Source organism: Trachypithecus francoisi, unplaced genomic scaffold (genome assembly GCF_009764315.1).
Source record: "Trachypithecus francoisi isolate TF-2019V2 unplaced genomic scaffold, Tfra_2.0 Lachesis_group0, whole genome shotgun sequence".
Lineage (NCBI taxonomy): Eukaryota > Metazoa > Chordata > Mammalia > Primates > Cercopithecidae > Trachypithecus > Trachypithecus francoisi.
In genome coordinates this window covers 48,150,973-48,272,868 of record NW_022681453.1, presented here as the reverse complement: position 1 = coordinate 48,272,868, position 121,896 = coordinate 48,150,973, and the positions used below count along the sequence as shown (strand labels likewise).

Sequence of the window (121,896 nt, the reverse complement as noted above, 5' to 3'; positions counted from 1 at the left end):
GATTAAAGTCCTAATGCTACTTACTGTATTATATACATATTATGTTATAATAAATTGTTTATTACAGCAGAGTTTTATTCCACTGGGTTATTGTCCATTGATATGTCCAACTGTCACCAGGAAAGAGACACTTTTCCATGGGGGAAATCATAAGACTGTCCTAGTTTCCCAGTGACCTATCCTGTTCTGCTGCTGCTGTGACCAGGAGAATGAATTCCTCATAATGGAAGGAAAATGGGGTCCTTCCACGGGTAGCTTTTTCTTTTTTCACATAATGATACCAATTATCCCAGAACAAGGAGGAGAAAAAACCAAAGTTCTTACTTTCTTGTCAGATTTCCCAGAGGAAAGAGCATGGCATAGTTCCTTTTTCTTCTCTGAAATTATTTCCAAATTAGTTTGCTCCTGGCCCAGTTTACGTCTATTCATTTCTGCAGCCATTGCATCACACCCAAATGAGTTTCCTCTTTCTATTGTTGGACACATTTTCACAAAATATTTGAAAATTGTCTGCTTCCTCTTCATTCTGTTCTGTGGGTAAAGCATTATATTCAGACTCTTTCCTCTGGGAGTCCTTTGAGTTACAAAGTTAAATGACATTCCATGGGCGGGAGACTTGGAGAAAGCTCTCACTGTTGGGAGGTGAGCGGTTTGTGAGTGGACATTTATCATCCCCATTGGCTTATCCATGGGTGTGCCTCTGGTGCCTTGTATGCTACTTAGGAACTTGTCATTAATTATAATAATGGTAACACATTATAATAGAAACTATTAAGGTCTTACTATGTGCTAAATCCTTCACATAGATCATCATATTTAATCCTCATCACAATCCTAGGAGGCGGGTTTTATTTACTCTGTTTGGTAGATTAAGAAAATTAAGAATTCCAAAATGTAAGTAAGCCATCCAAGATCATTCAACCTGGAAGCAGCAAGGATGGCCTGAATCCTAAACTCTTATCCACTATTCCCATGGTGCTCAAATGGTGGTCCTCAGACCAGCAGCATCAGCACTACCTGGAAAACGGACAGAAATGCAAATTGTTGGACTGGGCAGTGGCTCATCCCTGTAATCCCAGCTCTTTGGGAGGTCAAGGCAGGAGGACTGCTGGAGGCCAGGAGTTCAAGACCAGCTTGGGCAACAGAGTGAGACTCTCCATCTCTGTAAAAAAAATTTTAAAAATTAGTTGTGCATAAGGCTGCACAGTGAGCTATGTTGTGCCACTCTACTTTAGCCTCTGTGACAAAGTGAGACTCTGTCTAAAAAAAAAAAAAAAAAAAAAAAAAAAGCAAATTCTAAACCTGCACCTCAAATCTACTAAATTAGAAATTCCCAGGGTGGGGACCAGCAATCTATGGTCCAACCAGCCCTCCACATGATTGATGGATGCTGAAGTTAGAGAATTAATTGCACCTTGCTATGCTTTCTTTACATGCACAAAGACATCACACATGTAACCAGAGAACTACAAAGATTGTCTGGGAAATGACTCCAAAAACTTTGGGTTGCTGGCCAGGAACTTGCTGGGACCCGAGGTTTCCTATCTCTCAGTGGGAGGGCTGAGACCCCCCATGGTGTTTCAGAGACTCCCCTGGCATCTCCAAGTCAGGGAAGTTAGTATTTTTCAAAATTCCCATTAACGCTGACATCTGAACTCAGACTGTCTGTGCCTGAGCCCCAAATGGTTATTACCACCTCTACCCCATGCAAGACCACTCTCCCACTTCCCTGGCAAAAAAGGGAGAGTGGTGAGAGGTTGAGGGGCAGAGTCCCTCCTCTGGTCACAGTCCCACTGTGGTCCAGCTGTGTCATAGCTAAAGCACATTGTCTACTCGCCAAAGGATGCCAGGAGGATGGAGGACACACATCTGTTGGCCCTTTTGCCTCTGAGTTCCAGCCTGCACCTAGTGATGATGGTGGAACTGAACTATTTGGATTAGTTTCCCCTTGCTGCCATTACAAATGATCACAAACTTAGTTGCTTAAACAATACAAATTTATTATCTTACAGTTTCATAGGTCAGAAGTCTGATCTGAGGCTCATTACGCTAAAATCAAAGTGTTACCAGGGTTATGTTCCTTTCTGGGGGCTCTAGAGGAAAATGTTTCTTTGCCTTGCCCAGCTTGTGACAGCCGCCCAATTCCTTGGCTCTTGGCTTCCTTCCTCCATGTGCAAAACCGACAATGTTGCATGTTTCTGAGCATTGTTCCATGCTTTCTGACCACATTGTTGCATCTTGCTGACCACAGCCAGGAGGGGTTCTCCTGCTTATAAGGACCCTTGTGATGACATTGAGACCTTCAGGATAATCCAGGTTATCTCCCCATCTCAAGGACCTTAACTGAATCATATCTGCAAAGTGCTTTTTATCATGTAAGGTGGCATATTTACAGGTGAGATAGGAAAGAAAAGAGAAAATGAATTCATATATTATTTATCAATTAGAGGAATATATAAAGCCATTTTTCCTTTATTCCAAGACCATTTGCTAAAACATATATCTCTGCTTTAAAAACTTTTTTTTTTTTTTTAGGGAAGAGGAAGTATTACCACATTATAGGCATCTGTAGCTCAAAAAAATACATCTAGAATTCAGAAACCATTAACTGGGACAGAAATTTGTCTTATAAGCAAAGTAATATGATAATAATCTCATCTAGTGTTTATTTTCCTTCTTATGCTTGCCTGCTTGATTTCAATGGAGCACTGTTATGAAGTAGGCAAGAAGAGGAAACTCAGGCTTACAGAAGCTTTGTGACTAAACCTAAAGTCCCCTAAATAAATTCCACGACCCAAAGTCCAATCTTTGACTCTAACTCCAGGACTCTTTGTATTATACTAGGCAAGACTGCTCCAAGTAGAGGTAAGTCTTCCTGGAAAGAAGTTACTTCCTCACTGATCCCCTAAGCTTTAGTCACAGACCCCTGGGAAACCACAGAGTAATTACAAGGATCGAGAGTTCACTCATATGTTAAGCACTAGCTGAAGTCTGAAAAGGTGATGTATATTTGTACCTTCAAATATATACAGGTGCTGCTGATGTGATTTAATATGCAGTTTCCTTTGCTAATGCACAGCCTCACAGCAGCATCTTGACATTCCATTTTCTAAAAAAAAGAACACTTAAAGTAAAACTGCTATTGAATGAACATCTGAAAAAAATACATATATACACACACAAACACATATATATCTCCTCTCTACAATTAAGCTCTCATTTGTGAAAAATTTGGGAATCATTTTTCTTCCTCATTTTATTTGACTTCAAACATTGTGATAGCTAGGCTCCAAAAGAGACTCATGACTGTGATTTCTTGTATTATTTCTTCCTCTCTCTTTCCAAAGGCACATAAAGCATCTTTCACTTGCTCTAAATTTCTTTTGGTACCATTCTGGCTACTTCTCATCCTTCTCTCCAAACACCACTGTCCAGAAACATCAGGAAGATAAACGGTAAGTTTTGAGGAGAATAATTATAGGCTGTACTAGAGTAGTCCATCACAATACCTCAGCATTGCTAAGAGAAAAGTGCCCCACCCAGCACAGGTAGTAAGGGGTAGAACTAGTGGCTTATTTTGTGAACACAGTAGTTTGCAAAATGTATGGATTAGCATCATTTGGAGCTTGTCAGAAACGTGAATTCTTGGGTCCCACCCAAGACCTGCTGAATATGGTGGCATCCCCAGCAATCATTGCTTTAAGAAGGCCCCTAAGTGAGTCTGATGCAAGCTACAGATTTGCCTGACCCAGTTGCAACTGATTGGACCAGAAATAGCTACCTGACTCAAATGCAGCTAAACCATAGGCTTCCTATTGGTCTATGGTGTCTTATGGCGAGAGAAAGAGGAGCCGGGCAAACCAGGCTTCCCCTTTGTAGCAGGTGAACAGGGAAACAGTGATGCTGAATGAGGCTGTGCAGTAGCATTGAGGCCATGAAGGGTCATGAGCATGCTGGGAACAGGAACTGTGACTAAGCAGAAGCTGTGAAGCCAAAAACAACAGTGACAAAAAGACAACAAGGAGAGGGTGAAGAAGGCAAGCCAACTGGAAGAGAAGAAATAAGTGTGCAGGAAAAAGCAGAACTTGGAGAGTTGGGGAGTGAACCAGGACAGCAGGAGAGTGAAGTTCAAGAAAGTCCACTGCTGAGGTCCCAGAGCTGCTGCAGCCTCTAAGGCTGGTTCTGTTTTTCATAGTGTGCCAGTGCCTTCTGAAACTAATCATTCTGTTGTCTGCAGCTTCTGTTCTGTGTATTCTTAAAATGTATCTTTTCTTTGCGTTTTCGGCTTTCCCCATGCCCTCCACCCTCTACCCCAGTGCTTTCAAGGAGTGGGGAAAGTAAGACCAGAAGCATTTGAAAAAGAAAAGAGGGCCGGGCGCTGTGGCTCACGCCTATAATCCCAGCACTTTGGGAGGCCGAGGCGGGTGGATCACGAGGTCAGGAGATCAAGACCATCCTGGCTAACACGGTGAAACTCCGTCTCTACTAAAAATACAAAAAATTAGCCGGGCGTGGTGGCGGGCGGGCGCCTGTAGTCCCAGCTACTCAGGAGGCTGAGCCAGGAGAATGGCGTGAACCGCCACTGCACTCCAGCCTGGGTGACAGAGCGAGACTCCGTCTCAAAAAAAAAAAAAAAAAAAAAAGGAAAAGAAAAGAGGAAATGAACAGACGAAAATGAAACATTCTCTGTACATAACTTTCTCTACAGCGTGAACTAGTAAAACTAAAAAGCCTAAATTAATAGGCTTTCCAATCATGATTTCACCAATAAAGGGCTCCGAAGAGAGTCTAAAGAAAGAACCATATGGAACAATTTTTTTCTACCTCTAATGATTTGGACTTCTCTCTTTTACTCTCTAAGTATAGAGGAAGGTGTCCTTCAAAAAAAAAAAAAAAAAAAAACCTACTTTGAAATGCTCAGTTTAGATATTAAATGGGTAGATAATAGGAATAATCATAACTAAAAACTCTTGAGCTATTCTTATGCACCAAGCAATGTGTAAGTATGTCACATGTTTAAGTTATTTAATGTCATTTTCACAAGGGCAAGAATTCTTTTGTTTTTTGTTTTTTTTTTCACTGATGTATTCTCAGTGCCTGGAATAGTGCTTGGCTACTAGTTGACACTCAATAAACACTTGTTAAATGAATTAATGAGAATCTTCATACAATCCTTGGGTACTATTATATCCATCTTGCAGGCCCTCCTGACCGTAAAAATGGAAAATCACATTTCAAATGTCTATGTGAGCATAACACTGTCAGGCAGCAAGTGTCTACTTGGACTAAGACCATGAAGGTTTTTATTCATTTGATGATATATTCATTCATTCAGTAAATATTTACTTAACACTTATACATACCAAGTGTTGTTCTAGCCATTGAGGTTATGGTATTGAATCCTGAAGATGCTATAGCTGCCCCAATGGGGAGACAGAGGAATAAACGAAGTCATTTCAGGTAGTGACAAGTGCTACAAAGACAATAAAAGAGGTGAAGTAAAAGCAGAATGGGAAAGGGTTATTTTGCACTTGACAATCAGGGAAGGTTCCTCTGAGGAGATAAGGTTTGTGCTGAGACCTACATGACAAGAAACAGCCAGCTCTGAAAAAAGTAGGATATTGCAGGTAGAAAGAACAGCAAGTGCAAAGACCCTGAGATAGGGCTGTGCTTGATGTGTTCCAGGAGCAATAAGAAGGATACCATGGCCAGAGCACGGTGAGTAAAGGACAGTTTGATGGAAGAGATCAGAAAGGAAGGCAGGGGCTAGATCATGGAGGACCTTCTTGGCCACGGTGTGGCAGCCTTATAGTATGGGCTGAGATTGCTCTCCAAGACAGACCCTGCCTCAAGCTGTACAGTCAACGGAGAGCCCACAGCAGAGCTCTTGTGGGATTGACCAGCGTTCCAACTGAGGCCACGCTCGCTTTTCCTGGGCAGCTCCGACAAATGATTGAACCTTGTGGGAAGAATAGGGCTCACCATTTTGGCTCAATGCATACCTCCTCTAATAAATAGCCTTTGCTCTGGACTTCTGGTTGACCTGGACTAGAGTTTCTCAGCACAGTACCAGACTCAGAGGCTTTTCCTCCTCCATGTTCCTTCCTGCCTCCCTCCTTCCACAGATATCAGACTTGTGTTCATTCAGTTTGGAGGCTTTCCCTTCTGACCGCTTCCTATTCCCTCTCTCCTTGGGGTTTCACAGGTGCGACTTCCACGCCTCCGCTGCCGACCCCAGTAAAATTTCTTGCATTTCTTTTTCTTTTACTTTTTTAATTCTCTTTTTTCTTTTTCTTTTCCTTTTTTCTCCTTTTTCCTTTTTTTTTTTCATTTTTTCCTCTTTAATTTTTTTTCTTTTCTTTTTCTTTTTAGAGGTGAGGTCTTGCTGTTACCCAGGTTGGCTTTGAACTCCTGGGTTCAAGTGCAACTACAGGTGCACCACCATGCCTGGCTTTCTCTTGCATTTTAATGACATCTTGGCATCTCTTTTTAAGAAGAACCACAATGACACAATTGGTAGTGGAATGGTCTGAGAAAGCAGGTGGTAAAGCGGAGTTTGGGGACTGGGTCACCCACTGCCTGCCTGGTGATAAGGATCCCATCTTGAGTAGGGTATGACTATTTTCGGGCACAAGGCCCAACTGCTAAAAATGTTACCGGCAGTGACCCGGGAAAATGTCCAGGTGAAAAGGAATGCCTGCGCCAGCATGCTGACTCAGGCGTTTGAAAAGTGTACAGGAACAACGAATGAAAGGATAATGGAATTGGCTGGTTATTACCAAGCTGCACTGACCCTCCTACAAGGGATAATGAGAAACTGAGAGCAGTTAATAAACAGCTGAGAACCAAGTGTGAGAGCCAGAGGGCCTCTTTGGTAGCTTGCAAAGAAGTCTTCTTCTCCTGCTGTGCAAGAGCAGGCCCAGCTGAGCGGCAGGCTGATGATCTAACTGTCAGAACCCAGAGCTCTACAGATGTTTGGATGCTCAGCCAAAGTAGTCTCCTATGCTAAAGTCAGGAATCTGGTTGGAAAAATATGGGGCCTGGACCCTGAAAAGTGGGGCAGCGACATCTAGATGGATGGCCCTGTGAAATGTGGCTCTGCAGACTCCTTCGGGACCCCAGACGGAGCTTGCAGAGGTAGCCTCCCTGTCGAGAACCAGTAGTTTCCACATGGGGAAAATACTGCATATAACAGAGCTTTTTTTTTTTTTTTTTCGCTGAAAAAACAACAGCCTCCCAACCCCAAGAAAGTGACTCCACATCCTCTTGTGGCTGCCGGGTTATAACCAGAGTCAAGTTTCAGTATAACCTGGCTGAGGGTAGGCTGGGCCTGATAAAGGAGAAGATATTTTACTCTAAAGGAGGTGGAAGAATTAACTACGTCATGGAGAAATTGGATGCCTCATACATTGTTAGTGGGAATGTAAAATGGTGCAGCCACTTTGGAAAAGTCTGGCAATTGCTCAGAAGGTTAAACAAGGCCAGGAGTGGTGGCTCACACCTATAATTCCAGCACTTTGGAAGGCCAAGTCAGGAGGACCACTTGATGCCAGGACTTCAGGACCAGCCTGGGCAACATAGTGAGACCTCATCTGTACAAAAAAATAATAAACTGACTTGGGCGTGGTAGCAGCCTATGATCCCAGTTACTCTGGAGGCTGAGGTAGGAGGATTTCTCAAGCCCAGGAGGTTGAGGCTGCAGTGAGCTGTGATCATGTCACTGTACTCCTGCCTGGTAGCAGGGCAAGATCCTGTTTATTTGTTGTTGTTGTTTGTTTTTTTTAAAAAACAACAACAGCAACAAAAAACCCCAAAAGGTTAGAGTTTCCATATGACCCAGCAATCCCACTTCTAGTATATGTGAAGACAAATGAAAATATTTGCAAACAAAAACTTGTAAATGAATGTTCATATCAACATTATTCATCACACCCAAAAAGTGGAGCCAACTGTCCTTCACATGCGAAGTAGATAACATTTTGACCTGTGTCTTTCCTACTCCAAGAGCCTCAGGCAGCATCACTGTCTGAGGGCTCTCAGAATGCCTTATGCACAGGCATATATTCCTACACCACATGGCATCTGACCAGGGGACCCACTTCACAGTGAAGGAGGTGCAGGGGTAGGCCACGATCATGGAATCCAATGGTATTATCTCATACAATATGAACCCAAAGCAGCTGGCCTCATAAAGGGTGAAAATGGCTTACTGAAGGCACGGCTGAAATGCCAGCTTGGATGCAATTTCCTGCAAAGATGGGGCCATCTATAAGGATGCAGTATATGCACTCAGTTAGAGATGTCAGATGTGTCCCCACATAGGAAGAACATACAGGTTCAGGAACCAAGGGGTGGAAGTAGAAGTAGACCCACTTACTATTACTCCTACTGACCCACTGGGATTTTTTTTTCTCCCATCCCTGCAACTCTGAGCTCTGCAGAGTTGGAGGTCCTGATCCCCAAAGGGATGCTCTCTTTCTGTGGATACAACAAGGATCCCATTGAACTACAAGCCATGGCTACCATCAGGGCACTTTGCATTCCCCGTGTTCAGGAACCAGAAAGCAAGAGAAGCCTCTAACCTGGAAGGAAAATTGATACTGCTCAGCAGGAAGAGTGTCAGGTGTCTTCTCAAAACTGCAATGGCACCAATTTTCACAATAAAAGCTTACCAGATCCTCTATAACCTGGCCCAATGTTACCTTTCTGATCTCCTTTCTTTTTTTCTCTCCCGCTTGTTCACTCCACTGTAGCCATGCTGACCTCTTTGATGTTCAGTGAGCAGACAAGGTGCTTTCAGGACTGGGGTCTTTCATCCAGCTTCATGAGATAGAAGAAACAAGAAAGGCTACAAAATGCAGAAGGAGCTCAAACGAGAGATGGAGGGTGGGAGATATTTTATATAATTACACTAATTTGTACAGAGCCAATGACAGAGTTGGACTTTTTAACTCTTAATTTTTAGAACAAGCATCCTCACTGAGAGGAGGAAAATATTAGTGTGGAAAATATCGATGAGAGAAACCTCTCAACAGTATTTTTCACATACTCATTGATTAGTGACTAAAAAGTTAGACTGAGACAAAAGAATGATCTTCCTGGAGAACGAACAAAGTTCCATCTTTGATAATGATTAGTAATAGCAAACTTATTTTTGAGATATGCTAAATGTCAGGCACCAAGGTAAGCCTTTTACATACTTTGTCTTATATAATCCCCATGAAATCTCTAAGAAAAAGGAATGATTATTCCCATTGTGAAATTCCCTTTCCCACACATGAAGAAATAGAGGCTCAGAAAGGTGAAATAATTTGCCTAGGTCATACTTCATGTAGTGGCCAGCTTTAACCGCAGCTCTTTCTGAGTCTAAGACCTGTATTATTTTCTCCACAATTTGCTTCCCCTTAAGAGAAAGAGCTAATCATTACTTCATTCATGCATTCACTTATCCATAATTTAATAAATGTTCACACTGAGTGTTCACGTGCCAGGCTTGGCCTAATTTTGCTGATACAGTGGCAAATGAATAGGCAGGAGTCTTACCTTCATGGAGGTTATTGCCTAATAGTGTAGCTGGACCGTGAATCAAAGACGTTCAGGTCTCTGAAGCGCAGCTGACACAGCATGTGCTGAGACTGACATTTGAAGGAGGCGAACAAAGATTACTGTTGACCTAGACCTTGACTATATATTATGCACAGTAAATACAAACATTAAGACATTGACCTTTTAGCTTCATCAATTTTGAAATCGGTATAGTAATAATGCATTTCTTGCCAAGTCGTTGTAATCTCAAACGAGAAAATGTATGAAAGGCCTTGGTAAACTGTAAAATAGTCAACAAGGAGAAAGGGTCTTTTCTTTCCTTTTCCTTTTTGAGACAAGGTCTCATTTTGTCACCCAGGTTGGAGTGCAGTGGCACAATTATGGCTTACTGCAGCCTCCACCTACCAGGCTCAAGTGATCCTCCTGCCTCAGCCTCCGAAGTAGCTGGGACCACAGGTGTGCGTCACCATGGCCAGCTAATTTTCTTAATTTTTTGTAGAGACAAGGTCTTGCTATGTTGCCCAGGTTGGTCTCAAGCTCCTGGTCTCTAGTGATTCTCCTGCCTCGGCCTCCTAAATTGCTGGGATTACAGGCATGAGCCACGGTGACTGGCTGGTCTTTTCTTTATGCTAAAACAATTCAAACATATACTACATTAGAATAGTGCAATAAACACCCAGATGCATATCAACCAGCTATGACCAGTTACCAACTCATGGCCAATCATGCTTCATCTTTAGCCAGACCCTGATTACCCATTTTTTTTGGGAAGCAAATCTTTGACTGCCTATATTTTTATCCATGTATATACCTCAATGAGGGGATTATCTTAAAAAACACAGCCACAAATACCATTAGTACTCCTAAAAGCATAAAAACAAAATTTACAGCAATTCCCTAATTTTATCAAATATCATAATTTGACTTAGTGGTCAAAAGTCCCTGATGATCTCAAAATTTTTGAAATCAGTAGGTGTGAATTAGTATTTAGATAAGGTTCATATATTGCAGTTGGCTGCTACTTTTGTTTGTTTGTTTTCTTGAGATACCGTGTTAGCCACAATGGTCTTGATCTCCTGATCTCGTGATCTGCCCGCCTTAGCCTCCCAAAGTGCTGGGATTACAGGCGTGAGCCACCACGCCTGGCCTGCTATGTTATTTTTTAATCTGTAAGTTTTTCCTTAATCTTCTTTTTGTTTTGTTTTTGCATTTTGTTCGCTTACAAAACTGTAGAACAGTGGTTCTTAAACTTAAGTGTGCATTAGAATCATTTGGAGAGCTTGTGAAACCCGGGATTGCTGTGTCCAGTCCCCAGGGATTCTGATTCCGTATTGCATTTCTCTTTCTTTTTTGAGATGGAGTCTTGCTCTGTTGCCCAGGCTGTAGTGCAGTGGCCTGATCTTGGCTCACTGCAACCTCCGCCTCCCGGGTTCAAGCCATTCTCCTGCCTCGGCCTCCTGAGTAGCTAGGACTACAGGGGTGCCCCACATGCCTGGCTAATTTTTTGTATTTTTAGTAGAGACGGGGATTTCACCATGTTAGCAAGGATAGTCTGATCTCCTGACCTCATGATCCACCCGCCTCGGCCTCCCAAAGTGCTGGGATTGCAGGAGTGAGCCACCATGCCCCACCTCCATATTGCATTTCTAACACTTTCCCAGGTGATGCCAATACTGTACTCAGGAAGGACACTTTGAGAACCATTGTTTTGCATATCTCACAGTCTGGATTTCCTTATCCCTTGGTAAAGTATCCTTACACATGTTCATCTTCCTCTCTATTTCTTGTTAGGGGGAACTTATTTAATTGTCTGCAGTACAAGATAATGGTTAAAACTCAGGGTTTAAAGTTAGATTCCCTGCATTTAAATCTTGCTTTTGATATTTATTTGTCATGATCTTGGGCAAGTCACTTCACTGTTCTGTGAACACAATATTACAGAGTCTTTGTGAGGATGAAATGAGATTTTAAAAAGTGAAGTGCTTAGCATAGTACTCTGTCACTTAGCAAATGCCCAACAAATTTGATTGTCATTTTCAACCAAGAAATCATAAAGGGGTGCACGGTCTGTAGAAGGCCTTAAGTTTTGTGTTTTGCTGCGTTTTGACGTCAGCACAGGCAAGCAGGAGCGCCAAAAAAGAACCTAATTAAAAGTGAAGAACAACTCTCCTGGCCACTTCGTGTCAGCTCAAAATTCTGCCCCTTTAAGGAGGGCTCAGCCACGTGACCCACCGGGTCACATGGCTCGCGGGACAACATGGCTGCGCCCGCACTAGGGCTGGTTTGTGGACGCTACACTGAGCCGGGTCGCGTCCTCTTGCTGCTGCTGCTCTCGCTGCTGTGTGGAGCGGCAGGGAACGAGGAGGCCGGGACCAATGCGGGCGCGGGGTCCCTTGCGGGTTCTTGCGGCTGCGGCACGCCCCAGCGGCCTGGCGTCTATGGCAGTTCGGGAGCCGCTCACCGATACTCGCGGGAGGCTAACGCTCCGGGCCCCGTACCCGGAGAGCGGCCGCTCGCGCACTCAAAGGTGCTCCATCGATTTCTCCAAGGCGGGTGGGGGCTGCTGGGTTACTGGACCGGGTTGGAGTAGGCAAAGCAAGGGACTAGTAGGAAAGGAAGTAAAGGTTATAACCACACCCCAAATCGAGCACCTGCTGATCCCATTTGAGGAGTTCCTTCTCTGTGCCTCACCGGCAGACTCCATTTAATTGACCATTAGGGAGTTTGGTTTGAGGGTTATTGTTACTTCTTTACCCCCTATTTCTTCCTCCCTCCAACCTATTCTCTTGATGAGGGGCTCAGAATTTTAAGTCAATCAAATTATGGTTTAAATCACCATTTCCTCTCTTATTAACGCAATAAATTGGGATCCTGGGTCTCAGTATCTTCAACAGGGTTGTATACTTATCTGTAGTCTCCTGGAGTACACTCTGCTTGAGGACAAGGGCTTGTGTTGTTTATCCTGCTATTCTTAGCACTTTAGCACATAGGAAGGACTAAGCAAACTGTAGTTGTTTTATTACTATTAATATCTGTGTCTTGCTTAGCGCCTCTATGTGTTAGGTGCCAGGATATATAAATAACTTACTGACTGGGCGCGGTGGCTCACATGCCTGTAATCCCAGCACTTTGGGAGGCCGAGGCGGGCGGATCACGAGGTCAGGGGTTCGAGACCAGCCTGGCCAACATGGTGAAACCCCCGTCTCTACTAAAAATACAAAAAATTAGCCGGACGTGGTGGCGGGCGCCTGTAATCCCAGCTACTCGGGAGGCTGAGGCAGGCAGGATAATTGCTTGAACCCGGGAGGCAGAGGTTGCAGTGAGCCGAGATCGTGCCACTGCACTCCAGCCTGGGAGACAGAGCAAGACCCCGTCTCGGAAAACAAACAAACAAACAACAAACTATTACTTCATTCTGTCTGCCCGGTATTTTGCCTGTTGGTGTGTTGTCGAAACAATTTATGGAACTAGAAGTCAGGTGTTCTGACTCTTAAACTAGTGCTCCTTCTTGTTTACTTAGCGGACCCTATCCTTTTCCCATTCCATTTTTCTTTTCTTTGGGTTAATCCTGACCAATATTTAGGACTCCGGTGAGAGGTAACATCCACAGCAGGTTTTACCTGACCTCCTCCCTTTCTCTCTCCTTCAGTATTTTCATATCCTGCCTCAGTAGTATGTGTTTACTCTGACATAACAATTATTAAAGATGTTTTTCTGCTGATGTCTCTCCCCACTTGGACTGTGAGGGTGATAGGGTCAGGACCATGATTTAGTCTCTCAGGTGTAGAGTGTAGGAGGTTGATACATGGGCTTCTCATTGTTTTTCCATCCTGTATAATTTTGGGTCTTCAATTTTTTTTCTGTTTCCCCTTGGAGCATGCCCTGCAGCATTGTTTATCTTCTGTGTGTTGAAGACTCCTGATTACTGTTTTAGTGTGTATTGGCCATACTTGATTTTAATTCCTCTCTAACTTGCCTGATAATTGATAATCAATCTCTCCCTCTTTCTTTCTTTTTTTTTTTTTTTTCAGGAGTCTCGCTCTGTCGCCAGGCTGGAGTGCAGTGACGCCATCTCCGCTCACTGCAGCCTCCACCTCCTGGGTTCAAACGATTCTCCTTCCTGTCTCAGCCTCCCAAGTAGCTGGGATTACAGGCACAAGCAACCACGCCTAGCTAATTTTTGTATTTTTAATAGAGATGGGGTTTCACCATGTTGGCCCGAATGGTCTCAATCTCCTGACCTCGTGATCTGCCTGCATCGGCCTCCCAAAGTGCTGGGATTACAGACGTGTCCCACCGCGCCCGGCCAATCTCTCTCTCTTTCTAAGGAGAAATCCTTACATCTGTTCATCTGTTTTTTAATAGGGAGCCATCTCATTTGCATATATGCATTGGTCTGTCTCATAATTTTGTCTAGATTCCTCTAGCAAGCCCTGAACATTTCTCATTTTTAAACATTCTATTTTCCTATGGGTTCCAGAATGGATGTGGATGCTAGAATCTTTTGGATTATGTTTACAAGATGTACGTTTTTCATCCCTATAGAGTGGTTTTGTGTCTTGATTGATGCTATATGGGTCATCTTTGGCCAGTTCTTATAGTCTGCTTTCTACACTGTTTAGGGACATCTCAATTTATTAACAAATTAGTGGTTGATGAGAATATACCTTCAAGCTTTCAAGGGCACAACCTAATGACTGAACCTGAAGTAGTCTTGTTGTCAAGACAATGATGTCATAGGAGACTGTTCTTAATCTCTCTGTTTTCCTTGGTTTCAAATGTCTTTGTTCGTGTGCAGATGACTTTTCTCTAATTCTGACACTTTGCCATTTATTCTAAATTCAGGAACTCCAATATTTCAGGAGAAGTAAATGATCATAGTGGTGGTTCTGCTTTTTTTTTTCTCTTTGTTTTCTGTTTATTTGGTTTAATTCAACAAATGTTTATTTGGTACATTACTGTATAACACTTGTTATATAAGATTCATCCTATGTGCTGGGCATACAGAAAAAGACCCATACACTACCCACATGGCATTTACACTCTGGTAGGTGTTTCTCTCTCTCTCTCTCTCACTCTCACACACACACACACAAGCATCATTTTTCTATAGTGAGAATACTATAGGAGAAATATGTCCAGAGTACCTGGAGAGGAATAAAGAATTCATTCTTCATGGACAAGTCAAGTAGTGCCTCAAAGAAAAGGTCACATTTGAGCTATGCCTTGGAGGAAATATTTTTAGGAGCTGGGAATGGAATTTCAGATTCAAGGACATGCCAAGAAGGAGAATAGTATCAACACATAGCACATTGTGGAAATGCACGGTGTGTGCTGGGAAACATAAGTGATTTAAGATCTGGGAGTGACATGTTCACACTTTTTTTTTTTTTTTCCTGAGACGGAGTCTCACTCTGTTGCCCCGGCTGGAGTGCAGTGGCCGGATCTCAGCTCACTGCAAGCTCTGCCTCCCGGGTTTACGCCATTCTCCTGCCTCAGCCTCCCGAGTAGCTGAGACTACAGGCGCCAGCCACCTCACCCGGCTAGCTTTTTGTATTTTTTAGTAGAGACGGGGTTTCACCGTGTTAGCCAGGATGGTCTCGAACTCCTGACCTCGTGATCCACCCGTCTTGGCCTCCCAAAGTGCTGGATTACAGGCTTGAGCCACCGCGCCCGGCCATGTTCACACTTTTTTTTTTTTTTTTTTTTTGAGGCGGAGTCTCGCTCTGTCGCCCAGGCTGGAGTGCAGTGGCCGGATCTCAGCTCACTGCAAGCTCCGCCTCCCAGGTTTACGCCATTCTCCTGCCTCAGCCTCCCGAGTAGCTGGGACTACAGGCGCCCGCCACCTCGCCCGGCTAGTTTTTGTATTTTTAGTAGAGACGGGGTTTCACTGTATTAGCCAGGAGGGTCTCGATCTCCTGACCTCGCGATCCGCCCGTCTCGGCCTCCCAAAGTGCTGGGATTACAGGCTTGAGCCACCGCGCCCGGCCCATGTTCACACTTTTTAATGTAACACTTTTTCGGTGAGTCTTTTTTTGTTTTTGTATATTCATACAATGAGTGTGTGGCAAGGTGAGGCACACAGAGAAATAACACTGGGCTTTGCCCTCAAGAAATTTTCAGTTTCACTGGAAAGTTATGGCAATTAGAATTGTCTGGGAAACAATATAGACATTTAAAAATTTGATGTGTATTCCCTCTGGTTATAAAAATACAATTCTCATTGAGAAAATTATCTTAACAGTTTTCTGCATGGCTTATGATTGTATAACAAGGAAGCAAAATGTTTTAGTCTGCTTTTATCTTTTAGAAGAGTTATTTGAAAGGTATTTAGGATCATCGGATGCTAAGATTGTAGGTGGCATGTCTGTATGTATGGATAAAGTCAGTCTTAATTTCCTGTCTGAGGAGGTTTCTGACTGGTAATGCTTCCCTGGGCATCCAGGCACAATCGAATGCCGTCTCTTCCATGAAACCTTTCCACCTCCTACAAAGAAGTAGTTTTTCTATCCTCTCAGTTCCCATAGCTTATTTTGTTGTTGTTTGATGACAGCTTGTATATTTTCTTTAATATAGTGCCAGTGTTTTTTTTATGTTTTGTTTTTGAGACGGAGTCTTGCTCTGTCGCCCAAGCTGGAGTGCAGTGGCACAATCTCGGCTCATTGCAACCTCTGCCTCCTGGGTTCAAGTGATTCTCCTGACTCAGCCTCCTGAGTAGCTGGGACTACAGGCATCTGCCACCACGCCCGGCAAATTTTTGTATTTTTAGTTGAGATGGGGTTTTACCATGTTGTCCAGGATGGTCTCGATCTCTTGACTTTGTGATCCACCTGCCTTGGCCTCCCGAAGTGCTGGGATTACAGGTTGAGCCACCGTGCCTGGCCCTAATGTAGTGCTAGTTTTGTAGTTGTCTGATATTCTACATTGGAAGCACTTTTAGATATTTTAATCTCTATATCCTCCACTTTGCCTTGTACATTTTAGGCATTCTGTAATAATTTCTTGAATGACCTCTTTCCTTTTGTGGTGGTTACAATATTGAGAAACTGCCTTGGGAATAAAGAAGGTCACATACTTTTTCAAGAAACATTTGTAAAGTATTCTTTTGCCCTATTCATCCTCCTAAGAATCCTGTGAGAGAGATCATCTCTCACTTTACAGTGAGGCAACTGCGGCTTAATGGAATCATATAGCTGAGAACTGCAAGAAACTTTGAATGTCATTTCATCTATGATTAGTGTCTGTCTGTAGAGGCAGGAGGGTGACAGAATGGTATAGATAGATAAGCCCTGTATAGATAGATAAGGCAGGGGTTTGTGGACAGATCCAGAGAGAATGCTTCTCTTATTCACCCAGCTTTCTCATGAGCCTTTAGCTTATTTATTTTATTTTATTTTATTTTATTTGAAGGGACTCAGAACAAGAGCCTTTAGCTTTTAATGTCAGGGCTGAGGAGAGGAAAGAAGGAAAAGGAGAAGTTACACAAAAAAGTTACGTATGATCCTATTTCATCTTTGTGTACAAGACAAAAATCACTTATTAGCAAGTGAAAAAAAGACAAGACTGGCTTAAGCAGGAAAAAACTGGAGGGAACATTTATAGCTCTCCTAGTTGGGAAGTTCAAGAGTAAATATGGCCCCAGACACACCTGGATACAGGGTCTCAGGCAGCATCTCCAAGGCCTTTCTCTTTGGCTATCTCTTGGCTCTTCTGCTCCATTGTCAGGTAATGTCCCTTCTACTACTGATAAGATAACGAGAAGAGAAAAAGTTCTTTCCTGGTAGCTCCAGCAAAAGTTCAAAGATGAACTTTGATTGGGTCTTGGGCCTATCCCTAACTACATCTCTGTGATCAAAAGAATGCTGTGGTTGGCCAGGCTTGGTGGGTGGTGGGAAGTAGGATAGAGTTATCCAGTACCCCTGGGCCACTTAGAAAGCTTAAGAAATGGTTTTGGAAAGGAACTTCAGTATTTTACAAGAAGTAGAGGGAGTGGGTGCTGGATGGACCAAAATAGCAGTGCCCACTGCACGTGGCCTAAGTGTGTAGCCCACATATGGTTCTGTTCTTCTAATGAATAATAGAGTCATTCTTGACTTCACTTACACTTCTGGCTTGAGTGGCAGTGGCAGAAGCTGTGGTGTGGCGGGGAGGGGTTTATCTCACCTTCAGATTGGAGGAGATATGGATTCTTTGAATTTGGACCTTCAATGAAGAGTTGACTAAAATGGTCCTTTTTATGTGGCTTAGGATCCTACAGAGTGAGACACTTGATACTCTGGTTTTCACTTGAATGACATTTGACATTTGTAGGACAGAAAACTTTATTTCATGAGTGTAAATGAAAAATTATGATCCACTCAGAGTGATCCAGGCTATTTTTATCTATAGTCTCCAGAATGGAAACTTGGCTTATTCAGCACTGGCTATCTCTGATGGTTAATGAAAGAAGGAAAAAAAGAAAAATTCAGCCAGAAGTCCACAGTGGAAGTCGTGATTGCATTAGCATTGTTGGTACTCACCTTGAGGGAGAAGAAGATGAGAAAAGTTAGATAATTGTAAAAGTTCATTAGGTACAATGGGCACAGCTTCCTGTGGGCCTTTGAGCTGAGGGATGAACAACTGTTCTCATAACAGGAAGTTTTTGCCACAGGAAAGCTTTTTATTTAAGTCTTTTATGAAATCTCTTATTAGAGCCTCTTCATCATTTTAAGACTGCTCTTGAAACTTTTGTCTGATGTCTTCAATGTTTCTACTTCTTTGTAGAGCTGCTTAAACTGCTGATTTCTCCTCTTAGGACTGCGCTATCTTGTGTCCCAGCACTTATAGTGAGAATAATGGACAAACAGTTCAGTCCTTGACCTGCATATGTTAAACAGGTTTCACTGCGATGTTGACATGTTATGCATGTCTAGACTATTAAAAATTAAATAGCATTTTTATAATTATGCATAATTCAAATGATAAATTCCTGATTACAGTCATGACCTCATTCAACTAGTAAAGATTTTTTGTGTCTACTGCGGACCCTGTACCATGCTAGGCACTGGGGATATAGAAATGAAACATTCATTTCTGGTCCCCAAAGAGCCTAGGTTCTAGGGAAGATGAAAACACAGAATAGATGACTTGGAAGCAAGTGGAGATGTGAAAGGGGACTGAAGACAGGAACACCCTGTCTTCAGAATTACAAGACTTCTGCAGTTATCTGGGGATAGAAAAGAGGGAGAGATTAGAGAGATACATATTTAGGAGATCGAGTGAGACTAGGTGGCCTGTGTAATGTTGGGAGTAGGGGAGGCGAGTAGTCAAGGTTGATTTCTAGGGATAGCAGTAATACATTGGACAAACAAAAACACATTTATTACTAATTTATCATAGATGAAAACAGCACCATTTTTATTGGGAAATGCATGCATAGAATCAAAGCAACCACTAACAAGGAAAGTCAGTAGAAATAGAAAGTAGAATCAATGATTGTGGATTCCTAATTTGTTTCTTCTGATGTTATTTTTCTAATGCTTCTGCCCTTATTGCTAAGCAACTCTTTTTTTCCAACTAGTCGTCTCTCCTTGACTTCTTTTTTTCCTTTTCTAATTTGAGCCCTTGTTTTTTAAAATTTTATTTTTAATTGACAAATAATTATATAATAATTTGTGGGGTACATTGTGATGTTTTGGTATATGTTTACATTGTGGAATGAGTCAAGCTAATTAACAAATCCATCAGCTCACATACTTATATTTTTTGTGTGTGGTGAAAACATTTAAAATCTATTTTTTGGCTGGGCGCGGTGGCTCAAGCCTGTAATCCCAGCACTTTGGGAGGCCGAGACGGGCGGATCACGAGGTCAGGAGATCCAGACCATCCTGGCTAACACGGTGAAACCCCGTCTCTACTAAAAATACAAACAAACAAACAAACAAAAAACAACAAAAAAAACTAGCCGGGCGAGATGGCGGGCGCCTGCAGTCCCAGCTACTCGGGAGGCTGAGGCAGGAGAATGGCGTGAACCCGAGAGGCGGAGCTTGCAGTGAGCTGAGATCCGGCCACTGCACTCCAGCCTGGGCGACAGAGTGAGACTCCGTCTCAAAAAAAAAAAAAAATCTATTTTTTAATAATTGTGAAATATATCATGCATTATTTATTATAGTCACCACTCTGTGCAATACATCACTAAAGCTTATTTCTTCTATCTAACTGAAATTTTGTACTGTTTGATCAACATCTTTCTTTTTCCCATCTTCCCCACTCCCCTAGCCTCTGATAACCACCACTCTACTTCAATTAGTTCAACTTTTTTAGATTCCACATTTGAGTGAGATCATCATAGGTATGTGTCATTTTGTGCTTGGCGCATTTCACATAGCATACCGTTCGCTAGGTTCATCCATGCTGTCATAAATGGCAGAGTTTTCTTCTTTTTTTTTTTTTGAGACCGAGTCTCGCTCTGTTACCCAGGCTGGAGTGCAGTGGCGCAATCTCTGCTCACTGCAAGCTCTGCCTCCTGGGTGGGGTGCACGCCATTCTCCTGCCTCAGCCTCCTGAGTAGCTGGGATTACAGCTGCCCGCCACCATGCCCGGCTAAGTTTTGTATTTTTAGCGGAGATGGGGTTTCACCATGTTAGCCAGGATGGTCTCGATCTTCTGACCTCGTGATCCAACTGCCTTGGCCTCCCAAAGTGCTGAGATTACAGGCGTGAGCCACCGCACCTGGCCGAGTTTTCTTCTTTTTAAGGCTAAAATGTATAAATAAAATATATGTATATGCATATATATATATCATTTTCTTTATCAATTTATCTGATAAGGGACACCTAGGTTGCTTCTGTATCTTAGCTATTGTGAATAATGCTGCCATGAATATGGGATTGTAGATATTTTTTGAGCATACTCGTTTTATTTCCTTTGGCCATATACCCAGAAGTGGGATACCTGAATCATATGGTAATTCTGTTTGCAAATTTCTGAGGAACCTCCATATTGTTTTCCATAATCACTGTATTTACATTCGCACCAACTGCACAAGGGTTCCTTTTTCTCTACACCTTCTCCAACACTTGTCATCTTTCATTTTTTTGATGATAGACATTCTAACAGGTGTGAGGAGATAGCCCATTGTAGTTTTAATTTGTGTTTTCCTGTTGATTAGTTGTGATGAACGTTTTTTCTTATATTTGTTAGCCATTTGTATGTCTTTTGAGCAATGTCTCTTCGGGTCCTTTGCTCATTTTTAAATTGAGTTCTTTGTTTTCTTGCTATTTAGTTGAATTCCTTATGTATTTTGAATATTAACTCCATATAAGATGCATGGTTTGCAAAGATTTTCACTCATTCTGGGATATCTCTTCACTCTGTTGTTTCCTTTCCCCTTTTGGTTTGATGCAATCCGATTTATTTATTTTTGCTTTTGTTGCCTATGCTTTCGGGGTCAGGTCCGATAAGTCTTTGCCAGGCCTGCCTCATGGAGCTTCTTTTCCCAATGTTTTCTTCTAGTAGTTTTACAGTTTCAGACCGTACATTTAAGTCTTTAATATAGTTTGAGTTGATTTTTGTATATGCTATGAGATAAGGGTCTAATTTCATTCTTCTACATGTGGATATTCAGTTTTCCTAATACTATTTATTGAAAGATTGTCCTTTCTCCATTGTGTGTTCTTGGTGCCTTTGTTGAAAATCAATTGATGGTAAATGCATGAGTTTATTTCTGGGCTCTCTATCCTGTTCCATTGGTTTTTGTGTTAGCTTTTATGCCAGTACCATGCCATTTGATTAGGTTTGTATTTATTTTGAAGTCAGCTAGTGTGGAACTCCACCTTTGTTCTTCTTGTTCAAAATTGCTTTGGCTCTTTGGGGTCTTTTGTGGGTCTGTGCAAATTTTAGGATTTTTTTTTCCTATTTCCTTGAAAAGTGACATTGGAATTTTGATAGGAATTACATTGAATCTGTGGATTGCTTTGGGTACTATGGACATTTTACTATTAATTCATTTAATCCATGAACATAGGATGCCTTTCCATTTGTTTGTCTTTTTATACTTTTTTTCATCAATGTTTTATAATTTACAGTATATAGGTCTTTTACTTCTTTGGTTAAATTTACTCGTAAGTGTCTTTTTTTTTTTTTGATGCTACTGTGAATGGGATTAATTTCTTTTTCTTTTTTCTTTTTTTTGAGACGGAGTTTCACTCTTGTTGCCCAGGCTGGAGTGCATTGGCAGGATCTTGGTTCACTGTAAACTTCGCCTCCCGGGTTCAAGCAATTCTCCTGCCTCAGCTTCCCAAGTAGCTGGGATTACAGGCATGCACCACCATGCCCAGCTAATTTTGTATTTTTAGTAGAGACGGGGTTTCTCCACTTTGGTCAGACTGGTCTCGAACTCCTGACCTCAGGTGGTCAGCCTGCCTCGGCCTCCCAAAGTGCTGGGATTACAGGCGTGAGCCACCTCGCCCAGCCTGGGATTAATTTCTTAATATCTTTTTCAGATAGTTCATCATTAGTTTAGAGAAATGCTGGCTGAGCACGGTGGCTCATGCCTGTAATCCCAGCACTTTGGGAGGCCGAGGCGGGTGGATCGCCTGAGGTCAGGAGTTCAAAACCAGCCTGGCCAACTTGGTGAAACCCGTCTCTACAAAAAATACAAAAATTAGCTGGGCGTGGTGGCAGGCACCTGTAATCCCAGCTACTCGGGAGGCTGAGGCAGGAGAATCACTTGAATCCGGGAGGTGGAGGTTACAATGAGCTGAGGTCAGGCCATTGCACTCAAGCCTGGCCAACGGAGAGAGACACAGTCTCAAAAAAAAAAAAAAAAAGAAAAAAAAAGAAATGCTGCAGATTTTTACATATTGATTTTTGTGTCCTGCAACTTTGCTGAATTCATATATCAGTTCTGACAGTTTTTTGGTGGAGCCATTAGGTTTCTGTATATAAGAGCATGCTGGCTAGGCACGGTGGCTCACGCCTGTAATCCCAGCACTTTGGGAGGCCCAGGCGGGCGGATCACGAGGTCAGGAGATGGAGACTATCCTGGCTAACACAGTGAAACCCCATCTCTACTAAAAATACAAAAAATAAAAAAATAAAAAGATTAGCTGGGCGTGGTGGCAGGTGCCTGTAGTCCTAGCTACTTGGGAGGCTGAGGCAGGAGAATGGCATGAGCCTAGGAGGCGGAGCTTGCGGTGAGCCGAGATCGCGCCACTGCACTCCAGCCTAGGAGACAGAGTGAGACTCCATCTCAAAAAAAATCAATCATGGCATCTACAGTCAGGGACAATATAACGTCTTTGTTTCCAGTTTGGATGCTGTTTCTTTCTTTATCTTGCCTGATTGCTCTGTCTAGGACTTCCAGTATTATATGTAATAGAAGTGGCAAGAGTATGCATCCTTGGCTATTTCTGAATCTAAGAGGAAAAGCTTTCAATTTTTCCCCATTGAGTATAGTGTTAGCTGTGGGCTTTTCATATATGGCTTATATTAAGGTACATTCCTTCAGTGCCTAACTTGTCAAGAATTTTTATCGTGAAAAGATGTTGAATTTTGCCAATGTCTTTCTGCATATATTGAGGTGAACCTTTGGTTTTGCCCTTCATTCTGCTAACATGGCATATCACATGTGTAGGTTTGCATAGGTTGAACCATCCTTTGATCCTAGGGATAAACCCCACTTAATTTTGGCGTATGATCCCTTTAAAGTGCTGTTGAATTCACTTTGCTAGTATTTTGTTAGAATGTTTGCATCTATGTTCATTAGGGATATTGGCCTGTATATATATATATTTTTTCTTCTATATATTCTTGTCTGGCTTTGGTATCAGTGTAATGCTGGTATCATAAAATGAGTTTGGAAGTGTTTCCTCTTCTTCAATTTTTTGGAAGAATTTGAGAAGGATTGGTATTAGTTCTTCTTTAAGTTAGAATTCTGCCATGAAGCCATCTGGTTCTGGGCTTTTCTTGATGGAAAATTACTATTATTATTATTATTATTATTACTTGAGATGGAGTCTCACTTTGTCACCAGGCTGGAGTACAGTGGTGCAATCTCGGCTCACTGCAACCTCCGCCTCCTGGGTTCCAGTGATTCTCCTGCCTCAGCCTCCCAAGTAGCTGGGATTCCAGGCGTGTGTCACCACACCTGGCTAATTTTTTGTATTTTTAGTTGAGACAGGCTTTCGCCATGTTGGCCAGGCTGGCCTCAAACTCTTGACCTCAGGTGATCCACCTGCTTCAGCCTCCCAAAGTCCTGGGATTACAGGCGTGAGCCACTGTGCCTGGCCAATTTTTAAAATTATTTATTCAGTTTCCTTATTTGTTATCAGTCTGTTCAGATTTTCTACTTCTTCTTGATTTGGTCTTGATAGGCTTTATGTTTCTAGGAATTTATCCATTTTTTTTTCAAGGTTATCAAATTTGTAGATATATAATTGTTTATAAGTAGTTTCTTATGATCCATTTTATTCTGTAATATTGAACCCTTGTTTATAGATGAGGGACTTGACAGTTCCTAAGCTGCTGTGGAGTCTATTAATTGACTCACTCAAATGATTTGAAAATAAGACATTATGTCTGTTAAGAGTGTATTTCTGACAGATAGTATGGTTGAAGGCCTGTGGTTTTTGAAAAAACTTGAAATAGAATTCATATAGCATACAATACACTCTTTTAACATGTACAATTTAGTGTTTTTTAGTATAGTTATGAGGTGTTACAACTATCACTGCCTAATTCCAGAAGACTTCATCATCTCAAGAAGAAACCCTATGCCCATTAGCAATCATTCCCCATTCCTGCCTCCCTCTAGCAACCACTAATCTACTTTGTGTCTCTTTGGATTTGTCTATTCTGGACATTTCATATGAATAGATTCATACAATATGTGGCCCTTTGTGATTGGATTCTTTCACTTAGTATAGTATTTTCAAGGTTCACTCATATTGTAGCATGAACTAGTACTTATTTCTTTTTATGTCTGAATTATTCCATTTTATAGATATACCATATTTTGTTTACTTATTCATCAGTTGATAGACATTTGGATTGTTTCTGCTTTTTGACTATTATGAATAATGCTGCTATGAATGTTTTTGTACAAGTTTTTGCATGGACATATGTTTTTATTTCTCTTGGGTATATACCTAGGAGAACTGCAGGGTCATATAACTCTTTGTTTAGCTTTTTGAGAAACTGCCAGACTGTTTTCCAAAGCAGCTGAACTATTTTACATTCCTACCAGCTATATATGAGGGTTCCAATTTCTTCACATCCTCATCAACACTTGTTATTGTGTCTTTTTTGTTATGGCCATGCTAGTGATCATGAAGTGGAACCTCATTATAGTTTTGATTTGCATTTCCCTAATGACTCATGATGTTGAGCATGGACCTGCATTTTTTAACTGAACATTTTCAGTGTGATCCTCAGACCCTGTGCTCAGTGTTGGGAATAGAGCTGTGAATAAGGCAGCCCCAGTTGCTGTCTTCTTGGAGTTTAGAGTTCATGTGGGAAGGTAGATAGGAACAAAGTAATTGCAATTAGGTTTTTTATAAGGAATTATACAACACATAGCCCCTTAGTAAACTTTAAAACTTTCTATTTTAGTGAGATAAGCCTTTTTCATGATTGTTGAAGGCCAAAATTCATGCAGTGGTTATTTAAAGATAGAGATTGTATTTTTACATGTGCTTTTAAAAATAATTCAAAAGAAACAAAAGCATATGCAAATAAAATATGTATAAAGAAAAAAGTGGGGCTGGGTATGATGGCTCATAATCCCAGCAGTTTGGAAGGCCGAGGTGGGAGGATCACTTGAGCCCAGGAGTTGGAGACCAACCTTGGCAACATAGTGAGACCCCATGGCTTAAAGAAAAATTAGCTAGATCGGGCGCAGTGGCTCACACCTGTAATCGTAGCACTTTGGGAGGCCGAGGCAGGTGGATCACCTGAGGTCAGGAGTTCAAGACCAGCCTGGCCAACTTGGTGAAACCTTGTCTCTACTAAAAATACAAAAATTAGCTGGGCATGATGGTGGGCGCCTGTAATCCCAGCTACTCAGGAGGCTGAGGCAGGAGAATCGCTTGGACCCAGGAGGTGGAGGTTGCAGTGAGCCATGATCATGCCACTGCACTCCAGCCTGGGCGACAGAGCAAGACTCCATCTCAAAAAAAAAAAAAAAAAAAAAAAAAATTAGCTGGTCATGGTGGCACATGTCTGTACTCCAGCTATTTGGGAGACTGAGGTGGGGAGATCTCTTGAGTCTGGGAAGTCAATAGTCAATGCTGTAGTTAGCCGTGATCATGCCACTGTACCCCAGCCTGGTCAAAAGAGTGAGAACCTGTCTCAAAAGAAAAGGAAAGTTGAATATTCTCCCTACGTCTGCATTCCAGCCATTAGCGGCTTGGTGACTGTTATTCCAGACCTGTTTCCAGACCTGTTTCCAGTACAGGTATAGATTTGTATCAGTAGAGGTTTGATTAAGGAGATTACTTTCCTAAAGAATTTTCACTTCTTTTTGAGAGACTTGTGATTCACCTTCTTTGGGGTATAGAGAGATTTTTCCTAATTTTACAGTTATTACTGTGGTGAAGATTTACTAACTATTGAGTGCTTACTGGGTGCTAGGAACTTTACCCCTACACAGGTACACCTTGGTTGTGATACATGACTTCCTGTGTTTCACCTTTCATTGTAGATGGTCCCCATCCCTGCCGGAGTATTTACCATGGGCACAGATGATCCTCAGATAAAGCAGGATGGGGAGGCACCTGCGAGGAGAGTTACTATTGATGCCTTTTACATGGATGCCTATGAAGTCAGTAATGCTGAATTTGAGAAGTTTGTGAACTCAACTGGCTATTTGACAGAGGTAATGGGATTGGGGAAAGGAGGGAGAACTTGTTCTTTTCTAAAACTTTTAAGAATGCTTTAATAGCAGCTAAGATTGACTGACCACTTTTACCACATTCTGTGGTAGAACTGTGTGAAGCATTTTATTGTATATATTTCATCTTAATTTCTCACAACAACCCTATGAGGCAGGTTAGTTTTCAGGTGACATACTGAGGATTAGAAAAGTGATTTGCCCCACATCACACAGCTAGTTGGTGGTAGAGGTGGGATTCCAGCCTGGCCAGTGTGACCTCAGAACCTGTGCTGTAACTATTATGCTATATTGTGTTAATGCTTAATGTGTCAGAGAATACCACTGACCACTAACGCTTTTTGAGATAACAGATGGCATGCAAAGTAAGACCACTTTTCTTCTCAGTAAATCGCAGTTTGATTTTTCCAGAAGCATCTCATATTTTTTAAGTGATAAATGCAGAAGTGCAGTTTTTCATTTTTGTGGCTTTATTCCAACACCTTGACAACTCACACACACTGTGCTGTGGCAGTTCCAAACATTATCTGGTGGTCACTGAATCACAAAGCAAGGTTCTGAAAGTGGATGTTGTCCTAAATGGGAATAGGAAGAGGAAGGCTTTCTAGCCTATAAATGTTTATGTCAGTTTCTGAAATACACTTATTTTATTTGCTTTCCAGTTTTCTCTCACAAAAAAACTTTACTCTTGTCTTCAGTTCGTGGAGTCCCTGTTCCTTTTTTTTTTCTTTAAGGCCCCAAATGTCTTTTTGTAAATTATTATTAAATGAATAATTTGAGAGTGAATGTTTAAAGTAAAACAACTTTCAAATTTGGTTTTGCATTGTCACATTTCTTTGGAATTTCTTCAAATATACAAAGTGGTTAGAAACCTTTTTTGTACACATTTATAGTAAGCAGAAGTCCTTTTCCTTTTGGTTTCACAGGATACTCTCAGCTCAGGTTCCTCATTAGTTTACTTAAGTTAGAAGACTTCTAAAGAACCAGGGTTCTCCATGAAGATTAGATAGAATAAGCAGAACTTAGGGCATCTAAAAACATAGATGGGGAAAAGTTATAAGTTGGTACAAAAGTAATTACGGTTTTTGTCATTACTTTTAATGGCAAAGACCGTGATTACTTTTGCACTAATCTAATACATCTGGTTATTTACTACCCTCGAGCCCAAATGTAGTATTTCCTTCAATTATGATGCAAACAACAAACCACAGCAGTAGTAACAGTACCTCTGCCTTTGTTACCAGTAGAAATCACAGACATTTTTAATCATATTTTTGTTGTTGCAGAGATCTTGAAATATTGTCTACATTCATCCCCACTTTGAAATATGGTAATTATGAGACCTGCCACTAGATCTTATTTAATATATTAATGAAGAGCATATTTAATACTATAGCACTAATTTGTTTATTAATATTTTGATATAATGACTTTTCTTCATAATACTATTGATTTTATTTTATGCATTTAAATGTTTTATTCTGAGAAGGGGGTTCTTAAGCTTCACCATACTGCCAAGGAGCTCAAAAAGGACCAAGAACTGCCTTGGACCAAATGCTCTATTTTTTTAATGGCACTCTATAGACTTCTTTTCCCATCTCTCCAGCTTCACTTTATATCATGCTCCTCTTGTGTACTGTGTTCTAGCCCTGCTGGTTTTGTTTCTATTCCTTGAAAACTCAACATTCTTTCCCACCTTGAGCTTGGTCCGTATTTTCTCTCTGCTTGGAATTCACAGTTCTCTTGCTTATGCCCCTTATGCATGACTGGCTCCTTCTCATTCTTGAGTCGTCTCAGCTTAAGTGTCACTTTCTCAAGAACGTTTTTCATGACACTCTTTACCTTACAAAGTGAAGTAAAGTTATAATTATTTTCTTCCATTCTTTGTTTGCTTGATTTTTTCTGTGCTCCCACACTTAAGCACAATAAGGATAGGGACCATGGCTATCTGATATTGACCTTATATTCCCTAATTTAGCCCCAAACTAGGCACATGGTAGGTGTTTAGTACACATTTGTTGAATAAATAAATGGCTTAGGTAGTTAGTCATGGCAGTGTCACAAACGAATGCAGGAAGAAGACTGGGGTGAAGAAGAGATGGTAGCCTCACCTCCGGAAAAGGAGTTGGAGGTGCTTGTAAGATCTGCAATATAAGATCCGGTATTCAGTTAATTTCATCTAGTAAGAACAGGACAGAACTAGAGGTAGAGATTTGAGAGTCATTTGGAGTACTGGCTATAGTTAATTTGATGAGATTGAAAGAAGTTGTCCGTCAACAAGCATCGATCAGTGTATCTCAAAGTGTATCTCTTGAGCTACCTGTGTTAGAATGACTAGCTATGTACTATTTACACATACAGACTCCTTGACCTCACCCTAGAGCCCCAGAATCAGAATCTCTGGGGTTGGGGAGCAGCAGTATATAGTTTTAACCACCTGATTACATAATCTCAATTGTACAAAGCCTGAGAGCCACTGGTATAGTAGAAGTGCAGAGAGCCAAGGGCAGAGCTCTGGGGAGCAACAGTGTTTCAGTGGCTGAAACAAGAGCCCACATATTTTAGGAGATGAATAAGAACACTCAGAAATGTAGGAGGAGAGTCATGGTTACCAAGGGACAAATGACCTAATTTTCAGAATAGGGTTACATACAACAAAAATAATCAGGTGGATGAAGACTTGAGACACTAATGTTAAATAAAATCGTTAAAATACACATTTCCATTTGGTGCTTGAATTGACCAGTTGAGATTTGTAAGCACATTTGACCCCTTAGTGGAGCTAGAATGTGTCAGAATATGAGCAAACAGTGCCATTTTATTCATTTAGCTCGATTCAGGACAAAGGACAAAGCTTGATTATGTAATCTCACATGTACAGAATACTATTTCCCAGAGTCATTTGTAATACTTGGGGAAATGTATTTCCTTCAGGAACAGTCATGTTCTCAAAAACTAATCTTGTTCAGTCTGCATTCTTATCAGCTAAGTGAGTCTTAAATGAAAATGGTCTCGGTAAGTGACATTAACTTGTTTTAAGAGGAAGCCAGAGACTTGTAGGTCATTTCTGAGTCCCCTGGGAAGTCATAAGAAAGACCCAAGTTCAACCAGACAAGAGGAATAACTTTAATAGTGTGGAGAGAAAATGGCACACATGAAACACATTACCACAACCTTTTCTGGATTTTTATTTCCTACCTTCCTTACAGGCTGAGAAGTTTGGCGACTCCTTTGTCTTTGAAGGCATGTTGAGTGAGCAAGTGAAGACCAATATTCAACAGGCAGTAAGTAATGTTTCAATAGGCTCCTGTATTTCTCTAAGGCTCATTGAAAAGGGTTTGGGTGAAAAATCCAAAACACATATGTCAACCCCCTCTCCCCCTGATACCTAACCATTCTCCTGCTGAGGCCTGACCCTAAATAATAGGCCCATGGACCAGGATGCCTTATCTTAAGGAAAATGGGACAAGATGTTATCTGAGGAAGTGCTGGGTCTGCCTTGAGCTTCTGTCTCATGTGCCAAGGAACACACTGTGTTGCTAGGTAGAACTCAGTAGGCTCCAGACACTTCTGAGTTTCATTTACTTATAGCCATTTCTAGAATGGAGGGCTCAATGAGAACATTTTAAAATTCTATTCTTAAAGTCTCCATCTCCTCAGGTGCTGGTGTGGAGACAGAGCTTCCTTAAACATTTTTGAATTCATGGGATCAGAGTAGCATTCAAGAAAGGAGCCTTTTGTTCTGAATATTCATTAAAAAATGGAGGTGGTGAACTGGTTCTTACACGCAGGGTATACCCTCTCATATGGAGGATCCAGGGGATGCAGATGAGGTGTGTTTTTCTCAGACATCGTGGAAACAAATAGTGGAGTAGACTTCCACAAGCACCTTTGTGATGAGTGGAACTTGGGATTCTTGTTCCAGACATTTTAGCAGGTTTTTGTATGTTTGAGTATTTGCTTGCTTACATGTCTCTTGAAAATATAAGAACAAGGGATGGAGTGAGGGTAAGCTGGGAAGTTGAGGGTTCACAAAACAAAGAGGGTAGAGAATGCAAAAGAGATAGGAGATGGTGAGAGAGGGAAGGAAACGGGGGTCTGCCCACTCAAGGGAAGCTGATGAAGCTAGAGGCATTGAAGACAAAGGAATCCAACCCTTATCTTCCTTTTTAATCCAAATTGCCTTTTAGTTCCTGTCTGCACTTCATCTTTATGGTTGGGCCTCACTCTGTCCTCTCTTGTGAGCAGCAGTGCAAGAAAAATTAAACTGTCCTGGCTTATGTTTTCTTTCTCTGAAAACTAATGTAGAAAAACTTGGGGGAAACGATGAGGTAAAACAAGACTTGTTTTCAGATCATATATAGGTGAATCAAGCCACTTTTTAATATGTGTTTTAGATAAATGTTTGAAAAGTGTGATTGAGTTCCATTCGAATTCACAGCTTTCTTTGCTCCTTACAAGTTTATAAGTCTAATATGTTATCTGATACCCCCCCCACCCCACCTTTTTTTTAAAGGACTTTGAGGTCAGTTTAGGCTAGTGTTGATGAGCCAGCAACTTGGGACAGGGGGCCTCATTTTAAGATACCGAGTTCAGGTGAGGGAGGGCGTTTGTGCTTATATTTGTAATTTGGGTTTTCAGACACAGGGTCTCTTGTCACTTGAGAACACATTAGGTGTGAAGACAGAGGTGGGTCATTGCTAGGCTCTGAAGGTGCCTGTTGAGTACATGGTGAAGTGTGTGTGCTTGTAATTAGGATGAGGACAAGCGGCTCTCATTGGGTTGTAGTGTCAGTCACTTGCTTAAATGCTCATAATGGAAAAGCAAACCTTTTAAGCTTATTTAGAAAGGGCTGAACGAGTAACATAAATCTGTTGATGATCAGGGAGAGCAAAGTTTTTGTTTTTTTCATCCTCCTCATAAGGCCTGACTTACCTTCATTCACTGCACCAGACCTTTTTTTTTTGTAACTCAGTGTCTCCAAAAGAGTAAAATGTGAGCTGGCCTATGAAGTAAATTTAAGCAGTAGGGAAGATGATTTTGAGTGGTAGATAGGCAAGCCTCCGATCTCCCTGAATCACATAGTGAGAAAGCGCTTTCCTTTTAGGTGTCTTTCAAGACTTCATTAAGTTAAAAAGAAAGACTCTTGAGTGCTAGCATATCCTTAACACTTGACTACACTTGTTATTCTCCATTTTAACATAGAAAAGGCCTTGGAAGTGTCCTCAGGCTACCGCAGCTAGTTAATAATATTATTTTCATGTAATTATTTTAAGTGTTGCATTCTATTTATGACAGGTTATAAAAGTGAGATAAATTCTCCTTTTTTAAAAAAAACCTTTTTTTTTTTTGTAAAATTAGACAAATACAGAAAATAACACAACACAAATGTACAGCTTACTGAGTTATCCTAAGGTGAACACACCTGGTTCACCTTAGGTCCAGAATTAGAATTTTTCTGCCTGCCCTAGCAGCCCCATCCAGGTGCCACATCCTAATCATCACCCCTCTCTGTCCTTAAAGTAGCCACTCCCCTGCTTCTCAAAGTAGACACTTGTTTGCATTTCTTTATAATATTATTATCCAGGTGTACATCTCAAGTTTAATCTTGCCAATTTAAAGGAAATTTGAGTCTTTTAAGACTCTTCTAATCTACAGGTTTCCCTTTCATTGCGTTGCTTCCCCTTACCCCCTAGTTTTTCCTCCAGTGATTTATCTGTTGAATAATCTAGGACATTTAGCCTTGAGACTTTCCTACAGTCTGGATTTTGCTGAATGCCCTGTCCTGGTGCTGTTCACCTGTTCTCTCTGACCTCTGTATTTCCTGCAAATTGGTAGCTGGATCCCCAAGTGTCATCAGACTCAGGTATGAACCCCACAGTAAGACATCAGATAATTGGTGGGTTCTTTCCCCATGAGGCACCTGATGTCTGGTGCTGCTTCTTTTTAGGATGTTAGCGGCTGTTGATGCTTAGTGTCTAATCCATTAATCCATTGCAGGCCATATGATGGTGTATTACTCTCTTCTCGTGCTGCTAATAAAGACATACCCAAGAATAGGTAATTTATAAAGAAAAAGAGGTTTAATGGACTCACAGTTCCACATGACTGGGGAGGCCTCATAATCATGGCTGAAGGTGAAGGAGGAGCAAAGGCATGTTTTACATGGTGGCAGGCAAGAGAGTGTGTGCAGGGTAACTACCGTTTATAAAACCATCAGATCTCATGAGACTTATTCACTATCATCAGAACAGCACAGGAAAACCTGCTCCCATGATTCAGTTACCTCCCACTGAGTCCCTCCCATGACAGTTGGCGATTGTGGGAGCTATAATTCAAGATGAGATTTGGATGGGGACATAGCCAAACCATATTAGATGGTGATAATCTAATCTTTTTCATTTATTAATGGTGATTCTTTCATAAAGAGATAGTTCCGTTCATCTACTGTTTCTTAACTATTGTTGCAGGTCATACAGGAAAGATAGGATAAATGCTTGATTCTTTACTAGCTTTTAAGATAATGATTTGGTTCCCTACTGTCCTTCAAAGGTGACCAATTAGAGTATTTTTTGATTAAATATTTCATCTTCAGATAATTATATATTCTCATGCATTGTAAGGAATAATATGGAGAGATCTGGTGTACCTTTCACCCAGTTTCTTCCAATGGTACCATCTTATATAACTATAGTACGGTTTCACAGCTGGAAAATTGAGCATTCATATGACCCACTTGTTTTTGTCTGATTTCGCCGTTTTATATTACTCATTTGTGTGTCTGTGTATATATTTAGTTCTGTACAATTTTACCACAAATGTAGATTTGTGTAATCACTGGATTTAAAAAAGTCTTCATGAACTCATGGATTTAAATATATTTTATGGCCAGGCATGGTGGCTTATGCCCATAATCCCAGTCAAATTTTGGGAAGCCGAAGCAGATGTTTGCTTGAGGCCAGGAGTTCAAGACCAGCCTGGGCAAGAGAGAGAGAGACCCCATCTCTACAAAAAATACAAAAAATTAGCCAGGTATGGCAGCATGTGTCCATAGTCCTAGCTACTTAGGAGACTGAGGTGGGAGGATCACTTGAGCCCAGGAGTTCGAGGTTTCAGTAAGCTGTGGTACTCCTGGCTGGCTGGAGTACCACTCCAGGCTGGCTGACAGAGTGAGACCCTGTCTCTGGGGAAAGAAAAACAAAACATATTTTATTTTATTTTATTTTACACCGAAATCATGATCCCTTTTGAAGGTTTGGGCATATCTTTTTTTCCAACAGCTTTATTGAGATGTAATTTACATACCATAAGTTTCAACATACTAAGTGTACAATTCCATATTTTTTATATAGTACAGTTTCACAACTAGAAAGCTGACTGTTGATACAACTCACTTATTTTGGGGTTGTATCAAAAATTTATCTATATCATCACAATCAAATTTTAGAACATATCTATCAGCCCTAAAAGAAACCACATGCCCATTTGCGGTCATCACCGATTCTCATCCCCAGCTTTAAGCAGCTGTCCTGAGTCCTAGCAGTGACCCTGGTGGTCCTTCATGGCTTCTTGGCTTCATAGCTTTGCTTTTTGTAATGACAAGATCTGCTTCCATCCCTACCCCTCACCCTTAAAGCCATTTCTTTAAGAAGCTCTAGTATCTTTTAGTAGGAAATAGTATTTCGAGGACCCTGTCTAGGCCCTGGGTGTGCTCATTGCTATTAGGTTTCTAGGCCACTGCAGTGGACAGAGATAAAATGCCAAAATCAGTTTACACTGATACTTCCATTTTGTGATTTTTAATTTAACCTGTTCTGTATTACATCTATCGCCTTTCTCCCACAGCAGGAATCCTGGTTTTCAAGGACACAGGGGACGATAGACTAGTCCATAATCACTCATTTATTTTATCCCAGATTATATACATAATGGTCTCAATAATACTAATGCTACCATCCCCAGTGTAATTACTGAGAATAGGTTTTTAAAAATCTGAAAAGTTTATATCTGCTTTTGCTGTTTCTCCCCTAGTTTTAAAATATTGTACTATTTCTGTATTATTGAAACATATGTCCATTATAGAGAGTACTCTTTCCATTTTAGCTCTCAACTAATCTCAGTTCTATAAGTAACTACATGTTTAATGCTCTCTGTGATCATGTCTCTGTAGTCATTGGAATTGATCAAGCTTATTCTCAACTAGATTCTTCAGGAAGTGGCCATGGGAACAATATGCCCTGAGTTTTTCCATGTTAATAACAGTTAATGCTCTTTATACTTTAAAGTCAGCTTTTTTGGATATGAAATCTTTGGTTCACATTTATTTTTCTTGAGTAGCTCACATACTGTATTTTTTTTCTTTTGGAATGAATCATTGCTATTGAAAAGCCTGATGATAATCTATTTTTTTCCCCTTGAAAATTCGTTGTTTTTGCCTAAATACCCAATGATTTTCTTTTTTCTCATTCTTTAGTGTCCAGTGATTTCATTAGACTGTGTGTTGGTGTTGGATGTTGTGAGTCAGTATTCTCAGGTATGGGGTAGAAGCTTTCAATATCTAGTTTCATACTTTTTTTTTCAAACTTCAGGAAATTTTTATATTATACTTTTTACCATTTTTCTTTTTTTTTTTTTTTTTTTTTTTTTGAGACGGAGTCTTGCTCTTTCGCCCGGGCTGGAGTGCAGTGGCCGGATCTCAGCTCACTGCAAGCTCCGCCTCCCGGGTTTTACGCCATTCTCCTGCCTCAGCCTCCGGAGTAGCTGGGACTACAGGCGCCCGCCACCTCGCCCGGCTAGTTTTTTGTATTTTTAGTAGAGACGAGGTTTCACCGTGTTAGCCAGGATGGTCTCGATCTCCTGACCTCGTGATCCGCCCGTCTCGGCCTCCCAAAGTGCTGGGATTACAGGCTTGAGCCACCGCGCCCGGCCACGATTTTTCATGTCCTTACTTTTATTTTATTCTTTAGGAATTTCTCATATCTTTCTTTACATAATTCTTTTTACCCATTTTCATTGTTTATCACTTTCTTTTTAATCATTTTTATCTCTCTTTTTTTTTTTTTTGAGACAGGGTCTTGCTGTGTCACACTGGCTGGAGTGCAGTGGCACGATCTTGGCTCACTGCAGCCTTGACTTCCTGGGCTGAAGTGATCCTCCCACCTCAGCCACCCAAGTAGTGGGGACAACAGGCACATGCCACCATACCTGGCTAATTGTTTTGATTTTTAGTAGAGATGAGGTCTCACTATGTTGCCCAGGCTGGTCTCAAACTCCTGGGCTTAAGCAATCCTCCCACCTCAGCCTCCCAAAATGCTGGTATTACAGGCATCGGCCACTGTGCCTGGCCTCTTCTTTTTATTTTAATTTTTTCTTCTTTTTTGTCTTCTGTGTCTTTTAATTATCTGTGTATTTCTGAAATGACTTTTTATTTTATTTCTAATTGCCACTTGACTTCACTACCTCATCTGAGTTTGTGGAGTCTGATTTATTTTGTTCTGTCATGTATCATTTTCTTTATGCCATTTACCTCATTTTATTTTTATTTTTATTTTTATTTTTATTTTTTGAGACAGAGTCTGGCTCTGTCACCAAGGCTAGAGTGCAGTGTGCAGTCTTGGCTCACTGTACCCTCCACCTCCTGGGCTCAAGCAATTCTCCTACCCCAGCCTCCTGAGTAGCTGGGATTACAGGGGCCCACCACCACACCTGGCTAATTTTTTGTGTTTTTTAATAGAGACGGAGTTTGGTCATGTTGCTCAGACTGGTCTCTAACTCCTGAGTTCAGGTGATCCATCTGCCTTGGCTTCCCAAAGTGCTAGGATTATAGGCATGAGCCACTGCGCCACACCATGTTATTTATTTATTTATTTATTTATTTATGAGCATGTATTCCTGACTGCATTTGTTATTCATAAGGATGTTGTTCTGCTTCTTCTTCTCTTACTTCTTATAGAACTTTGAATTGCATTTGAGCTTGAGTCATTTCTGTTGCTCATTTCTATTTGAACTCAGTTTTTCTGAACTTTTAGAAAGAGACATGGTTCAGGGTAGCTTTGTAACTTCACTGAGCTCCCTCTTAGTTGTTCTCAGCATAGTATTTAAACGATGGCCTCCTGTCTCCTGAGATTTCCTGGATTTCTTCCCCTCCTCCACTACTTCTCTTTCCTTTTTCTCTCTTGTCCATCTATTTCAGGAGTTTGGTTTTGTCTCTTGAGATTTCTCCTTGGTGTGAGGCTGTATTCTGGAAGGGAACCCTGGCAGGTCCGTTTCAAGAGTTCATGGTGCACAACTACTTGGGCACCTTCACAGTTTCTTACCATGGGCCCCTTAAACCTACTCCTTATTGGAGTGGACAAAATTCCTTCCAGTGTGAGCTACTATTGTGAGACTGTCCCTCCATGTTTTCTAGTAATGCCTGTTGGCTCTTTTGGGATTTTCCTTTTCACAGGTCTGATTGCCTGTTGCTTTCTTTTTCCTGCCCAACCATTGCCCAGCCACAGACACCATGCAGGTTATATGGCCGTTGGTGGTTTTTCTTCACCTGTTTGTGTTCTGGGTTTGGTGAGGATACTTTGTCACATGGATTTGCTGTGCACATTGTTCATGGGTTTTGGGTATTGCTCTCTAGTTCTTTTGTCTGGTTTTATACGTAGAGAGGAGAGATTCAAAAGCTTTGCTGATGTTGTTCCCATCTTAGCTAGTTTTCTTTTTATGTAAAGTTTTGAGGTGAAACATTGAGCTAACTTTCAGAGTTTGTGTGTAAAAATATCTTAAACTGGTGAATTTAATGGTTTAAAACAGAGTATGATTAATTCATGATTATTATTTGCACATTGAATTTGAGACAAGAATCTTAAAAAGTATAGATATTAAATCCCAGAAAGGATTAAGGCTAGTTTTGCTATTGTGGCAGTGTTTGCTTTTTGGGGGATATTATACTATAGATCAGATGAAAAATTACTAAGAGGAAACATCAGAGGTAAGTAGGGGTTCTGGCTCAACTAGCCTAACAGGATTCTGGCTGAAGGCAGGTCAGTGTGATCAGACTTCACCTGGGGGACTGGGGAGGATGAGGAGTTTGATCAGATATCAAGGGTGATCACACATTTAAGGGTAGGCAAACTGACTTAGCAGGATTCTTGGTGCAGCTGGACAATGCAGAGATGAGATTGGAAGCCCAAAACTCAGGGCCTAGTTGAAAAGAGAGTTCAGAGGAGCCTCATTAGAGTTTTGCCAAGGAGAGAATCTTTGTCATTAATGAGGTGCATCTTTCATTGTAATCTATGTACTTCTATGAGATGTCTTTCTTTTTTTTCCGCTCTTATAGCTGTTGAAACTAAATATTGAAATATTTTTATTGAGAAAAAAGTTTTTATGCTATTTATAAAATGAAATAATTAAAATAGTAAGAAAAGCATGTCTTACCATTGAATTGAACATTTTATTATTATATAGAGATTCTCTTTTACTTTGATAATGATTTTTATCTTAAAGTCTATTTTGTCTGGTATCTGCTATATAGGTATACAAGCTTTCTTTTGGTTAGTATTTGTCTAATGTATACTTTTTCTTTTTTTCACTTTTATTTTATTTATTTTATTTTATTTTTGTGTTTTGAGACAGTCTTGCCCTGTTGCCCAGGCTGGAGTGCAGTGGCATGATCTCAGCTCACTGCAATCTCTGCCTCCAGCGTTCAAGAAATTCTCCTGCCTCAGTCTCCCAAGTAGCTAGAATTACAGATGTGCACCACCACGCCCAGCTGATTTTTGTATTTTTAGTAGAAATGGGGTTTCACCATGATGGCCAGGCTGGTCTGGAACTCCTGACCTCAAGTGATCCCCCTACCTCAGCCTCCCAAAGTGCTGAGATTACAGGTATGAGCCACTGTGCCTGGCCTTCTTTTCAGTTTTAATTTGTATCTTTATGTTTTTAGGTATATCACTGTAAATAATATATAGCCACATTTAAAAGTAATTTATTCTTTTTTTTTTTTGAGACGGAGTCTGGCTCTGTCGCCCAGGCTGGAGTGCAGTGGCCGGATCTCAGCTCACTGCAAGCTCCCCCTCCCGGGTTTACGCCATTCTCCTGCCTCCGCCTCCCAAGTAGCTGGGACTACAGGCGCCCGCCTCGTCGCCCGGCTAGTTTTTTGTATTCTTTAGTAGAGACGGGGTTTCACCGTATTTGCCAGGGTGGTCTCGATCTCCTGACCTTGTGATCCGCCCGTCTCGGCCTCCCAAAGTGCTGGGATTACAGGCTTGAGCCACCGCGCCCGGCCAAAAGTAATTTATTCTTTGTGTTTTAATTAAGACTTTAGTTCATTTATATTTATTGTGGCTACTGATATTTTTGGATTTAGTTCTACCATCTTATTTTTTGCCTTCTGTTTATCTGTTTTTCTCTTCTTTTTCCTTAATTTCTGGCCTATGTTTTATTTTTCTTTTCATTCCAACTTTGCTTGTCTTCTTAGAAGTCATATACTTTATGTCTCCTCATTTAGTAATCAATTTTAATACTTGAGTATAAAGTCTAAAGTTTATTATTCCATTAATTTTTCTGTTGTATAATCCCATAACCTTACTCTAGTCATCTTTATCCAACTTACGTATTACTGGTGTCCACTCTTTCATTCTAATTTGTTTTCTTCCTCCACTAATTAGACATTTTTTTTTTTTTTTTTTGAGACGGAGTTTCGCTATGTCTCCCAGGCTGGAGTGCAGTGGCCGGATCTCAGCTCACTGCAAGCTCCGCCTCCCAGGTTTACGCCATTCTCCTGCCTCAGCCTCCCGAGTAGCTGGGACTACAGGCGCCCGCCACCTCGCCCGGCTAGTTTTTTGTATTTTTTAGTAGAGACGGGGTTTCACCGAGTTAGCCAGGATGGTCTCGATCTCCTGACCTCGTGATCCACCCGTCTCGGCCTCCCAAAGTGCTGGGATTACAGGCTTGAGCCACCGCGCCCGGCCCCTTAATTAGACATTGTTAATACTTTTTTATATAGTCAGTATTTCTTTACTCCTATAATTACTAATATCTGTACTCTCCATTCCTTTCTGCATCTCCGGGATTCTGTCTGAGATCAATTTCTCTTCTGCCTAAAGGATTTCCTTTGGTAGTAAACTTTCTTGTTATTGTTTGAAATATCTTTAAGTATCTCATTTTTGAAAGATATTTTCACTAAGTAAAAATTTTAGGTTGGCAGTTATTTTCTTTTGGCACACTACAGGTATTATTTAACTGTCTTCTAGACCTCCTCACTCCATCTTCCAACATCTCTTAACCTCACTTTTGAATATTTTCATTTATATCTATATCTATGTCTACATCTATATGTATTTAGCATTCCATTGTAATTCTGTTGTCTCTTTGGCTATATCTTTAGTATCATTTTTAGTGATAGCTCTAAGAATTACAATATAATATACATACATAACAACTTACACTATAGAGTTAACATTTTAACACTTTAAGTAAATGTGTCCTTTTTTTTTTTTTTTTTTTTGAGACGGAGTCTCGCTCTGTTGCCCAGGCTGGAGTGCTGTGGCCGGATCTCGGCTCACTGCAAGCTCCGCCTCCTGGGTTCCCGCCATTCTCCTGCCTCAGCCTCCCGAGTAGCTGGGGCTACAGGCGCCCGCCACGTCGCCCGGCTAGTTTTTTGTATTTTTTAGTAGAGACGGGGTTTCACCGTGTTAGCCAGGATGGTCTCGATCTCCTGACCTCGTGATCCGCCCGTCTCGGCCTCCCAAAGTGCTGGGATTACAGAATTGAGCTACCGCGCCCGGCAGTAAATGTGTCCTATAACCACATAGATTCCACTACCCCATCCCCTGTGTTAGAGTTGTCATATATTACATGTACATACACTGGAAAAAACCTAGACTATGTTCTGCTTTTTTTCTTGCAATACTCATACATATTTAATTTAATTTATTTATTTACTTTTTCAAAATAGAGATGGGATGTTGCCATGTTGCCCAGGCTGGTCTGAAAGTCCTGGCCTCAAGTGATCCTCCCACCTTAACCTCCCAAACTGCTGGGATTACAGATGTGCACCACTGCATCTCGCCTCGTACATATTTTAAAGACAAAAAATAGTCTGTTACAGCTATCCAAACCATTTCTGTTGCTCTTTCTTCATTCCTGAAGTTCCATGTTTCCTTCTGGTATCATTTCTCTTCAGCCTAAAATAAAACTTCCTCTAGTACTTTTTTTAGAGTAAGTCTTATGGTAATGAGTTCTCTTAGTTTTTCTTCATCTGATGTTTTTATTTCACCTTCATTTCTGAAGGGAATTTTCTGAGCTGACAGGTCCTTTCATCACTTTACAAATGTTGTTTCACAATCTTTTCTGGTCTACATGATTGCTGATGACAGTCATTTCAAACACTTTTCTTATGTGTATTGTGTCATTATTTTATGTCTTCCTTCAAGTTTAAAATTTTTTTGTCTTCAACACTTTGATGATGATGCATTTGGACATTGTTTTCTTAGGGATTATCCTATTTGAGATTTGTTGAGATTCTTGTGTGTGTCCATTTATGATTTTAATCATATTTGGGATATTTTCAGATATTGTTTCACTTGTTTTTTAAAACCAATCTCTCCTCTCTTTTTGGGACTCCAATGTATAAATTTTAGACCTTTTTACAGTATCCCAGAGGTTCCTTAGGTTTGTTCATTATTTTAAAGTAGTCTTTTCTCTGTGTTCTTCAGATTGTGTACTTCCTGTTGATATGTCTTCAGATTCCTTATTTTCTCTGTGATTCTCTTGAGTTTCTTCTCCATTTTTTTGCAGAGCTTATCTAGTAAGTTTTTAATTTCAGGTGTTGTACTTTGCAATTCTAAAGTTTCATTTTTAAAGACAGCTTTTTTTTTTTTTTTTTCCTGGTGAGAGCTCTCATCTTTCCATTCGAGACCATTCACCTTTGCTTCATAGCTGATGATTGTAATAGCTCCTTTAAAGTCTTTGGCTGGGCGTGGTGGCTCACGCCTGTAGTCCCAGCACTTTGGGTGGCCGGATCACCTGAGGTCAGGAGTTGGAGATCAGCCTGGCTAATGTGGCGAAACCCCATCTCTACTAAAAATACAAAAATTAACCAGGTGTGGTGGCGCAGCCTGTAATCCCAGCTACTTGGGAGGCTGAGGCATGAGAATCTCTTGAACCCGGGTGGCAGAGGTTGCAGTGAGCTGAAATCACGCCACTGCACTCCAGCCTGGGTGACAGAGTGAAAGTGTATCTCAAAAAAATTAAAAAAATAAAGTCTTTGTCTGATAATTCCAACTTCTGGGTCATCTTGGGGTTGGCATCTGTTCATTTTCTTTTTCCTCCAGTATTGGGTCTCTGGGGCTTGTTATAATTCTCTGGAGAATTTTTTTTTTTTTTTTCAGCAAAATCAACCTGGTTAGGAACAGACTGTAAGTTTTGTCTCACCTAAAGCTCGTGATCATTCTGCAACTCTGTTCATTCATGTTTTTCATGCCAGCACAACATTGTAGTTTTTTATTCACTAGTATTTTACTTGTTTTAATCATAGAAAGCCTTTTAGTAAGTGGCATTGTTCTAGTTTCTTCCAGTGGACTATTTCTTTGCTTGATATAATTGAATATTAAGTTAAATTTCCTTTACTGTTGCTTATTTTTAAGATTTGGTAATGCCTCATATAGTATTCTGCCAAGTTACAATGATGTTTTGAAAAGATTTGCTATTGTGGAATACCAAATTGCAAAATTTACTATGAAATAAATCCTCTTAGATTATCTCAGAGGCCTTGGCTGGAGGAATATTCTAATAACATACATTGTATGTGTGTGTATGGTACACTATACATAGCATAAAATTTACCATTTTAACCGTTTTTAAGCATAAAATTCAGTGGCACTAAGTACAATACCAGTGTTATACAACCATCAACATTATGCATTTCCAGAACGTTTTCATCATTATAAACAGAAGCTCTATGCTCATTAAACAATAACTCTTCAGCCTCTGGTGACCTCCATTGTACTTTGAGCCTCTATGAATTCTCCTATTTTAAATACCTCACGTAAGTGGAATCCTTGTCCTTTTGTGCCTGACTTACTTCACTCAGCATTACGTCTTCAGGGTTCATGCATGTTGTCGTATGTATCAGAATGTCCTTCCTTTGAGCCTCTGCTTTCACTTGTTCTGGATCTATACAGTGACATATCTCTTGACCTATCATTTGTATTCATGCCTTTTTGAGGTCTGTTATCCATCAGTGGGGTGTGTTCTTTGACTTCCAGTGATGGAAGTGAGTCTAATTCCTTCTGTGACAATTTGCTTTCTGGCTTAAGATGTGGTCTGTGTGTTTAGCATACAACTCTAGATGTCCCACTGTCTTCCAGATGCTATGCTGTTCTGTTCCTGAGAATAAAGGGATGAAAGATACCCTCCATGCCTTTTAGCTGCTCAAAGTCTAGGAGATGCAGTAACAGACACTGAGCCAAAAGTAGGTTGGATTTCTCCCCCGATTTATACATTTTAACATCAAGTGTATTAGAGAAATAAAATGAAAATATATTTTGTTTAAAAATTATACAGTAATTATTCAAAAGGAACAAGAGTATGTGAAACCCACATTATCCTGGAGTGTCCAGGTCATATGAAATAACAAATTGAGAATAGTATTAGGATGGAAACCAGCAAGGTGCTATGGTCAAGAGCACCAATAAGGAGTTGGGGAAGTGTGTGGAAAGCAACATTTGTTTATCTGGGAAGGCCTGGGTGAGGAAGAGGCATTTGAGCGGAACTTTGCTGATGAGGAAGAAGTCATCCTGGGAACACTTGGGGCAGAGCATCTGACAGAGGGCCTGCTGTGTCCACATGCTTTAAGTGCGCACCTTTAGCTTTGCAGCATCAGGTCTCAGCCACACTTACTCTGGAAAGTGCATTTGGAACACTGTTCTGTCATCCACATGCCAGATTTAGACGATCTGCATGTGTTACTTGTTCCTATGGTTTCTTGTGCCTTCCTTTCATATCATTCATCTCACTTATGATAATTGTTTCTATACATGTTTCTTGAATGTTCTTCCCTTTACTACAGGGGTGTTCAATCTTTTGGCTTCTCTGGGCCACATTGGAAGAAGAAATATCTTGGGCCACACATAAAATACACTAACACTAACGATAGCTGATAAGCTAAAAAGATTGCAATAAAATCTCGTAATTTTTTTTTTTTTTTTTTTTTTTTTTTTTTTGAGACGGAGTCTTGCTCTGTCGCCCGGGCTGGAGTGCAGTGGCCGGATCTCAGCTCACTGCAAGCTCCGCCTCCCGGGTTCACGCCATTCTCCTGCCTCAGCCTCCCGAGTAGCTGGGACTACAGACGCCCGCCATCTCGCCCGGCTAGTTTTTTGTATTTTTTAGTAGAGACGGGGTTTCACAGTGTTCGCCAGGATGGTCTCGATCTCCTGACCTCGTGATCCGCCCGCCTCGGCCTCCCAAAGTGCTGGGATTAAAAATCTCGTAATGTTTTAAGAAAGGTTACAAATAAGTGTTGGGCTGCATTAAAAGCCATCCTGGGCTGCTTGTAGCCCATGGGCCATGGGTTGGATAGGGTTGCTTTAGTAGGTATGTTCTGTGAAGGTGGTGGGATTGCATCTGTATTACTTACCACTTTATCCCCAGCACAGTAACTGTCACTTAATAAGCACTTAATACATATTTGTCGAAACATGAAAGAATGCCATTTGAATATCATCTATTGGAGCCTTTAGTTTTTGAAAGCAGCAGGGCTCAGACCTGGTATGACCCATCTCATGTTGTAAAGTCAGCTTTTCCTTGGTGAGAGAACACTAGCCCGGTCACCAGGGTGAAGGTGGGTTCACAGTAACTGAGTTATTTGGAAAGGGCAGGCCAGGGCTGGCTGACTGGATGAGATAAGAAGGTAACACTGTCTTTTGTGTCTTTTTTTGAAAAGAGTAGTTGTTCACTTGACTTAGGAGCCAGTGTGTGGCATAAGCTCAGGAAGCAAAACATGATAACCCTGGAAGGTGAGAACCTAATATAATAGGATAACAGGGCACACAATATTTTTTTCTAACCTGCTCCAAGAGACCTGATCAGAATGAGTATGTGTGAGGCCTGCTGAGGTCCCAGAGGTTCAGGTTTGAAATACCTATTTAATGTAACCTTAAATTTCTTTTCATGTCTTGGTTCTTTTGAGGCCAAACTTAGATTAAGAAGTAACAGTGATTCTGATATTCCCTGCCCCTTGAATATTGGACTCTGTATCATTGTTCTCTGTGGGAAAACCAAGGTAAACTGTTGAGTAGAGAGTCATGCCCAGGGATATCTAGCTTTAAGAGAAACTTATGAAAAAATAAGAATTTAGAATGGATGAAACTTTCAAAATTATCTGGCAAAAAATCTTATAGATGAGGCAACAATGGCCCACGAAGGGGCACAAAGGGATATCCCACTGAAAGACTGTATTCGAAATTGATGTTTATGCAGAAGAGGGTCACCCAGGGATAGGGTGGGTTTGGAAATCATGCAAACCTAAGGAACAGATGACTTTTTTCATTAAAAGTATTGTTTATCCAGTATGTACTATGGGCTAGGTTGTGTTTTAAGTGCCATAGATACGACAGATAACTAGATATAAATCCTTATTCTCATGGAGGTTATAATTCTAGTAAGGAAGAGACTCTAAACAGGTAAATTTACAACTGACTATGACGATGGACTGCGATTAAAATAAAGCAGAATAATGGAAAAATTATTGGAGTATAATGCAGTTGAGCTCTTGGGTCTTTTATTTGTAGGATTAGTGATGGCCTGTCTGAGGTGATGACTTCTGAGCTGAAACCTAAACAATGAGCAAGGCTAGCATGACCAGGAAGGAGGGAGTTAGGAACAAGGGGGACTGTGATGTAGGGTCAGGGTTAGGTTGGAGAAGTAGGCAGAGTTGGATTACACAGAGCTTTGTAGGCCTCAAAGAAGTTTGGTTTTCATCTTAAACACAGTTAGAAGCCATTGGATCTAATTAACATTTTAAAGAGACTACTCTGGTTCTGTTTGGGGTTTTGTGATAGTCCAGGTGAGAAATGATGGGTCTGAGGAACAAGGTGGTAGGAGGAGAGAAGCTAAGAAGTGATCTGATATTTGGAAGTACCTCTGAAAGCACAGGGAGAAAAGAAAAGACAGGAATCCAGTATGACTCCTGGGTTTTGGGGAGATGGTGATGCCCTTAATTTGAGATTGGAGTGCCTGGGAAAGGTTGAATAAATTACTAAACCTAAAGACTAAGAGATAAATGAGTTATGATTATACTACAAATGTCTGAAAGATGATAGAGAAATAATTTGATCTATTCCATGTGATCTCTGGGAACCTAGAAAGAGACAGCAGAGGCAAGGTCTCCAGGAGACAGATTTCAGTTTAGCTAAAGATTAGGAACTCTGTTAGAGTGATCCGAACATGACAGGGACTGCCTACCAGGAAGTGATATCTGTCACCCAGATTGTTCAAGCTGAGACTGTGGGACCATCTATTCACAGAGTGACTTCATAATTTATTGTCCAAATCAAGACACTTTTGAGAGTGAAATGGGATGCCCTTAATTATGCTTGGATAATAGTGACTTAGGACTTTTCTCAGTCACTTTTGCCAGCTGGGATACCTGGCTGGCAATGCCCTTGCCCCACCTTGGTCTGTGACTTCAGGGCTAGCTTGGCCTCACCACCATTTTTGTCATGTGGGGTGGCTGCTCTCTGCTGGTAAAGGGCAGAGGGCATGGTGTTACAGCCTTTTCTGCACCCATGTTCAGGGGGTCCCAAGCTCTTGTCCTACATCCAAGAAGAATGAGGATATGCTGACAATCAAAGACTGAGGAGGGCGGAGAAAAATTTTATTGAGCGACACAACAACTCTCAGTGGAGAGAGGACACGGGGGTGGTTCCTACCCTCGCAGTTGGGTAGTTTCTCTCTCAGTGTGGCTGAGTCCAGGGCTTTTATGGGCTCAGAATAGGGGAATGCATGCTGATTGGTTTGTGTGTATGCAAAAAAGGCTAAAGCAAAGAAACCACTCAAAGGTGGGCATGGCAGTGTAGAAAACCAATTAGTAAAGGGTAGGTATATGTAAAATTAGTGAAGGGTAGGGATCAATCAGAGGAAAGTGTGCCAAATGGGAAGGCAGGTTCTCAGTCTGGTCTGTGGGTTTGACTTAAAGCTTGGCTTTCAGGCTTTAAACTGTCTTCCACTTTTAGGTGGGGTTTCACCTCGGACCTGCCTCTGTCTGCCTAGGCATTTGTCTGCTTCCTGCCACTATCAACAGGTATAAATTTGGACTGCCCTTGTCAAGTAGGGAACAGTATTCATCCTACCTTATTTCTGTTCATCCTAGAGACACTATAGAGGGAATGCTTTTAGGTACCTGTTAAAATCAAGTAACCTTTTGGCATCCTTCCAGATCTAAGGTTCTGAAGATCTTTGGTACATTTTATTTAACAAAAAGTATTGATGCCCAAGTTTTCTGGATTAGTTCAAATCCACCTGTAATACAGGTGGCCTCCTGTGTGGAACACCCTTCCCACTCCTGCCCTGCCTTACTTGCTCCTCCTTCTCACTTCCTGCAGGAAGCACCTGCAGGGCATCACCCCCCTGACTTTGGGTGCCCCACCTTTGGCTACCATGGCTCATTGAGCTTCTCTTGGCCACAGTACTTAGAACAGGCTTGAAATCATCTGCTTGTTTGTCTCTCTTCCCTTCTCAATTATGTACTTTGGTTGTGTATCCCCGGGGGCTAGCACAGGAGTGGCATAGAGAAGATGCTCACCAAGTATTTGCAGAATGAGTAGATAGCATCATGAACCTATTCTATAGATCTGTAGTCATGTGCCAGTACCTACATAATACCTAACTACATGTTGAGTGCTTTTTATGGTGTATCCTCATGGCATGTATGATAAATTTTCATAGAGTACTAATTTTACTGATTGAGGAAACTGAGGCTCAGAGAGGAAAGTAATTTGTCCAGCCAACATTACATGGCTAGTGATGTAATAGGAGAGCCAGAATTGGCACTCAGAATTAGCCACTTGGCTCAAGTGCCTACTATCTGTCCTGTTACTCAAGACTTACCATACACTTTATAAGATTCTTAGAAGTCCTGCAGTTAAAAATTAGTTTAACTTTGAGTAACCCAGTGCTTTCCTAACTAGTGTGACTCCTTAGATGGTGGAAACCTTTTATTCTCTGTACCTTCTACCATCTTATGGAAAACTGTCAGGAAACAGCTGTTGGGAAATGCTTGAATAGTGGAAAAATTTCTGAATTGTAAACCTGCAGCCGTGGGTTACTTTCCTGGCTCTGCCACTATCTTCCACTTTTCAGGGCCTATTTTCCCATTTATAAAATGAGGGAATTTCGGTAGATATCTTCTCAGATCCTTCCCAACTTTAAAGTCTTTGCCACTTTTAAAATCCTTTAAAAGTATGCAAATGTTTCCTGCATAGTCTGCCTCCATCAGGAGGAGAATCAGCAGTCACCATCTTGCCACTGGTGCGGTGTCCTGCTGCAGGGTGAAATGAGATGTGCCAGGCTGGCAGCCTGAGGAAATTAGCTTTGCAGAATGTTCAGAATTTGTTCTGTGCTCTTGCGGCCATAGGCTGAGATTGGCTCATATAGTACCAGCCTCTCGTTTGAAGGGCCAGCAACAGAGCCATGATGTTATATGGTCATCTGCAGGTGTGAGTCTCTTACTATTAATGTAAGTAGGAAGTAGATCATCTCAGGCTGTGAGCCTGTGCTGCCTTTGCAACTAGAGCCCTTGTCCCTTGAGGATGCTCTTTTTCCTGTCTTTTACAAATAATCGATGAGATTATTTATATTGTTGTTTACCTCCAAGACAACGTGTGTGGGAGAATTTCCTGTTCTTAGAATGCCTTTTCTATGTTCTGTCTTCTCTTTGACCCCTCTTCTCAGAAACTTGAGAGCTTATAAAGCATGAAAAAATAACATAGGAGCAATCAGATGGCATTCCAACTTTCTGTAATTTCCCTGTTTTAAACACTGGAAAAGATCTATAAGTAAGCTACTAGCAATGTAAGGAACCTAAGTGGAGCCTTCTTGTAGAGTTGAAATAAATACCTTCATCTTGGGTGTACACTCAGACGTCTTTCCAGAAGGAAACTAAGCATACCATCTAATAATATTGAGGATTTTTGTAAATGATTTTTAGCAAGGGCTATGAAGACATGCTCTTAGGTTGCAGTGATGCTACTTGTGGAAATTTAGCAGAAGCAAAAAATATACATGAAGGTGTTTGAACATCTTCACTGTAGTGTTATCTATAACAGCAAAAAAAACACCAACAGACAAACTTGAACATAACCTGAATGGTTCAATGTTAGGAGACCGAAAATTATAGTGTATTGACAAGACAAAAATATTGGCAGCCACTAAAAGTGAACATTATGAAGTTCGGATAAAACATAGAAAAATATTCCATAAAATCAGTGAAAACATTCAATATAAAATTTGGAAAAACTGTAAAAATGTGTATGCTTACTGATGAAACTGGAAGGTAAATATAAAAATGAAATTTGTAATAGAATGATGAATATAAGTAATTTTTAATGAACTCTTATTTGATATTGCTTACTTTTGTTTTTTCAATGTAAAATTAAGTCTCAGCTCCATTAAAAGAAGAAACTAAATGAAACTAAAATGAAAATACGAATTAAAAAAAATATGTTCAGGGGGCGGAGCAAGATGGCCGAATAGGAACAGCTCCAGTCTCCAACTCCCAGCACGAGCCACACAGAAGACCGGTGATTTCTGCATTTTCAACTGAGGCAAACAGGGTCTGGGGTGGACCTCAAGCAATCTCCAACAGACCTACAGCTGAGGGTCCTGACTATTAGAAGGAAAACTATCAAACAGGAAGAACACCTATACCAAAACCCCATCAGTACGTCACCATCATCAAAGACCAGAGCAGATAAAACCACAAAGATGGGGAAGAAGCAGGGCAGAAAAGCTGGAAATTCAAAAAATAAGAGCGCATCTCCCCCTGCAAAGGAGCGCAGCCCATCGCCAGCAACGGATCAAAGCTGGTCAGAGAATGACTTTGACGAGATGAGAGAAGAAGGCTTCAGTCCATCAAACTTCTCAGAGCTAAAGGAGGAATTACGTACCCAGCGCAAAGAAACTAAAAATCTTGAAAAAAGAGTGGAAGAATTGACAGCTAGACTAATTAATGCAGAGAAGATCATAAACGAAATGACAGAGATGAAAACCATGACACGAGAAATACGTGACAAATTCACAAGCTTCAGTACCGACTCGATCAACTGGAAGAAAGAGTATCAGTGATTGAGGATCAAATGAATGAAATGAAGCGAGAAGAGAAACCAAAAGAAAAAAGAAGAAAAAGAAATGAACAAAGCCTGCAAGAAGTATGGGATTATGTAAAAAGACCAAATCTACGTCTGATTGGGGTGCCTGAAAGTGAGGGGGAAAATGGAACCAAGTTGGAAAACACTCTTCAGGATATCATCCAGGAGAACTTCCCCAACCTAGTAGGGCAGGCCAACATTCAAATTCAGGAAATACAGAGAACGCCACAAAGATACTCCTCCAGAAGAGCAACTCCAAGACACATAATTGCCAGATTCACTAAAGTTGAAATGAAGGAAAAAATCTTAAGGGCAGCCAGAGAGAAAGGTCGGGTTACCCACAAAGGGAAGCCCATCAGACTAACAGCAGACCTCTCGGCAGAAACTCTACAAGCCAGAAGAGAGTGGGGGCCAATATTCAACGTTCTTAAAGAAAAGAATTTTCAACCCAGAATTTCATATCCAGCCAAACTAAGTTTCATCAGTAAAGGAGAAATAAAATCCTTTACAGATAAGCAAATGCTTAGAGAGTTTGTCACCACCAGGGCTGCCTTACAAGAGACCCTGAAGGAAGCCCTAAACATGGAAAGGAACAACCGGTACCAGCCATTGCAAAAACATGCCAAAATGTAAAGACCATCAAGGCTAGGAAGAAACTGCATCAACTAACGAGCAAAATAACCAGTTAATATCATAATGGCAGGATCAAGTTCACACATAACAATATTAACCTTAAATGTTAATGGACTAAATGCTCCAATGAAAAGACACAGACTGGCAAACTGGATAAAGAGTCAAGACCCATCAGTCTGCTGTATTCAGGAGACCCATCTCACATGCAGAGACATACATAGGCTCAAAATAAAGGGATGGAGGAAGATCTACCAAGCAAATGGAGAACAAAAAAAAGCAGGGTTTGCAATCCTAGTCTCTGATAAAATAGACTTTAAACCATCAAAGATCAAAAGAGACAAAGAAGGCCATTACATAATGGTAAAGGGATCAACTCAACAGGAAGAGCTAACTATCCTAAATATATATGCACCCAATACAGGAGCACCCAAATTCATAAAGCAAGTCCTTAGAGACTTACAAAGAGACTTAGACTCCCATACAATAATAATGGGAGACTTCAACACTCCACTGTCAACATTAGACAGATCAATGAGACAGAAAGTTAACAAGGATATCCAGGAATTGAACTCAACTCTGCACCAAGCGGACCTAATAGACATCTATAGAACTCTCCACCCCAAATCAACAGAATATACATTCTTCTCAGCACCACATTGCACTTATTCCAAAATTGACCACATAATTGGAAGTAAAGCACTCCTCAGCAAATGTGCAAGAACAGAAATTATAACAAACTGTCTCTCAGACCACAGTGCAATCAAACTAGAACTCAGGACTAAGAAACTCAATCAAAACCACTCAACTACATGGAAACTGAACAACCTGCTCCTGAATGACTACTGGGTACATAACGAAATGAAGGCAGAAATAAAGATGTTCTTTGAAACCAATGAGAACAAAGATACAACACACCAGAATCTCTGGGACACATTTAAAGCAGTGTGTAGAGGGAATTTATAGCACTAAATGCCCACAAGAGAAAGCTGGAAAGATCTAAAATTGACACTCTAACATCACAATTAAAAGAACTGGAGAAGCAAGAGCAAACACATTCAAAAGCTAGCAGAAGGCAAGAAATAACTAAGATCAGAGCAGAACTGAAGGAGATTGAGACACAAAAAACCCTCCAAAAAATCAATGAATCCAGGAGTTGGTTTTTTGAAAAGATCAACAAAATTGACAGACCGCTAGCAAGACTAATAAAGAAGAAAAGAGAGAGGAATCAAATAGACGCAATAAAAAATGATAAAGGGGATATCACCACGGACCCCACAGAAATACAAACTACCATCAGAGAATACTATAAACACCTCTACGCAAATCAACTAGAAAATCTAGAAGAAATGGATCATTTCCTGGACACTTACACTCTTCCACGACTAAACCAGGAAGAAGTTGAATCCCAATAGCAGACCAATAGCAGGCTCTGAAATTGAGGCAATAATTAATAGCCTACCCACCAAAAAAAGTCCAGGACCAGATGGATTCACAGCTGAATTCTACCAGAGGTACAGAGAGGAGCTGGTACCATTCCTTCTGAAACTATTCCAATCAATTGAAAAAGAGGGAATCCTCCCTAACTCATTTTATGAGGCCAACATTATCCTGATACCAAAGCCTGGCAGAAACACAACAAAAAAAGAGAATTTTAGACCAATATCCCTGATGAACATCGATGCAAAAATCCTCAGTAAAATACTGGCAAACCGGATTCAGCAGCACATCAAAAAGCTTATCCACCATGATCAAGTGAGCTTCATCCCTGGGATGCAAGGCTGGTTCAACATTCGCAAATCAATAAACGTAATCCAGCATATAAACAGAACCAAAGACAAGAACCACATGATTATCTCAATAGATGCAGAAAAGGCTTTTGACGAAATTCAACAGCCCTTCATGCTAAAAGCTCTCAATAAATTTGGTATTGATGGAACGTACCTCAAAATAATAAGAGCTATTTATGACAAACCCACAGCCAATATCATACTGAATGGGCAAAAACTGGAAAAATTCCCTTTGAAAACTGGCACAAGACAGGGATGCCCTCTCTCACCACTCCTATTCAACATAGTGTTGGAAGTTCTGGCTAGGGCAATCAGGCAAGAGAAAGAAATCAAGGGTATCCAGTTAGGAAAAGAAGAAGTCAAATTGTCCCTGTTTGCAGATGACATGATTGTATATTTAGAAAACCCCATTGTCTCAGCCCAAAATCTCCTTAAGCTGATAAGCAACTTCAGCAAAGTCTCAGGATACAAAATCAATGTGCAAAAATCACAAGCATTCTTATACACCAGTAACAGACAAACAGAGAGCCAAATCATGAACGAACTTCCATTCACAATTGCTTCAAAGAGAATCAAATACCTAGGAATCCAACTTACAAGGTGTAAAGGACCTCTTCAAGGAGAACTACAAACCACTGCTCAGTGAAATCAAAGAGGACACAAACAAATGGAAGAACATACCATGCTCATGGGTAGGAAGAATCAATATCGTGAAAATGGCCATACTGCCCAAGGTTATTTATAGATTCAATGCCATCCCCATCAAGCTACCAATGAGTTTCTTCACAGAACTGGAAAAACGGCTTTAAAGTTCATATGGAACCAAAAAAGAGCCCGCATTGCCAAGACAATCCTAAGTCAAAAGAACAAAGCTGGAGGCATCACGCTACCTGACTTCAAACTATACTACAAGGTTACAGTAACCAAAACAGCATGGTACTGGTACCAAAACAGAGATATAGACCAATGGAACAGAACAGGGTCCTCAGAAATAATACCACACATCTACAGCCATCTGATCTTTGACAAACCTGAGAGAAACAAGAAATGGGGAAAGGACTCCCTATTTAATAAATGGTGCTGGGAAAATTGGCTAGCCATAAGTAGAAAGCTGAAACTGGATCCTTTCCTTACTCCTTATACGAAAATTAATTCAAGATGGATTAGAGACTTAAATGTTAGACCTAATACCATAAAAACCCTAGAAGAAAACCTACGTAGTACCATTCAGGACATAGGCATGGGCAAGGACTTCATGTCTAAAACACCAAAAGCAACGGCAGCAAAAGCCAAAATTGACAAATGGGATATGATTAAACTAAAGAGCTTCTGCACAGCAAAAGAAACTACCATCAGAGTGAACAGGCAACCTACAGAATGGGAGAAAAGTTTTGCAATCTACTTATCTGACAAAGGGCTAATATCCAGAATCTACAAAGAACTCAAACAAATATACAAGAAAAAAACAAACAACCCCATCAAAAAGTGGGCAAAGGATATGAACAGACATTTCTCAGAAGAAGACATTCATATAGCCAACAGACACATGAAAAAATGCTCATCATCACTGGCCATCAGAAAAATGCAAATCAAAACCACAATGAGATACCATCTCACACCAGTTAGAATGACAATCATTAAAAAGTCAGGAAACAACAGGTGTTGGAGAGGATGTGGAGAAATAGGAACACTTTTACACTGTTGGTGGGATTGTAAGCTAGTTCAACCATTATGGAAAACAGTATGGCGATTCCTCAAGGATCTAGAACTAGATGTACCATATGACCCAGCCATGCCACTACTGGGTATATACCCAAAGGATTATAAATCATGCTGCTATAAAGACACATGCACACGTATGTTTATTGCGGCACTATTCACAATAGCAAAGACTTGGAATCAACCCAAATGTCCATCTGTGACAGACTGGATGAAGAAACTGTGGCACATATACACCATTGAATATTATGCAGCCATAAAAAAGGATGAGTTTGCGTCCTTTGTAGGGACATGGATGCAGCTGGAAACCATCATTCTTAGCAAACTATCACAAGAACAGAAAACCAAACACTGCATGTTCTCACTCATAGGTGGGAACTGAACAATGAGATCACTTGGACTCGGGAAGGGGAACATCACACATCGGGGCCTATCATGGGGAGGAGGGAGGGGGGAGGGATTGCATTGGGAGTTATACCTGATATAAATGACGAATTGATGGGTGCTGATGAGTTGATGGGTACAGCACACCAACATGGCACAAGTATACATATGTAACAAACCTGCACATTATGCACATGTACCCTAGAACTTAAAGTATAATAAAAAAAAAATATGTTCACTGTAGACGTTTCAGACATTAAAAGTGGAACAGGACCTAGAGAGGTGGCTCATGCCTGTAATCCCAGCACTTTGGGGGGCTGAATTGGGAGGATTGCTTGATGCCAGGAGTTCAAGACCAGCCTAGGCAACATAAACCAGACTCCATCTTTACAAAAAATGAAAAAATTAGCCACGTGTGGTGGCATTTGCCTATAGTCTTAGCTACTTGTGAGGCTGAGGTGGGAGGATTGCTTGAGCTCAGGAGTTCAAGGTTACAGTGAGCTATGATAGTGCCACTGCACTCCCACCTGGGTGACAGAGCAAGACCCTCTCTCCAGAAAAAAAAAAGGCACAAGAAGAACATTAGATATACCCACAATCTCACCACCCAGATTTAATCATTATAAACATTTAAATATATGTTCTGCTAATATTTTCTTGGGTTGTGTGGGTATGTGTGTGGGTGTCTCTATATACTGATATATTTTTAATTGAGCTCGTACAAACATTTTTGTAAATGGCTTTTTTCACTTTCAGTAAAGGGCAGACATTCAAATTTTAGTTTTTCAGCATATAATTTTTAATGACTATGATGTATTCTTTCAAATGGTATAAAATAAATGATTCTGAATATTGTCACATTGCTTTCAAGGTAGGTTATACAAATTTACAGTTACTTATTTGATGAAAATGAGTAAAACTTATTTTTAAATAATAAAAAGTGTTTTTCTTTTATTTTTGTTAATTTTTTTTATAAGCCCCAAATCAGTTCCCCCTGCCCCCTTATAATTATGCAGGTCTTAACTGAAAATGAGTAAACGAGATCAATTTTAAGGCTTCTTTAAGTCCATAGATTCCTTGGGCAATTTTTTGCACAGTCTCAATAGTGCCTAGAAATTCTGCCTAGAATTTCCACTCCCCTCTTCAGGACATGAAATGTTTTGAGTATACTGATTACTGATTGTGTGCCTTGGGAATGCAGTGTATTATAGCATGAAGAATTTCACTAAGAACTGAACCAAAAAGTATTGAAAAAGTTCAAGTCTGCCTGAAGTTTCATAAATATTTTTACCCTATTTGAAAAAGCAGGCATTTTTCTCTCCCATGCAGTCTGTTAAGTCGTCAAGGTACCTGATTTAGGATTTAATTTGAAGTAAGCTGTCAGACTTGACTACCTATTTTCATGATGAATTTGTTTTTAGCCTTTATTCAAGCCTCATTCTTAGCTTTCCACACTTGTATTGGGTACTGAAGAAATATTTTTACTGTGTGCTCTTTACTCCATTTAATTCCTTCAGTTGCTAAATTCTCCTCTGGTTTTATTTATACTTCATGAATTTGAGCAGATCTGTAATTTCTCATTGTTCACTGATGCCAGTTAAAAAATTCTCCCTGGTTGTTTTTATAGGGGTAGCTGTCATGTTTATACTACATTTCAAGAAACGTCCATCTTTTAAATTTGCTTGTCTAAATGCATTTAATTTTTAAGAGAGCAGTTGTAAAGTTGTAAACTTGACATCTTTACACTTGAGTATGCATAATTATACAGAGCTTTCTTTTTCCTGTGCTGATTTTATTCTGGGCTGTGTGTGTATAAGAAGCATAATTTGCCACCTCTGGCAAGAATAAAGACACCTTTGCTGTCTTGTTTCCTTTTCTTTAAGCTGCTACTACAAGTCTGGTTACATCCCCAGGGAGAGGTGGGAAACATGTCTTTGCTCGCTGAAGCCCATTTCTCAAGGGGACCTCAAAACTCACATGGGTCCTATTTACATTGTAATTGGTCACTGGCTGGCTCATACAGCTGTTTCAACTTAAACCCTAGACAGTTGCTATGGAGATGGTTGACTAGAAATAGGTCATGTTAAAGTCCCTTTTCCTCTGAATATAAGGGGGTGCTGTAACTCTGGAAATTGTCTCAGTTGAGCAGAGAATGTGTAGGTGGAAAACCACATCCAAAAAAATGTCTCTTTTTAGGTTGAGGTTTATCATAGATGCCAGTCCACTCATGTTGCTGCTTCTGCTCTGTAAACAACACACCTGAATACTATTCCTGTTAAAAGGAATTAGAGATGTCACAATCTGCAGTATAGCCTTGATAAAATGCCTAATATATGACTCTTAAAAGTTGTTTATTTTGTTAAGTTCCGAAACCTAGTAGAATAGCACTTATTTTCAAGACAGAGTCAGGATTTCAAGAACAAGTTATTTGAAATGTTTAGAAACAGTGACACTTGGAAAAGGAAAGCATCTAGTGAGTTTGGATGGGATTTGCCCTAAATTTGGCCAGAAAATATTTGACATTCCAAGGGAAACTTGGGCAGGATGAGTAAGCTCCTACCTCTGATTTTGTCAGTCCTCAGTTGTGGGGTGACTTTGATTACTTGTCTTTCCTTCTTCATGTGTGAAATGGGAAAATGGTTTCTGACTGTGCATCTGACCATCACAATGGTGACTTATGATCTGTCTTACAGACAAGTGTGTAGTTTTGTTCCCTTACAGGGGCCCAAGCTTTCTGGAGTTTGGAGGTTGAGGAATGTGGATCCCTCCTGTATTCTGTTTACCCCTCACACCCTCCCTGATATGGTTTAACTGTGTCCCCAACCAAATCTCATCTTGAATGAATTGTAGCTCCCATAATCTTCACGGGTCGTGGGAGGGGACCCGGTGGGAAGTGATTGAATCATGGAGCTGGGTTTTTCCCACACTGTTCTTGTGAGAGTGAGTAAGTCTCACGAGAGCTGATGGTTTTATAAAAGAGGGTTCCCCTGCGCATGCTCTCTTGCCGTCTTGCCTGCTGCCATGTAAGGCATGCCTTTGCTCCCCCTTCACCTTCCACCATGCCATGATTGTGAGGCCTCCACAGCCATGTGGAATGTGAGACAATTAAACCTCTTTCCTTTGTAAATTACCCAGTTTCGGGTATGTCTTTATTAGCAGTGTGAGAATGGACTAATACACTCCCCTTGCCCTACCCTCATAGTGCTGCTTGCTTTAGAGAGTGGGTTAGTTCATGTGTGGATGGTTCTCACACCATGACTGTGATGGAAGATGGTACGTCTTCTTGAGAAGTCTTTGGAAATGACACATGTTCCAACACTTCCTTCACCTCTCAGCCCTTGGTCACTTTTCTCAGCTGATCAGTACTCTGAAAAGGGTGAACTGGTGGGTGGAGGGGGCTCAAGCTGAAGAGATATGGGGGTAGATTTTCACTAATTAGCATATATGTTCTTTGAAAGCTCTAAGAGAATATTGTAACTTGTAATAACATAAATGAATAGTAGTAATAATGACAGTTAACATTCTGTACCAGGTACTTTTCTAAGCACTTTACATGTATTTTTAAATTTAATCCTTATAACAACCACAGAAAGTAGATAGTAGTATTTTATCCCCACTTTGCAGATGAGTAAACTGAGGCCTGAAGGGGTTAAATATGCAGCTGGAGATCTTGTAGCTTGTAAAAAGTGGTACTGTTGTTCAAGCTTAGGCAGCTTGGCTCCAGGGTCAGATACTCTTACCACTATGCTACTATGAACTGTATATTAATATTTAAGAAGAGTAATCTTTTTTTCCCTAATTATCATAATGCAGTAGATAATTTGCTTTCCCCAGAGGACATTTAGCAATGTCTGGAGACATTTTTGTGTGCCACAGTTGGCGTGGGAGCGGGAGGATGCAACTGGCATCTAGTGGGTAGAGGTCAGAGACACTGCTAAACATCCTGCAATATATAAGACAGTCTCCTATAACAACGTATTTGGCCTTAAAATATCAGCAGTACTGAGGTTGAGAAAACCTGTGATAGTGACGCACACTCATTCTAAAAATGTCTAATAGTACTCTCCTGATCCTTTGCTCATGTTAAGTTTATGTATAGTCTTTCCAGACATTTTTCTCCTGATGATACTAACAAACATTGTTATGCATACATTTTACAGAAACGGAATCAGATGTGTATTCTGTAGGTTACCTTTGTGACAGTATATTATTTTCATATTTCCTTATTAGAGTATATTTTGAAAACTAGCCATATAGTATTCCTTTTTTCATGGACACCAAGGACAGTTGGGTTATTTTGTAATTCTCAGTTAGAAACAATATTATGTCTAGATTTACTATACATATATCTTTGCATACTTGCTTCAGGTCTTACTATTTTGGACCAAAAAACTAGGTTGCAGCCCTTGGTCAAGGATAGTGTTATCGTGGTGGTGTTCTCTTCCCCGTCCTCCAGCTAGTGTGTTGGCGTGTTTTTTCCATCTTACTGTGCACCTCATTGAGATTGGTGATCATCGTATAGCTCCATGATGTTAAGCTAGTAGTGTGTTTTGCGTGGGTTGCTAGGGTAGCATGAAAGATTTCAGAAAGAATAGATGCCGAGAAAAAAGAAAAGCAGGTGTCTAGAATGAGAGAAAGTGTGAGTGAGTAGGTGTGTGTATAGCAGAGGGTGGGGTAGCAGGTGGAAGGAGATAAAAAAACTATAATACTAACATGTGTAGGGTGATATCTGGACCCACTACTTTGAATTTTAGAGACATTTATCAAGGAAAATGAGGCGACTAATTGTACACTTTCTATCCCAGTTATTGCAACTGAGGAATTAATTGTTGTATTAAGCCATTCTGCATTGCTATAAAGAAATACCTGAGGCTGGGTAGTTTATAAAGAAAGAGGTCTAATTGGCTCACGGTTTTGCAGGCTGTACCGGAAATGTAGCTCTGGTATCAGCTTTTGGGGAGGCCTCAGGAGACTTTCAATCATGGCAGAGGACGAAGTGGGAGCAGGCGCTTCCCATGGTGAAAGCAGGAGCAAGAGAGTGAGGTAGGGGGAGGTGCCACACACTTTTGACCAGATCTCCTGTGAACACAGTGAGAGCTCACTCATCACCAAGGGGACGGCGCAAGCAATTCATAATGGTTCTGCTCCAGTGATCCAAAGACCTCCCACCAGGCCCTACCTCCAATATTGGAGATTATATTAATATTTTAACATGAGTTTAAATGGGGCTAATAAATAAACTATGTCAAATATTATATGTAAAATAAATACTTTTAAAACTATTTAATATACCAACTGTCTTAAATCATACTCTGAGGATTCCTGGGACTTGTAGATCCCCTCCAAGAATCAGGTTCAGTGCTAGCCATATAGTGGGTGCTCAATAAATATTTGTAACCAGATTGAATTGAGAGGAAAAGGAGAGTAGAAGAGTATGGGCTGAGAGGCCACTAGAGAGAAGCCCTGGGGACTTCTATACATAAACTGACTTGAGGGAAAGCTCCCCTTTGAAAAAGGGGTAGGCTCCAATCCCATCCAGGTTGCTGTGAATGCTATTAATTCATTCCTTTTTATGGCTGAGTAGTATTCCATTGTGTGTGTGTGTGTGTGTGTGTGTGTGTATATCACAGTTTCTTCATTCACTTGTTGATTGGTGGGCATTTGGGTTGGTTCCACGTTTTTGCAATTGGGAATTATGCTGCTAGAAACGTGTGTGCAAGTATCTTTTTCATGTAATGACTTCCTCTGGGTAGCTACCCAGTAGTGGGATTGCTGTATCAAGTGGTAGCTCTACTTTTAGTTCCTTAGGGAATCTCCACGCTATTTCCATTATTCTAAGTGAAGTAACTCAGGAATGGAAAACCAAACAACATATGTTCTCACTTATAAGTGGGAGCTAGGCTATGAGGATGCAAAGGCATAAGAATGACACAGTGGACTTTAGGGACTCAGGGGAAGTGATAAAAGACCACAAATTGGGTTCAGTGTATACTGCTCAGGAGATGGGTGCACCAAAATCTCACAGATCACCACTAAAGCACTTACTCGTGTAATCAAATACCACCTGTTCCCCAGAAACCTATGGAAATAAAAAGTTTAAAAATAAATAAATAAATAAATAATTAAAAAAAAAAAAAAAAGAAGAAAAAGGAGTAGGAAATGGCAGGGGCCTTCTCCTGTTTAAGGCTTGTGTTTGTTTGTCTCTGCTAAAGCTGTGCACATGTGTATTCTAGGACCCAGCTGTTCCACTCCACCATGTACTGTCGGCAAAAATGCATACATATATTTGCCAAAAGCCACAAACTCTTTTAAGAATATCCATAGAAGCAGTACTATTCATAATAACCCCAAACTGGAACTACCCAAATGCCCATTAGTAGTAGAATGGATAAACAAATCATAATTTTTAAAAAAATCACTAGTGATGAAATATTCTCATACCCACAAAAGGGTATGAGAAGAAAGGTCATTCTAGTATCTACCACTCAGATTTCACAGAGGTTAACATATTGCTATATGTTATCATTCTTTTAAGCTTTTTTTATTTTTGTTTTTTAATTTAAGAACTAGAACCTTCTGGTGGTGGCATTAGTGTTGGGGACAGGGTAGAGTTGGGAGAATGATCTGAGGATCGTCCTGAAACACAAGTGTGGGCTGACCTGAGCTTTCACTGCAGCTCCTCCCTTGACACTGAATGAGTTACCTGTCATGGGCACCTAAACCTGCACAGCCCAGTCAGTGAGAACAGCCCCAGATGAGCTTCTACAGCACCACAAATGAAATAGAAAGAAGCCATGCCTTTTCACTCTCCTGTTCTCTGTAAAATAAAACACCTTGCTGTAGTGTCATTTAAGGAGCTAATGCCTTCTTTTGTTGAAATATTTTAAAAATTGGTTTTTCCCACCAAATTGTGATTGAGATATCATGAATGTTCTGATTGTGTTGGTGTGAAAAGAGAAGGAACAAGAATGGGGCTTGGTGTTTTCAGTGATTGCTGTAATGGTTAGCAGGAACATGTTCTCCCTTAACTTCTACTCAGACAAGCTCAAAAGGATGAAAACAATCAAAGAGTAACATTGTTGTGGGGATAACCGTGAGTCACTTTCTTTTGTATTTGTATTTGTATTGGAAGAATCATTTGCAGGCCAGGTGCAGTGGCTCACACCTGTAACCCCGGCACTGTGGGAGGCCAAGTTGGGCAGGGATCACTTGAGCCCAGTAGTTCAAGACCAGCCTGGGCAACATGGCAAAACCCCGTCTCTACAGAAAATACAAAAAATTTAGCTGGGCATTGTGGCGCACACCTGTAGTCCCAGGTACTTGGGATGCTGAGATGGGAGGATCACCTGAGCTGGGGAGGTCAAGGCTGCAGTGAGCCATGACCGTGCCAGTGTTCTCCAACCTAGGCGACAGGGTGAGACCCTGTCTCAAAAAAAAAAAAAAAAAAAAAAAAGAATCATTTGCAACATCTGTTCTTTAGCTAGTATTAGCAGCAATGATTAGTTTTGTGGCTCTCCTTGTGACTGAGTGTCATGGGGCCATAGTGAGACTGGTTCCCTTTACTGAGTGCTTGCTAAGTCATATTAACCTCAGTTGCTAAGGGCATAGTCATAAGTCCTGTATGCGTATTATATTTCCTCTTTGTAATAACCCAAGATATAGGTGCTGTTACTATCTCTATCTCCACGTGAGAAAACAGGCTTGGGGAAAGAGGTTAAATAAGTTGCCTTGGGTCACACTGTGAACAGCAGAGCCATGATTCAAATCTCATTTTGACTGGCTCCAAAGCCTGTGTTCCTAACTAAACCATTCACTAAATGAGGACCATAGACTGTTGTTATTTTGGTTAATACAACCGTAAAGTAGGAGTTAAGGTTCTAGTTGCAGTTTGCTGAACATTTTCCAATCTTACCTCATTTGACCTCTGTATTCTGAGTTAGGTGAGGCAGGTGGGTGTGCTCCCATTTCACAGACAAGGACTAGGAGGGTCCAGACAAGTAGTGAACTTGCCCAGGGTCACCCAGCCAATGTTGGGTTGGAAGTTTAATCAGGGTCTTTTGAGAACACACCCCATTTTTTCCTCTGTGCTTCAGCTCGATCTCTGACCACCATGGATGACCTTCAGCCTCACATTTAATTGTAAGGTTAACTATGTTTCCCCATCTTTTAAATAGGAGCAGCACTACCTGTCTCACTTGTTAGAGATTATAGAGGATTGACTAGCCATGCACTTTTAAAAAATTCTTACAAAGGCCGGGCACGGTGGCTCACTCCTATAATCCCAGCACTTTGGGAGGCCGAGGCGGGCGGATCACGAGGTCAGGAGATTGAGACCATCTTGGCTAACACAGTGAAACCCCGTCTCTACTAAAAATACAAAAAATTAGCTGGGCGTGGTGGCATGTGCCTGTAGTCCCAGCTGCTTGGGAGGCTGAGGCAAGAGAATCAGTTGAACCTGGGAGGCAGAGGTTGCAGTGAGCCAATATTGTACCCCCTGCACTCCAGCCTGGGTGACAGAGCAAGACACCATCTCAAAAAAAAAAAATTCTTACAGATAAACACCATTTAAATACATATTTATTTGTTCACTGTGATGCTTTATGATATTACGTAATACTCTTTTGTTAAAGATTTATTTACATATAAGTCTTTTTTTTTTTTTTTTTGGTATTCTGGCAAATGTATTTGTTTGGTAACCCAAATGGAAGTTGAAGACATTGAGATTTTTACTGCATGCACTAAGTTGATGTTTTTCTAGAGTTGATGTTAGTAGCTAACATCAGCCTGTTCTGGGTTGCTTTGAGGTTGCAGCTGCTCCCTGGTGGTTACCTGTGAAAGGCGCTAACTGGAGACACCCAGAAGGGCCCGACTCTACTATTCGGCACAGGTGAGGCTGGTCCCTCCTTTCCCAGTTGACAAGTTCCATTGCAAAATAGATACCCTTTGCTCTGGCAAAAGAACTCAGTGGGCGTCTTCATCTGTAAAATGGTGAGAATGACAAACTGTAATTGATTGGTAGGAAAATAAGATGGTGGGAAATAATGTATGTAAAGACCCAAACATTGCACCTTGCTCATAAGAAGGCTCTTAGTTAGTGGCCTCTTTCCTTCCTCATTTGGCCTGTCAAAGAGTTGCCTTTTCCCATTTTCCCTGCTCCTTTTGAGAGGCCTATTCCAAACCTCATGACTTGTTTAATCTTTACATTGTGTTTCTATTCTCTCTTATTAGTGGGTCATTATGAGGAAGAAGACATCTGTCTTACGGATAAGTAATTGTGTCCTGCCAAGTTGCCACTGTAGAAGCCCAGGCCTTGGGTATAGGATTCACATGATCTTTAGTCCCGGATTGGAATTCTTTGAAGCCACCATCTAACTGGAAAACCACAGAGAGCCAAGTCGGTCAGCAAGTCTCCAGGGTGGCAAGGAAATAATTATCTCAAGCAAAAATAGAGTAACACTTTAAACCCTGGAGTTGGAGCAAGGTTTGGGTTAGGACTCAGCATCTCAGCAGCCCAAGAAACCTACTCTTCTAACCTAATTTTTCAGATGCAATTTTTAAGTCACTATTTTTAACAACATTCCTGGTTATTGCCCTCATTGTCAGGGAGCTGGGAGTATAGGAAGTTCAGCTTTAGGGATATAGACCCTTGACAAAAGTCAAACGTCTTTCAAAGCCTGAATTGGAAACCTCTGTGCTGAAATTAGGCTTCAAGGTGGAAGTTATAGGATTCCTGGGCTTCTCAGGTGGACTTGGCTTCTTAGCTCCCAGTTAATATCTGCTTTCCTGAATTTAGTAACAGAGGAAAAAGCTAAGGGAGGAAGGAAAACCCAAAGGGAAATGTATGTTATTCATGCAGTGAACACCAATGGGTCTTCTGAGAGGAGTACATCTCTTGGCTGTGCTGGGAAACAGTGACTGGCACGTGATAGGTACTCAGTAGATGTTTGTTGAAAGAATAAATGAAAGGCCTGGTGTAATTACTGTGGGGAATTGAAAGGTGTATAAGGAATGGACTAGGAATGTGTAGCCCACTTTAAAAAAAGTGAGCAGGGAATTCATCCAAAGCCATCTAGTGCTGGGTGAGTGAGTCTGTCCCCTTTTTCTCTGTCCAAAGCCATCTAGTGCTGGGTGAGTGAGTCTATCCCCTTTTTCTCTTTTTTTTTTTTTTTTTTTAACCAAGCTTCCACACCCTTTATACCCTCAGGAGAAAAAGACTGGCCACCTGTAGAGGAAAAGTAGAAAGACACAGAATTGAAAGCCAAGGGTCACGGGTTGGGTTCTGTGGAAACAGAGGCTGAGATAGAGTTTAGGATGCAGAATGTTAGGGCTCCACAGCTGGGGAAAGGAGGGGGCCAGAGCAGGACCAGGCAGAGGGAAAAATCAAAGCCACAATGCAGGTCCAACCAAGCTCCAGCCAATACAGGGGCCTGTAGGGTGTATGTGGCCCTTAGGTTGAGCCACTGTAGGCTGAAATGGCTGGGTCTGTATGCCCCTGCTGTGGTTGGTTAGTCACTGGTGGCTCTGAGATGGCTCTCAGCTCTGCTAAACCCCAAAGGAGCTAGAAGCTTCTGCTGATGGCCCTCCTAGCAGCTGGAGTAACTCTGCGTCTGCCATAGCATGAAATTCTGTGGGAGTCCAAGCCTACAAAGTGAAGAAATGTTTTCAGTCTAGCTCCCAGTGGAACTGTAACCCATTTTGGAGCCTGGGTTGTCAGAAACCCTTGGTGGAGTGGGACAGATGTAGCATGGCTGGGGTTTGACTTCAGGACCAGGATGACCTCAGTGTCACAGATTGAAATGAGGGGGATTATGGGCACTTTGCTGAAGCCAGTTCCTGCTTCCTGTTGTGGTTGGTGCTGCTTTTCATTCTACTTTTGCTGTTCACCAGGCCGGATCATCCAGTTCTCCATGTCTCCTGGAATGATGCGGTTGCCTACTGCACGTGGGCAGGGAAGCGGCTGCCCACGGAAGCCGAGTGGGAATACAGCTGTCGGGGAGGCCTGCACAATAGGTACTTAAACGGTCTCATCTTGCCTGACAATATGTTGATCATTTGAACAAACAAACAACAAAAAACTCCATGGAACTTACTTTGGTTAGAAAGTTAGCAATGACAATAATTCTTTTTCTTATTTTTCCACAAAATTACTTAGAAGACACTGGAGAATGGTTCACAAATCTTTTATCACCCCTAAACCAAGTGTCTGGCCAAGTGGGCTCCCTGCAGCCCCAAAGCAAGTCCTAGCAATTCAACCCCCTTGAGTTACATATCACTGCTTAGAGCTTCTTGGCAGACTGCCTTGCTTTTAGCATTTTCTTATTTTGGGCATCTCCTGAAGCAGCGGTATTTCTCTGCTTCTAGAGCCATGAGACAGAAAACTCACGTTGGGTTCACATCTTCTAGGAAAGGCTCCTTAAAATAGCCCAGGCTTCATAAAAAAGTGTGGTGTGGTGGTGCCTGATCATGCTACCATATAAGTCCAAAGTGAGGTCTACTCTCCCGCTTTCTATAAATCCTTCTTTTAGTTTTGTGATTTATTTCAGGCCTCCTGAGTACCTGGGCAAGACTGAGGCTGTTGTGGACATGACATGAGAATTTATAAGGAAATTGAAAATAAATCCTGATTAAAAGCTTTATTTATTTATATATATATTTTAAAAGGCTCACTCAGAACAAGTGAGCAATGTTCTCTTTTTCATTGCATCCCTTCTCTTGACTTTAATCCAAAACCTGTGCCTGTTTGACAGGCTGATGCCTGTGTCTCTTCTGACAGACTTTTCCCCTGGGGCAACAAACTGCAGCCCAAAGGCCAGCATTATGCCAACATTTGGCAGGGCGAGTTTCCGGTGACCAACACTGGTGAGGACGGCTTCCAAGGAACTGCGCCTGTGAGTAATGAGACCTCTGCAGGAGGGTGGCAGCTGCTGAGAACTGTGGCTCCCAGTAGACATGGGTGAAAGGCATTGCTCATTTTCTGACTCACATGGTGTTCCCTTCGTGTATGCATTCACTGTTGCACGTAGTAAATACTAATAATTAATCAGATGCTCTTTTTGTATAATGGATTTTCTTTTCTAATTCCATAATACTTATTGTAGAATATTTGGAAAAACAAGAAGACTATAAAGGAGAAAGCTAAACTGACCTGGAATTCTACCACCCAGAAATAACCTCTGTTAGCATATCGGTGCATTTCTTCCCTATTTGTTCTCTGTGTTGATGATGCTAATAATGGCTTGTAGTTGTTGAGTGCTTGCAACGTGCCGGGCATTGTGCTAAGGCATTTGCATGAATTGTCTCGTTTACTGTCCATTCAACTCTGTAAGGTAGGTACTATTATCCCCGTTTTCCAGGTGATCATTCTGAGGCACAGAGAGGTTAACTAACTTGCTCAAGGTTACACAGCTGGAAAGCAGCACAGCTGGAATTTGAACCAGGTCGGTTTGTTTCCAAAGCCCACGCTCTTAACTACCATATTTGCCAGCGTATGTGTTTCTGGTGTATATGTATCATATTTTTTTACATATTGCATTTAGGTCAGACTGGATACAGTATTTAAAATCCTACTATTTTAAATAGTTTTAAATTATAGGCAGGGACTATATCAGAAACGTTTCATCTGTCATTAGCAGTATGCCACAAATACATTGTCTTTCAGCAGCTGAGTAACCTATCATATAAATAAACCCCAATGTATTTATCAGAAACAGGTTATTTCTGTTTTTTTTTCCACAGTGAACATCTTGTACATAAATATTAACCTATATCTTTGATGATTTTTGAAAGATAGATTCCCAGCAGTGAAATAATTCAGTCAAAGGCTAGAAAACTTTCTTGGTAAGAGTTTCAGATATATGGCCAAATTGTTTTCCAGAACGCTTGGGGCATGTTTTCCTCTGTGGGTGTATAAGAGTTCTTTTCTCACCGTTCTTTTGTTGGCATAATCATATACTCATAAAGCCATGACTTAGTCTTAGTGCCTTTGTGCTGCTGTAAGAAAATACCACAGACTGTATAATTTGTAAACAACAGAAATTTATTTCTCACAATTCTGGAGGCTCAGAAGTCCAAGACCAAGGCACCAGCATGATTGATGTTGGCTGCATCCACCAGAAGGAGCTCTCCTGGCAGAAGGCAGAAGAAGGGCAAAAGAGCACTCACTTCAACCTTGAGCCATTTTATTTGCTTAATTATCTATCTGTTTATTTATTTATTTTTGAAATGGAGTCTCATTCTGTCACCCCAGCTGTAGTGCAGCGGTGTAATCTTGGGTCACTGCAACCTCTGTCTCCTGGGTTCAAGCAATTCTCCCATTTCAACCTCCCAAGTAGCTGGGATGACAGGTGCACACCACCACGCCTGGCTAATTTTTGTATTTTTATTAGAGACAGGGTTTCACCATGTTGGCCAGGCTGGTCTTGAACTCCTGACTTCAGGTGATCCTCCCGCCTCAGCCGCCCAAAGTGTTGGGATTATAGGCATGAGCCACTGCACCCGGCACCTATGATTTTTTAAAGATAGATTCCCAGCAGTAAAATAATTGAGTCAAAGGTTAGAAAACTTTCTTGGGAAGAGTTTCAGATATATGGTAGAGATATTTTGCAGAACGCTTGGGGCATGGTTTCCTCTATGGGTGTACAAGAGTTCCTTTCTCACCGTCCTTTTGTTGGCATAATCATACACTCATAAAGCTATGTTAAAGAGTGTCTTAGTCCCGTTGTGCTGCTGTAACAAAATACCACAGACTGGATAATTTATAAACAACAGACATTTATTTCTTACAGTTCTGGAGGCTGGGAAGTCCAAGACCAAGGCACCAGTATGATTGGGTTGACTGTATCTGCCAAAGGGGACTAACGCTGTGTCCTCACCTGGCAGAAGGCAAAAGAAGGACAAAAGAACACTCCCTTCAACCTTGAGCTCTTTTATAATGGTGCTATTCCCACTCATGAGGGAGGAGCCCTCATGATTTCGTCACACCCTCAGAGGCCATACTTGCATTGAGGATTAAGTTAATCCCCAGTGGGGCACAATGGTTCACGTGTATAATCCCAGCACTTTGGGAGGCCGAGGCAGGTGTATTACTTGAGGTCAGGAGTTTGAGACCAGCCTGGCCAACATGGCAAAACCCTGTCTTTTGTAATAATACAAACATTAGTCAGGCATGATGGCAGGCACCTGTAATCCCAGCTACTCGGGAGGCTAAGGCAGGAGAATCACTTGAACCCAGGAGGCGGAGGTTGCAGTGAGCCGAGATTGTGCCACTGCACTCCAGCCTGGGTGACAGACCAAGACTCTGTCTCAAAACAAACAAACAAAAAAAACAAAAAAAGAGAAACCAAGTTAATTCTGTTGCATTGGGGATTAAGTCTCAATATGAATTTTCGAGGGGACACCATTATTCACAGCATAGCAAACACATTTTTATTTTTTCTTAACACTGTGAGAAAGGAAATCTTGTGGTGGAGAAATTGCCCTTTACTAGGTTTGTTGTTACAGAGAATAATTTTCTTCCAACAACCCTTCTAACAGTAGTCATTTAAAAAAATATTTGTCGGCCGGGCGCGGTGGCTCAAGCCTGTAATCCCAGCACTTTGGGAGGCCGAGACGGGCGGATCACGAGGTCAGGAGATCGAGACCATCCTGGCTAATACGGTGAAACCCCGTCTCTACTAAAAATACAAAAACTAGCCAGGCGAGGTGGCGGGCGCCTGTAGTCCCAGCTACTCGGGAGGCTGAGGCAGGAGAATGGCGGAAACCCGGGAGGCGGAGCTTGCAGTGAGCTGAGATCTGGCCACTGCACTCCAGTCCGGGCGACAGAGCGAGACTCCGCCTCAAAAAAAAAAAAAAAAAAAAATTTGTCTTTTTGTTTCATGCAGTAATTGTTCTTCCAAATTTTTTTTCTTTTTCTTTTTCTTTTTTTGAGATGGAGTTTCACTCTTGTTGCCCAGGCTGCAGCTCAGTGGCACCATCTTGGCTCACTGCAACCTCCACCTCCCAGGTTCAAGCAGTTCTTCCACCTCAGCTTCCCAAGTAGCTGGGATTACAGGTGTCTACCACCAAGCCCGGCTAATTTTTTGTATTTTTAGTAGAGATGGGGTTTCATTGTCTTGGCCAGGCTGGTCTCAAAATCCTGACCTCAGGTGATCCACCCGCCTTGACCTCCCAAAGTGCAGGGATAAAAATTTATTTCTAAGTGTGACACAGACAAGCTATTGAAAACATCACCAAGTGATTCCAAGATTTAAACTGAAAAACTAAACAAGCAGTGGAGAAAGAACAAGAGATTTTTAGAAAAGATGAAGAACAAAGAGACACTTGACCTAACAGAAATGAAAGATTATTTTGAGCTATAGTAGTTAAAACATTATAGTTCTGGCCCAGGCACCATGGCTCATACCTGTAATCCCAGCACTTTGGAAGGCTGAGGCTGGTTGATCACCTGAGGTCAGGAGTTCAAGACCAGCCTGGCCAACGTGATGAAATCCTGCCTCTAGTAATAATGTAAAAATTAACCAGGCATGGTGGCGGGCACCTGTAATCCCAGCTATGTGGAGACTGAGGTAGGAGAATTGTCTGAACCCTGGAGGTGAAGGCTGCAGTGAGCCAAGATCGCGCCACTGCACTCTAACTTGGGCGACAGAGTGAGATTCTGTATCGAATGAATGAATGAATGAATGAATGAATGAATAAATAAAGCATTATACTTCTTAGGGTGGAATTAATGTAAGAAACAAAATACTGCATGAGAGTATTTGTCCCTTAAATAAGTATATGAGTGCATATGTGTATAAAATTCCATATATGTGAGTTGCATATGTAATAAACCAACACAAACTCATGGGAAATGGATGCATTATTTGGTAGCGGCAAATTACTTATCAAACCTAGTAGCTGTTTCCTCTGATGTTTCCCTTAGAATGAGCTACTATTGCAGGCAAATCATTTTATTAGAAAAAGTGACTGATTAGAGGTCTTGGGAAAAAAATGACCTCAACGTTTTCTCAAACTTTAAATGGGTAGGAAGCCCGGCTTGCTGGTATGGAGCTGGGTGTGGAATGAAGGTGCCCAGCGAGCTACTTTTGGTTCAGCAGAAGTGGTACTGCAGGATGCACAGAATGTCAGTGAAGGTGCCTGCTGTGGATGCTCATTAGACCCCAGGAAAGGTATTGGTTGTTACAGACAGCAGGACAGTAGCCATTAAAGTCAGAATCTGCTAAGGAGTGTATAACAACTGACCTGTGGATGCATCTGACCCTGAAAATGGATGGCACTGGGCCACCAGGCCCATATTCGGCCTTCTTAGGCAGTGGACACACTAGAGATGCTGGCAGGAAAAGGGCCTTAGCAGGCTGGATCCCCCTCATGCATGCCAGGGTGTGACAAGCAAGGCAGCTGCAGTACAGCTTGAAGCCTAGGTATGGGCCTGGGTGGAGCTGTAGATGCAATTGTTAGTTGTCCTAGTAGCAAATATTCAAATAAGCGCTTTGAGAACCAAAGTGCAGGAGGGTCCGTGTGATCAGCAGTTGAACAGGATCAGTTGGTCCTGAAAGATGGGTGAGCTCCGTTCCAAAGACACAGGCGATGGCCTTCATGGCCCTCATTTGGACAAGACCGTGATAATCATTTCTTTTCTTTTTATTTTTTTTGAGATGGAGTCTTACTCTTGCCGAGGCTGGAGTGCAGTGGCGTGATCTTGGCTCACTCCAATCTCCACCTCCTGGGTTCAAGCGATTCTCCTGTCTCAGCCTCCTGAATAGCTGGGATTACAGGTGCACGCTGCCATGCCTGGCTAATTTTTTTGTGTTTTAGTAGAGACGGGGTTTCACCATGTTTCCCAGTCTGGTGTCCGAATCCTGAGCTCAGGCAATCCATCTGCCTCGGCCTCCCAAAGTGCTGGGATTACAAGCATGAGCCACTGTGCCTGGCGGGTGATAAGCATTTTTGATGAACCAAACAAATGATATAAGTGCCTGTTCATTTTAGCAAAAGGCCATGACAAGGTTTTCTTGGACAGTTATGCATATTTGACAGCACTTGCAGCTACAGAGTTTCTTTTCTATTTAATTACACGAGCTACCAAGGAATATAGAGCCATTTACTCTTTTAAAATCAGTGTACCTTTTCAAAAAACACATTGTTCAGTATGAAATAAGGACACTCTACAGATGTTTAGAATTGGAATATTTAACTGGAAGTTCAGCATATGCGTAGGAAATTAACCTGAAGAAGTTGCCATGGAAGTTACTAAAACAAATTAGAACATTTACTGGGAGTCCTAAAGGAACCAATTTGACAAACAGGACTAGAGGAGAAAGCAAGCAAGCCAGCCAGAGAGAGACAGCTGCCATCTGTGTTTAGAATGAGACTTAATGAGATCTCTATCTTATGGAAATCATTTACACGTAGTATCTCAAGTCCACCTAAGCTGCTCTTTTGTGTCCACATGCTCTGGTCAATTGGAGCAGGAATTTAAGTTTGATGATGAAATGGACTACAGGGAAATAGCTCCCTGACCTGATATTTCATGTATTTATTATTTCAGGTCTGATTTTATTTATTTGAAACAGGGTCCTGCTCTGTTGCCCAGGTTGGAGTGCAGTGGCATGATCACAGCTTGCTGCAACCTCAGCCTCCTGGGCAAGTGATTCTTCCACCCCAGCCTCCCAAGTAGTTGGGACTACAGGTGCACACCACCATGCCCAGTTAATTTAAAAATTTTGGTGGGGCCAGGCACGGTGGCTCATGCCTGTAATCCCAGCACTTTGGGAGGCCGAGGCAGGTGGATTGCCTGAACTCAGGATTTAGAGACCAGACTGGGAAACGCAGTGAAACCCCATCTCTACTAAAATACAAAAAAATTAGCCGGGCGTGGCAGCGTGCACCTGTAATCCCAGCTACTCAGGAGACTGAGGCGGGAGAATCACTTGAACCCAGGAGGCAGAGATTGCAGTGAACTGAGATCAGGCCACTGTGCTCCAGCCTGGGTGACAGAGACTCCATCTCCAAAAAAAATTTTTTTTTAATGAAGATGGGGTCTCATTGTGTTTCCTAGGTTGGTCTTGAACTCCTGGCCTCAAGCTATCCTTCTTCCTCAACCTCCCAAAGTGCTGGGATTACTGGCATGAGCCACCAGACCCAGCTAGATCTGATTTTATACTGAGCAAACTTTGACCCCAGTGAGCCTAAAGAATTTACATTTTGCTATGCTGCTTGTTACACAATGATTAGTTTTGGCTTTAATGCATATCAACTCATTCATCTGAAAATGTGCCAGGAGTATTCTCATATACATTTGTTTGCTTTTGAGGCTCCTGAGAGGAAGCTTTAGTTGGTGGATTGGTTTAACAGCAGGCAGTTAAAATTTTTATTTTCCTTAGTGGCATACTCACGTATGGTAATTTTAGGGATGGTGACCTCCACATTCTACCTCACTTAAACATCAAATTATTTAAGGTGGGTAAAGAAAAAAATACCCAAACCCTTGGGTAGGTACTATTATTTTTCCCATTTTACAGATGAAATATAGGTTAAGTTGCTTGCCTAATGTTAGCTGTTAACTGTTGGTGTCACTGGGTCTGGTGCCTCATGCTTATAATCCCAGCACTTCGGGAGGCTGAGACAAGAGATTTGTTTGAGCCTAGGAGTTCAAGACCAGCCTGGGCAACATGGGGAGACCCTATCTCTACAAAAAATTCCAAAAATTAGTCAGGTGTGGTCGTGCACACCTGTGGTCCCAGCTACTCAGGAGGCTGAGCTGGGAGGATCGCTTGAGCCTGGGAAGTTGAGGCTGCAGTGAACTGTGATTGCATCACTGTACTCCAGTCTGGGCGACAGAGCAAGACCCTGTCTAAAAAAAAAGCCGGGCGCGGTGGCTCAAGCCTGTAATCCCAGCACTTTGGGAGGCCGAGATGGGCGGATCACGAGGTCAGGAGATCGAGACCATCCTGGCTAACACGGTGAAACCCCGTCTCTACTAAAAAAAATACAAAATTAGCCGGGCGAGATGGCGGGCGCCTGTAGTCCCAGCTACTCGGGAGGCTGAGGCGAGAGAATGGCGTAAACCCGGGAGGCGGAGCTTGCAGTGAGCTGAGATCTGGCCACTGCACTCCAGCCTGGGCGACAGACCCAGACTCCGTCTCAAAAAAAAAAAAAAAAAAAAAAAAAAAAAATAGTGTTGGTGCACAGATAGGACCTCAGATTTGAGAGCACTTCCACCTGTGCTCTTTGAGTCTGGAAAATGATTCCTTCCTCCAGTATGTTTCATCTGTTTTTGTTTGTTTGTTTGAGACGCAGTCTCGCTGTGTCACCCAGCCTGGAGTGCAGTGGTGCCATCCTGACTCAGTGTAACCTCCACCTCCTGGGTTCAAGCAATTCCCCTACCTCAGCCTCCTGAGTAGCTGGGATAACAGGCATGGGCCATGCACCTGCCTGGCTAATTTTTTTTTGTATTTTTAATAGAGACAGGGTTTCACAATGTTGGTCAGGCTAGTCTTGAACTCCTAACCCCAGGTGATCCACTCACCTTGACCTCTCAAAGTGCTAGGATTACAGGCATGAGCCATGTACCTGGCATGTTTCATCTTTTAACTGCACTTGCTCCCCTGGCTCCTTTCCTTTTCTTCCTAAAATAACTGAATTTCTTCTTTTCCTTCCTACTCCTTCCAGCTATTACTCTACCATGTTTTTTTTGGATCATCTCCAAACTGTTGAAAAAGTTGTTTATGTCTGTGGCCTCTTCTTTCTCTTTTGAACTCTGAGCCCTATTCGAAATCTGCCCAGACAACTCTACTTTTGTAAAGGAGCATGCCTTCAGCCAGAAATTTCTCCCTCTTGTGAATTTCTCTGACATTTTATTTCCCTCTCTTACGCTACTCATCCCATTCTGCCTTTCAGAATTAGATTTTGAGTTTTGGGCATATTCTTTTTTTCTCCCTCATTAAACTAGTTGAGGTCATTCATTATTTGTCATTGAAGCCTTCCCTGTCTTTAGTCACTGTGCATGGAATTACTGAATGAACCAATGAATAAGTACTGCTGTTTCCATAATGATTGCTGATTTTGGAAGCAGTGTGGTGAGAATTTTCAGCTTTCCAACTCATCCAGATTAAGTTCTTTTCACACTAGCTTCATGACTTTGATTGGAGTGCTCTGAATTGCCCAAGCATCAGATGCTTCCATATTCATGTGTAGATGTGAAACCATCTGAAGCCACATGGAATGAATTTTAGTTTATTCATTCCTTCCATTCTACTTCATTTAGTATGGAAAAAGCATGGATTTACAAAAAGATTGTTAAACCCCCAAGGATTACTTGATATATGTATATATATTTTTCATTTTAAAAATGAAATTTTCCTTTGTGTTTGAGAATTTCCATTTTAAAATGTTGGGAAAAATGTTAAGCCATTAAGCCAGCAAAACTATTCTGTATTTACTATTGTTCAGTTAGATTTTTTTTTTCTCTTGCTCTCCCTGCTTTTATAAAAACTCTACACTTTGGTCCCGTGTTTGTGACAGTATTATGTGGCAGACTGTCTGACCTACCTTTGAAATGTATAATTTTCTGCTGAAGAACGCATACACTTTGCCTCAGACTCAGGTTTCAGAGGCTGAAACCCCTCTATTACCAATATACTTGATAATGAATTCACATTTTGTTTATAAAAACAAATCCCCTTAAGTTTTGAGGCTTAAGATAAGATGATGAGTTGGCAGAAATTGTGGAGAGGACAGAGCTGACTGACTTGGGGTCTCTCAGTGCTGAAAGACATTTTGTGGCCAGGAAAGTTGAGCTCTGATGGCAAGACTCATATTGGGTCCAATGGGATTTTCCTGTGAATGATTTTGAAAGTCTAAGTATCTTCTATCCTCCCACTACTCACCCAATGTTTGATACAAATTTTTAATTTATGATAATATTAGTAACTCTATTAGGAATAATTTGTCTGACTTTCATGCCATTTAATATGAACTCTCTTTAGGTTTCTGAATTCTCTTAGAGCTCAAAGTCAAAAAAAAAAAATGCCCCTTTCTTTGTCTTTATGTTGGCCGAATTGTACTTTGACTATTGGAATAAAAATCAGTATTCATACTCTGAAATTAAAGCTCTTGTTGCATTTCTGCACTGAAGACTTTTTCTAAACCAGGTGAATAGTTTGACAGCATTTTTCTTTTCTTTATTTTTAGGTTGATGCCTTCCCTCCCAATGGTTATGGCTTATACAACATAGTGGGGAATGCGTGGGAATGGACTTCAGACTGGTGGACCGTTCATCATTCTGTTGAAGAAACGCTTAACCCGGTGAGTATTATTCGCAGAGCATGTATCTTGGAATGGTCGCATTCGTCCTCTGGGCAGTCTGCAGCCAGACTTTCATGTATCTCCAAAGGATATTTACGTACTCTGGAAATTAATCTTGGGATTTCCCTAAAGGGATGTTAAGCACATGTTTCTTATTTCAACCTTAGAGCATTTTGTAAAAATGTCTGTGAGCATCTTATCTTTTCCTGGATTGTGATGGTGATAACTATTTGAGGAAATCTGCCTATAACTTTAGAAATTGTATTCAGTCTCATAAATTTGATCAAAGCGTGATATATAAATAATTATAAAGTTTATTACTGTTTTATTATTAACTATTAAGATCTGTTAGATGGTATTTATCATGCCTCTAGTTGCCTGAGTTCTGATGGGTTGAAATTTTGATTCAGCAGCATTGTTTGGAGAGAATGAGAAGGGGTGTTTTCTGGTTAAACGTTAAAGCAGGAAGTTGTGTCATTTAGTGATTAATTCCTCTTAGTATGTCAGGCCAATGCACCTTATACCTTGGGAACAGAAGACAACCATGTTTGTCTAAGTTTTACTTATTCTGGCATGTGAAAAATGTTGAATGCAAATAGTATACTACCCTGCCTCTAAAACCAAACTATCCCAGCAGAATGTATACAAATTGAGACACTGCATGGGCATGTGTGTGGAAAGTGCTTCCTTTAAAAAGAACATCTCTGAATATTTTTTATGGTGTGAACAGATTGGGGGGAAAATATCATGCAAAATCCCATCTCTAGCAAAGTAGCCATTCATAAGTCAGTTCCAGGAATGTATATTTATAACCAAACTAGCTAGACTGGGTACTTGATGTGCTTAACTTTAAACCTGAACCTTTTGAAAAGGCTCAAAGGGTAATGATAAAGAAAATTAATTCTTAAATATTTTCTCAATATAGGATTATAGAGCAATTGAAGAAATAGACTCTGCCTGAGGTTCATTTTTCAGAATACAGGAATAAAGTTGTTTGATATGCTTAATTTTTCTTCACAGAATAACACATGGGCTGCTCATGAATAATCTAGAGAAACAGATCTACTTTTTGGGGGGTGCAGATAAAAATGCTGGGTTCTTCAGAAACTGTCATCCCTCCTCAGTTTCTTTTAATTTGCAGCGGGGCTGGTGGAAGTAGTGGTCAAAATGAAAATAAGGTTGTAAAATTTTAGGTGGGTTTGTGGTTGGGAGATGTCCTTCTCTACTGGCAAGATGTGACTTGGCATTTGCTGTCAGAATCAGAAGTAGAATTTTTTTCCTCTCAGATAAAAGCATCTGCATGCTTGGAAGGGAGTGTGCAAGGCCTTAGAATGCTGGCAAGTTGTGAATGTATCTATCTGACCATCTGGTGTGGAGCTGAGTGCTTGTTAGCTTTCAGTTTTAGAACTACTTGTGTTTCTTCTAAGGATTTGCAGAAAAATTCACATTTTTCTTTTTACCAATCCTAGGCTTTATCCTGGATGTTGCCCTTGCTCTAATGAAATTGTTCTCATTTTAGGTTTCTCTCTGTCCCAGTGGCCTCCTTTGCTTCCTCATTTGACTGGGATATAATTTAGCAGTTTTGAAAACTAAACCCCAAATCCTTAGACAATTCATACTCTATAATTCAGGTCTTTACAGCTATTCTTCATTGCCAGCAGAAAAGCCATGATCATCCCTCATCTGGGTTACTGCAGCAGCCTCCCAGAAGGCTCCCTGCCTTCCCTCTCTTTGTCATATTGAGACTAGACTGATCTATATAGATAGCAAGTCACATGCAGTCACTCCCCTGTTGAAAATCCTTTAATGCTTCTTATTACCTGAAGAATAAAGTGTAAAATATTTTTTAAAAACTTATTACTTTTATCTTTTTATTATTATTATTATTATTATTATTATTATTATTTTTGAGAGAGAGAGTCTCACTGTATCCCTCAGGCTGGAGTGCAGTGGTGTGATCTCAGCTCACTGCAGCCTCTGCCTCCCGTGTTCAAGTGATTCTCATGACTCAGCCTCTCAAGTAGCTGGGATTACAGGTGCCCGCCACCACACCCAGCTAATTTTTGTATTTTTAGTAGAAATGGGGTTTTGCCATGTTGGCCAGACTGGTCTTGAACTCCTGACCTCAGGTGATCTGCCCGTCTTGGCCCCCCAAAGTTCTGGGACTACAGGTGTGTGAACTACCATGCCAGGTCTTATTACTTTTATTTTTAATTTTTGTGGAGATGGGGTCTTGCTCTGTTACACAGGCTGGTCTCGAACTCCTGGCCTCAAGCAATCCTCCCGCCTTGGCCTCCTAAAGTGCTGGGAGTACAGATGTGGGACACTGCACCTGGCTGATTAAGTATAAATTCTTGCACATGACTTCTGAAGGCTAACATAATTTAACCCTTGCTGATCTCTCTAGCCACATCTTTTTTTTCTTTTTTAAACAGTTAATTATGAAATGTTACAAAAATTCAAAACAGTACAGAAAATAGTATAATAGATAACTGTGTACCTACTACATAATGTTAACAGTTTACTGTGTTTACTTTCTGTCTCTTTTAGCCAAAGAAAAAGAACAAAAACTGTTCTTCTTCAGTGCTTGATATCATCAGTATGTTTTATTTAAGCTGCTCTGGTCAGCGTGCAGGGCTGTTTCACTGTGTTTTTCAGTCATCATTTTTAAAAGTTTGTCTGATAACTCTGATATCTGGCCACCAGGTTGATCTGTTTCTGTTGTTCTTGGCTTTCAGTCACATCTTTTTCTCTCACATGCCTGGTTAGTTTTGACTGAGTGTCAGACATTTTATGTGAAAAATTGTGGAGGTTATTTGAGATCTAGATAGTGTCATGTGTCTCTGGAGAGGATTTACCTTTGCTTCTAGAAACTTCTATTTCAGATTAGCTTTAATCTAGTCAGGAATTGAGATGATTTGAAGCAGAGCTTCAGACTCTGTAATGGCCTGACTATTTCTAGTTCCCCTTGGTGCCAACCAAAAGTCTAGGGGTTTTACCATAGATCCTCCACCTTGGAGGGCCTTGAACTCCAATTTTTTATTTCCTCAGGCCATGAGTCTATTGAAAGTTCTGCTCAGCTTCTCAGCCTTACATCTGCCATTTGAGGCAATAGATCTCTAAGGACAACAGTTTCTCTTCTCTAGGATTTGAGCCCTGCAATTCTTCACAGCTGTGATAGTTCTCATCGGGTCTGGTTAAGTCCTATTTCTCTTTGAGATCTTAATTTATTTGCTTTTCTTCCCTAATGGACTATGTATCTCTAGTGCTTAGCAAATAACCTGTATATAATTATTGACCCTACAATAATACCAATTCAAGATATACGGAACTGGGGGAGTTTGGTGACTGTCCAGACTCCAGGTGTTTCATAAGCAGAGGCTGGTTAGAAGGGACATTTTCAGGGAAAGTTTAGAACCAAAATATCCATGTGGTTAGTAAATATTTCAGTTCAGGAACTGACCTCTTCTATGTCATGTATTTATGTTAGTTCTGTGACTAACTTACAACGGCAAGTCATTTTAAAGCTTCTTTGGAGAGCTTGGGAATATCAGTGCCCTGTATGCAAAGGTTATTCAGGAAATATATTTTTCTTATTCAGTGATTTCCAGGGAGCAAAAGTTAATCATTAGTTTTTATTTTATTGGGCAGTTATTTATGGCAAAAGCAGGTTGTGGAAACAGCCGTGTGTGCTTTGTACACATCTAAGAGAAGATGAGGTATTTGGCCATGTGAAAAAAGGGTCAGCTTGGTTAGCATGTGTGTGTGTGTGTATGTGTCCCATGTGTGTGTCCTGTGGAGGTGCCACATTAAGATGGCCTCATTCCCTTCCTCACAGACACAATCTAGTATATGGCCAGTGCTGCAGTGTATTTTAACCCAATAATAATGTGGTTTTTGTAAATGTAGTTTGTGGTTATTTGCTTCTCAGTTGCCTAAGTCTGAGACGAGTATTAATCTGTGGCGCCACGTAGTGCTTTCAGTTAAAGAAATATGTAGAGGTTATATAGCATTCTGATTTCCCACATCTGCATACTCACTTTCAGTACCAAAGTACCATGCTGACTTGTTCAGTTGATGATGTGACAGGATGGGGTGATCTGTGATATCTTTCCCTCTCTGTTAGGGACACAGTTGCATTCAGGTGGTGTCTTTTTCTCAGGGGAAGAACTCTACTTTTGTTTTTGTTTTATTTGAGGTGGAGGCTTGCTCTGTGACCCAGGATGGAGTGCAGTGGCACAACCTTGGCTCACTGCAACCTCCGCCTCCCAGGTACAAGCAATTCTCCAGCCTCAGCCTCCCGAATAGCTGGGATTACAGGTGCCCATGCAACCATGCCCAGCTAATTTTTTTTTTGTATTTTTAGTAGAGACTGGGCTTCACCATGTTGGTCAGGCTGGTCTTGAACTCCTAACCTCTGGTGATCCACCCGCCTCTGCCTCCCAAAGTGCTGGGATTACAGGTATGAGCCACCACGCTTGGCTGTCAGGGAAAGAACTCTAATTTTGGAATTAACCAAAGTAACTTGGATTACAGCTCTGTCACTTAATATTAAAGGACTACCGCTAAATTTGGAATATATCTTCATTTTCCTTGTCTACAAATTGGAAATAATTATACTGGATGAAATTGTGTGAAATTTAATTTGTCACTGTATGTGCAAACTTTATATCACTTCCAGAGGACTGTTGTTATTTTACTGTTTTTGTTTATATTATGTTTTGGCTATCTAATTATCATATTGCTTACTTCCATCAGCAGAGTTAATGAGAAACATTGGTCTTCAGAAGCATAGGGGGAAAAAAAGAAAAAAGAAGCAGAGGGGAAGAAAACGATATTTATAAATAATGATTGCTGATATTCCTCTTACCCTTACCTTTTGTTGGCTTATCACATACTCATTGTCTCAATGAAAACTTTGCTCATCAAAGCCCAGTGAGATCAAAGTTTTCCAAAACGTATTCCTCCTCTGAATGAATCTCTGCTACTTACCACATTTTAGCCAGAAATTCAGTTTGTTTTGCTTCCGTTAATGTGGAATTTGATTGTCTCATAGATTGTATAGCTCTCGATATTTTGGAAAGTGTCCTCTGTTTCTCAGGGTTGTTTGATGTATGGAATTGACCTGAGATATGCTGGGTGCAGTGGCTCATGCCTGTAATCCCAGCACTCTGGGAGGCTGAGGTGGGAGGATCGCTTGAGCTCAGGAGTTGGAGACCAGCCTGGGCAACATGGCAAAATCTCATCTTTACAGAAAACACAGAAAGTTAGCTGGGCATGGTGGCACATGCCTGTAGTCCCAGCTACTTGGGAGATTGAGGTGAGAGGATGGTTTGAGCCTGGGAGGTGGAGGTTGCAGTAAGCCGAGATCACACCACTGCACTCCAGCCTGGGCAACAGAGCCAGACCAGGTCTCAAAAAATAAAACAAACAAAATACACACAAAAAATAGAATTGACCTAGGATAAGCCCTCCTTGTCTGTCCTCCGTGGTGTGCAGAGGCCACTCCTCTGAGCTCTTGCCTATCCACACATAGCACATTAAGTACATTTGGGGCACATACTAGTTCTCTGGCCAGAGATTAGCATGTATACTCATGCTTGCAGATGCCATACTTGTTGACCCTGCTCAGATCCTTCTTTGTCATTGCATGATAGGGCTTAGGGCTTGGACTCACAGTAGTTTTTTAGATCCTCTAAACTCCACACTTGATTGTTCCTCTTCCCCATGATCCTCTGGCCTCCCACCACTGTGTCTCAGTGTGCAACAGAAGCATGAGACTGTTACTTAGCTTGCCTCCTGATCTTCCTCTGCCCAGGCGATGAGACTGCCATTTTCTCAGTCTGGCAAAAACCGGTAAATATCATGTCATCTTTCTCCTTAATTAAGACTTTCATACCCATTGATGGTCCCATCAACAGTCTCATCATTTCAAGCAAGCATTCATTGAGTACCTAGTATGTGCTGGGGGCTGAGGGAGGAAGTTGATTAAGAATTTTTCCCTGCCATAAGGCCTTCACTCACATGTTTTTTGTTTTGTTTTGTTTTGATTTTTGGAGACAGTTTCCTTCTTGTTGCCCAGACTGGAGTGCATTGGCACTATCTCAACTCACTGCAACCTCCACCTCCTGGGTTCAAGTGATTGTTCTGCCTCAGCCTCCCAAGTAGCTGGGATTACAGGCATGTGTCATGTGCCACCACGCCTGGCTAATTTTGTATTTTCAGGTGAGATGGGGTTTCACCGTGTTGGTCAGGCTGGTCTCGAACTCCTGACCTCAGATGATTCACCTGTCTCAGCCTCCCAAAGTGCTAGGATTACAGGCATGAGCCACTGTGCCTGGCCCACTCACATGTTTTTGATCAGGACATTCTGAGGACATGAATAAATCAGTTTGATGGAGAACTAACCTAGTGTTCAAAATGAAAAAAAGCACGAAAGTGATAATGAAGTTCACCTGATAATAAATTTAATACGACTACAAGTTATACATAGTAAATGCCAGGGGCAAAACAAGGTGATCAAAATAACAGCCTTTTGGGACTATGTTTGGGAAAATAATTTTATCTCCTTATCCCTAGTGGAAGATGAATGTCTTCTGGAGGAAGTACTAATATTTACCCATTGTAATTTTTCACTGTGGATCAGTTGCAAGGTTCTTCACCCAATAAAATAGAACTATTGAGAAGTAGAAATAAACTCAAATGTATGGTTCAGATATTTAGATCCTGCAGACACATTTCCAAACACGTTATCCAAACATATGCTTCTTGCTTGAAAAGAGCGAATTCTAATTCCAGTTACTATTTGGACGATGTTAGAAATACCATTTGTTTCCAGTTCGGGACAAAATTACCCTCAGAGCCTCATGTTACAACTACTGATTCTTCCTGAGCAAAACGAGCAGAACACTAAAATGTACCATGGCCTCCTTAGTTTGGAGGGTCAGGGGGGTATCTGAAAGGTGGGAAGTGGAAACCTCCTCTAACCTCTCACCCTGTAGGAATTCCTTCTTTGATACCCCTGACAGCTGTGGTCCTGCAGCCTCTTGCTAAAAGCTTCTTGGTGAACAAGAACTCTCCAACACTTGGGGCAACTTACTGCCTTGTCAGATGTTCTCACTGAAGGTTCCTGTGTCCAACTCAAATCCTCCTTGAAGTGTCAACTCAGTGGCCCTCATTCTGCCGTTGCTGAGAATAAGAAAGTATCTTCCTTCTGCCTTGTACATACAAGCTCTTGAGATACCTAAGGACAGTTGTTGTGTCTCCCCTGCCCCACCCATTTTTCTGTTTCTAGATAAGCATTCCCATTCTTCTGCTGCACCTGGGATAACTGGGTTTGCAATTCAGGGCAACCCAGTTATATTCCTCTGAATAACATGAATTGGGGGAAAATGCCCCTTTTTGTAAATGGACATGCAGAATTATACACAGTGTTCTAGATGTTGTTGGATAGATGCAAATAATAGTGGGGCTATCCTCTTTTTATTCATTCTGTCTCATCAGGTCTCAGATCATGTCAGCAGTTAAGGGTTTGGTTAGTGGATGCCAATCAAGCTGGGTTTGAATCTTGTCACTGTATCTGTGGCTTGCCAGATGTGTGACCCTGTGCAAGTCACTTAAGTGCTCTGAGACTCAGTTTGCTTCCTTCTTAAACGGGGATGAAGATTCCTACTTCATAGAGTTGTAAGGAAGTGAGAGAGTGTAGTACGGTACTTAGCACAATGTTTGGCAAATAGCATGTGATACATGGTAGCTTCCATCCTAATTGCTGTCAGTGCTATACCACCACTACTATGGGCACTACTACTGTTACTATGAGTAGTAGCTGCAGTAGTAACAAAGAACAGTATCTCACTGATGGTTCCTGTTAAGCTTGTAGCCAAATAAAACTTGCATTTTTCTCCCATGTTGATCTCAGGCAAGGTCTCCCCTAGTGTTGTTGTTACACAGCGATTTTTTTTTAATGTAGCTATTTTTTACATGCAGTTATTTTTTAAGAAATATTTTTAAAATTTTTGAATCTTTTCTTTGTTTTGTACGTGCATTTTGAAACTTCATGCAATGCCTATCTCATCCCTCCATGAGATTTCATTTTGTTTCTGGGTTTCAACCTTGAGAGACAGCTTGTAGAAATCATTCTGGCTATCAGTGCTGTCTTCAATGGTGGTAGCTTTCCCTTCCAATTTATTATAACCAACAGGTTTGGCTGTTTTAAAGTCATTGATATAGTATGAATGGGACAGGGCCCAAGGCAAAGCCCTGTAAGCACTGGAGTCAGCCTACATTTCCTGAGTATCTACTGTAGTATCAGGCTATATATACTCTTGGGTTACAGAGATGTGTAACACAAGTCTTGCTGTTAAGAAGCTCCTAGTTTGTTGAGGAAAGATTGAGTGCCATTCAGATGAATCAAGATGCACTATGGTAAGATTTGCTATGGATAAGATTGAGGTGGAGCCTTGGTGACCTCTCTGCTCTCCACCAGTTGGAGCTATGAAGGCTTCTTGGAGGAGGTGCCTTTAGAAAGAATGGCAGCAATTGGCGTGGTAACTGTGATAGGTCCGTGGGATCCAAAGATGAAGAAGACAGGGTCCAGCCTTTTGAGGAATTCAGGGTAAGTGGTGAAAGGATTTTCTTCTTTCTTTCCCCACTTCTTTTAGTTTCTTAAGTAAATGCCTAATCAGTGCCCTGAGCCATAGCTGCCCTCCATTTACCCTTTAGTCCTGAAGCGTGATGACTTTTCCATACCCAAAGTAAATACAGTGAGAGGGGAGCATGTGTGTACGCGCACTTCTTTCTTCTCATTTTTCTGCAACATATTTTCCTACTTCTTACGGAGCAGTAGAACTGTTTCAAGAATTTCCTTTAGCTTACCAGCTAGAGGCTTTGGAGAGTGACTGGTAAATTGTCTTCCTTACTTCAGTGTGCTCAAGAAAGGGGCTGTTATTGGTTGCCTTTTCACAGTGTATCACACTCCTGGGAAGGGAGAGCCATATGCTATAAGATTGAGATGGCAGCAAGTGAGCAGGATGGGTTGGGCTTATAACAGAAACATTAAAAGAAAAGAGCAGAGAGTTTGCTAATGTGGTTATTCGTCATTCTCAGTAAAATTCTTTCTGCTGCACTGAATAACAGAGTCATGGTTAAGTGATGAAAGTGAGGTCAGTCTCCTGGGTTTCCGTCTGAGATTTAGCTTTAAAATGTCGTGGGGCCCTAGGTGAGTCATGTCACCCTTGTAGGCTTACTGCTTCATCTATAAGTTGTGCTGAGGATGTAGCAAGCCATTCCTAAGGGTGCAGTAAATCTGGGGAACTGCCGTTGGGTCTGCTGCTGGCTTGGAAAGTAGGCAGTGATGGAGGCTGCATCTGACAGTAACATGGTTAAGAGGGTGGTTTTAAAATGATTTCCACCGAGTATAAACTAGTTCAACCATTGTGGAAGACAGTGTAGCAATTCCTCAAGGATCTAGAACTGGAAATACCATTTGACCTAGTGATCCCATTACTGGGTGTATACCGAAAGGTTTATAAATCATGCTACTGTAAAGACACATGCACACGTATGTTTATTGGGGCACTATTCACAAAAGCAAAGACTTGGAACCAACCCAAATGTCCATCAATGATAAACTGGATTAAGAAAATGTGGCACATATACACCATGGAATACTATGCAGCCATAAACAAGGATGAGTTCATGTCCTTCGCTGGGACATGGATGAAGCTGGAAACCATCATTCTGAGTAAACAGAAAACCAAACACCGCATGTTCTCACTCATAGGTAGGAATTGAACAATGAGAACACTTGGATACAGGGTGGGGAACATCACACACTAGGGCCTGTCGTGGGGTAGGGGGAGGGAGGAGAGGTAGCATTAGGAGAAATACCTAATGTAAATGACAAGTTAATGGGTGTAGCACACCAACAAGGCACATGTATACATATGTAACAAACCTGCACGTTGTGCACGTGTACCCTAGAACTTAAAGTATAATAAAAATAAAATAAAATAAAATGATTTCCACCTAGGTCCACATCCTAGCTCTGCTATCTTAGGGCCAGGGGGTGAAATCCTTTGCTTCTGTTTCCTTGTCTATAAAATGGAGTAATAGTAAGATTCAACAATATCGAGCTGTTCTGAGGATTAAAAAGAGAGGTTAACTCACTGTGCCCACCACACAGCAAGCACTCGGTAATAAGAGCAGATTATGCTTTCTAAGTGCCTCTCAGTCAGAACATCTCCCTTTGGAAAATCCCTTCCCCTTCAGCATTGCCTCTTGTTGTGTGGTAGACCAGATTATGTTCTTTTTCTTTGGTTTGTTTAATAGCATTTTTGAGCACCTGCTCTGTGCTAGTGGCAAACGTAAACATCACACAGTCCTTGCCTCCAGAGAATTTGAATCTCAGAATTCCTAATGGTGGTTTCTTATCATTTCCATGGTAATAGGCACTTTTGCTCCACTGATGCTTAGGAAGCCAGGACCAAAGCCCAGGTTTTTGGATTTCTTTCAATGAAAAGATTGTTTATTCCTTTCCTGTACTTTTCTTCACCTGGAAAGGCCATGGGGAAATTTCAGGGTGAGGACTTGAAAGCCTGTGTCTCTTGGCTCCCTTAGTTGCATCCACAGCTGACAGGCCATGTCTGAGCAGCTTTTCTGGGCAGAGGAAGGGTACTCTGGGAATTCAGGTAGAATTAGGCCGCCAGTTTGGGTCGGTTGCTTGAGGTTTTTTATCTCTTGTCTTGGTGTGGTTTGAGGTATGAATTGAGAACATAAATGTAGGCTCTCGGCTGGGTGCAGTAGCTCATATCCGTAATCTCAGCATTTTGGGAGGGTGAGGTGGACGGATCACATGAGGTCAGGAGTTTGAGACCAGCCTGGCTAACATGGTGAAACTCCGTCCCTAATAAAATATACAAAAATTAGCTGGGTGTGGTGGCATGCACCTGTAGTCTCAGCTACTTCAGAGGCTGAGGCGCAAGAATGACTTAAACCCAGGAGGCAGAGGTTACAGTGAGCTGAGATCGCGCTACTGCACTCCAGCCTAGATGACAGAGCAAAACTCTGTCTCAAAAAAAAAAAAAAAAAAAGAAAGAAAGGAAATTTATGCACTGTTTGGAGGGCCAAACCCTTTGCCAGGGCTGGCATCCTGTCTTCCACTTCCGTGTTCCTTCCTTTCCATCTTCTTCATGACCTGGGATCTCCCTGGAGAGATTGTTTTTTCTTGGCAGTGAATTACAGTTAACCCCAAATATTCCTGCATTGTCTCAGCCTGTGATTGCTGCTTAATATTTTCAGATAGAGCTCAGTCTCATCACTCTTGGCTGTAAGCAAAGATTAATATACATATATATTCCAACTCACACAATAATTCTCTTCTTTACATTTTCTCACATACAGTAGTCCATATTCATAAACAGTTTTCCCACAGTACTCCTGAGTCATCTCAAATGGTTTGGGGAGGAAGAGTGGTCTCCGTCAACTTAAAGATGGCCCCCAAGCCCGTCCCCACTGTAGCTTTATAGATTTTTAGTGTGAAATGTGTTTCCGGTTAAAAGAAGGTATATGCCTCATACTCTGCCTCCCTGTGTAATAGTCCTGACTTTACTCCAGACTGCTGTGCTTCTGGAGTGAACAAAATGAGGAGTGAGGAGTGAAGTCAATGTCTTAAAGCTTTGCATTTATATGGGACTTTTCTCCCCTGAAGAGCTCTAAGTGTTCACGCATGCGTTTTCCCCACCCCTCCGCCCCCTCTCGTTCTCATATCCTCAAAATATTCCTGATTATGCAAAAAAGAAGACGTGGTCTTGGACTCATTTTTTATGGTGTGGAGCTCTAGAGGTTTTGACTTAACTGAGATTTTGAACTTGATTTGTGGTCAGGATTAAATCAGAGATCTTCTGATCCCCAGATTGTTAACGTTTACTGGATTCCAGATGTTATTTCAAATACAAAATACGAAAGTCTACTTATTTCCTTGTAGTAGTATTTTGTCACAAGCCACATATGTTAAATCAGGCATCTCAAGACTTGTTATAAATATAAAGATAATTTAAGAGATGGGAATTGCTATGCCATACAGTGGCTTCTTCCAAAAGCAAGAGGGAGGCAGTGAATTCTTTCTATAGTTTTCGATCTCTTGAGATTTTAAATCAGTTTCTTGTCCTTTTTACCTTCCTAACCTCTTATTTCCATTAAATTATTTTTTAAAATTATTGATTTGGCAAGCTAGTTTTTGTATCTGACGTCTGACTTGTTAATGAATTGTAAAGTAATATAGTGCCGTTTCCCATTCCTATAGCTTACTTTTAGTGACTTCCCCATGTCATAGTATGACTCATTTGTTCTTTCCCTAAGGATCTGAAAATAAAACCAGGTTATTAAGAAGAGAAAATAGAATAGTTAAATTGTCTTTTTTTGTTACCAAATTATGCTGTGATTTTTTTCATGTGGATGTATGGATGCCTTTTAAATATGGGAATATGCATATCCACACATAGAAATTTTATGCAAGGGTATTCTTTTATCCATTCAGCAAAATTTACTGGCAAGCTACTGAAAGCCAGATTTGTGTGCTGGGTTCTGGGAATCTAACAGACAAAATCGTCTTTTCTTAAGGAGCTTGCAGATGTTAAAAGAGCAAGCAAAACCCACCTCAGTGGGTTTACATACATATACATTTATAGCAATAAATACATATACATAATTAAGGAGGAAGTATAGCATGATGGTTAAAAGCATGCAGTTTGGAGTGGGACCTGGATTTAGGTCATAGCTCAGCCACCTACCAGCTGAATAACCTGGAGCAAGTTAGTTAACCTTTCACCCAGCTTCCTCATCTGTAAGTGAGGAAATGGTAATACCCTTTATGGGGTTATTGGAGGTTTCAAGGAGATGCTACAGAGAAAAGGTCTAGGATAGAGGCTGTCATGTAGTAAACGCTTGATATATGTTAATTATGAATATTATGTTTTATGTATAATGAAAATTCAAATAAAATAAACCAGCAAGCTATGAAATGATACCTTACTCTGAAATCTAATCCATGGAAGACATTTTTTTTGGACCTTTTTAGGGATGTGGAAAGGAGATAGGCCATCTGGTAGCATGCAATTATAAATAACACTTCTTTCCATGGACAGTCTCCACTTTATACTCAGTAAAGGAAGTAAACATGGCATCTAATCAAGCAGCAGAACATACAGAATTGGGCACTTAGCACTTATCCACTTTCAAAACGTCCAAATAAAATCATGGAAGTCTTCAAGTGGTTCTCTGAAAATAATGTTTAAGTAAAAATGCCATTTGGTATAAGCTAATTGCTTTATTCTCTCATAACTTGCTAATGAATTGTCACTGAAGAACACAGAAGATTGTGAGAATAAAAGAATGTGATAGATCCATAGTGAGACTAAACCGTGTCTGCTTTTCTCACTTCAAGTAATACTTAGAACCATATGTGGCCTCGCACTCAGGACTGACAGTTTTATACAGCTATTCTAAGCAATATAAGTGATTGATTCTGGAGCAAATCTTTCAGTGAATGTGGTCTGTACCCTGTGTTGTTGGTGGTTTGGTTTTAGTTGACCTAGAAGTCGCCTTTGCATTTAGGATGATGCCACTGTATAACATGCATTGCTTAGGATAAAACAAACTGATTTCTCTATACTTTAGATCTAATCCATCTGAAATTGGATAGAGCAGGCATGTTCTTTTGTGTTGCATATTAGTGTGTTACACTTTCTGAAGTTAAAGAACCACCTGCATTATTAGGAAACTAATTCCATCTAGCAGTCTACTGCATTCCGTCTGACAGTCTACCACTACCAGTAGATGAGAAAGTTTCTTCTTTGTTGCAGAAATCTAATGTGTTATATGTTTTCTCTTAATCGTTGCTTCTTCTGTGTTTAGGTTGATTGGTTTTCAGCACATAGATGCTTTATAGCCTTGTGTTTCACAGCTATAATAATTCATGCTTCTTAAACAGAGCATATGTATCTACCGTTATACAGGTCAGATAATTAACCGTTCTCCTGGGGCCTCACTCTTTTTTCTACTGTCTCTCCTTCCTGTCTCACAGTGGGGAGAGAGGCTGCAAAACTTGAGGCCCTCGAATGAGGCACCTCAAAGAAGATTGTAGTTGCTTATCTCACACCTCAGCAAGAAACCATGGAAAGTTCCCTGAAGGAAGTGAAACAATTTGGGATGGAGAAGCTCCAAGATGAAAGGATTTGGACATGTGTCCACCAGCTCACATCAAATGGTTGGCAGGGAAGGACCTTATAAGGTCTCTAGAGGAGCACAAATGAGGGAACTCAGGCCAGGAGGGAAAGAATGGATCCCAGACTAGATACTGGTTCTCCCAACTACCTGGCCTATACGGTGGGTCCCCTGGTGATGCCTTCTGCCTGGGCTCATCCTGTGGAGTCTCTGCAGGTTATTTTGCAGGCACTTTCTACTTGCAATCTCTTGTAAGACTTTTTATTGTGTGCTTTTAGGCCTTGTGAAACTTGTGAACTATAGAGAGGTTTGTGTGTCTGAAACTAGAATAGTTGGATGATTTATTTGAAAAATGTGATAGTCTATGAGTTAGCTCAGAAGGGGCACATGGTAGAATGGCTGAGTATGATGCTGAAGCCAGACGTCCTGGCCTTCAACCTGGCTCCTCTGCTTACTAGCTGAGTGACCTTGGGCACACTCTTCAACTTCTCTGTTCCTTAGTTCTTTAGCTGTAAGATAAGGCCAATGAGTGGGTGTCCAAACATTCCTGGTTTGTATCTGTGCCTGGCACAAGTGTTAATAGTGCCACCTTTCAATCTCTAAAGTACGCTTATTTGGATGATCAATTATATGTCTGCCATACCAATAAGAGAATCTATATCAAAAATTTGTTTGGAAGACTAAAAATATAGAAAACAATACCCAATTGTAACGTGCTCAGTAAATATTAGCTGCTATTGTTTATTTATGTGCTATTTATTTTACAAGTAGACTGGTATTTTAAATACCCAATTTCATGTATTACTCCAGGAGCAAAAACTGTTACCACAGACTTTGGGGTCTGAAAGTGAATTATATTATTGGAAAATGAGGAGCTACCAAGGTATGAGCAAGTGTAATACAATTTCAAAAATTCTCTTCCTTTCTAATCTGGCGTGGGTGAAACAAGTAGCATGGAGGAAATGACTGTTTTCATTCATTTCACTAAAATGGTAATCACCTCAATGGCACGCTGGTTTTACAGAGAAAATACAGTGGAGGTTGCTAATTTGGTTCGTGTGTTTTACTGCCTGTTCTTTCCAATTTGATCTCGTTTTCTTTCTTTGACCTTTCTTTGGGTGTCACCTTTTCCTCTCGCAGGAGAGGCTAGTTGCAGTCCCTTCTTCATTGATCCTTGTCTCCAGAAATAAATAAAATTAAACATAATTCAAAAAGCTTTATTTGAAGTAATGGTTTCATCTGCTCACTCTTAAAATATTTTTTCATGTTGGACATTAGGTAAAATAAATACAAATTATTGGTATTTTGACTTTATTTTTCACAAATATGTACTTTGGGTAGAGATGCTGCTGAATCTAGAGGATCCTCTATCTGGTTAGGCAGGGGGGTGGGATAAGCTTGCAGGGGCCATGGTGTGATGGACTTTGACTCCTGGTTCTCACTTGCTAGCTGTGTGATCTTGGGGATGCCATTTATTTCATCTCTCTGAGCTTCAGTATTTTTCATCCTTAAAATGAAAAGAATGATACTTCCTGCTCTACAGGGTGATTATGAGGATTAAATACAATGATAAGGATTAGTATACTCTCAACAAACGGATGGTATGGTAATTAACAGTTGTCAGTCATTTTACATTCTAGGATATTTGGAAACAGAGTTCCTTTCTCGAAAGATGGTTGAGGTGATTGAAAGAGACTTCTTTTAGGAGGAAGATGTGCAGAGGCTGTGTCTCTGATGATAAAAATGCTTTGATGATGTGGGTTTCATATAGGAGAAGCTAGTGCTCTTCATCACAGAGCTAAATACAGACCTGCCCAGGACCCGGAGAAACTAAAGGAGGATATAGGGTCAGTGAGAAAGAGCTGTAGCCCCGCCTGGATTCCTTGTATCAGTCTTCTGAGAATAAAAGCACTGTGGCTATTGCTACTCTTTTGTCTTCCAGATCACTCAGTAAATGTCTTTTGTAGCACACCCTAAGCAGAAACATAAAGGGAAGAGAATTCTGGGAAATGAGGTTCAGGCTAGCCAAGGTGACACATTACCAAACTGGCACATTAACAGTTATCCAATCTAGTTTAATCTAACACCTTTAAATTATTATAAAACCAACTCCAAATCATATATACTTTTTTCCCTAGAAAACTTCAGTATGTGGCTGGATGCTGTGGCTCATGCCTGTAATCTCAACACTTTGGGAGGCCGAGATGGGAGGATCACTTGAGCCCAGGACTTTGAGACCAGCCTGGGCAACATATTGAAACACCGTCTTTACCCCAAAATTTAAAATGCTGCATGTGTCTGTGGTCCCAGCTACTCAGGAGGCTGAGGTGGTAGGATTGCTTGAGCCCAGTAAATTGAGGCTGCAGTGAGTCATGATCATGCCACTGCACTCTACCCTGGGTAACAGAGTGAGACCCTGTCTCAAAACACACAAAAAAGCACTTCAGTATGTGACTGTAAAAGCTAAACACTCTTTAAAAAAAAAAAAAAAAAAAAAAAAACTAGAATGACATTATCAAATCTCAAAAAAACTAAAAATAATTCCTTAATATTATCAAATACCCAGTCAGCATTCACATTTCCTTAATTATCTCATGAATGTTTTTCTGTAATTGGCTTGTTGAGAATCAGGATCCTAATAGGTTCCATTCTTTTTGGGATCCTAATTACATTTGGTTGAGTTCTTATTTTGGTAATTGCAATGTCAGAGGTCAAGTGATTCACTAATACAGAAAACAAGTACAAAACTGAACAACATTGTAAAGAAAAAAAACCACACACCCAACCATTGGAAACTGAAAATCCACCAAAGCAAGGTGAAAAATTGAGAAGTGTTGATTCTTGAGAAGCTTCTGTAGCTTTGGCCAAGAATGGGTGAGAATGTGGCATTCTTGCTTGGAACTGATTCTATATCCTCTTCCTGCCACACTCTATTATTTAAAAAAAAAAAAAAAGGCCAGGCATGGTGGCTCACTTCTGTAATACTAGTACTTTGGGAGGCTGAGATGGGATGATCACTTGAGTCCAGAATTTCAAGACCAGCTGGTCAATATAGTGAGATGTTGTCTCTGCAAAAAAATAAAAAATTAGATAAGTGTGGTGGCGTATGCCTGTAGTCCCAGCTATTCAGGAGGCTGAGGTGGGAGGATCACTTGACCCCAGGAGGTCGAGGCTATGGTGAGCTATGATTGCACCACTGCATTGTAGCCTGGGTGACAGAGGGAGACCCTGTCTAAAAATAAAATAAAATTTTAACTCAGTTCAGGACTGGTGGCGAAAACCAAAACTTTACAGCCAAAGGTAGACGTGATTCAGGGTGGAGGATGGGGGCACTGAAAGCCTGTGGCTTTGTGAGCTAAAAAAGCAGACTCACGTTAGACTATTTCAGGAAATCCTGCAGCATGACTAGCCCACGGTAGCAGTTGTGATTTGGGATGGGTGGTAGACCAGCCAGAATTTAACAGGGAGATCGTGCAAGTGAGAGAGACATTAAAGGTGTGAAATAAGCTTTTCTAGGCTTTCTGGGAAGCTAAACATAAGCAGGGAAGACCCAAGAGAGCCCAGCAAAAAGTAAAAGCCAGGGGGACTTGCGATGACTGCCACTTTGAATGCCATTCCTCAATCCATACACCTTGGTTAAGGAAGGGTGAAAGCGCAGTGAGTTCAGGGTGTCTAAATTATTGGTCAGCTGTTCAAGTATGTAACACAAATATGACCTCAATGGAATTGAAAAAAGAATTCTGAACAGAGACATCAGTGGGTACAGACCATGGAGAATGAGATTCTACAGTTTATATTCAGGTAAGTTATCAAAACAAAACGAAACAAAAACCTTCAGAAAAATAAGGTAATCAAGAGTTGCTGTTACTTATATATGTGCTCTCTCTCTCTCTCTCTCTCTCTCTGTGTGTGTGTGTATATATATATACACACATATATATCTGAACATATAAACATTTAAGATTATATATGTAATCTTAAATTATGTATATTATATATATAATCTTAAATGTCTAGTTTTCAGCTAAAATGTAAATAAACATGCAGACTAACAAGAAAGTGTGACCCATACTAAAGAAGATGAGTATTTAAGTTAAAACTAACTCTGAGTAGGCCCAGATGCTAGATTTAACAAAGACTTAAAATTAGCTATTATGATTATATTTAAAGAACTAAAGTATATTTGAATAGTTGCTATAAAATACGCCAACTGTGAGTCAACAAATAGAGAATCAAATGGAAATCATAAAAAAAGAACCAAGTAGAATTTCTAGAATTGAAGAGTCTGCTACTAACTGCAATGAAAAATTCCCTAGTTGAACTCAAGAGCAGATTAGAAATGGTAGAAGAAAGATTCAGTGATCCTGAAGGTAGATCAAGAGAAAGTATCCAGGACAGGTGCAGTGGCTTACACCTACAATCCTAGCACTTTGGGAGGCTGAGGTGAGTGGGTCGCTTGAGCCCAGGAGTTTGAGACCAACCTGGGCAACATGGAGAAACCACGTCTCTACAAGAAATAAAAAATTAGCCAGGTATGGTGGTGCACATCTGTAGTCCTAGCTACTTGGGAGGCTAAGGTGGCAGGATCACCTGAACCTAGGGAGGTTGAGGCTGTGGTGAACCAAGATCATACCACTGCACTCCAGCCTGTGTGACAGAGCAAGACCCTATCTCAAAAAAAAAAAAAAAAAAGGAATTATCCAAACCAAAGAGCAGAGAGGGCTGGGCATAGTGACTCATACCTGTAATCCCAATACTTTTGGAGGCTGTGGCAAGTACATTACTGGAGCCCAGGAGTTTCAGACCAGCCTGGGCAACATGGCAAAAACCTGTATCTACAAAAATTAGAAAAATTAGTCAGGTGTCATGGTATGCACCTGTAATCCCAGCTACTCAGGAGGCTGAGGTGGAAAGATCTCCTGGGCCCAGGAAGTTGAGGCTGCAGTGAGCCAAGATCATGGCAGAGTGCTCCAGGCTGGGTGACAGAGTGAGACCCTGTCTCAAAATAAATAAATACATAAAAATTTAAAAAGCAGAAAAAAATTCAGAGAAAAATCAATAGAGCCCTGTGCAACAACATCATGTGTTCCAACATAATTTTAACACCTGTGTAATGGGAATCTCAAATGGAGAGGAGCAAAAGGAACAAAAAAATTGAAAGAAAAATCTGAAACTTCCCACATTTGATGAAGATTATCTATAGATCCAAGAAGCTCAGTGAACCGCAATTAGCGCAATTACGATAAACTGCAAAAAAAAAAAAAAAAAAAAAACATTTAGACAAATCATATTCACCCTGTTGAAAGACAAAATCTTGAATATAACAAGAGGAAAACGATTCATCACATACAGGGCAACAATAATGTGATTAATAGCTGATTTCTGATCAGAAACAGTGGAGACCAGAGGATGATGGTGTGACATAATCAAAGAGCAGAAAGGAAAAAACAAAAAACTTGTCAACTAAGAATTCTATATCCAGGAGAACAATCCTTCAAAAATGAAGGTGAAGGGGGTTTGACTCATGGTTCTAGAAAGATGGAGTAAATGTACATTTACTAGTTGTATCTTACTAAATACAACTAAAACTCTGGACACTGCACATAAAAGAATTATAAGCATGATTATAACCATGGAAAGTTAAAAGAAAGCAGAGTGGCTGAAGATCTGAGTCCTAGAAATTACATTATGGTGAGCCCAGGAATTTGAGACCAGCCTAGGCAACGTGACAAAACCTGGTCTCTACAAAAAATACAAAAAGTAGCCAGGTATCATGGTATGTGCCTGTAGTCCCAGATACTCAGTAGGCTTAGGTGGAAAGATCGCCAGGGCCCAGGAAGCCGAGGCTGCAGTGAGCCAAGATCGTGCCACTGCACTCCAGCCTGGGTGACAGAGTGAGACCCTGTCTCATATATTTCCTTTTTGCTGCATATATCCCAGACTTGGACCTAAAGAAGCAAGCAACTCAGAAATGCTAACAGGTGCAGACAAAGGAAGTCTCAACAAAGGCCTGCTCTCTCTAGCCAAAGGAGCAAGTAGGAAATGGGCAGTCTAACAATATAGAAAGCTTTTAGACAATAACCACTCTACTCTATCTAAACACCAAAGAAAAAACTGTCCAGCAAAGGCTGAATGGGGAGCCTAGGCTTATACCCTCGTGAGGCTGTATTTAGGTGCCAGAGAAGGCCAAGTAGGTAGTCAGGTCTTTCATATTGTCTAGTAGTAAAGAGGTTACCTCTACCTTGCTGTAAACAACCAGGTGGGGAGCCAAAACTCCTACCTACATTTAGTAGTAATGAGTGGTCCCTTTTGAGTTGTTAATGGAGGCTGAGCAGGGAACCTGAACTTCTACTTCTGGCTGGCAGTAACAGGATCACACCTCCTCTCTTCCCCTGCCAGGGTGGTATCAGAGAAAGACAGCTAAAATGGGGTGTTTAATAAGATCCAGAGTCTTTTAACATAATAAGAACATGTCCAGGTTTAAGTTGAAAAGTCACTTGCCATTCCAAGAACCAGGAAGATATCAAAGTAAATTTAAATAGACAGCAGATGCCCACACTGAGATGACAGAGATGTTAGACTTACCCACCAAAGATTTTAAAGAAACCGTGGGAGAAAAAAGAAATCAGTGAGCAACTATGATCACACCTGAAACAAATGAAAAAATTGAAAGCTTCAGCAAGAACCAAATGCAAATTTTAGAACTGAAAATTGAAAAATCAAACTAAAAAGCTCAGGGTATGGGCTCAACAGCAGAATGGAAGGCACAGAGGGGAAAAATCAGTGAACTGTAAACTAGAACAAAAGGAATTACCCAATCTGAACAATGGAAAGAAAATAGTAAATAAATAAAGAAATGTTGACAGCCACAAGGATCTACGTGATTATAACAAAAGATCTTACATTTATGTATTGAGAATCCTAGAGGAGAAAAGAAAGAAGACAGCACAAAAAGAGTACTTTACAAAATAATGACTGAAAAGACCTCCAGTTTGGCAAGAGACTTAAACTCACAGATTCAAAGAGCTAAGCAAGCCCAACGAGGGTAATTCTGAAGAAATCTACAAGAAGACACAGTTATAATTAAACTTCTGAACACTAAGGACAAAACTTGTAAAAGCAGCCAGAAAAAATGACACCTACCTATAGGGGGAAAAAAAAACAATTTGAATGACAATGGATTTCCCATTGGTGACCATGAAGATCAGAGGAAATAGCATGATTTTTTTTAAGTGCTAAAAGAAAAGTACTGTTGACCCAGAATCCTTATCCAGTGAAATATTTTTTGGAATAAGGAGAAATCAAGACATTCTCACATAAAGGCAAACTAAGAGAATTTGTTGCTAGCCAGCCTATCCTAAAAGGGTGGCTAAAGGAATTTCCTTAAACAGAAAGAAAATGATTAAAGAAGGAACCTTTGAATATCAGACTAGAAGGAAGAACATGGTAAGCCCAAATATGAGTATATACAATAGGCTTTCCTTCCTCTCTGGAGTTTTCTAAATTTTATTTGACAGTTGAAACAAATTATAACATTGTCTGATATTGTTCTAAATGTACTTAGAGGAAATATTTAATATGATTATATTATAAACAAGGGAAGCTAAAGGGATTTAAAGAGAGTTATGGTTTTGTTACTTCACTGGAATTGTTAAAATGACATAAGTAGACTGATACATTTATGACTATACATACATGAGTAGAGTGATATGTTTATGAATATGCATACACCTTTTAGCAGCCACTAAAAAAGCTACACAAAGAGGTATGCTTAAAAGCACAATAGGTAAATAAAAATGGAATTCTTTTTTTAAAGTTTGGGTAACCCACAGAAAGTCAGAAAAAGGAAAACAGACAAAAAATAGAGAACAGACAGAAAACAAAAAATAAAATGACAGACTTAAGTCGATATATCAATAATTATATTAAAAGTACGTGGCGTATATCAATTAAAAAGACAGATTGGCATAGTAGAATAAAAAACCAACCCAATTATATGTTGTATACAAGAAACTTCAAATATTATGATATATAAGCAAGTTGACAACAAAATGATGGGAAAATATATATTACGTAAACATTAATCAAAGGAAAGTCAAGAGTGGCTATATTCATATCATGTAAAGCAGACTTCAAAGCAAAGAAAATTACCAGAGTTGGGGAAGAACATATATAATGATAAAATGGTTAATCCGTCAAGAGGACATAGTAATACTGTATATGCCCCAGTGAATGAAGCTGAAACATGTGAAGCAGAAACTAATAAAATTGAAAGGAGAAGTAGACTAATCCACAATTTTAGCTGGGGACCTTACCACTCCTTTCTCAATAATTGATAGTACAATTAGACAGAAGGTCAGCAAGGATACAGAAGAACTCAACAATACCATCAACCAAAGGATCTGATAGAGATTTCTAGCACTGTCTACCCTATAACTACAGAATACCCCTTTTCAGGTATGCCTAGAACATATACCAAGTTAGACCATATCCTGTGCCATCAGATGAACCTCAACACATTTTTAAAAATTGAAGACATACAAAATGTGTTCTCCAACCACAATAGAATCAAACTAGAAATCAGTAACAAATATAATAGGAGAATCTCCAAACAGATGGAAACTATGAAACATGCTTCTAAATAATCCTTAGGTCACAGGGGAAGTTCCAAGGTGAATCAAACAATGTGCTGAACTGGGTGAAAATGAAACATATCAATATTTGTGGGGTACAGTGAAAACATTGCTAAGAGGGAAATTTATAGAACTGCATGTGTACATTAGAAAAGAGAAAATGTCTAAAATCAATGTTTCAACTCAAGAACCCAGAAAAAAAAGGAGAAAGCTAAACCCAAAGCAAGCAAAAGGAAGGAAATAATAAAAACAGAAATCAATGAAATAGAAAACAGAAAAACAGAGAAAAATCAGTTAAATGAAGAGCTGGGTCTTTGAAAAGATTTATAAAATTGACAAACCTCTAGCAAGTCTGACAAAGCAAAAGGAGAACACCCAAATTACTAATATGAGAAATGAAACAAGATATCAATGCAAACTCTGTAGACATCAAAAGAATAATGAGGGAATACTGTGAACATTCCTATAGACACATAAATGTGACAACTTAGACAAGGAACAACACTTCCTCAAAAAACTCCAACTACCACAGTTCACCCAATATGAAATAGATAATTTGAATAGTCCTATAACTATTAAGGAAATAGATTTAGAAATTTTAAATTTCTAAATTTAAAATTAAGAAGAATCAACACCAATTCTACACAATTTGTTTAGAAAATAGAAAGAAGGGAGCACTTTCTAATCATTTTATGAAGCTAGTATAGCCTTGATCCCCAAACCAACAGCAGTTAAAAAAAAAAAAAAAGATTACTACAGGTGAACGTCCCTCATAAATATAAACACAAAAATCCTTAACAAAATGTTAGCAAATAGAATTCATCAATGTATTTTTAAAAACATGATAATTGAGGTTTATTCCAGGAGTACAGTCTGGTTAAATATTTAAACATCAGTCAGTGTAATCTACCATAAGAAGAAGCTAAAGAAGAAAAAAAAATCACATGATTATATCAGTGCAGAAAAAGCATTTAACAAACTTCAACACTCATTTATAACAAAAATTCTTGAAAATAGGAATACAAAGATTTTCTCAAAGTTAATAAAGAGCATCTACAAAAAAACTGTATAGCTACCATTATATTTAATGGTAAAAGACCAAGTGCTTTCCCACTAATATCAGGAAAAAGGTAACTATGTCTGTTTCAAGAACTCTTACTCAGCATAATGCTGGGATTTCTAGCCAGTAGAATAAGGTAAGAAATGGAAATAAAAGATATACAGATCAGCAAGGAAGGAATAAAACAGTCCCTATTTGCAGATATATGAGTGTTTGTTTACATAGAAAGTCCCAAGGACATTGAAATTTAAAATACAATACATTTACAGTTACCAAAACCAAATGAAATGTTTATCTGTAAAGCTAATAAAATGTGTATAGTACATGTGTGCTAAAAGCTATGCAACACTAATAAAAGAAATATCTGAATAAATGAAGAGACAATGCTCATGAATTGGAAAATTCAGCCTAGTAAAGGTGTCAGTTCTACCAATTGTTTAATGTAATTCCTGTCAAAATCCCAGCAAGATTTTTTGTAGACATTGTCATGATTGTTCTGAAATATATGTGGAAAGGTAAAGGAACTAGAATTGCTAAAACAATTTTGAAAAATAATAATGTGAGAGGAACCAGTATACCCAATTTGAAGACTTACTACATAGCTACAGTAATCAAGACTGTTTGATATTGGTGGAGGGATATACTCATAGGTCAGTGAAACAAAATAGAGAACCCAGAAATAGACCCACACATATATGATGCCCAACTGATTTTTGACAAAGTTGCCAAAGCAATTTAATGAAGGAAAGAAACCCTTTTCAACATATGGTGCTGGAACAATTGGACATCCGTGGGCAGAAAGTGAACCTCTACCTTAGTCTCACACCTTACACGAAAATTAACTCCAAATGAATCACAGAGTTAAAATTTAAACTGCAAAACTCTAAAACCTTTAGGAAAAAACACAGGAGAAAATGGGAGATCTAGGGCTAGGCAAAGAGTGTATAGACTTGACACCAAAAAGCGTGATCACCCACATATGGAAAAATAAACTGGACTTTATAAAAATTAGAACTTTTTTGCTGTGAGAGATCCTGTTAAGAGGATATAAAGACAAACTACAGAGTGAGAGAAAATATTCACAACCCATATATCTGACAAAAGCCATGTATATTTACAATATGTAAAAAACTCAACACTCAACAGTAAAAGACCAAACAATCCAATTAGAACATGTGCAGAAGACATGAAGAGACACTTCACAGAAGAAGATATACAGATGGCACTAAGCACATGAAAAGATGCTCAACATCATTAGCCATTGGAGAAATACAAATTAAAACAATAATGAAATACAACTATACACCTATCAGAATGGCTAAAATTAAAAAGTAGTGACTGGCTAGGATACAGAGAAACTGGATTGTTTATCCATTGCTGGTGGTTATGTGACAGAGTACAGCCATTCTGGAAAACAGTTTGATGTTTTCTTTAAAACCTAGACATTCGACTGGGCGCAGTGGCTCACTCCTGTAATCCTACCACTTTGGGAGGCAAAAGCAGGCTGATCACATGCGGTCATGAGTTCGAGACCAGCCTGGCTAACATGGTGAAACCCCGTCTCCACTAAAAATACAGAAATTATCTGGGCCTGGTGGCGTGTGCCTGTAATCCCAGCTACTCAGGAGGCTGAGGCAGGAGAATCACTTGAACCCAAGGCTCAACCCTTGGAATGAGCCAAGATTATGCCACTGTGCTCCATCCTGGGCAACAGAGCAAGGGACTCTGTCTCAAAAAAAAAAAAAAAAAATTCAAGTAAACATTCGACCACCATATGCCCTTCTTTGGCACAGATTCCAAAGGGATGAAAACTTATGTTCATACAAAAACCTATACGTGACTGTTTATAGCATCTTTATTTGTAATAGCCAAAAAATAAAAATAAAAAAAAAAACCTAGAAACAGCCGAAATATCCTTCAGTGGGTGAATATTTAAACAAACTGATACATCCCCACCATGGAATACTACTCAACTGTAATAAGGGACAGACTGTTGGTACGCGGAGCAACCTGGATGAATCTCTGGAGGATTATGCTGAGTGGAAAAAAAGCCAGTTCCAAAAGCTTACATACTGTATGATTCCATTTATATTAATATAACATTCTTGAAATGACAAAATTATAGAGGTGGGAAGGGGTTAGTGTTTTCCAGGGGTTAAGAAGGGGTTGGGGGACAGGAAGGAAGTGGTTGTAACTATAAAAGGGCAACATAAGGGATCCTTGTGATGGAAATGTTCTGTGTCTTGACTGTGTCAATGTCAACATCCTGGTTGAGATAGAGTACAGAGTTTTGGAAGATGTTGCCATTGGGGAAAACTGGATATAGAGTACACCAAACATAAGATTGTTTAAAGCAATAATGGTCACACTGTGTTGTTAAGTTTTTCACGTATATAACTGGAATATATATGCCAGTAAAACTGTGTATTTTGTTTGTTGATATGTCTTTGTCAAGACTATGAAGAGTCTGAAATTTTATCCTGTTTGCAAGCTCAAGAGTTAGGCCACTACAGTGTCATGGATGCTGGCAGAAGACATGAAGTTTCTGTGTCAGAGTTACAGATTTTTCTAGTCACAGCACAGCAGGCAACATGCACTTCATGTTCACATCGCTTCCCCTTGTCCCCCAAGTCCCACAAGGATGACACAGTAGGTCTTTGTCACAGCTGGATAATCCTGAGCTTAGGAGACTTCCGGTCTTATAAAGAGGTTTCTAATAAACATACCCAACCTTTGACATTATTATTCTGGCCAGGAAACAAACCTGCCTTCTTCTGTCATCTTCTGAGACTCTTGGTTACACAAACATCCTTCAAAAGATAATCCAAGACAAAAACTGCCACAAGGCATATAGAATTGCCCCATGCCACCACCACGACCAGAGAATATTTTAAGCCTCTCAATTTATAACTTTTCTCTTTTTCCTCCCCTGCTATTTATTTATTGAAAACATGTCTAATCTCTTCTTATTTTTGTTTATTTATTTATTTATTTTTGAGTTGGAGTCTTGCTCTGTCGCCCAGGCTGGAGTGCATGGTGCAATCTCGGCTCACTGCAGCCTCTGCCTCCCAGGTTCAAGCAATTCTCCTGCCTCCCCCTTCCTAGTAGCTGGAATTATAGGTGTGTACCACCATGACCAGCTAATTTTTGTATTTTTACTAGAGACAGGGTTTCACCATGTTGGCCAGGGTGGTCTTGAGCTCCTGGCTTCCAGTGATTCATCTGCCTTGACCTCCCAAAGTGCTGGGATTATAGGCATGAACCACTGCACCCGGCCCTGATCTCTTTTTTTTTTTTTTTTTTCCTTTTTATTATACTTTAAGTTCTGGGGTACATGTACAGAATGTGCAGGTTTGTTACTTAGGTATACACGTACCATGGTGGTTTGCTGCACCCATCAACCCATCACCTGCATTAGGTATTTCACCTAATGCTATCCCTCCCCTAGTCCCCGACCCCCGACAGGCCTCAGGGTGTGATGTTCCCCTCCCTGTGTCCATGTGTTCTCATTGTTCAACTCCCACCTATGAGTGAGAACATGTGGTGTTTGGTTTTCTGTTCTATTGTTAGTTTCTTGAGAATGGTGGTTTCCAGCTTCATCCATGTCCCTGCAAAGGACATGAGCTCATCCTTTTTTATGGATGCATAGTATTGCATGGTGTATATGTGCCACATTTTCTTTATCCAGTCCATCATTGATGGGCATTTGGGTTGATTCCAAGTCTTTGCTATTGTGAGCCGTGCTGTAATAAACATATGTTTGCATGTGTCTTTATAGCAGAATGATTTATAATCTTTTGGGTATATATCCAATAATGGGGTTGCTGGGTCAAATGGTATTTCTGGTTTTAGGTCATTGAGGAATCACCACAAATGATCTGTTTTTAGAAGAATTTCCCATGGCCTGGGTTTTGTTCATTGCATCTTTGTGGAATCATTTTAGAATATTCTTCTATTCCCTGTATTTTCTACAATCTTTATTTAGATTTAAAGTCTTGATTATATTTAGGCTTTAGGTAGGGTGTGTGTGTGTGTGTGTGTGTGTGTGTGCATGAATAAGTGTGTGTATGTATAAGAGTAATTAAAAATACTTCATAGGGCTGTGTACATTCTTTATATCATATCAGGAGGCATATTATGCATGGCTCTTATTGTGACACTGATAAGATTGTTTGTTAATAAGATTGATCAGTATTTAAGTAGGCATTGTCAATCTGAACCATCTGTTACAAGGTTCTTCATTAGCCTTTCACTCACTGATTTTAGCAGCCATTGATACTCATTGCCTAGATTCAGTTCTTTAGGAGGGTTTGTTTTTGTTTGCTTGTTTGTTTGTTTGTTTGTTTTCCTGAGACAAGGTTTCTCATTCCTGTTGTCTGGGCTGCAGTGCTGTGGCGCAGTCACTGCTCCCTGGAACTTCTGCCTCCCAGGTTCAAATGGTTCTTCTGCCTCAGCCTTTTGAGTAGCTGGGACTACAGATGTGCCCCACCACGCCTGGCTAACTTTTGTATTTTTTGTAGAGATGAGGTTTCACCATGTTGCCCAGGCTGGTCTTGAACCTCTGGGCTCAAAGAATCTTCCCACATTGGCCTCCCAAAGTCCTGTGATTACAGGCGTGAGCCATTGCACTTGGCCAAGATTTTTGAAATAGTGATATTCTATTACTCTTTCTGCATTAATTATCTGGAATTCCTCTATAAAGAACATTCACTCATAACTCTTCTATTTTCCTGAGGCATAGTTTGTGTGAGGAAGTCAGAAAAAATGCTTGATGCTGTTATTTTCTTAGTAAAAAAGTGATAGTAATGTGTACACATACAGAAGTGCCTCATTCTTTTTAATGGGTGCTTAGCATTTCATTACTATGGATTGTATCAAATAACATGTTTATTATTTGTTTTACTTTTTTTATTTTTATTGGTTATTGGGGAACAGGTGGTGTTTGGTTACATGGGTAATTTCTTTAGTGGTGATTTGTGAGATTTTGGTGCTCCCCCACCTGAGCAGTATCCACTGCACCCGATTTGTTGCCTTTTATCCCTCACTCCCTTCCCACCCTTTCCCCCTGAGTCCGCAAAGTCCATTGTGTCATTCTTATGCCTTTGCATCCTCATAGCTTAGCTCCCACTTATGAGTGAGAACAGATGATGTTTGGTTTTCCATTCTTGAGTTACTTCACTTAGAATAATAGTCTCCAGTCCCATCCAGGTCTCTAGTAGTGCCTTTTGACTGTTTGCCGAGTGATGGAAATTTGTCACACTCTCCATCCCTTCAGTTGCTTTCCTTGTCAATGTACTGGGCATGACAAGGAGGAAAGGAAAATGTCTCTTGACTACAGCGAGTGCAACCATTGTGCTGTAAAAAATGTCCTGGTAGCCCTGAGCAGGATGGCCAACCCTCTTCCTTACAGACTCATTCATCCTCCAAACAAGCCAGTCTCACTGATTCATGGTTCTGTGGCATCTCCAGTGGATTTGGACTCATTGTTAAACATGCCTTCCCAGGTGTTTTAAACAGGGGTAGATTTCTCTGCACTAATGCTGAGTGTTGCTTCTTCATCTCTTTTCCTGAGAACTTTAGCTTTACCTTGGCCTTTTGAGATTATTGGGACTGATATGTAGAAACCTGTGTGTTTTGCTGTTCTTGCAACCATGCAAGCATTGGAGATGTGTTAATATTTTGGTGTCTATGGGACTAGAGCAGTTACGGGCAATAGTACCTTTGAAGATAGCATTCATGATGGTTCCTGCCTGGTTATAGGCAGAGTCCCTATGTTCCGTATGTTTTTCCACTGAGACTTTTTTTTTCTTTCCAACTTTCATTTTAAGTGCAAAGGGTGGATGTGCAGGTTTGTTACATGGGTACATTGTGGGCCATGGCGGTTTGGTGTACAGATAATTTTGTCACCCAGGTCATCAGCATAATGCTCAGTATGTAGTTTTTCAGTCCTTACCCTCCTCTCACCCTCCACCTTGCTCAAATAGGCCCCAGTGTCTGTTGTTCTCTTCTTTGTCTCCATGTGTACTCAATGTTTAGCTCCCATTTATAAGTGAGAACATGCAGTATTTGGTTTTCTGTTCCTGCGTTCATTCACATAGGATAATAATGGCCTCCAGCTCCATTCATGTTGCTGCAAAGGACATGATTCATTCTTTTTTACGGCTGTGCAGTACTCCATGGTGTATATGTACCACGTTTTCTTTATCCAGTCCACTGTTGATGGATATCTAGGTTAATTCCAAGTGGTTTCTTATGCATCCCTGAGACTCTTGAGCATAGGAGGTGGAGGTGGTAGGGCCCTGCGGCTGCTCTTCCTGCTGCGGTATACAGGCAAACAGATGAGGTGTTTAAACACCACCACCAGTAGCCACTTAGGTTGTTTTAGCCTGCAGTAATAAACTTGATCATGAGAGAGTGTTAATTTTGATTTATTAATGTTTTTTTCCACAAATGGATATGGAGATACCCGTCTTCCCCAACTCTCTGGATTAGTCTGCTAGGGCTGCATAACAAACTACCACACACTTAGTATCTTTTTTTTTTTTTTTTTTTGAGATGGAGTCTCGCTCAGTTGCCAAGCTGGAGTGCAGTGGCACGATCTTGGCTCACTGCAACCTCTGCCTCACAGATTCAAGTGATTCTCCTGCCTCAGCCTCCTGAGTAGCTGGACTATAGGTGTGTGCCACCACGACCAGCTAATTTTTGTATTTTTAGTAGAGATGGGGTTTCACCATATTGGCCAGGATAGTCTCTATCTCTTGACCTTGTGATCTGCCCGCCTTGGCCTCCCACACTTAGTGTCTTGAAACAACAGAAATTTATCCTCTCAGTTCTGGAGGCTAGCAGTCTGAAATCAAGGTGCCAGCTGGGTCACACCCCATCTGGAGTCCCTAAGGGAAGATCCTTCCTGGTGGCTTCCAGGAATCCTTCGCATTCCTTGGCTTTTAGCTGCCTCACTCCAGTTTCTGCCTCCATCACCATGGAGACTTCTCTGTGTTCCTCTGTGCATACTCTCCTCATCTTACAAGGACACTAGTCATTGGATTTAGGACCTGCCCTAATCCCTTATGATCTTATATTAATTACAAAATTTACAAGTCTGCAAAGTTCCTATTTCTGAATCAGGTCAGATGCTAGGAATGTGAATGAACATTAATTTTGGGAACATTTTTCAACCCACTACACCCTCCTAGTAATTTTTCTGTTTTTTGGCAAAGTGGCAAGCATTTCAAACAGTTTCAGTTAATTATCATGTTGTTTGCTAGCAAAAATAGTTTTATTTATAAGAAGCAGCTGAGCAGTCACCTAAATTGAGGACTGTGTTAGGGGCTACAGTTGTGTCAGCCTGGGATGACTGTCATTAGTACTCGCATCACTGTGGTAAGTGTCGTAGTTATTGATTGCAGACTTAGTTCATTGAAGTTGATGATGAAAGGGAACTATTTTGTTCCCATGCCTTCCCATTGGCAAATCAGCTCCTCCTTGTTCCTAGATCTACTTGAAGAGTCTAAATTGCATGCTAGCAGATACTGTGAAAGACTTGAATCACAATTTGATACATTGTAACAGAGCATGTAGAGAACCACCTAAAGCAGTGTAATGTAAGAACTGTTAAGCAAGAAACAGTGTAGGAGAGTGTGGCTGTTACATGGGAGAGTTCCACAGTTTTAAATGCTTTCATTGATGCTACGGTGAATTCTCGGTAATTGTCTTACTTTTATAGAGTAATAAACTGCCTCGGAATGTTTGTCAGATTCTAGATATTCCTGGGAAGAAAACTGCTGCCAGCCATTATTTTGACATGTAGCTTTTCACATTTGCAGTGTGTCTGTTTATAATTAACAAAAGTTTATTAATATAACATTAAGCAGTTAAGGCCTTGGAAATATTGTAGCCCTGCAGATGAAGGACTAGCCAATGGCTTTGTCTGTGATAGTTTCTAAGCACAGCAGTCCCCTACTTACAATGGTTTGACTGAAGATTTTTTTTTAGTTTACAATTGTGTGAAAGTGATATCCCTTCAGTAGAAACTGTGGTTTAAGTGTCCATACAAGCATTCTGTTTTCCACTTTCAGTTCAGTATTCAGTAACTTACATGATATATTCAACACTTTATTATAAAATAGGCTTTGTGTTGTTAGATGATTTGCCCAGCTACAGACTAATGTAAGTGTTCTGAACATGTTTAAGGTACGCTAGGCTAAGCTATGATGTTGTGTAGGTTAGGAGTATTAAATGCATTTTCGACTTAATAATATTTTCAACTTATGGTGGATTTATCAGGACAGGACCTAATCCCATGCTAAGGAGCATCTGTACCTGGAAATGCTTAGAAGATAATGTGCACTTCTGCCCACATGATTTACATTTGCAAGAAAGTACTTTAGCTATGCTTGGAGAAAACGTGACTCTTTTAACTTCTGCCACTTGAGTAAGGACCCTTTTGATTCACAGGAAAAGGAAAAACTAAGATATGAGCGGGGTTGTCCCGGCTTCTTGCGTTTTCGGAGCAAATAGTAGACAGGTGTGTGATTCATTGTCTTTTTGGACAAAAAAAAGGAGATAAATCCCTCTCCCCACAGACTCCCCTGATATCGTTCTGACTTATTAGAGCCTATTTATTGGTACCTTTCAGATGCTGTGTATGGCTTACCTGATATTGAGGCTTTTATCTTGGCAACTGATGCCTTAGGATTTTCATTTCCTTTGAACTTTTATCTGAAGCCCTTCCTAGAAAAAAGACTTGCCATTGTACTGGCTCTGTGTAGATCTCAATTCTTATTACAGTGGTAGACATTGCTCTTTCTTGCCTCCTTTTAAGCACTGCCTAATTTCCTATACTTCTTGTCTGTAAGTGGGTGCACAGTGGAGTGCCTCAGAGCTTGGAGTCTGGAGCAAGCCTGCCTGGTTGTGCCACTTATTTTGCCAGTAACTTAACCTACCTCCAAGGTTGGATGGAGAATACCTGAGCTAATATTTGTAAAGTGCTCAAACTGTGCCTGGTTCATAGTATGCAGATGTGTCTTTTTTTTTTCTTCAAGATAAACCATGTTCTATATCTTGATTGTGGTAGCGGTTACATGACTATATATGTTTGTCAAAACTCACTGGAACTGTGCACTTAAAAAGGATGAATTTTACTGTATATTAATTATATCTCGATCTCCTGACCTCATGATCCGCCCGTCTCGGTCTCCCAAAGTGCTGGAATTACAGGTTTGAGCCACCGTGCCCGGCCAGCTTATTAATTATATCTCAATAAACAACACCTAAATTTTTTGTTAAGGCTAACAAGCAAACTCTTTCATTCAATCAGCAAAGTGTTAAGTGTTACACAGTGGGATTATAAAAATATATAATTCTGGCCTGGCATAGTGTTGCATGCCTGTAATCCCAGCACTTTGGGAGGCTGAGGTAGGAGGGTCACTTGAGCCTGGTAGTTCAAGACCAGCCTGGGCAATATAGCGAGACCCTGTCTCTACAAATAATAATTTTTAAAAATTAGCTGGGCATGGTGGTTCATGCCTGTGGTTCTAGCTACTTGGGAGGCTGAGGAGGGAGGATTGCTTGAGCCCAGGTGGTCAAGGCTATAGTGAGCTATGATCATGCCACTGCACTCCAGCCTGGGTGGCAAGGGAGACCCTGTCTCAAGAAAAATTTTTGTTTCAAAAAAAAAAAAAAAAAAACCATGTAATTCAAAGAGGCTTGCCAGTGTAGATGAATAAACCAATTATAACACAGGATACATTTCCTTATTAGCATGACATGGTAAGAGATGCAGCCAAGCAGCTTATTAGTTATCTAGGCAAGAAATGCTGTAGGGACTTAGAGGCAGGATTGCTTCCTATCGTCACGAAGACTTCACCAAAGAGTGGGGACTTGAGGGGGGCTTGGAAGATGGGTAGGATTTAGGGAGGTGGACATTTGGGAGGGCCCGTGAATACAGATACAAAGCCTAGGGGTGGAAATACATGTGGAGAGTGGGTAGGATTTAGGGAGGTGGGCATTTGGGAGGGCCCATGAATACAGATACAAAGCCTAGGGGTGGAAATACATGGGGAGAATTTAGACAACCATGAGAGAGCTGGTTGGATCAAAGTGGATTCTCTCCCACTGTGTAAGGGGCAGCTTTGCCTTCTGCTCTAACACAGCCTTTTTTCTTCATCCGTAGAAAGGTCCCCTTTCTGGGAAAGACCGGGTGAAGAAAGGTGGCTCCTACATGTGCCATAGGGTAAGTCATGTCACTAAACTATTTTGCTGTTCTTGTTCTGATAGCAGTTTTATGGATCCATTGTAAATGATAGCCCCGAATGTCTCATTCACTTCTGCAAATGCATACCTAACCCCACTGAAACCAGAAAAAAGGGAGGATAGTCATCTCAAATTTGGTTACAAGCACGGAGAAAAGTAACACAAGAGGCAGAGGTTATGAATGACGTATTGTCAACCACATTTCATCTATTGAATCTTGCCCCTTTGAGAGACCTTTGTTGTCTCGTGAACTGCGTGGGGGTGAGTGTATATACCTTTTCCAGCATGTGAGTCTGAAAGCACACCCTTAATTTATTTGAGAATCCTGTACATTTCTGGATTTTCTATTGAGATTCAGGTGAGAGTTATATATGGAGGGCAGATTGTGATATACTGAAATGAAAGCATCCCGTGTTCTAGGTACAGAGTGTGCCTTGTGAAATAAGCATCATTCCCAGAGAGTGTTTCTTCTCTTCGGGCTATGATCTTAGTGTCTGAGCTGGCTTTCTCGTCAGTTAGAGTGACTTGGTGTTTCATAAATAACCTTTATAAGGAATTTGGAAATAGAATACCATCCCTTCCCTTTTTTCTTTGAGTCATATATTTTTCACATCTCCTCAACTCCAGCTTTCTCTCCCTGTGCAAAGATGGCATTTTGCAGATTGTTATTGCTGCAAAGCTTCCCCTAGTAATTTATTCAGTCCAGGTGGTTAGAGACTTAAAACCATCTATAATGGCTCCAAATTAAGTTACTAATTTGATAATGATGGCATTATCGAATTTTGTTTTAAAACAGTGGTTCTCAAACTTTATTCCACATTGTAATCATCTGGGATCTATATGAAATACTGATGTCTGGTTCCTCACTCACCCCCATTCTGATTAGATTTTTCTTCAGTGTGAGCTGGGCATTGCATTTTTTAAAGCTCTCCAGGTGATGAAAACATATGTCCAAGTTTGGGAATCACTAGCCTAAAGCAAATCTCTCTAGATTATATATATATGTGAGTTTGTATGTATGTGTATCTTCTGTATTTCTTAGAATTTTTAATCCAGTGATTCAGGTAGAAGTTCATAAAGCAGAGCTCAATTGATGCTTTAGACCTACACTGATAATAAGATGTAGACCAATTTATGTTCATAAAATCTTTTTTTTTTTTTTTTCTTTTTTTTGTGACAGGATCTCACTCTTCATCCAGACTGAGGTGCAGTAGCACAATCACAGCTCACTGCAGCCTCGACCTCCTGGGCTCAAGCGATCCTCCCATATCAGCTTCCCAAGTAACCTGGCTAATTTTTAAATTTTTTGTAGAGATGGGGTCTTGCCATGTTGCCTAGGCTGGTCTTGAACATTTGGGCTCAGGAAATTCTTCCTGCCTTTGCTTCCCAAAATGTTGGGATTCGCTGTGCCTGGCCTAAAATTCTAGTTTTAATTTTAAATAAAAAGCGTTGTCCCGGGTCTTCCCAATATATTTATACGTTCACGTATACATTAGAGTCTTTAATCCCAGATTGTTTCTCTATTTGAAGTTGTTTCTACAAATGTACCTGGATCTTCTTGCCAGGGAACCAGGCTTCCATGGAAAACACGTGAATCTCTCTTTGTACAGTAGTATCTCAAAATCCTAATTGTCACCAGCTATGTCTCTGACATATGGCACTTTTCTAAATTGAGAATCCATTTACTTTCTAAGTAATCGAGGACCAGAAGATTTTCCTTCAAGAACAAATGGGGTAGCAGAAGCTTGTAAAAAACATTTGAAGCAAGTAAAGAACATTAACTGTCCTAATTCCATGCATATGAATGTATCTACTTTCATGTTTATAATTTTTAGCTTATTTGTAATCTACATTTTTATAAGCTTCCCAGTAGATTCTTTAAAAATATCTTTTAACCTCCTACATGCTTTATTAAGTACACTTACATGGTACTGATTTTTGTATATTCATCTTGTATCTTGCAACCTTGCAAAACTCATTTATTAGTTCTAGTAATGTTTTTGTATATTGTATTATATTTTCTACATAGGTGATCATATGATCTGTGAATGTTGACAGTTCTTCCTTTCTAATCTAGATGCCTTTTATAACTTTTTCTTGCTGTATGTCATTGGCTAGAACCTTCAGTATAGTGTTGAATAGGAATGATAAGAGTAGACAGTCATATGATTCTTGATCTTAGGGAATAAACATTCAGTTTTTCAAAATCAGATATGTGTTAGCAATAGCTTTTTGATAGACGCCCTTTACAGCTTGAGAAAGTTTTTTTCCATTGTGAATTTTTTGTGAGTTTTTTTTTTTTATCAGCAGTGGATGTAGATTTTGCTGGGTGCTTTTTCTGCATCTATTGAGACGACAATATGATTTTGCTTTTTCCATCTGTTCATATGGTGAATTACATTGATTTTCAAATATTAAGCTATCCTTGCATTCCTGGGATACGTATCATTCCACTTAGTCATGATGTATTATCTTTTTTATACATTTTGGATTTGATCTGCAAAAATTATGAGTATTTTTGCATCTAGTTTATTCTGCGTTTCCTTGTAATATCGTTTTCTGATTTTGGTTTCAGGGTATTGCTGTCTTCATAGATTGAGTTAAATATTAACTTATTTTACATTTTTTGCAAGAGTTTATGTAGAATTAGTGTTATTCTTGAAATGTTTGATAGGATTCCTTGGTGAATGCATTTGGGCTGAGAGTTTTAACTATTAATTAATTAATTTAGAAAACAGGATCGAATTTCTGAACTCAAAAAATTGTCCTGCCTCAGCCTCCCTAGTGGCTGGGACTACAGGTGTCAGCCAGTATGCTGATGTTTTTTTCTTTTACTATAGGCCTAATTTTTAAAATAGATGTAGGACTATACAGCTTATCTGCTTCTTCTTGAGTACATTCTGGTAGTTTGTATCTTTTAAGGAATTTGTCTATTTCATTTGAGTTATTGTATTTATTGACATAATCTCCGCCTTTCTTTGGGTGTTTAGACTATTTATATTTAATGTGGTTTTTGATATGGTTGGGTTGAAATGTGCCATCTTGATTTTTTTTTCTCTTTGTCTCACCTGTTCTTGTTCTCTGTCTTCCTTTTGATTGCATACTTTTTATCACCCCATTTTCTCTCCTTATGCTTATTAGCTGTACCTCTTTGTTTTATAATTTTAGTGTTGATTTAAAGTTTATATTATGCATTTTTATCTTTTCTTAGCTTACCTGAAGGATTTGTTTTAATTTAGTCAGGTTCCATATGATGGGGATAACATTTTAGAAGAGGAGAATAGCAGAGTGACAAAACTGAGTGGGATCCACAGGATTTTCCATAGAAAAATGGCACTTCCAGGATCTTGGTCAAGTGAATTGTTTATTAGGTTGGTCTTTAACATCAGTCTGGTTATATCTGTAAGGTCAGGAAAATAGCACAGTGTTGATTGTGAATTATTTTCAGAGTGCTTAGCCTTTCCAGTAGATTAAGAGTGACAGCTTTTACTAAATTATTGGGATGTGGATTAGGGAATTACATCTGGATTGGAGTTCTATATCTGTTTCTTGCCAGGTATGTGACCTTGGGCAAATTACTTAATCTTTCCAAGCCTCAGTTTTCACATTTGTAACATGCTATAATTATACCCATTATAAGGTTCTGGTGAAGAGTAAATGAACCAACATATATAAGTTCTTGGTACGGTGCTTAGCTTGTGGTAAAGGCTCAGTAAAAGTTAGTTGCTCCTATCAGCATCATCTTTATTGTAATTAGATTATTTCCCCTCTTCTTTTTTGAAGAAGGAACCTACTAATAAACTCCCAACTAGACAGGCAAAAGCAATGTTTATGGCATAGGTGAAAATCAATAAAAGGAAAAAAAATCAATAAAAAGAAAGAATAATGTTATAATTCATTTTTAAAAACATTTTCTTGCTTAGACGATAACTTATTTTTGATCATGGGCCAACACGAGTTTGCCTGGCTAAAGTAAATTCTTTTTTTTGAGACAGACTCTCACTCTGTCACCCAGGCTAGAGTACAATGACATGATCTTGGCTCACTGCAACGTCCGCCCCCCAATTTCAAGTATTTCTCCTGCCTCAGCTTCCTGAGTAGCCGGGATTACAGGTGTGTGCTACCACGCACGGCTACTTTTTGTGTAGAGATGGGGTTTCACCAAACTGGCCAGGCTGGTCTCGAACCCCTGACCTCAAGTGATCCTCCCGCCTTGGCCTCCCAAAGTGCTGAGATTGTAGACGTGAGCCACCATGCCCAGCCTGCCTGGCTAAAGTTAATTCTGATGATCATTCATAATTTTTTGAAAATCTATCCAAAGTATAGCTTCAAGAAGGAGATAGGGGCACAGAAAGAAAAACTATGAGGCAACATGTCATCTGGTTAAGGGTGCAGACTTTGGAATCAGATTGAATAGGCTGGAACCTTGGATCCACCATTTATAAACCATGTGACCTTAGGCACACTATTAACATCTGTGTGCCTCAATTTTTCCTCAGGTATACAGTGCAGATACTAATAATGCCTATCTCATAGGATTGTTGAGAGGATAAAGTGAATTAATACATAAAAAGTTCTTAGAACAGTTCACATAGTAAGTACTCAAGAAATACTCATTGTTGTTGATGTTGTTAGATTAATCCCTCTGGGTCTTTAGCTCAGCCTACAACATTGAGGAAATCCTCACCTTCCTGCCAAGATGAAGAGCGAAAGGAGTTGGTCTAGTGTCAGTGGCAAGTGCAATGGATGGGAAATTGAGACATCTCTTCTGTTGTGGAGTTCTCAATAATGATTTTGTTTAACATGAGCTACAATTATCTTTAAAATGCCCTTTGTCCCTAAAAGTCTTCCTCTCATAAAAACCATATTGCTGTTCCACTTGACTTTTAAGCCCCAAGGCTGGTAAGTCATTATCTTAAATGGATTGTTCCCAAGTCCAGGATCACATTCTTAGCACAGACATGGAGATCAATTTCACACAGTAATTAGCCATCTTGATGAAATAGGACTGAAACAGGTCCTTCCCACTTTCCCTGTTCTTAATTAATAGAATGACCCATTTTTCAGCCACCTAAAGACCTCACATCCTTAAGAACCACTTTTGGGGCTAAAAATAAAGTTGGAAAAAAAGAAAGAGCAATGAGGACATTTATAATGAGGCCATTTACCTCTTTAATTATGTGCTTTATTAGTTGGAATTTAAAATGAACGACTTATTAATAAATGTTTGCTGAGTTAATGAGTGCATTTGAAATGGAATGATGTGTGAATTGACTGTTTTCTCAACTGATGTCTCTGACCTCTCAACACTAACTTTTGTAGTGAGTCTTGCTTTTTAGGGTTTAATTCTTTATTGTCATTTTGGTTAATGGACAGTCTCAGGGATTGCTGTGATCTAATAAAGAACTTTTGGTGGTGGGGAAGGGAGAAGCACTGATTTTAAACTTTTTATTATACAAAGAAAACATTTTCATAGCATAAAAATTAGAAAATATATAATAAAGATCAAAACGAAAATGAAATCATTATGTTTCCTAAAGAAAGCAATTGATAGTATTCCAGCAAACTTAATTTTTGTCTTTCAAGAATGGAATTATTCTGTATATACCAGGGTCTTCAGATACAGCCCTGGGAATAATCTCTTATATATCTCTTTTCTACTGGCCTGTGTCACAGCTGTAGAATCCTCAACACAGTGCTTTGGGCAGGTCCCACCAGTTCATTTGAGTTGTTATATGCTAGGTTTTGTGGCATATGAACATCATCTTATTTTAAAATAGTTTCTGATATAATTTAAGAGATAAGTGACAGGTAGAAATATGCCGTTCAACAAAAACCTAAGTCCTATGCCCTATCACCAGAGAGATTTCTTAACTTTCCCATTTATGCAGCAATTGTATATCCACATTCAGATGCTGGCAGGGGTATTACCATCTTCCTGCAGTTGAACACAAGGTTTCTAAGACCTGCTTAGAAGCTGGCTAATACCTTTGTTGTTTAGTGAGGAAGCCAGTTACCCCAAAGACAGTCATTGCTCTTGCCTGGAATTCTCATGCTCCAGATCTTTGAGCAACTCAGCCCACATGTGATCTTCTTAGAGGGGCCTTTCCAGACCACCACCCTGTCTAAAGTAGCTACCCAGTCACTCTGAGTCCTCTTTCCCTGTTTGCCTTCCTGCAGAGGTGACTACTCCTGGAAAACAGCTTGAATGTATTGGTTGATTTATTGTCTGACAATTCCCTGTTGAATGTCAGCTCCCTGATAACAGGTATCTTGTTTGTCTTGTTCTGATTGTATCCGTCATACCTAAAATAGCATATGGCATATTGTAAGCTCTTATATATTCAATGAATAATTAAACCATGCTCTGATATTATCAGGATGTGGCCTTGCTATCCTCTCAACTTGCCCTTCTAAATCCTATAAACCAGTGTTACTCAAAGTGTGGCCCATGGGCCTGTAGCATCAGCAGCACCTAGAAGCTTGTTAGAAGTAGGTTATTGAGGCCCATACTAGACTTCCTGAATCAGAGTTTCTGGATGTGTGGCCTAGGAACATGGATTTAAGCAAGCTGTATTGGCCGTTCTTATGTATGCTGAGGTCTGAGGACCACTGCCATGATCATGGAAATCTCATCCACATCAATTTTTGCCTTCTAAAAAAGTCTTTCCTAAAAACTGTGGCATTCTACAAGGGACAGCTCCTTCACCTGAATTACTAATTACCTCAGAATTGTTTACTCCTACATGCTTTGTAGCTGTTTGATGTATAATCTGTTTCTTTAACCAGTCTGAGATCTCCAGCAAGACAGGAACATAATTCTACTCTGATCTTTTCTGTGGGTGTAATGAATGAGCAATCAGGAAACACTTGATTGTTTTTGGTCATGTGTGTACATTTATGGGACAAGAATGTCATGTCGTCTGTGTAGCTCCCCCTGAACCTGATCTTTGCTGCGTTGTGGAATTGGCCACACATGCTTGGTTGCATGGGACCCTGGATTATCCACGGGAACTTGGTTCTGGAAATACCAAAGCACTGTTGTTTCACAGCAGCCCAATGAGTAGGCCCTGCATGGGATGAGGCTTTTGCTATGTCTTCCTGCATGGTCACCTGTAGTCATGAGAGCTTCCATTGCATGCAGATCACACATAGTAGGAGATGCCATCAATTTATCAATTATTTCAAGCACATTTTAAATTCATCTTCCCTCTGTCTACCTGAGAATTGCTAATGCTATATTCTTCACTGACCACAAGGCAAATGAGAAAATTGGTTGCTATCATTTCACTGTCTGTAGAAGACAGAGCATTGTGTCTTTCTTTTTACAGTAGAAGTGCTCCAGAGAATTTCTGTGTCAACTTTAGAGATACTTTTCATAAAGATAAGAAGCATTTTATTTTTCTGAAAGGAGAATAATTAAAAAATAAAAAAACCTTTTGTATGCTGACTTCCCCCGACTCCAAATTATCGCTTCTGCACAGATTCTAAAGTTATTCCACATGTTTCTTTGTGAAACTTCTTTAACCAGCTTGTGGAGACTTGAGCTGTACTGGGCCAACTCATAGTTTATGCTCATGGCACACAGGATGACTAGTTTATTTTTATTCTCTGTTATTTTGGATCGGAGAACAATCCTAGGGCACAAGAGTTTCATGCGTGGTTATTTTTGGCATGTGGAGGCTTTTGAAGTAATCTGTGGTTAATCACTGAATACCTGCTAGGTAGGCAGGGATATGTGCATTAGGCTGTCTTATGTTTGTGCAAGTGTACAAGTGTATGCAGGGCTTGTGTACTGGGCAGTGGGAAAGAAGACATGAGTTGTGATAACCTTCCCTCTGGAGTGTAGAATCTTGCCAGGAAAGCAAACACACCACAGTTAGACCTGAGCTGGAATTCTGCTTTCTTTAATAACTACAATCTTGGGTAAGTCATTGAGTTTCTCTGGGCTGTTACAATCCAATGACATAACAGATGAAGATGCCTAGCCCCGTGTCTGGTGTGTACTAGGTGCTGAAGGTCTGTGTTGGTGTGCATGTGTGTACTTGTGCCCGGCTCTTATTTAATAACACAGATGTAAAACAAACTGCACACAACATTGTATAGCTTTATTAGTTACTGTGATTTAAACTCCCAAAGCAACGTGTTTTTAAAAAGCAATGTTGTCCCACAGCCTTTCCTACATTTGATGTTCCTAGACTTATTGTTTAATTTTTTGCCAATCTACTGGTATTAAATGAGATCATAAATATGATTTAGATAGTAAATGGTATTATAAATATTATTTAGATAGTAAATGATATCTTAGTGTTATTCTTAATATTTTTTCAGTGGCCATCTATCACTTATTACTTAGTTTAATTTAAAAAATTAATATATATTAATTCTTATTGTATAGGAATACTGCATAGGTTTCATATAGGAAGTATGAAACTCAGATTGCTTGAGGGATAACTCCTGTGCACACTGTGGTACATTCAGAACCTTCCAGTCTTTTCTTCTTGGCATATGTAGTTATATCTACACTGAGGTCATACCACATATACAGCTTTATATTCTGACTTTTTCATTTAACTGTTTTTTTTTTTTTTTTGGAGACAAGATCTTGCTCTGTCACCCAGACTTTAGCACAGTGGCTCAGTAATGGTGCACTGCAGCCTCAAACACCTGGACTCAAGAGATCTTCCCACTTCAACCTCTCGAGAAGCTGGGGCTACAGGTGCACACCACCATGCTCAGCTAATTTTTTGTAGAGATGGGGTCTTGCTGTGTTGCCCAGTCTGGCCTTGAGCTCCTGGCCTCAAGCAATCCTCCCATTTCAGCCTCCCAAAATGTTGAGATTACAAGTGTTAGCCAGTGCACCTGGCCTCATTTTACATTTTGTCATGAAAAAGTCCTGTGTCATTAAATATTATGTAAAAACATGACTTTCAATGGCTGCTTGCTTTTCTGTTATATGGATGTGCCTAAACTTAGGCAATCATTGGTTTTTACGTTTTTCTTTTTTGCTGTTCTATCTAATGTGGAACATCTTTGTACTATATCTGTGTTACGTTTATAAGGTAAAGGACGTTGGAAAATATGTGGTTAATTCTTGAATGTGCTGCCCTTTTTAAAGCACACATGTGAAGTATCCATACAGCCAGCGTTGTGGGGAAGCACTGTCTGCAGCCGCTGCTTTTGTGCAACATGCATCTGCCAGTTAGAGCCCTTGGCCGCGAGTCCCAGTAGCACTTACCTTGCCTTTTCTCTCTGCACAGTCCTATTGTTACAGGTATCGCTGTGCTGCTCGTAGCCAGAACACACCTGATAGCTCTGCTTCGAATCTGGGATTCCGCTGTGCCGCGGACCGCCTGCCCACCATGGACTGACAACCAAGAAGAATTTTCCCAATCCAAGAAGGAGTCGTGTCTGACCTACACTGGGCTTCCCTCAGAAAATTTGAACGATCTCATGCAAAGAACTCCCACCCTGAGGTGGGTTACATACCTGCCCAATGGCCAAAGGAACCGCCTTGTGAGACCAAATCGCTGACCTAGGTCAGTGCATGTGCTTTATTGTGTGGTGCATCTTTGAAGATCATCGCCATATTTTACTTTTGAGAGTCTTTAAAGCAGAAGGGGAGTGGAGGAAACCCTGACCTAGGCTTCAGGAGGCCCGCATCCTACACAGGCTCTGCCACAGGGGTTAGACCCCAGGTCTGACACTTGACCTTCCTGGGCCTCAAGTTCCCTCCCCTATCAAATGAGGGGATGGACAGCATGACCTCTGGGTTTCTCTCCAACTCATCAGTTCTAAAGAGGATATCAGATTCTATTGTGACTTCATAGTGAGAATTTATGATAGATTATTTTTTAGCTATTTTTTCCATGTGTGAACCTTGAGTGATACTAATCATGTAAAGTAAGAGTTCACTTATGTATTATTTTCAGAAAAGAGATGGTGGTGACTCCTTTATATTCATACTGCACTTTGTTTTTCCAAGGAAATCAGTGTCTTTTACATTGTTATGATGAATCCCACATGGGCCAGTGATGGTATGCTGAAGTTCAGCCATTGAACACATAGGAATGTCTGTGGGGTGACTCTACTGTGCTTTATCTTTTAACATTAAGTGCCTTTGGTTCAGAGGGGCAGTCATAAGCTCTGTTTGCCCCTCTCCCCAAAGCCTTCAGTGAATGTGAAATGTGCTAAATGGGGAAACCTGTTTAATTCTAGGTATAGGGTAAAAGGAATGAGGACCTTGAATTAGCTATATTCAGGGTGTCCAGTATTTTGTAATAGGGAATAGGAAACCTTGTTGGCTATGGAATATCAGATGCTTTGAATCATGCACTATGTCGAATAAACTTATCTGCTAAATCAGGCTTCACTCTCATCAGCTTCTTTTCTCTTTCTCTTCTTTGCGTTTTCTTTTAAAGAAAGGACTTTGTGATATGCATGTTTTATTTGCTAGAAAACTTCCATGTTTATTAGCTAGTGGATAACTTTGATATATAGGTAATTTGTGGGAATTTTTATTCCAAACAGCAAGGCTATTCCACCAGGAACCCTATCATGACCTTGCTGCTTGTTGCCACAGTAGATAAATGCCAAGTCAAAGGCACTGCCCCAGTTGGTGGTCTTGTAAAACCCAGCATTTGCTTCCCATGCCAGGAAAGCACCTTGTTTTAGAACAATGGCTTTCGACCTAAGGTCCCTCTTATCAAAGTTCCCATCCTGATTCCTCAGTCCTGAGAACTCCTAAGCCATTTCTTGCATACCATTCAAAAGAAATGTTTAAATCAAATAATATTCAAAAGTGTTTAACCAACACATTTACTACTTTTGTGCTTCGCCTCTTAACATGTTAAAACATTTCACTTGAAAAGCAATTGTGTAGGCCAGGCTCAGTGGCTCACGCCTATAACCCCAGCACTTTGGGAGGCCAAGGTGGGTAGATCACTCAAAGTCAGGAGTTCAAGATTAGCCTGGCCAACATGCCAAGACCCTATTTCTACTAAAAATACAAAAAAAAAAAAAAAAAAAAAATTTAGCCAGGAGTGGTGACATGTGCCTGTAGTCCCAGCTACTCGGGACTGAGCCAGGAGAATCGTTTGAACCTGGGAGGCAGAGGTTGCAGTGAGCCAAGATCACGCCATTGCATTCCAGCCTGGATAACAGAACAAGACTTTGTCTCAGAAAAAAAAAAAAAAAAAGTCATGTAGCTGGCATGTTTAGCCACATTTGTGGTTCATTTTGTGGATATTAAATGTTTTTCTACAAACTTCCACCTACTGATGATTAATCCCGGGGCGGAGGGGAAAAAACATTTGTAGCAAATAACTAATGTAGGAAATAAGAGATTTTGTTTTTAAAGTCGCCCTACTCCAGTACAGTTTGTTTTTAGTTGTTACCTCCCACCTGCATATATGTTTTACATTGTTATATTTATAGTGTGTATATTTTGAATTCTTCTCTTGTTAATTAATGCTATATTGCATAAATATTTTTGGTGTTTTGGGTATACTTTTTAGAATTGCATTTTTAGCAGCAGCACAATACTGGAAGGCATTTAAAATGAATTCCTAAGTTGGGGACAGTGGCTGATATCTATAATCCCAGCGCTTTGGGAAGTTGAGGCGAGAGGATCATTTGAGGCCAGGAACTTGAGACCAGCCTGGTCAACTGATATGGTTTGACTGCGTCCCCACCCAAATCTCATCTTGAATTGTAGTTCCCATAATCTCAAGGTGTTGTGCGAGGGACCTGGTGGGAGTAATTGAATCATGGGGGCAGTAGCCCCTATGCTGTTCTTGTGATAGTGAGTTCTCACAAGTTCTGATGGTTTTATAAGGGGCTTTTCCCGCATTGCTCAGCACTCACTCTCCTGCCACCCTGTGAAGAGGTGCCTTCCACCATGATTGTAAGTTTCCCCAGCCATGTGGAACTGTGAGTCAATTAAACCTCTTTTCTTTATAAATTACCCAGTCTCAGGTATTCCTTCATAACAGTGGAGTAATATAGCAACAAAGCGAGACCTCATCTTTACAAAAAATGAAAAATCAAAATTAGTTGGGCATGGCAGTGTGTACCTGTAAACCCAGCTACCTGAGAGGCTGAGGTGGGAGGTTTGCTTGTGCTTAGGAGCTCAAGG

General features: G+C 40.5%; 1 protein-coding gene across 4 annotated transcripts; it reads left to right on the top strand.

The window, feature by feature from the left end:
- The first annotated feature begins 11,766 nt into the window (after nt 1-11,766).
- SUMF1 (sulfatase modifying factor 1) lies at nt 11,767-120,128 on the top strand. 4 transcript variants are annotated; one of them, XM_033210500.1, is made up of 9 exons: nt 11,767-12,073; nt 26,228-26,401; nt 29,626-29,700; nt 63,098-63,180; nt 65,181-65,303; nt 66,067-66,181; nt 75,483-75,596; nt 109,681-109,740; nt 119,021-120,128. In XM_033210500.1, the coding sequence occupies exons 1-9, from the start codon at nt 11,804-11,806 to the stop codon at nt 119,129-119,131; spliced, it is 1,125 nt and encodes a 374-aa protein (XP_033066391.1). In that variant the 5' UTR covers nt 11,767-11,803; the 3' UTR covers nt 119,132-120,128. The 4 variants fall into 4 exon arrangements, with proteins under 4 accessions (XP_033066391.1, XP_033066392.1, XP_033066393.1 ...); XM_033210501.1 differs by lacking the exon at nt 109,681-109,740; XM_033210502.1 differs by lacking the exons at nt 109,681-109,740; nt 119,021-120,128 and adding an exon at nt 91,588-92,017.
- Nucleotides 120,129-121,896: the final 1,768 nt, after the last annotated feature.

What these genes read in the sequence shown, in the direction of transcription:
- SUMF1 (XM_033210500.1), top strand. Translation starts at nt 11,804, where the DNA reads ATGGCTGCGCCCGCACTAGGGCTGGTTTGTGGACGCTACACTGAGCCG. An exon ending in GGCCGCTCGCGCACTCAAAG is followed by an intron (nt 12,074 to 26,227) that starts GTGCTCCATCGA and finishes CTTTCATTGTAG; the next exon opens with ATGGTCCCCATCCCTGCCGG. An exon ending in GCTTCCAAGGAACTGCGCCT is followed by an intron (nt 66,182 to 75,482) that starts GTGAGTAATGAG and finishes CTTTATTTTTAG; the next exon opens with GTTGATGCCTTCCCTCCCAA.